General features: G+C 45.1%; 5 protein-coding genes across 29 annotated transcripts; 4 read left to right on the plus strand and 1 right to left on the minus strand.

Moving 5' to 3' along the window:
* The first annotated feature begins 3,383 nt into the window (after positions 1-3,383).
* On the plus strand, positions 3,384-5,410 carry LOC125731000 (G-protein coupled bile acid receptor 1-like). The gene is made up of 2 exons (XM_049005851.1): positions 3,384-3,531; positions 4,278-5,410. Exon 2 carries the CDS (start codon positions 4,352-4,354, stop codon positions 5,408-5,410), a length of 1,059 nt encoding a protein of 352 aa, XP_048861808.1. The 5' UTR covers positions 3,384-3,531; positions 4,278-4,351.
* Positions 5,411-7,528: 2,118 nt separating this feature from the next.
* On the minus strand, positions 7,529-15,321 carry LOC125750061 (keratin, type II cytoskeletal 8-like). 2 transcript variants are annotated; one of them, XM_049027360.1, is made up of 9 exons: positions 15,106-15,321; positions 12,510-12,572; positions 12,364-12,446; positions 11,979-12,039; positions 11,792-11,887; positions 11,534-11,698; positions 11,245-11,370; positions 8,342-8,562; positions 7,529-7,952 (listed from the first exon to the last, which is right to left on the minus strand). In XM_049027360.1, the coding sequence occupies exons 1-9, from the start codon at positions 15,232-15,234 to the stop codon at positions 7,925-7,927; spliced, it is 972 nt and encodes a 323-aa protein (XP_048883317.1). In that variant the 5' UTR covers positions 15,235-15,321; the 3' UTR covers positions 7,529-7,924. The 2 variants fall into 2 exon arrangements, with proteins under 2 accessions (XP_048883317.1, XP_048883309.1); XM_049027352.1 differs by having other exon boundaries at positions 12,364-12,572; positions 15,106-15,320.
* A 1,084-nt stretch (positions 15,322-16,405) lies between these two features.
* On the plus strand, positions 16,406-20,254 carry LOC125750323 (keratin, type I cytoskeletal 18-like). Its single transcript, XM_049027939.1, has 8 exons — positions 16,406-16,865; positions 17,161-17,243; positions 17,761-17,917; positions 18,006-18,170; positions 18,779-18,904; positions 19,089-19,318; positions 19,460-19,482; positions 19,632-20,254. Exons 1-8 carry the CDS (start codon positions 16,488-16,490, stop codon positions 19,724-19,726), a joined length of 1,257 nt encoding a protein of 418 aa, XP_048883896.1. The 5' UTR covers positions 16,406-16,487; the 3' UTR covers positions 19,727-20,254.
* A 10,471-nt stretch (positions 20,255-30,725) lies between these two features.
* On the plus strand, positions 30,726-34,042 carry LOC125704347 (C-X-C chemokine receptor type 1-like). The gene is made up of 2 exons (XM_048969786.1): positions 30,726-30,898; positions 31,509-34,042. The coding sequence occupies exons 1-2, from the start codon at positions 30,889-30,891 to the stop codon at positions 32,612-32,614; spliced, it is 1,116 nt and encodes a 371-aa protein (XP_048825743.1). The 5' UTR covers positions 30,726-30,888; the 3' UTR covers positions 32,615-34,042.
* Positions 34,043-47,968: 13,926 nt separating this feature from the next.
* Positions 47,969-111,670, plus strand: LOC125734633 (tensin-like). Of its 24 annotated transcripts, none has more exons than XM_049006140.1 (36): positions 47,969-48,206; positions 56,267-56,381; positions 59,211-59,248; positions 76,118-76,156; positions 79,650-79,691; positions 82,990-83,033; positions 84,231-84,399; positions 84,647-84,697; positions 84,839-84,961; positions 85,896-85,960; positions 86,330-86,413; positions 88,058-88,170; positions 88,292-88,352; positions 89,146-89,221; positions 90,508-90,637; positions 90,927-90,992; positions 91,280-91,396; positions 96,507-97,724; positions 98,665-98,745; positions 99,805-99,867; positions 99,963-100,144; positions 100,423-100,561; positions 102,376-102,471; positions 102,891-102,917; positions 103,380-103,557; positions 104,045-104,676; positions 104,754-104,840; positions 105,086-105,214; positions 105,347-105,442; positions 105,962-106,078; positions 106,432-106,503; positions 106,601-106,627; positions 107,085-107,253; positions 107,514-107,582; positions 107,679-107,708; positions 108,285-111,670. In XM_049006140.1, the coding sequence occupies exons 1-36, from the start codon at positions 48,126-48,128 to the stop codon at positions 108,424-108,426; spliced, it is 4,968 nt and encodes a 1,655-aa protein (XP_048862097.1). In that variant the 5' UTR covers positions 47,969-48,125; the 3' UTR covers positions 108,427-111,670. The 24 variants fall into 24 exon arrangements, with proteins under 24 accessions (XP_048862097.1, XP_048862098.1, XP_048862106.1 ...); XM_049006141.1 differs by having other exon boundaries at positions 104,757-104,840; XM_049006149.1 differs by having other exon boundaries at positions 100,423-100,498.
* The last annotated feature ends 32,509 nt before the right edge of the window (positions 111,671-144,179 follow it).

The following is a 144,179-nucleotide window of genomic DNA, read 5'->3' on the forward strand; positions in this document are numbered from 1 at the left end:
ATCATTAATTAGCCCGCTGCCATCCGTCAGAGATAACGCACTCGCTGTTGGTAGTCCGGCCAGTGTCGGAGTAGAGGAGACATCGTGTGATAGATGTGTTTGCCCCCGCCTGTTTGTAGGTGAGGCGGTCTCACCGTTCCCGATCCTGTCTGACCCGGCTGCTGTCGGTCGTCATGATGTTTCACTCATGACTCATGTCTCTCCGGAGATAGTTTACCCATCATTTAGCGTAGCAACAAGCCCTGACACACAGTATCAGTGTAATATTTAGTGTAATAACTCATTGTGTATTAAGAAAGACAATACATTCACCGAACTTGAACATGCAGATGCACAGGGGGCAGATGACTTGAGCAGAAGCGATTTTAGGAACTATGGGGGCCCTAGACAAAAAAAAACTCCATGAGGCCCTCCAGCTCACCACATAGTAAAATGTATTAGCATTATTTAGCTTGAAGTCCAAATTAATAATATCAATAAGGAGAATTAAATAAGGCAGTCCCTCGATTAAGAGAATTTGACTTACAGACAACTCGTACTGACAAATAGACTGCTACAAATGCTTCATAATAATGACTAATAACACTACTTTGTGTTGCTTGTAAAAACATTGTATGGCTTCAGTTGTTTGTCAGCTTGAAGTACAGTACAGTACCATATGTAGTTCAGTTTCACTCATGTAACAATACAATGACCAGACTGGGGAGCTCAGGACAAGGAGGCACTATATATACCATAGAGGAGGGAGAAGACGAGAGGCACCTAGGGATCATCCACATGAGGGCTGAAACGAGAGGCAAAGTTAAATGAGGAACAGGTGTGGCTCATTAGCACCACACCACAGGGAACATGGGGAAGAAGGCATGTGGGGTGTGACACCAGGCAGGGGTGGGTCTACTTATAGCCCCCTGGTTTAGTGCCAGTATGTTAGAGCACACCCCGGTGAATAAGAGGGTCGCCTCCCTTTGACTTTGAGTTGGGGGATGGGCTCTGACTGCTGTCTATGCTTATGTGCCGAACACCAGTCCAGAGTATCTAGCCTTCTTGGAGACCTTGGAGGGGGTGCTGCAAGGTGCCCCTTCTGCTGGGGAACTTCAGTGCTCATGTGGGTAATGACAGTGAAACCTGGAAGGGTGTGATTGGGAGGAATGGCCTACCTGATCTGAACTTTGCTAACTACAGTTTGTCCGTAACGAACACCATATCCAAACATAAGGGTGTTCATGGGTGCACTTGGCACCAGAGAATCCCAAACTGCAGTTTGTTGATCAATTTTCTAACTATATCATCGGATCTGCTGCCGCATGTTTTGGACACTCGGTTGAAGAGAGACGCTGAGCTCTCATTTGATGACCACCTGGTAGTGAGTTGGATTTGATGTTGGATAGACCTTATAGACCCAAGTTCATAGTGAAGGTATGCTGGGAGCATCTGGTGGAGGCCCCTGTCAGGGGGACTTTTAATTCACACCTCCGGCAGAACTTCTCCTATTCCTTCACCTGTTGCTCAAACCTTGGACGCAGGAGGAACAGTGTGGACTCCGTCCTAGCTGTGGAACACTGGACCAACTCTTCACTCTCACAAGCATACTGGAGGATTCACGGGAGTTGGTCCCAACTCCCAACCAGTCCTGCACTGGGATGGTTTGCAGCTGAGTGTGAGGCAGCTGATAAGAGGATCAGCACCTCCAATGGTTCTCAACCAGAAAAAGGTGGATTTCCCTCTCCTGGTGAGAGACAAGTTGCTGTCTCAAGCAAATGAGTTTAAGTATCTCAGGGTCTTGTTCATGAGTGAGTGAAGAAGGGAGCAGAAGATTGGCAGATGGATTGGGGCAGTATTGGCAGTCATGCAGACACTGTACCTTTCTGCTGTGGTAAAGAGGGAGCTGAACAAGAAGGTGATGGTTTTCATTTACCAGTTGATCCACGTTCCTACCCTCATCTATGGTCATGAACTCTGGGTAGTGACCAAAACAATTACATACGAATACAAGTAGCAGAAATGAATTTCCTCCACAGAGTGTCTGGGCTTAGCCTTAGAGAGACGATGAGAAGTTCAAACATTCAGGGGGCTCAAAGTAGAGACGCTGCTCCTCTGCATCAAAAGGAGCCAGTCTATCTAAGATGCCTCCTGGACACCTCCCTGGGTAGGTGTTTCAGGCATGTCCAACCAGGAGGAGGCCCCGGGGCAGACACAGAACATGCTGGAAAGATCTCTCGGCTGGCCTGAGAATGCCTTGGTATTCCTTTGGTAGAGCTGGAGGAGAAGGCTGGTGATAGGGAGGTCTAGGCATCCCTGCTTTGACTGCTGCCCTCTCAACCTGATCCTGAATAAGCGACAGATAATGGATAGATGGATTTTGTACTATGTTATTATTTTTCTGACTTACCTGCAGATTCAACTTAAAGGCAGACTTTCGTGAATGAATCTCATTCGTAACCTGGGGACTGCTTATGAATACACATTCTTTATTTTCACTTCATTTTCACTACAATGTACAATGTAATCAGCCACCCTTGGGGGCCCCTCCCAGCTCAGGGTCCCAGGCAATTGTCTGCCTTGCTTATTCTGTAGCAACAACTCTGGATTTGGGTAAATTTAGAAGTCCCCACATAGGATTAAATGGGGAATCTGTCCAGGGGTTCTGATCATATCATTCACTGCCTCAGTTCCTCTTGAAGCACAGTAAGCCTAATTTGTGTATTTACTAAAGGGATAATATATGCACGTTTCCTCCTAAACAAATCTTGTCCCGTGGGCGTGTTCCCAAATCATATCAGCACCGAACACGGAGGGAGCTACAGTGTTTAATCGCTCAGGACGTCACAGTATTAAAAACGCATACACCCCCAAACACCCAGATACACGTGCCATAATTCAGCAGATATGACGTCTATACAAAGCCGTATCTGTACTAAAAGATAGAACAATGAAATTTTCTTTATGTCACATCTGAGATCACTTCATTTTCAGTCGAATGCTTTATTTTTCGTATTTTTCCTAAATTCGCGTTCTCGCGCACACACATGACACAAGGTAACCAAAAGTCTTTACACAGAACGGATTTTGTTGTTTAAATGTACATTTTTTTAACGATTCAACGTCATCAGTTCAGTATAATATTACTACAGCAAATATCTCTTAATTGTTGTTAATATTGAATATGAACAAATTTAACTTTGGCTTTTTATTGGACATTCTGCGGAGATTTGGCAGAGAGCCGCATTTTTCCAAGCGGGACATTAAACAGTCATTAGTAACCGCATTATCTGATCATTTGTCATTTAGTTTCGTGCTAAATACAAACAGCGCATCCCCAGTTCCTCGGCGCCGCTGAGGCGCAGACGCGGCGCCCCCCGGCTGTCTCCCCGTCCTCTACTGCGTCCGCTGCATGGAAAGATGTTTGATGGCCGTGGTACGGCTGGGACACAGGAGATAGCGGACCTACAAGGAACAGTGCGGGTCGGAGGACCAGTCACGGGAGCCAGTCGTTGACCGGCAAAAGAGCAGCAAGACACGCGAGTTTCTAAGGTGAAGCCTTTACCTCACTTTACTTTATTATACGCATGGTCTGGTGCTTATTTATTTGGCACTAGATTAGCAAAATGTGTCCATCAATCTGTCCATCCAATTTCCATATCCGCGTGTCCTCAACAAAGTCGCGAGAGTCAGGAGCCTTTTCCAGAAAATACGGGCGCAAGGCAGGAAATAACCCAGGATGGATCAAACAAAGTGTATATAATTATTAAAACAGGTTACAAAAAACGTCTTAATTGCGTTATAACGGAATAAGTGTTATAGATTTCTCTGTTTGTTGTAACTTTTTATCGTGGTGCGTCTGATCCATCGACCGAAAATGTTTAATTCTGTTTAATACCCATTTTACGACGGAATATAGGCAACCCTATAAAATATGTTCCAGTGAGAATCTTAGTATCATTACCAAATCTAATAATTTTACTAATGTGACATGTGAGAGAGTAAATGCACTCTGAAAGCGAGTTCTTTCCTGCCGTAAATACCAAGTACGCACTAATGAAACGCCTTTGCCTTCATGAAGTAGCGGAGTAGATGTAGCGATTGTTTTCCGTTGTAAGCGCCAGATGCAGAACAGCTGCCGTGGTATGCTGAGCTTGCTGAGAACGCAGGGTGAGGCTGTCTGTGCACCAGTGTCCCACTGCTGTGATTATACACATAGGCTTAAATAAGTTAGATGCTGGCCTGTTTTCTGAGGTCAGTAATGTCATTGTGATATCTTGCCACCTTCTCCCCTGAAGGCAGCTCTCCCTTATCTGACCCACCCACCCTGGCAGGTGGGTTTCGGCCCTGACACCCGCCCCACCCCCCAGTCATGGGATCCGGTGCCTCGGTTCTGGATGAGGGCCATCTCATCTACAGCATGACAGTGCCCCTGTCCACTGTTATCATCCTGGCCAACCTGCTCATCCTGCTAGGAATCGTATGTAACCGGCAGCTGCACAACACCCCCAACTACTTCTTCCTGAGCTTGCTGGTGGCTGACCTGTGCACGGGTGTGGCTCTGCCCTTCATCCCCTGGATGGGCCTCAACCGTGACCTGGGCTTTGATGCCTGCCTGCTAGTGCACATCTTCCCCAACTTTCTCTTCCTGTCCTTCCTGTCCAATCTGGTGATGGTGCATTATGAGCGCTATGTCTGCATTGTCAGCCCGCTGCATTACAGCCACTTCTGGGCACACCGTTGCTTCCTGCTAGCGCTTCTGGTCGTGTGGGTGCCGCCGCTGCTCTATGCCTCGCTGCCTGCCTTCGGCTGGAACAACCGGCGTAATGGTGGGGGTGGGGGCGGCATGGGGAATGCCAGTGTGGCTTTCAATGACACACCGGCCCACTGGAACGTCTCAGTGGAGGAGGAGGCGGTGTACTCGGCAGAGGAGAGCTGCTCCTATCGTGTCATCTTCCCCACAGACTTCATTTACCTGGAGGTGTATGGCCTGCTTGTGCCGGCCATCATCTCTGTGGCAGCTATGACAGCGCGTGTGTTGATCATTGCACGCCGGCAGCTGCGCAGTATCTGTAAGCTGCACCGCGCAGCCGGCCAGGCCGCTGCCTCTGAGGCACAGCAGCGGCTGAACTTGCGCTATGCTCGCTGCGTCACTGCCGTCTCCCTGACCTTCTTGGTGTGCTGGGTGCCCTATATCGTGTATCTGCATGTGTCCGTGGCCTTGCTGCGCCGGGACGGGGGCCCGCCCGTGGGGCCCACCATCCATACCGTGTTGTCCTGCACTGGCATTGGCAGCATGGCTATCATCCCCGTGGTTCTGGGCTTGGGGAACCGGCAGTACACTGACCCGGCACGTGAGCTCATCCGCAGGATGCGGGAGCGCTGGGTGGGGGGGTGCTGTAGCGGGGGTGAGCGGACAGGACGGGGCTGAGCCCTGTTGTCAGGGATTTGGACAGAAATCTTATTGGACGAAAGCAACAGAAATGATGTGTCCCGGATTCACGGGAGCTCCTGGAGGAGATCCTGTCATTCCTGGACATATGGTGAAGATCCTGTCGTTCCTGGACATACGGTGGAGACCCTGTCATTCCCGGATTCATTGGTGTTCCCAGAGGAGGTGTCATTCCTGGGTGCACAGTCGAGACCCTGTGATTCCCATATTCACTGGAGCTTCCAGAGGAAACCCTGTCATTCCATTACATCCAGGGTTTAGTTTCTAAACTTTAACACATGTCCATTATAAAAGAATCTCATATTTATGTTTTTGGGAATCTGATATAAAACACTGTGTCTTAGTTTTAATGGCATATTCCCTGTAACTGACTGAAAAGCTGTTTTCATATGTTACTCTGCTTGTTCTGCTTCTTCCTGTTATTGTTTTTCTATTGTTTTGTGAGTTTCCAGCATACTGTACATCTTGGCAGTGGACTGCGTTCCCAGCAGCTCCCCCTGCTGGCTGCGACTGTCTGTGCTATAATGGAGGAATGATCATCTGTGGGATCCCCTTGGCCTGAGCTTAAACAGTCCCCATTAGTCAGACATGATTCCCATGTCACTTGTGTTCCCAGGGGCACTGATCCATATCAGCATTGCAGTGTAAACAGGAATACAGATGAAGCCCTCCAGGGTCTTTTTGGAAATGTCACATTTAATAGCCCTCAGCTCAGAACATCTGGCGTCTTGTTCTTTTACAAGCCTCCAATGAGAGATACCTTCAGAAATTATAAATTATCTCCATGGATTTTTCCTTTTTCTGTAGTCTCTGGTATCTGTCTCCCACGGACTTAGCAGAAAATGAACTGCAGTTTATCACAGCAATGAAGCCCTATGTGCACTAGGTCTGTATGGTAGTGAAAGCTCCAAATGTCACCGATAACCCCAGTATTTATTTGACAAACTTTTGACACATTTCCGATCAGTCAGTTTTTGGCAGCACCTACCCAGAGATTAGAGGTGTGCCAGGGTCTGCAAATTCATGGAGAACATTGCCGTGTCTCTCACTGCCATAAGAACAGATGGATATCTTCATACGTCTTCACTCATGACGTTGTGTGTGAGAAGCTGCCCCAGTAGATGTCAGCCCATTGCTTTTCTCTAAAGATATCTTAGGAGGTTGATGAAAATACGTGTGCATTTCCCCAGATGTTAGTCTTAATTATATATAATCATTTTGAGGATTGGCCATAACTTGCTGAATTATGAATTATTCAGCATGTGTTGCTCGACCATGACTGACTCGTGGGAAAACAATTCATACAAATTTTAATATATTAGCTTAATAGACTTGTTGAGTTACGAAAAATTGTATGAAAATCGTTTTAGAGATCAAGTTAGGATAAAGCTGTTGTGTACTGAAAACACCAAGACCTTAAACAGTCATCTGCGCATTTGGCCCCCCTGTTGTAGGCAGCACCGAAGACTCTTTATGCACTGGGGTGAAAGTGTCTCCCTGAAGCAAAAGCATCTGATTCTTCACTATGACTGACCCAAACAAACACAGGAAAACCAATCCAGATCATTGGTTCATGAGCGCCACCAGCATGATCCTCTGGAGAGCATCTCCCCTGATCTGTGCCGCAGATAGGAGCTCTGTGAAAATGACTGACTTGGATGGTTTGCATTTAGTTACATCAGACAGCACTGACTCCATTAAACAGCCTCAGTGTCACTCCTTAGGATGTGTGTGAAATACAAGGTATTCTTACAAAAATGTGTTGTGTACTTACATGCCACCCACAGATCCCTAACGGTTCAGAATTTAAATTCTCAGGTACCTTCAGCTCTTGTCTTACCTGAGCAATGCTGCATCAAAGTTTGGCCATGTCAACCATGCTCAGCTGACCAAAGACAAGCCAGAGCCTTTTTCAACAGGGGCACAAAAGCTTTAAAGGGACGGTCCCAGTTCACACTTGACTTGTGAAATGTGACAAATACATAACCATGGGATACAGCTGTGGTAACATTGTCAGTACTTTCTGAGGTATCTTGTAGCAACCACATATCAGAATATAAGTTGTGACTTTATATAAACAGAAATAAATGCATCAAGTTAAGAGAATACATTTATTTTGAAAGAGTGGAGCTATTCTGGAGTAACAATTAATTAAAACTTAATTAATTTAAACATAATCTGCAGTGGAAAAAAAAAAAAATCCCATACCCCACACATCGTCCCGCAAAAACTAAAAACACCATTCAGAAACTACTATCAAGGCAGAATTCTAATAAAAAAACTCCAGAACATTCCAGTCAATAGTGACCACATAACACCGAGCAAAAGGGCAAAATCACTGAGCGGAGTTGGAGAACATGGGAAACGGGTGAAGGGAGATGAAATAGTGAGTGAGGACAGACACCAGCTAAAGACAGACACTGGCTAAGGAAAGAAACCTCCTGGGGACAGAGACTGTCTAGGGACAGTAGGGTGAGTGGTAGCCCAGTCTGGCTAAAAGTGGTTCATGGGGCGGTGTTGTCTGAAAGAGAGAGAGAGAGGGAGAGAATCAGACAGGCACAGGACATCTGCCAAATGGGGACATGTTCCAAATTAACATCTACACAAACACCACTACATAACATAATACAATAGGAAATGACCAGCATAGTGCCTCAACGAGTGGCGCTATTGCCTCACACCTCCTGCATTGGGGCTTTTGACTCCTGCTTGTGTGAGTTTGGCTAAACAGTGTTTGCAAGCTGCCTGTAAACCTAATTGCATGCTGGAGGAAACCTGTATGACACGGACTGAACATGAAAGCCATGCACACAGAGTGGAGGTGGAATTTCAGCCCCCACAATGCACTCTGCCATCAGTAATCATAATTGTGATCTCTGGATTGTTATCTTATTCTCTGAATTGGCTTACCTGAACTCCTCTCCATCCAGAAGCTTCTTGTAGGTGGCGATCTCAATATCCAGGGCCAGCTTGATATTCATCAGGTCCTGGTACTCACGCACATGCCGTACCAAGTCGCGCTTGGCCTGGCTCAGCGCGTCCTGCAGGTTGGTAATCTGCTGCAGCGCCTCCTCATGGGCCTGCTGCCCCCGGTGCTTTGCCCCCTCGATGGCTGCATTCAGGTTGTCTCTCTGGGGGAGAGGGGTCAAACAGGAAAAAAATGGGGAGAGGAAAGACCACATGTGTGCATGGACAGGAGAGAGCAATGAACAGAGAAGATGAAGGGAGAGATGTGTGCTGATGTCACCCAGGAGGGTGGAGACAGAGTGCAGCTTCACTGGAGCAGCCATGAAGTGAATAAGTAGCAATTCATTTTTGTACATCGGGTTTTGTGAGCATAGCTGGGCTATTTGCGCTGCTATGAAAACAAAATATTATGCATTTTAATCTTTATATGCTAACTCGATTTAATTTGCGGCATACGGGTTGAAATGCAAGCTATTTTCTTGTCATAGCAGTGCAAATGCACATAAAATAAGTACGCTTTTACAAACAATCGATTGTCGCACGTATCATTTTTAAAGGTGAATGCGTACTAGTTATGTGCACCCCTGTATAATCAAATTTAATAAAAACAGACATTTGGTTGTGAAAATTAATATTGGATCTCGGTTTTATATCTCATCCATATTTTTACAGCACAGTACCCCCATAACTGCAGTGACCACAGGTTGGGCTAACCCGTTGGCTACATTAACACCAGCAGCAACTTCGCATTCATGATTGGTCTCACATCCAAGTACAGGACAGACTCAAACTTAGCTTAGCTTTAGGTGGATTATCTAATCTGAACTACACATAGTATGGCTGCTGAGACAAAAGACAAATGAAATGACGTGACACTTTATGGATCCCAATGGAGAAATTCTCTTTTTGCCTATCACATCTTGCTCTCCATGACACAAACACATATGTAGGTTACTCAAAGACAAAGATGTGGCTCTTATCACCGATAGGTGGACCCCCCTAACAACTGAATCTTATGTCACAGTAAGGGCAAACTGGATTTCACCACCCTTCCTAAGGCCCTATTCTTTCCCATTGCACTGGTTCTCTCTTCATTCTATTTGGGTCCCCTGCCCTGGAGTATTCTCGTTACATCAGAATATGTTTACCCCTTTTTGATAACATTAGTGCAAAATGTATACTGTATATGCATGTAGGATTCCCTAAGATCACGCTCATAAAACAGCTCCACAACTTTCACTCTAGATGTCTAGATATGAAGTCTAGAAATAAAATTACTATTATGTAAACCGAAATTAAAATACATAAAAACCTGAAAATATAGAAATATTAAAAAAATATAATAAAAAGCAATAGAACGACACTGAAAAAAACTACACTGAATTTCAAAATAAAATTTAAAATAATTTAAATATAAAGCACTGAAATATCGAAACTATAATAATTACCTTGTATACTGTGACAATTTAAAGTTCAGCACACAACAGACTAGTGCTGTGTACTTTAAATTCTGGCAACTAAAACTGGTAATACTGAAAACCGCTTGAGGCATTGTCATCCAGTACAACATAAAGAATGCATACTGTCAGAAGCATCAGCAATTACAGTTTCCACTTTCAATCTGAAGAAATACAGGACAGATCACATCATGTATGGGACACGGCATAATTTTTTCCCTGTGGGACTCTACCAGCAATGTCAATTCCACCTCCTGTAATGAGCAGTGAGGCGATCAGAGAAAATACTGTACTGCTACAGTTTTGTGGTGTTACACAGTTACAGTTTTGTATGATTTCTTTATGCTTTATCAGTGACACTTTACTTGAACGGAACACAAATACTTAGTAATAACTCTACTACTGGAGTACTAAGGAGATTTTAAGCAAAACGTTTCAAAGTAAATAAATAGTGACTTGAATTACATTGTGATAATTACTGATACTGACCTATATGAAAAAAAACTATTGTGAAAATATTGTGCGGCATCTCCTAGAACCCTAAGAAATATATATATATATTTTTTCAAATTTCATTTTATTTTTTTTTTATTCTGTTTTATCTAATTTATTTTGATTGGTTGTGGATTTTAAGTTTTTATTGTAAAGCTGTAAAGTTGTAAAGCTGAAAAAAATGACCCTTTAAGGAGACAAAGTCTCTTAATTTTCTATTGCATATGTCCATTTTTTCCAATTTCAGTTATACAAATTTAGTTCTGGGTACCTTGTTGGCAGTGCATCCCATCATATAGCAGCTTATAAGCATGTTTCAGTTTTTTTATTAGCACCCGCAGTGGTGAGTGACAAACAAAAACATTTTAATGATATTCAAGTCATTTGTGGACGGGTCAGTTGAAATAACAATAAAGCATAGAAAATTCAAGCATATGAAGCAGGTTGAGCATTGGGTGAGTTTGGGCCCCGACTTCCTGCAGGGGAAATGAACCTTATGTTCAGCTTATGTTCTTATGTTCTTATGGTTACTAGGCAACATCCTTGCACTCATTTAGTCCTTCCTATTAAAAAGTCTCTGAATATGGCTTTTGCAAGGGTGTTTTAAACTATCTGGAGAATCGCAAAATGTGAACAAATTCATAGGTTTAAAATGTCAACACAATATCAGCAAATTACACATTTATAGGTACACTATTTTCATGCATGGATTCTGCGATTCCATCCACATTTTCCGCATCAGAGAAATCAGAGCCCTAGATACTGCCCAGTCCTTAGTCTCTATATAACCTTTGTGAGAGAAGAAAGTGGTGCCCCATGAGGGTAGGGGTCCTACCTCTGACCTCTGAAAAAGCAACCCAGAGGATACAGGTTTGTTTAGCTCGGGGGGCTCCTTACCTTCTTCTTCAAGCTATCCAAATCTGAATTGAGCTTCTGGATAAGACGAACTATATCACTGATCTCCTTCTTCAGATTTTGCATGTCCTCATCATTAATTTGTGCCGTGGTTGCCATGTCATTCAGCTGTAGGGAGAATCAGAGTATGAAAGCTCCCCCACACAGAGAGAGAGATTGAGAGAGAGAGAGAGAGAGAGAGAGAGAGAGAGAGAGAGAGAATCTGTAGGACAGGATGAGAGGTTTCTGAGACAAAGGGTGATCTGCAGTGATAGCATAAGAACTTACTAACCTTCTTCTTGTACCACTGCTCAGCCTCGACCCGACTGCGGGCTACCATATCCTCATATTGGGTCTTGATGTCTTGCACGATCGATTGCAAATCAAGACTACGGTTGTTGTCTGGTTCCAGGACCACAGTAGCATTCTGGATTTTGGACTGGAGTTCCTTGATTTCCTGAGTTGGGTGGGAGAGATAAGGTCAAAGAAACCCAGGAAAGCAATCAGGAGCACAGTAGGATGCTCTTGGATGCCTGGAATTGATATGGACCTCTTGGAAGCCTCTATTCAGGAAGTCCATCTCTTCTGTCAGCTCCGCCACCTTCTGCTCCAAGGAAGTCTTCTTAAGGTAACCCTCATCCAAATCCTGAAAAGTACAAATTAAGGGGGTTCTCTCTTTCAGAGATGTTTCAGAAACAGGAACATGTGACAGAACACCAGATAAGAGCTTTTCCAACCTTCTTGCAGACCACAAATTCATTCTCCAGCTCGGCCTTCTTCTGGATCTCATCTTCATACCTGTCAAACCCAAGAGTCCTGGGTTATAAACTGAAATACACCATCATCACATGTGGAAGAAGGAGCAGACAGCTCGCTGTCACCATGCTGGCCCATTACAGGGGCACATGCTGGCCTCTTTTCGTGTTCCCTCCCCTGGTCTGTGGAGTTGTTTTGAATATTGTCATCATTTAGACCTATGCATTATGTAAATATGAGGAATCTCCACAGTGCACCTGGCAAAAAAAGTGTTCAAAGCTGTCCTGCTTGTTTTCATATGAGATTACAAAATCAGTCCCACCCCCTCACCCAGCCCCACCCACTCCAGGAAACAGGAACACTCACTTCATCCGCTGCTGCCGCAACTCTTCCTGGCTTCTGTTCAAGTCCAACTGCAGCCTCCTCTGCTTCTGAGCCAGGGAGTCTACCTGCTTGAGGAGCGAGGACCTCAGCTCATCCACAATCTCGTCTACCTTACCCGTGTAGTGTACCTGATCCAGTAGTATCTTCAGCTTGGTCTTCAGCTTCTTGTTCTCCTCCTCCAGCTGGCGGACCTGAAACCAACAAAAAATGTGATGTGTATTTTAATAAATCTCATTCAAAGATGAAATTATTCAACAAAATATAGTTTGCACGTATATTTTATTCACGCTCACGTGTGTGACCAAAATAACGAAGACAAACAATACTACAATTCACCATAAGAGGGAGCGTTCGCTCCGAGGAACCTTACGATTAGACTGAAATATATTTTCACATTTTCTAAACATATTAAGTCAATTTACACTTTCTTCAGAATGTAAAGTATCAGCCGTGATAACTAGAGGTGAATTAGGCCAATCAAGACACAATGACATTTTGACTACCTAAGATACATGAAGTATTATAGATTCCATACTGAACACAATGTCACGCCCCCTCGTTAACCTCTTGTGGAATCCCTGCGTTAACAGCTGTTTTCAATTCTGTGTATTTGAGTCTCCGTTCAAATCCGCCCTCAAGTATGTTTCTAAATCCTGTCATTGACGTCTCCACCGTATTGCACTCCGTTTTGCCTTTTGCCAAATATACCCCTTATTCCTGGATCTCCGTCTCCCGGACCCTGCTCGCCCGTCGGCCTGACACACAAGTTTATGTAAAAAATTTAAAGATGACAGAAATTAAATATAAAACCGGCATTATAACTCGGTAAAGGAAATGTCTCCCATTATATTCTTGGGAGCAAGTAAAACCTTTTCAAACAGAAATGGTGTTTATCAATGTAGGAGGTGATGTAGTGACAGTAAAACGATTGTGCGGCATTAAGAAAGTTTTTTTTAATCATTAGTTTTAATTCCCCGAAAGAGATTTGCCATTGGGCTAGAAATATCTAATTTGATCAACTGGGGCAATTATTTCAATGAGATTATTATTATTTGTATTATTTACTAATACTATTTTATTTAATACGTTTAGGTCTCGTTTATCACATTTCTTTCACTCAGTATTTTATTTCACACTGCTAATTCATTTAGTAAATACATTTCTTGTTCATGGGAGTTTTACTTAAACAAAAACGTTATCTTATGAAGGCAGAAAGCAAAATGATTTGTTCGGAGAGACAACCAATCAGATCTTGGTCAGATGTCAAACCAACTAAGTAAAACTCCCTCGAGCGAACCTCACTCTTGACTACAGGCGGTTTCACGCTGAATTTCAGGAACCTGGTCTCAGTTTACCAGTCATTGGGCTGTCTCGACCTACAGTAAAAGTACATACTTTTGTGGCTCCTGGACACTTTGTGTGTCTTTTTCACACCACACGACAGAAACTGGGACATTTATGCTAAATAAACATGGGAGACGCCCTGATAAATTTAACATGTGTTATTGTTAAGTGGTGGTCTCCTGACAGGGGGATCCATGTGTACATACTGTATGTTTAAGGTATAAGTGAAAAGTGTGTTTAAGTAGCCAAAAAGCAAACGGGTTTTACTGTTAATCAATGCGACTGGCAGCCGAACATTACTGCATTGGAAGAAATGCTGCACACAAGGCGAACGGAAAACGAGAGAAAGTAATCAATTCTAACAATAGCATAAATACAGGGACCTGCCCAGTCAGGTGTAATTTGTGTATTTGTTTGTGTTTTTCAAACAATTGACCAGGCCAGGTACGGAGTGGGACTAATATTCAATCCGGGAATTTTATGTCCTGTTCCAGGCAATTTTGTCTGCTTTCGGGGGGAAATTTGATAAAAAATGCCACAGTTCAAGTCTTATTATCCCGATGAATTTAGGGTATGATTGACATTACTGATAAGAAGAAATTAAATGAAATTGAATTACATTAAATCAAATTAAATAAGAAATAGCATATTAAACTGTTTAAGCAGGCTGACTTCCTCAGTCCCGCAAGTGATCAGTTATCAGTAATAACAAACGATTTGTTGTGGAACCTCCGCAACCTCACGCTGCGCTCAAGCGATAAAACACGCAACTGCCGCGTATTTGCGTGTTTTCCTATGCAGAGCATTCGTGGTCTCTGGTATGAGAGAAAACTAGCTGGTTAATATTGTAAAGCGTTGTTGTGGAATATTTTAAACATAAAACAATTTTGTTTCCGACAGGCTTTTTAATTTATTTTTAATTTTAAAACCTGTCGAATCATTTTGTTTGTGACCGGTACAACTGCTAAGCGCCTCCCAATTGGCCACGCCGCGCATGGACTAGGCATACGGTGAGCAGTTTGAGGACGAAGGATAATTTTATTTGTCATTGTGCACTCTCCATAATGACACAAATAACATAGATACGTGTGTGTGTGTGTATGTATGTATGTATATATATATATATATATATATATATATATATATATATATATATATATATATATATATACACACATATATGCACATATTTGGATCTATAATACAACACAACAAGCGTATATATTACATAACTAGCCTGCTATAGTAGATGTACCTAAATAACCATATTATCGTACGATCTATTTCATATACGAAGGTACTGCGCTGTAGTTAATTGAAAACCTGAAAGTGCAGTCATAGTAATTAAGGGATAACGTCCAGGGACATTAAGAGCTGTACCTTGTTAATGCGAGCTACGAATTTGTCGTTGAGAGACACGATCTGCGGCTTCTCCTTGTCCTTCTGGTCATGGTCCTCGTTGTCCGGGCCTCCGTTCAAGGTTGGGTTTGGCTGACTGCTGTAGGCCATAATGGTTCTGGAGCCTGGATTCTGGCTTGCAGCTTAAAACTTTGCAGGACAGGATGTAGCTGAAGCTGAAGAGAAAGTGGCAGTCACCTGTGTCTTAAAGGCAGCGCGGCACTCTGCCCTCATGAATTATTAAAAGTTATCATGCGACGGGGGATGTCACACACGTCGGGGTTTGCGTGAGCGCTGTAAACACACCCATCACAGGTGTATCGCTCAAGGCACTGTGATGATACCTTTAACAGTCGGACAAAATATTTATTAAATAAAGTTATTCTGCTAGCCCGCATCTTTGCACATATTTGGATCTAGCTTAATGGGATATTTGTACTAACCACTAGAATGAAAGAAATGTAGCAAGCTATCATTTAATGCTTATACTTCCCACATTTATGTAATAATTAAATGAATACGAAAAACTGCCCAGTGCGGAGAAGACGATTGTCTGCTAGCTCTCCGCGCATTACGTCCTGTAGCTGCTGATGGGACCTTTCCATATTCATTAACACACTTTATTTTATATAGTTATTCTTACCGAATTCATAAGCTTATCTAGCTGCACACCCAAATCTTCTGTATATCTGTTTGTCTCACTTATTTATACGTCTTATGTGTATTTATTAATAGCACATTTTAATTTCTTCTTGCATTATGTTATTGTGCCTTGGCGTTAAATAATATGATTCTAAAATGAAATTATCGCGTGGAAGGAAGAATAGCACGAACCCAAACGAAATCAGAAAAAAAATAATTTTATTGCCGATGTGCAAAATTACAAAGAATTTGTGTCGGAGGTTGGTGGTGGCATAAACACCTGGCAGTAAAACTCACAAGCAAGACAAAAAGTACACAAAAAAGAATTATAATAAAAGTACAATGTAGTAATAAAATACAAATCAACTGCACGTAGTAAATAAACATATAGACATATAAGTGACCCCTATACTAGATGTACGGTACAAGCCGCTTTGAGGTGCCAGTGTGCTTCTCGTGGGTCATTATTTGGGAGGGCGATGGAGAAGAAGCTGGTCGGATATTGATTTGTCCTTGTACTCAGGGCTCTTATTCTGAGCTTTGTCGAGAAATTGGTTGGCATTAATACTTATAGCCTAACAGGAGTATCCTAAGCCCAGCCCAGATGGGAACGGTATTCATGAAGCAACTATAAATGCAAATCCTTAGTCCTTCCTCCTCACATACCTGTTCATGTCATACCGTCGACTTCTGAATCCAAGCCACTACATACGTGCACCATCATGTCTTTTCCAGCGAGGAACACGAATGCCCCCCGAGACTTCTCCAGCGCCAGCGCCGCGGGAAACCCGCAGCAAAGGGGTATCGTCTCCAGGGCCAGCAGCCTGTACGGGGACGCGGGCTCCAGGCCCGTCGCGGCCAGCGTACCTTTGCGTTCAAACGCGCGGCCGGAGAACCCCGAGAGTCCGAGACCTGATGACAAGGAAACCATGAAGGGTCTAAACACCCGTCTGGCTGATTATCTGAATCAGGTCAGAGAGCTGGAGCAGTCCAACGGCAGACTGGAGGAGCAGATACAGGACTTGCTGGACCAGCGGGGAATTGCCAGCGCTCGCGATTGGAACACCCTCGACCCTAAGCTGGCTGACCTCCGCAAGCAGGTACATTAAATGGTTAATGAAAATGATGTGTGCTGTTCGTTGCTAATATCATATTTGGAACATGACCTGCTGCGTCATTTCCACAACTCCCATACTGTAGGGATTTAGCATTTATTTTAAGAAATACAAATTATAATTTTGAGTATCTTAAAGTATTACTGGAAATATAGTAGCTGACAGCCGAAACAACATTATTTGTAGACAGCGCGTAAGTGACAGAAAGCAGAAAGTTAAGTGCCTATTAATGGGCACTCTGGGGTTTCTTCTCAGGGTAACGGCGGCGTTTCGGTTGCAGGTCCGGGATGGTACCATGGCGAATGCGCGACTCATGCTGCAGCTGGACAACTCCCAGCTTGCCACCGAAGACTTCAAAGTCAAGTCAGGCTCTCTTTTCCGCCCACATGAGCTACAGATAATTTTTTTGCACAAATACGCATATTTATCTGTTAACACTTCATAGGAATAACGGTATACTGACGTGTTGTGCAGAGTCCATCGAATGCACTCGGAGTTCCCAAAAACGTGCGTGAAATCAGTGTAAAGTAAAGGCGAATGTAAATTCAAATGGACGAATTAAGCAAAGTCATTTCTAATATACACGTGCATGCAGTGAAATTTCTATTTTTTTTTATTTAGCAGGATGTTCAGTAACAGTACACTGAAAATCCCGAGTACGTTCAAAATTCAGCGGAAATGCGGGAATAGAAGCACTACAGCCCGAATAAATGATCCTTATGTTATTTATGTTTTAGCAATACATCATATAAATATAAAATATTGCTATTCCAGTGTATAATTTAAATTTTGAGAACTATTTTATTTAAATAAAGTCCAAGGTCTTAGCGCACGGGAAGTTTCCGCTCCCCCCCCTTACACTCTTGCGCGCCCCCTGCAGGTTCGATAGTGAAAATTCCTTGCGGCAGATAGTGGAGCTCGACGTCAACAACCTTCGCAAGATTATTGATGACACCAACATGACTAACATGCATCTGGAGAGCCAGATTGAAGGACTGAATGAGGATCTGGTTTACCTGAAGAAGAAACATAAAGAGGTAAGACACCTAAAAGACCTGATCATGGTATATATGACTTACAGGGCCTTTCACCACTATCGCTGCACCCTCCTGCCCCCACTCCCAGGAAGTGGAGCAACTGTGCAAGAAGATTTCTGAGTCCAACATCAGCGTGGAGGTGGATAGTGGTGAGGTTCCCGACCTCAGCGAGATAATCGCCAAAGTCCGCAAGCAGTATGAGAAGACCGCTCAGAAGAACCTAGCGGACACCAACGCCTGGTACAAGAACAAGGCAAGTCCAACCTTCTTATCAGCACCTTCTGCATGGTTTCGCATGTCAAACTTTGTGGGCCAGTCCTATTTGGCTGCGTTGTACACTCTCAGAAAAAAAGGATAAAAATTTGTACGTTTGCTGTGGCTGGACCCTCAAGGGTCTGCCAATTGTCCCCTTAGCTGTAGGTAATTGTATGTTTTAAGGTAAAGAAATGGACGCTGAGGGACATTTCGGTATGACTGATGGTACATTAATGCCGTTTGTACCTTTGGGATGTTCCACGGAGTCCATTTCTGTACCTTAAAAGGTACATTTACAAAGGTATAGCTCCAGTAACAAACAAAGTTACAAACTTTTGTCCTTTTATTCTGAGACGGTACACTGCAGCCGGTGTGTTGATGCCCACTGCTCTGTATGGCTGATGTCATGCTACCTGGCAGAGCCAATGGCATATTTCAATGGAGTGGACACTTAGGTCCCCCAAAAGGGTGGCTCCAGCTCTGTTCCTTGGTCAGATTCATATTTCACCTAGTAACCAAGCACCTTCCCTAAGGGCTCAGCAGTAGGGTTCCTGCTGTGGCAGTGAGATGATATAACCCCCCAACCCAACCCCTTTCTCTTCCCAGTTTGATACCGTGAAAGCCGAGGAGGCCAACAACACGGATGCACTGCAGGAGGGGAGGACTGAGCTGAATGAGCTTCTGAAGCAGAAGCGGATGGTGGAGATTGAGTTGCAGACGACAGGCAATGCGGTATGGGTCTGGGACCTTGGCACCCCAATATGGGGGCATCACGCTGGGAACCTTGGCAGTGCCACATGGGGGTGTAGCGCTGTTCCACTGCACATCAGCAGAAACTTACTGCAGCAGAGCTCCATCTGAGATTTAGAACGAGTCATTAACCAGCACATCACTTGTGTTCCCCATCTCATTGCAGAATCGCTCTCTGGAGAACATGTTGAATGACATCGAAGCCAACATTCAACAAGACCTTTCCAGCGTCAACCAGGTCATCAAACAGCTGGAGGAGGAGCTTAGAAAGGTTCGCACCCAGGCTGAGTGCCAGGCACAGGATTACGAAGCCCTGCTCAATACAAAGACCAAGCTGGAGGCTGAGATCAGCCAATATGCGCAGCTCCTACAGGAAGTCGACAGTGAGTTTGAGAGGTGGGCTCCTGTTTACACCCTCTCACCTGTTCGGCCTAAAATGACAGGCCATGTTGCTGGTCAGTCTAAAGCTGCTATCTGTACCTAATAGTTCCCCCCAAGCATACTTTTTACTGTCTTTCTCTGTTCCTCTCTCCACAGGCTAGAGCATGCGCTGCAGCCAGGTAAGTCCCCCCTCCCACTTCAGCTCTCAGAGCCAATTACATCACTTATGCCATGGCCCCCCCGTGTTATTACCCCCCCCCCCCCCCCCAACCCCAAGATGCTCTCAGCACACTTTCTTCTAATATTTTCATGATTTTTCCTTGTGAAGGACAAAAGGATGAGCAGAAGGTGCCTGGGGGAGAGGTGAAGGTAGATGCCCCACAACCACCCCCAAAAGAGGGGGGAGGTGGGCCCAGTGTGTGAGCTTACAGCCCCCCAGCCAGATCCAGAGTGTGCTTCTTTTTAAGTCTTTTCAAGCTTTTTTGATTTTTTTTTTCTCACACACACAAATATATGCTGTACGCATGTGCAGTGAAATGCTTTTTCTGCCTGCTTCCTGTATTCCTGGTGTAATTTGGGTGAAAATGGTCAATAAACAGCTTTGAGTCTACGTGTGCCTGTCCCCTTCCCTCTCAAAATGTAACCTTACACAGTTCCTCTGTCTGCTATCCACTGCCTCTGTCAGTTTGCGTTATCCAATAGCACCCTCTGTGGTGTCAGTCATAACAGCAGGTCAGGGATCTGTGCCTTTGTTCTGGGTTCAAGTTTGTAGGTTCAAGTCAACTGCTCTAGGGGTGACCCCAGACTTACTGGCACCTCTACAAATCTATGTGTCTGTCTCTTAATAAGATGTGAAGTATCCACATGTGCCTGAACTTGTGTTTGTAGAAATGGCAAATAAATAAAGCATCTCAGTACCAAGGGCTCATAAAAAGACTCTCTGTGTACAAATGCAAGTTTCAAGTTTTATTTGTTACATACATTATCAGTCTGTTGTGAAATGCTTTTCCACCTGCTTTCTGGATTGTGCTCGAAAGGATATACGTAGCATGAAGAAAAATGAAATAGTACAGAACCATAATATGCAAGATTCAAATAACTATAAAAATAAAAAAGCCAGAAATAGTGAGCAAGTATCAGTAGTTGCAAAAAGAAGTACGATGTAAGTGTGGGATGTACTATATGACACAAGTAAACAGGCGAGTTGTTCGTGCTGCCTTGAAGCTAAGGCTCAATTTATCTAGAAGCAGAAAAAAAAACAGGATGCAAAACAGCGTGACTGGCTCACATATTTAACAGGAACCTGTTGAGTCAACAAGTTTGAATCAAACTGACTCTATCTGTGTGGTTTCTTAAGCACAAAGTTGCATGTTGCCCTTTGTAAACAAGAGCTGGGGGAAGGAGGGCACCCCCTCAACTCCCGCAGCACGAAGCACCACATAAAAATGCTAAGAATAGCAATTAAAATTCATATCAATGTAAAATTACTTGAGATAAAAAAATTTATTACTTAATCATTTTCATATTACTTAAAATATTTTTTACATTCTCTCTGCACTGATGCTGATGATGACACATCATGATGATACACGAAACATCGCAAAACTGATATACAGCTCCAACGACTATGCATTCAAGTTACTGCAACTTCCACTCACGTGTTACTTGACTTGATCTGAAGTGGCACTTGGTTCAGGAAGTTTCATCATTTACATATCGTGTATCTTTTACAAATTAAGCACAGTAACTCACTGGAGCACACTGTTGTCTCAAGCGTTTGAGGTCTGATTCCATCCACCCTGACATGGAAGTTGAATGGATGGATGAACTGGCATGAAATGAGAAGAAAACACACAGTGGTCTGGGCTTGTTGATTTGTGTCCAAACACCAATCATCTGGTTAAGCAATTGCAATCCGACACAAGAATGCTTGTGTCGAGAAGCAAGGAAGAAAAACAGTGGACTAACATGCCAATTTGCATACTTGAATGTACCTGTGCAAACAGAAATAGCCCAGAGGAGCAGAGCTGGATCTATCTTTTCATGGGCCCTAGGCAAAGCTTTACTTGCGAGACCCCCCCTTCCAAGAAAATTGATGATCATTGAACTTCCTTCCATAACGCAGGTAATTCAGGGGCCCTAGGCAACTACCCATCCTGCCAATAGCTAGAGCTGACCTGCACATAAACCTTTTAATTTCATGCATGTGTTTTTTTAATTTAATTTCTGTTTTTCATGAGTCTGTCTGAGCCCCCGTGTGCCAATCGAACCCTAGGCAGCTGTCATGTCTGTCTATGCTGGGATCCTACCCTGAGGGGCAGATACAGCAGGGCGATACAAAACATTAGACACTTTGGGCTGCAGCACCTTCTGGAAGAGATACCAAACTGCCAGGAAAAGATATCTGCAAGACTAGGGGCCTCCTGGTTTTACATGACCACTCACAAGAATGCGCTGCTTTCATATCAGAGCTAATAGGGTTATTTAATAAATATAACACAGTTTAACATATTTAGATTTATCTGAAATCTCCAGTAAATCATCTAGAATGAGGGTGCTGTTGGACCATTGAGTTAAAATTGTCGAGTTTATTTAGCAGACTTTGCTGTTTGATGCAAGGTACCAGTGAGGCAAATAAGGCATTGCTAACATTCATGCTATCAAGGAGTCAACTAGGCATAAATGCGGCTGAGGAAAACTTCGAGTGAATGACCAAGTACGTGCCAAGTATGCACCTGATAGCTCCCCGTTGGACAGGATTAACCAGTTTTTTGCCAGTTCGATGTGGCACGCAATAAGCCAGAAATGACCCCCCCCTGCTCCACAGCAGAAAGTAGAAGCATTCAATGTAGAGCAGCGGTACCTGAAGGCCGGTTCACACTTCTACGCATGCAGACTTGCGCATACACAGATGACGTCATTAACGTTAATGCACTTTATCTGCACCAAGCTTTTATGTGCATGTAGGTACTTACCACATTTTTGTTCACTTAGATCGTGATATTATTGAGCAACATGTGTATATAATAATCCATCCATTTTCCAAACCGCTTATCATTCTGGGTCGCGGGGGTTCCAAAGCTATGGGCACGAGACAAGGAGCAACCCAGGATGGGGGGCCAGCCCATAGCAGGGCACACTCACACACCAGTCACTCACACAGGCGTACCCGGAGGAAACCACACGACGACATGGGGAGAACATGCAAACTACGCACACATGTGAACCAGGCAGAAACTCAAACCCGGGTCCCAGAGGTGTGAGGCAACAGTTCTAACCACTACACCACCATGCTGCCCCCTAATAATAATAATAATAATAAATAATAATAATATTAATAATAATGACAACAACACGAATTATTCACCACAAATAAGACATAAAAAACTACTGGCCCTTAAAATGTTGATCATTCATTATTATATCTGGCCCGTTTTCAATAATTTCATTTTTCATTTTCCATTGAATAAAAATATCATTCCACAAATCTGCACCAGCAAGCTTGACAAGTTTCACCACTTTTTCTAAATAAAAAAAATTACATGACTCACATTTCCTTATTGTGCTGCACTGTAACTTGCAGTTTTGCACTATTCAAAACTGTATTGAAGTCATTCAAAAGGATAAAATCAATAGATTTGAATGCATAGTCCCCCTTTACTTAAGTATTATAACCAGACATTTTTTACTTGAGTAGTATTTTACTAGAGCATTTATTTCAGTAGCATTTTGGCGTGATATCTGTACTTTTATATATGAAAATTGATACACTCAAGTATGAAAATTTAGTACTTTTTGTACCACTGTTCCTCCCATACATTCTGCGCATGTTCCAATGGGTGAATTTTATGCACTATTGATCACAAAAGTACGTTACACATGCTCATCATACAATCTACATGCAAAGAAGTATGAACCAGTTTTAGCACAGATAACCTGAGGGCTAGGAGATCTTCTACTAAGTGGGCAATCTAGCAAGTGGGCAGATTCTCCCCAAGGGTATCAGAAGACCCAGGGCTGGCCCTGTGTAACATTGATAAATGGCTAAGGAGCATCTGCAATAAATGGCTAAGGGGGGATGCGAGGTAGCAGAATGCAGATGTTTTATAGCTTTCTTCTCTGTGGAGATCAAAAGATCCATCCATGAGCCACAATCAACGCAGAATTATTTAAGAACTCTGGTTTAGAGTGAACTCAACCGGCTTCTCAGCTGGTCTCAGCTCATGAACTGACAAATGTCCTGATAGACTTGAACACCTCGGTCAGACAAGCATTTATTCCTGAGCGCTTCAGAACTGCCATAATCATTCCAATGCTTAAGAAAACATCTGCTTCAACAGAACATGACTATCTTACTGTAGCCCTCCCTTCTGTTCTAATGATGTGTTTTGTACTGTGGGATCCATGATTGCAGACTTCCCCAAGTGGTCTACAGAGAAGGCCCTACACCCACACTGACACACGATTTAAGGATGCTCTAATGTGGGAATACTGTTTGTCCATTTTGAGGCCAACAATCTGCTGCTTAATGATAAAGTAAAGGAAATGGTTGTGAACTTCAGAAGAACTTGGGAGGAGAATAATCCCCTATATACCGGTGGCTCTGCTGTGAGCAGCACACAAAACATGAAATTTTTGGGTATATATCTCACTGAGGGTCTCTCCTGAGATGAGCATGTGTCCCCCCTGACTAAGAAGGCCCAGCAGCAAACTCGCTTCCTTCGGTGCTTGAGACAGGCTCTAAAATCTGCTTGCTTTGTTTACTGTATTTTCCTCCCATCCAATCAATTCCATGTACATTTGCACAATTTTCCCTTCTAAAATGGTGTTTAACTATGTTATTTAATCCAATGCCTAGATTTTACTGTCATATGTCTTAATTGGTCATATTTTATGTGTTATATATTTTCATTCTATTTATTGTTGATTTGCACTAGGACCACTGAGGAGCACTGTGTCATCTCAGTGTATGTTGTGTGTCATGAGCACACATACACCACAATGAAATCATTAATAACTGAACCTTTTATTGGCAAATTGTCCTTGACAAAAAGTACTTTAATTTTTGCTACAGTAACTCCTGCTTGAATAGACAAACCCAATTACTGTTGAAGGAAGATCCATCAAGGGCCAGAAGTTCAATCTGACCTGTCCACTAGAGATCACCCTTTGGATGAGGGTTGAGACCATAATGCAGGCAGTCAGGATGGGCTACCTCTCAAACTCCACTTCCTATGATGCCTTCTGTAAACAGGGAGCCAGTTTGGAAACGATAGCAGAGCAGAAATCATAGCATGGGCGGGCTGGTACAAAATCAGGTGGGCCAGTGCCACGACAATTGATTGGTGACTGTCAGGGTCGGTGCTGTCTGACCATGCCTTTTGTCTCTTCCCATTTGGCCAGTAAATGCCTTATAGCCGTTCATTCCTAGTGTGGTCTCCCTGCTCCCCAGACTGTTGCATAATTCAGGTTGAGCATGCAGCTCAGAGACTGGTCTGTTTATTTGTAATTATTGGTTTTCAATTTCCCCAGTGCTTATTTTCTATTTTCTTTCCCTGTTATACGTTTGCCTTGCTTGTGTCCTGTTCACTTCTGGTGCTTTTTGGTTCCATGTTAATTATCCTAGTGTAGTAATTCCCTGTGTAGTGTTTCCTAGTTTCAGTGTTAGTAGAATACCTTGATTCTTTGCTTGTTAATTGATCCACCTGTTGCTCATTGTCCTGTTCCTTTAGTGATTGGTTAACTTGTAATTATGATTTACACCTGTCCTTTGTTTTCTGTGTATTTAAGTGCCTGCCCTCATTCCATTCATTATTCTGTCATTGTGTTTAGTTACTGAGTATTTGTTGCTCTGTTGTGCTGCTCAGTCCTGCTCCCCGTGTTGCAAATGCTGTATTCCGTAATATGGAAATTTTTAAGTTCCTGGTCGAAAATTTGAACTGGAATGCCCCCTGAACTTAGAATTCTGACTCAGAATTCTGAAAGAAGCTACACAAACTTAACCTCAGAATTAAAGATAGCTGCCCCCTTTATCAACAGAAGTTGAAGCTGTAGTTTTTATACAGTGTATTGGCACTTGTGTTTTATTTGTAGCTTATTAAATCAGTTGTACTCACAGTACTGTCTGAGTACTATATGTGGACGTGTTGCTATGTTTGATGTGCAAAATACCATGTAATGTGTTGTTATCAACTGATATTGCTACCAATGACTCAAAATTAACTGGGCTAGAGCTGGGGCCTGTTTCAGAAAACAGGATTTCTTGCTTAGTCGGTATTCTGGGATAAATGTAAGTGAACGAAAATAAAGGCCATTTAAACTGGGGAAATTAAATGCAACATGTTATCCAGCTAAGCAAGAAATCTTATTTTTTGAAAAAGGTCCCTGGTATTCGTAAGTGGCTTTCCAATGTGCTGTACTGGAACTCCATTAACTCGGGTGTAACGTCATTCCCAGTTCCGAGTTTTGACCTCCAAGGTAAATGAAATGCAGCATCAATTCCGGAGGTTTTGTTCTGACCCCTTGTGGTCTCTCTTGTACCATCCCTAGTGTTGTTACTTCCCCTAATAAACCCCTCTTGTCTGGGAGCCATCAGTGGATTGTTACTTTCTTTCTGCCTGTGTCATGCCCCACCATGACAGCAACAAAATAAGACTAGAGACTCAATTACATTTTTAAATCAGTTTTTAAATGACTCATGACATTACTAAGACCAAATGAACAAAGAGAAATAAAGAGAAATAAAAATGTATTTGTCTCTCAACAGCAAGATCCACTCATATCACACCCATCCTGTCTCAGCTACACTGGTTACCAGTTCTTTACTCTTCCAAGCACTAGACATTCCACCATGGGCGGCAGGTCCTTCATTCCCATGGCCCCCAAAATATTGAAATTTCTCCTACAATTACAGTACCCCATGATTGTTCATCTTTCTCTTCCTTCAAATCTGAACATTTGTTTTCGTTGAACATTTCTCTTCTGTCTCTTCTTCCTGTACCGATTACTGTTTTTTTGTGTAAAGAGACATTGAGATTGTGAAAGGCACTATATAAATGGAACATATTTTTATTATTATTAGTTCTCCAATTGATCTAACAATGCACAGACACCTGACATACACAATCATTTTATCGTACTGTATCACTTGTTGCGAACACTGAATGGGTGGGTCTGAGTTCCATTTGGGGGGGGGGACAGGGCCACCCACGCTGCTGAGGTAGGTTTTGGGTGTACAGAAACTGTCACTGTGCCATGGCATTATGGGAAAACAAGCTGCCTCATAGAGGGTGTGTTCCTACCAGCAGTTTGGTTTTTCAGTGCCATTCAATTTATTTTTATGCAGCTCTTTTCACAACACAGTTGCCCCAAGGAACTTGACAGCCCATGGCTGGCAGAGTGATTTCATTGTTGGGGCCAAAATAAATGAATGTAATGTAAATATAAAGAGTCAATGTGTGTCAATGCATTATAGAACACAGACAAAATATGCCTGCTTTAATGAAAGCAAGAGTCTATTGATAAGCCAGTTCTTCAAACAGGTAAGCTGACAAACCCCAAATGTCACAGATCATAGGCCAGACCCAGAATGTCATAGATTGTAAGCCACATTTGTGATGTAACAGTTCGTAGGCTGCATCTGCGATGTCATATACTGTAGGCTGCATCTGTGATGTCAAAGATCGTAGACTGGACCAGCGATGCTGAAGATCATAGGCTGAATCTATGATGTCACCATGGTTTGGATACCATTCAAGGTTGGTAAATGATGTAGCGGATGCTACTGCACACATACACAGAGCAATATAATAAGCAAAATGAGGCCCTAGCAGTAGCCCGTGAAAGAGGTATAGTTTCATCAAATATGCTCCAAAAAACCAGGCCTGAAGGTAGGAGACACCACTTTGGGCTGGGGGATCCACAGAGCACAGCATCCTCCTTGGGTTCACCGTGTTATGACCTGTGCAGCTGGTTTGTTTCTTTAATCCTGTCAGTTTCTGGGGGTCAAGAAAAACAGCCACCTAAGTACCAAGAGGAAGTGCAAAGCACTTAATTAGGTACCTAGAAATGAAGCAAGGTGACACATGGCTTCGGGCGCGGATGAGGACCGCCTGTGCTGGGCGGAGGTCCAGTGCTTGGATGCACAACAAAACAAAATGAAAGGCAAGTGAGACAATGAGCCTGATTAACAGGGGCATCCTCATACTCGCAGTATTGTTTTTCCCCTGAAAGTGCATGGAACACCTGTGATACTGGGTCGGTTACTTGGAAGCCTGCCTACTGCTGTAGGCGAACTGCTTTCAACAGCTATTCAGTGGCATGCCTGCTTCTGTGGAATGAGGAACATAGGAAGAACATGCCTGCTGTGTGTGCTCAGGGTGGGGCCGCACACACATGCAGAACAACTACATAATGGCAGGTGGGCACGGCCACACTGGCTGCCTGTTATTGGGAAACAGCATGGACATAGATAACCTGTTTACGGGCCTCTCAGCAGCTTGGGCAGCTTGGGCACTCCCAGGAGCTCATAGCTGCCTGCCCACTCAGCCTTTTGTTTCATACAGTGAATAGTTAACATACTTGCATTTCACCCGTTTGTTAAGGAAATTGTTTAATGTGTCAATGTTGATGTGAAACTATGATCATTTGTGAGCTTAAAAATATTATACACATTTAAAAACTATAAAACCTCTCCTTAAATCCTACTCCTTAAATTTCAGACATACAGACAGACACAAAAGCATTGACACATGAACATCTTTCTAGCAGCGCTGATGGTGAATATTCCTTTGCTGTGCTTTATGTACATGTCCTGATCACTCAACTTACTTGGATTCATGATTCCTCAAGGGTGTTGAGTGGGGCTGGGGCATGGATATCCTGGCAGATTCAGGGCACTTAAGAGGGGCTTTTAAATATGTTAAATCGGGTGGCTGACATTTCATCAGGGAGCTCAGTATTTTTAGGCTCTGAGTAGATGAAACACAGGTCCTTTGGAGGCTCCGTGCTCTCAAACTGGGGACTTTGCAGGATGGGCTGTGATGGACCCCTGGGAAAAGGGATCAGAGTCGATGCAGGTGAAAATGCAGCTGGATGCAGAGTGAATGGCACATTATCTTTGCGCCTGTGTGTTATGAAAACTACGCAGGACTGGCAATGGAGTGCTGTGTTCAGGAACGCATTTTTACTTTCATGGGTTATGAGTAAATTTCCGTATGAAAACGATTAGTGTGATGTGTATCAGCCAAAAGAAGAAAGTTTTTTCATTTCACTTGTCTGTGATGACTCTCTGCTCCGGTAACCTCCCTGATCTGTAAGATATGACTGATACACAAGGCGCATGGTCACCACTGAGAGCTTGGGCGACATCCTATAGGCCTTCCATTTAATGCCAAATAATGACCCCAACAGGAAACCAGTAAAGCTGAGAAACTGATTAATTCTGGGACTTTTATGCAGATATAGGCATTTTGGTGGGGTGTCCCTAAAATATCTGTTCAACTAAAATAAAGATTTGTATTTTTTTATAATTAAGAATTAAGTTTTACATTTTAAATTTATTTAGCAGCCGCTTTTGTCCAAAGCTATGCACATTTTTGAGAAAGCAGGGTTAACCGGTCCATGGAGCACTTATATATGCTATTTTACCTGCATCTTTAAATGACCTTATAAGATTGCACTGTGTGACAGACAGACGGGCTGCCCACTTCATGTTATTGTGTTTTATTCTATTTTTCTTATAAACCCACAATTTTCTATCTATCTATCTATCTATCTATCTATCTATCTATCTATCTATCTATCTATCTATCTATCTATCTATCTATCTATCTATCTATCTATCTATCTATCTATCTATCTATCTATCTCTCTGTCTCTCTGTCTCTCTGTCTGTCTTATTTGGCTTGTTTACTAATCCTGCAAAACAGAGACTGTGAGATGCCCGGCCCGAATGCAGACAGAGCCCATGGCAGGACATACCATGGCAGTCTACTGCCTCTGCCCCATCTAGTCATTCAAGGACAATCCCATTAAGGTTCTCACTGCTGTGAGGTTGAATTTTCCTCACAAATGGCCCTACCTGCTGTGATATTTGAATAGTGTGACCACAGCAGTGGATCATCTGACCTCACGTGTTCAAACACACCGGAATGGAAGATCTTGTTTGGCTGCAGTCGGAGCAGAACATATATTTAAGACACCAGGGGGACATTCATTCCTTTTCATGGACCAGCCAAAACAAACAAACCAAAGAGTTTTTATCACTGACTCATTCTAAGACTTTCTCCAACAGTTTAACTGGTTGACTATAATGTGTTTTTTACCATAAATAAAATTTAGCCGGTGCTGAGGTGACGTCGGCATCCATTACTTTCACTTTTATTTTCAGAGAAAAACACATCGTCGCTCATCAGAGTGGGCTGATTTGGAAACATGTGACATGAGGAAACGAGAGAGGAGGTTGTGAAACATTTTTATGTTACAGATGGCATTTGAGTCCAGACACTCAGTGTGTGAGAGACAGACGGGCTGCCCACTTCATGTTATTGTGTTTTATTCTATTTTTCTTATAAACCCACAATTTTCAATCTATCTATCTATCTATCTATCTATCTATCTATCTATCTATCTATCTATCTATCTATCTATCTATCTATCTATCTATCTGTCTGTCTGTCTGTCTGTCTGTCTGTCTTATTTAGCTTGTTTACTTTTGGCCTTATTTGGTTGTGCAATAGTATACTACTATGTTATCATTACAGTTCTTGCCCCTGCACCATCATACTTAATTAGTGGGTGTGAAGAGGGTAGGGGTGGGTGTGTAGGGGTGGGAGGGCAACTGTGTGGCATTGAAAAGATCTGGGTGTGCTCAGTAATTAAGGATGTGGACTAATGCTTTATGATGTGTGTTTACTATTCTGATCTATTAATATATCGGCACCAAATTGCAATAGAGATGATTAGACAGTAATTGCAGCTAACTGCAATAGCAGAGATTCCCAGCCATCTGCCACAGAAACTGATGAAGAAAGCCAGAAGGTCACATGGTTCCTGAAATGTGACCCACTGGTGCTTACATCCATCATGGGTTACTCTCATGTGACTCCTGTTTTGCTCTGAAGCCTGAACATGTCCTCACATGTCATTTAATCAGCGTCTTTATTGTAATCTCTTTATAAAGTGGCCATAAGTGGAGTTTTCTAAAACTACACAGTTCTGGTCCTGTTATGATACCAGCAGGACTGATGTTGCTGTATTGATGAGCTGGTGGGTAGCAATGCATACTATAGATGTGTAACACGGTGAGGTTCCTGTTCACATGTCAGTGATGTAATAGTACTTTTAGCCCTCGGATGGGGAATCCCCCCCCCAGACAGCACACTCTGCTAGTGATTCATGAGAAATCCCTCTACAAATATGCAGTAAGCAGAGTCACATCCAGTAAACAGACAGAGAAGCCACGCGGTGGCACATCACATTGGGTGAAGACCCATGTTGGGCTGACGGAACACACGGTACCTTGCTCCTGGCATCTCCACTGCACAGGGCTCTCATGGGCATCTTCAAGGTTCAGCACATCAAGTATGACTGAAGGTGAGGCCTGTTCCATTATGGGCAGCAGACTGCCAAGCTTACCAGGTACACTGCTCTCAAAACTGATGGTTCAACATTTACCTTTTTATATTTGTAATACCAATTAATTTCTCAGTGTAGATTTTTTTTGTTATGAGAAATATTTATACTTTATTTTCTAACAATAGCCGTAGTTCAATAAAAACAATCCACTGATAATGAAATTGGTTACGATTTTAACCAGTCCTCATTTTGCTGTGATACGGTCATGATAGAAATGTGTGATTGTCTACTATAGTCCACGATGATGATGCAGTATAACTCCGTCAGTTCTGAAGTTCAGAAATAAACTATTACCAGTTCCTTCCTAAAAGTTATATAATGAACGCCATCATTATTCTTGTTGCATGCCTACAGAACAAGCAGTGGTGTGAATCTGATATTTGTCTTAGTGTTTAAAGCTTTAATGGCAGGAACACACTTATACATGGGCATTCAATGGAAGCTCAGCCTAGATGCACTAGTGCTTAGTTGACTCCTTGACAGCTGTATGTTTGTACTGTGATATTTGCTTTACTTATATTGCTTTGGACAAAAGGGTCTAAATACATTCAATTCTTAAACTCAACAGAGTCCAACGACACGCTGGTTCTAGATGATTTACAGGAGATTTTGAAGAATTTCTCCATTTACTATGATGAGCTGAATATTTCGGGGAACAGTAGTAGCGACGGCTTCCTGCTGGACCCGGGCACATTTGCGTGTGAGCCATTCAATGTCTCACTGGCCCTCAGCATCCTGGTGTGTACCTTCTACTTGCTGGTCTTCTTCCTGGCCATCCCAGGGAACTTTGTGGCGGCCGTGGCCATCGGTTCCAGCCACAGGGCCCTGTCCCCCTCCGAGCTGTATCTGCGGCACCTGGCCATAGCCGATGGGCTGTTGGCACTCACGCTTCCCCTGTGGGCAGTGGCGGCGCTGCGTGGCTGGACATTTGGCGACAGCCCCTGCAAGCTGGCCAGCCTGGTGCTGGAGGGCAGCTTCTACAGCAGCATGCTTTTACTAGCCTGCATCAGCGTTGAGCGTTACCGGCTCGTGGTGCGAGCTGCACAGAGCCGCAATGAGGCACGCAGGCGGCGTGGCAGCTGGCTGGCATGTGCTGCTGTCTGGGCACTAGGCGGCGCCCTTTCGCTGCCGGCACTCCTCAAAGGGCAGGTGCGGCCCGTAGGCTCAGTGTGGCCAGTCTGCGAGGAGAACTACTCACCGGAGGCAGCGGCAGCCTGGCGCCTGGCCACGCGACTGCTCCGCCACACGCTGGGCTTCCTGCTGCCGCTGGCTATCATGCTGACATGCTGCTGGTCCACTGCTGAGCGGCTGCGACGCACACGGGGCAGGAGGGGACAACGTGCCCGCCGGCTCATCTCTGCTGTGATCCCTGCCTTCCTACTGTGCTGGGCCCCCCACCACCTGGCGGTGATGGCCGACACTCTGCAGAGGACCGGACTGGTGCCAGGCGGCTGTGAGGCCCGCCGCGCCGTGGGTGCCACCATCTTCAGCACGCAGATGCTGGGCGTGCTGCACAGCGCTATCAACCCTGTGCTCTACGCCTTTATCAGCCACGACTTTCGCCGCAGGATGTGCCAGAGACTGTGTGGCCAGAGGGCAGCAGATCGCGAGGTGCTCCCCAGAGGAAGCCGGTCGCTATCTCAGAATTCGGATGGAGTCTCCACAGCCCTGTGACGACCGATGGCCGCGCCTCATTCCCCATGAAGATCGACGACCACACCTTATTCCTCGTGAAGACTGACGACCACGCCTCACGCCCAGTGACGACCATACCTAGTTTCCTGTAACGGCCGCGCCCAATTCCCTATGAAAGCCACACCTCACGTCCTGTGATGCCCGCGCCTCATTCTTTGAGAAGGCTGTGGCTCACACTGAACATCTCGACCCCAGAGGTTTGGGGACGCCCTGTTGGAAACAAACAGTCACTACACTAAATACTAAACATATTCCTACGATTTTGACTCCCTAATTTGCATCAATGCTATATGCAACCAGGAAGTGAATGTATCCCAGCAGCCCCACGAAAAGAAAGGAATTCTCTAACAGAACATTTTCCTGAACCGACCAGTTTCTTCACTGCAAACAATGAAATGGCCCATGAGGATGCCCTCCCCACTGTTGGCACCCAGGGATATTGTTAACCCGTCACACGGACCACATGTCCCATGGATATAGACACCTGGATCATCATGTTTGAGTTGGACTTCTGCCTTCTGCCTCACCTTGGAATTTAAGATGGGACAGTTTTCTGTTGTCACTGGATTCTCTGAATTCTTAAAATCCCTACAGAAAAATGTTTAATAATATGCATGCTTGATATTTAAAGAAGAATAACATACACAATACAAATGACTTCTAGGTAAATTTGCTTTCGACTGCCTGCGAAAACCTCTAAGATAAATGCTGTAGCATTAGCTTTAGGCTAATAGTTACACAGCCTTTTTGCTGTATATAGGTTGCTGCTTTATCAACAGTATGCGGTAAGAACTAGAATTCGGGGCAGTTATGTGAATGTTTGCAGTATTATGGCACTATCACTGTATAACATGGAATAATCCTCATGGCGTACAGTAGAGGGTGCTCTTCTTGATCGACAAAGCATCTGGATGTTTTACCAAGTAAATATGGTTATTTAATATCTAGAAAAACTTTAACCACAACACGCTGTGCTGGTGGCAAATTCCTTCCTGGCTTTTCCCCTTTGTAACACATTTTAAAGAGCAACTCTTTTACTAACATTGAATGTGGATGAAGAAGGCTAACAGGAAGAGAGTAAGTTTGTGTGTGTGTGTGTGTGTGTGTGTGAGAGAGAGAGAGAGAGAGAGAGAGAGAGAGATAAGCAAAATATTTCTATATATTTGGAAAACAAAATATTTGAAGAGCTGTCTCAGGGAACCAAGATCGTGACCTAAATATAAAAAGAACCATTCCTGTGATTTTGATGCTTTGTTTTGCTCCTGAACTGAAGGCTGCTCACATAGTTGTGTTGTGATGGCTGTGTACTGCTGGTAAAGTCCTGTACAATAATACCCAGCCTGTAAGTTATTCAAATGTCTGGCTTTGTCTTAATTAACAGAGAATTAAAATACTTCCAAGTGCTAATCAGTGAGTCTTCTCCCCTCTCATTTTAATGGGCTATACTGTGGTCTGTCTTCACAATCCCCCAAATCCCCCCCACAAGTCTACTCCCACAGCCCACCCAGACCCCCACCTGCAACCTAGAGTGCACGATTCACGTTCCAGAAATACAGAAAACCAAGACACTGCAGCTCAGAGCCAAAACCGCATGTGGGGCACAGTTCTCAGTAAGTACTATAGCTGGCTGTGTATGCAAAGTCGCACCATTCAGGAAGTGGACACAAGTGTGAGTGTGCAGCCCGAATTTTCAGAAGAGCCATTTCCTTCTGCTGCTTCTGTCCCAAGTAAAGGTCAGATGTGAACTTTATCTGTAGTATTACCGTAATCACACAATTGGTATTTACCGGGCAAAAGTGACCTTTAAACCTCAAAATGAAAGTGACTGTTCGATTTTCAGGACTTGTGTTATGAACACTGTCCAGCACTGCATGCACCACAAGCACATAGTACTGAAGACACACAAGATAAATCGGTACATCGGGTACACTGCAAACCAAACTACTATTATGATGCTGCGCAGCCAGAGATAGAGTGGTAATGACACAGTGAAAAGCTGCAGGGGGATCCCCTGGAAGTTTCATGATAATGAAACTGTCCAGGTTCCTACATACCGACTGGCACAATCTTCAGCCTTGCACTGTGTCTGGTACCCTGATGGACTGATAAACACAACTGTTAGCTGTAGATAGAGGCTGTTGACATAACTGATAATGAGGAATAGTAACTGGAAGCAACATGCAACCTGTGACAGTTAGATTAAAAGTGGAACCGCAGCAAAAATAAAAAAAGTCCCCAGAGGTGGACCTTTTGATTTACTGGAAAAGCATTTTAACCCTAGTATGTCAGGAGGTTTGCTGGATTTCTCTGATCGTCATGGGACTGAACTGAAATGAGAGAAAATAAGCTACAGAGTGTGCATAAATGATAATGAAATTATATATGTGGTTTTAAAAATAAAAAAGATCATTCATGCATTCCGGCCAGGGTCACTGTGTGAGAAAGATCAGTGAGGCTGCTATTGATTTATCACTGAAGCTATTATTTTCTTAAATTAAGCTTCACAACACCTTTGTTTACATCGTGCAATGATATCATTCAGTTCCTCCTTCTCACAGTGAAATGAGCCAGCTGTAACTCCCCAGACTGAGAGTTGTTTATAAACACTGTGGCTTCCTGTCTTGTTATTCTGCTGTTTTGCCTGTAGAGGGCAGCCACATTTCTATATTTCCTTGCCAGAGGTCATGAAGCAAAGCTTTTAGCTCAAAGAAAACTAAGACTGAGCCTCACCACAGCCTGTAAATTTAAATGACTGACCTGATGAGATAGGAAAGGTTTAAGGGTTGAGCTATGCTGTACCAAGTACCTGACCGGGAGCAGTTTTTCTTGTCGCTTAGGAGAATCCCAGCATGGTCTGTAGCTTCATTTGTGGTACCTGATGTTTGGAGGATTATACACAAGAAAGGAGTGCTCACCAAAACTGAGCAAGGCTCCAGCTTCTGGCCACATGTCCAGCATTACCAGGGCCGACCAGCAGGTGGAGCAGCCTTTGTATTTTCCAACACTTGTTCTTCAGATTTCATGTGTTTCAGGCAGTCATATGCTCATACAGAAATTCTGAAGAGTTAAGCACTATGCTGCCCTTGCACAGATCATCGGGGTAGTGACAGAGTAAAAGGGTGGTGGTGGGTGGGTGAGTATAATAATAATAATAATAATAGCCCGAGGTAGTAGTAGCAATAATAGTAAAATAATAATAATAATAATAATAATGTCAGAGTCGCGGTTAACGACGGGCAGGCAAGCGGGCAGGAAGCAGGCAAGGAGGCGAAATACTGGGAAAACGGGGATTTCTTGAAGGATCGGGACGGGGCAGACAGCGAGGGAACATCGGACATCGACTAACATCAATAACAGTCAAAACCCAGGCCAAGACGGACTGAAATAGACAAGACTGGGCGAAAATAATCAGACACAGCTGGGCAAGATCGGGGAAGCACAGTGATAATCAGGGGGCGTGGCTCACACGAGGATCGGCCGGGCCGGGCATGACAAATAATAATAATAATAATAATAATAATAATAATAATAATAATAATAATAATAATAATAATAATAAACGGTTTAGGTGCTAGACTTTTTGACCATAAAGTGTCGAACCGTAACCAGCACCAGATAAAAGCCTGTAACAAAAGTTCACCTTTAGGACACACAGATTACCATTTGTCTTATTTTACTCTTCACTCGAACCGGGTGTTTTCCGCCCACCGGGTGGGAAGCTCAGTGCGGCATGGAAAATCATGGGAGCCGAACTGGACCTTCTGATGACTGCATTTTCTCAACCCGCTCTTTATGGGTAAAGCGTGGTTTGAGGCGATAAACTTTTTGAAAGGAAACCAGGGGGTCCGGAGGAGCGGGAGGCGTCTCAGCGAGTTTACGCGCAGCTTTGAGGCTCAGCCAGATAAGCAAGCTAGCAGCCGGGGAGCCCTGAATGGGATATGTGGTGAACCTCCTTTGCTGTGAAGACGACTTGATGCTAATGCCTTTCCAGTGATCCGAGGAGGAGGAAAAGGTGTCTCATGTCCCAGGTAGGTAGTAGGGAAACTCAAGGGCCGTGAAACGTGCCTGAATCTGGTGTCACTGTGACCACTGATACATTTGTGGAGACCACCGCGTTACTGAAGACAAATGGGTTTAATCGGCCATAGGCTTAAAAAGTCACTTTACAACAGTGTTTGAAAAGCAGCCGCTACATGGCCGGAGAGGAAATACTTGGTGTGTGTGTGTGTGTGTGTGTGTGTGTGTGTGTGTGTGTGTGTGTGTGTATCTGGGTGTGTGTGTTGGTGGGTAGGTTGGGCGGGGGGGTGTAGGCGAGATAAATTCAAGTTCCTTCAGTTCATGATTTCCACCAGGGAAGTCACCTGGCTTTTAAACCAATTAAATACCTATAATGGCTGTTCCATAAATGATGTGGTTAAGGTGTTTTGAGGAAGCTGGACTGACATGTATAAGGGACTGAAAGATGCCGACATGCCCAATTGTGTGCCATTTTTCTGGATACTAGACTGTGCGAAGAATGCAGACCACACTGCCGAACACATCAGACTACTTTACACTGTGCCAACTTGTCTCTGAAAGCCGAGGAATGATAAAAATATAAAGGCCAAGCAGTGTGTGGCCATGTGTGCAAGTGGGCTTGACTGTGAGGCTGAGCTGTACCCCATACTTACAGGCAGGCATTCAGCAGGTGGCGTAGTAGTTAAGGTGCAAGTTTTCGATTGAAAAGGCTCTCATTTTGTACCCCCTAGCCACCAGCACAAAGCAGAGTTATTAGGTTAGTGAGCGAGATCCAGATGGTTCGGTCCTTGGCGCTGGGCTCTGTAAACATGATATATGTCATCCGAGACAAGGGCTGGTCTGTACACACACTGAGCTTCACTGATGAGGCTCATCCTGCTTCCATACGCACTGTTCCGATGTTCTCTGTGATTGACACCATTACTCAGAAACTTGCAGCTGGATGCTTTATTAGCCTTGAACCGGTGGCCTTCTGATGACCCCTCAGTATCCTTAATAGGCGTATCCTTCAACCACTTCTAGAAGTAACCATAATTTAGGATTATTAGGGTTATGCTCATTAGATTGTGGACTGACAGGCATGGCGACATCAGGCTTTGCAGAAACACCTCCCTGCATGCTTGTATCTCTTGCTTGTTTATAATAAGAATAGTCTTTATTTCTGGTGCCTGTATGTTTTGTTGTGGCATGGGGGGTTTGCACACATGATTTTGAGTTCTTCAATATGATGGGAACATGCACACAACCGGTGGAGTACCTGACCTGGGTTGTAAGTGCCTGACATTTGAACACACAAATACATCACATTGACTGGCTGGGTCACGCAGGCATGTAAGAAGAGATTGTAATGTGAGTTACAGTTACCGAGAGTGTTTGGCATTCAAGGCAACAGTAAACAGAGAATCAGTTGAACGTTTTTAAACGAATCACTGAATTATTAATTCCATGGATTAACTAAAATATGAATGATTAAATGGGTCTGAACTTGAAAATGAATATGTACTCGCCTGTGTGTCAAAGTGTGTGTGAAGTGGGAGAGGTTTTCAATGTTCCAAGGGGCTTTGGTAGATGGGAGGATCTGGGGAGGGTATGTGATCTGCCAGCTTGGTGCTAAACCGCAATGGGCTGATTGGTAAGCCTACAGCTGGTACTATCACACCAGCCGGCATTGAGGGGTGGCTGGATAGACTCCTGCGTGATTTATCCAGAGGGAGGCATGCCATCTGAACACGGCTCAGCTACGCCCCCCGCCAACCGCGCTGCTAATTTGTTGCCTTCAGTCTCCTGCCTTTTCCCTTTGTTGATATTGAGAGCAAACAAAGAGAATGCTCAATGAATGTAGGAACATACGTCACTGTTACGTGATGCCTGTCGCGATATCTGCTGTGATATTGACAGATATGTCTTTCACGTGTCTTGTCCTCATTTGGCTGGCAGGTGGGCTGCTATGTAGCATAATGGGCTAAGAGGTTGGCTAACCTCCACACTCCCTTTTATTATGGGTTTGAGCAATTAGTTGTTATTTCTTGTTTAACCTTTGTTATCGTCCCTTGTTTTTGGTCTCTGCTCCCTTGTTATCAGTATATTTAAGTGCCTGCTTTTGTTTTAGCCCTTAATCTGTCATGGCAGTTGTTACTATGTGTTTGTACCTGTAGTTGTTTCCCAGTCTTGCTCCTTGTTTTGCTCTGTTCTCTTATTGGGTTACTTTTGGTTGCTTCTTATTTTTCCTGTTTTGTTCTTTGTCCCTCGTAGCCCCTTTATTTTCTGGTTCCTGCCCTTTTGTGTTCTGTTTTGTTAATAATACCTGTTTTTTGTGAGACTCTCTGTGGATCATCCATTTTTTCCCTTCTTCCCCATCCCCCACCATAACATTTCATGATATGTGCTGTAACATATTTGTACATATATAGCCAGGTTCCCTGGAATAGGCCATGACCGCTGGCTGAGGTCATAATCACAAAGGAGACACATGAACATGGCTCTGCTGTGAGGGACTTTCACAGAATAATTAAAGATGCTACAGTTTGGGCCAGTATGAGTATGGACAGAGGTCTTGAAGTCAGGAAGGACCTTGTGAGATGAGGCTGTGGTTTCCCTGGCCGGTATCATGGATATTTGAGGTGTTACAATGATATATTTCAGAAAGAACCACGCTGCCTGTGGTCACATGTCTGTGAAGGGTGTGTGAAGAAAACTTCCTAGAAATTTCTCATGAACATTTCCCATGGACTTTACCCTGCAGATTTTCATGATGTCATTTTAGATGATTACCCAGCATAGTATAACTAGACAGGATACTATCACATTGAGCTGTCCAAGCAGAGCAGGTTTTTGCACATTAAAATGAACTGAAATGAAGATTCACTGGTAACACTTTACTTGACCGGGCACAAATATTTAGTAATAACTCAGTTACTACTGAAGTACAAATTATGAATAAGTCATGAACAAATATAGTTGCTACTAGAGATAAAAGATGTGTCAATTCCTTAATGATGAAAAAACACGAGTTTAACTTGTGTAATTTATTACTTGTTCCTTCAGTGGTTCACACAGGTTTGCACAACAGACATGGTAACAATTGTAGTGACTGCTTACTATAAAACATTTGATTTATTAATGATGAATTAACATGTGATCAGTATGTAACAGCTTGTTGTTAATTAATACATCATTAATAGTGTAATAGGGGCGGCATGGTGGTGCAGTGGTTAGCACTGTTACCTCACACCTCTGGGACCCGGGTTCGAGTCTCAGCCTGGGTTACACGTGTGTGGAGTTTGCATGTTCTCCCCATATCGTTGTGGGGTTTCTTTCCACAGTCCAAAAAAACATGCTGAGGTTAATTGGACATGCTAAATTGCTCATAGGTGTGCATGTGTGAGTGAATGGTGTGTGAGTGTGCCCTGTGGTGGGCTGGCCCCCCATCCTGGGTTGTTCCCTGCCTTGTGCCCATTGCTTCCGGGATAGGCTCCGGACCCCCCGCGATCCAGTAGGATAAGCAGTTTGGAAAATGGATGGATGGATGGAACTAAAGTGTTGCCTATTTATGTTAGTACTCTTTAATATCATTTACAGTAACTTTAATTTCAGTCAGTTTGCTGTTTTCTAGCTGCATTGTTTCACACTGATAATGCTGGTGAATGATTAAAGCAGAGGAATAACTTCCTGACCAGTCTCCCATCCTGTGGAACAGGGCTGCCCAATCCTGCTCCTATAGAGCTACCACCCTGCAGAGCTTAGGTACAGCCCTAATTTAACACACCTGACACAGATAATCAGGCCCTTCAGTTATATCTCAGTATGAGAACCAGCTTCAACATAGCTGACTCCAATACTGAGGTGATACTGAAGGGCCTGATTATCTGCATCTCAATTCTGAATTCTTACATCGCAAAATTATGTTGTGATATTTACATTTTTCCCAATACCGTGCAGCCCTAGCAAATACTTTAAAAAATTTTGTCATGACATTCTTCTGGTTCTTCCCGCCAGATTGCAATTATGGCTTGGGTCTCTTCATTGGTCCACACATATATTATTATTATTATTATTATTATATTTTTCTTACATAGTTTAAGGGAAGATGTATTGTCTATTGTGTTGTATGTATGTGTATTGTGGCAGGCAATTTACATAATGAAAGAAAATGTTTGTAAGTCTCACCCAAAGTACCCAAGTACCCAAAAAGTACCCCAGCTGGTTTGGCTCTTTGGGTACTGGAATTTTTGGTAATGGTACTTGACCAGAAGGGAAAGTACCTGGTGCAATGGAAATGTGTCAGGGAGAGGTTCACAGTGCCAATGATATTTGCTGGATATTTACAGGAAGATGAGTGTAACCCTTGCTGATTCCTGCAATTTCTTTTTTTTGATCTGCTGAACATTGCTGAAGCTATGAAACTAGAGGAAATCTCAATGATACTTCTGTGTTATTTTCTCAACTCCCTCCTAGATCCTCAGCATGGTGAAGTGCTTCTCTGCTGCTTAGCTATATCTGGCTGCACACCATCACAGAGAGAAAGAGGTAGTGTGGCAGTCACACATTGCTTGGCAGATGGCAGATGGATGACTGCTTTTGTTATTGTGCTCATCTGCCATTTGTTCTCCTTTTTTCTGCTTTGGGTTTTACCAATCGATGTGCTTGCGTTTCAGTTTCTGGGAAAGCATTTCCTCCAGGCATGTAATAACACCCCCTTCCACCAAACATGAGCATGTTTCCTCAGAGCACATGCCAAGTGAAGAACCTCATTCTCTTTTTTTTGTGGTTTTAGCGATCATAAGAAGCTGAGGTAGATCATTTAACTCCAATTGAAGGCTCATTTTTGTTCTGCTTTTAAAGAAAAAGTTTGCCTTTGTAATGACAGAAAATAATGTCATTACAAATGCATTTACCAAGGAAAGGAAGATGTCCTTGGAATTTTTTGTGAAACTATCTCTCTAAATTAGAGCTTTAGCATGTCCCTGGCAATCCTGCACCGGTATGTAGCTTCTGGATCATCGGCTGGACTAAAGTATTTCAGGGTAATTTCTTCAGCGATCTGCTGTTGCATCTCTTATCCGCGATTAAATTCTGACAGCCCCGGCACCCAGTCCAGGGAGTCCCTACATCCTGGTGCCCTGTGCTGCCCGGGATAGAACTTACGTCAGCTTTGTATGTTTTTTTTAATGACAACTGAGATTTTAGGTTTATGGTCAGCAGATACAAAAATAAAATTTTTTAAATTTGGCTTAAATTATATTTATAAATTTGCTAAGATGTATTTAACACATCACTTTTGGAATGTTAAATGAATGCTATGGAATTTTGTGTCAGAGGCAGATAATACTATTTTTAATTTAGCTGGCGCTAGCTTTTTATTTAAAGTCTGAGATTTATTGTTAAGATTCCACACACTCGTGATGCCCTTTTTACGTGGTGGCCCAAGGAGTCGGCTCTGCTACTCAGGTCCCTCTACACCATTATGGGATCTCAGTCCCACCCTTTTGTGGTGTTTATATATGGAAAGTGACTCAGAGATGCAGGCCAGCCAAGGAGGAGGCCTCCATGTGGGCCAGGGTACAGCAGACGGAGTGCGTAGGCCACAGATGTATATGTGGGATCATCCTGAAGATTCTAAGGGAGCAGACCTACAGCTGGCAGCATGGGCACAGAGTCTGCGGTGTGACGTCGGTGCTGTTTTTAAAACACAGACGGGATGAGTTCAGGAGAAATACAAAGACATGGCCAAAGGACAATCGGAGTGAGTGTGATATGGGGAGTGTGGCCTCAAAGCTGTGTTTACAGCTTGGGTTACTCCAGGTCACCCCCCCCCATCCCACCCAGAACTTCCTGAATGGCTTCCTATCTGCAGGGTGCTGGGTTGCCACTTTCCTATGGTGCCATTCTCGTCTCGCCAGGCCGCAGCTGGGGAACGGCGTGGTTCCACTAAACTACTATTTGCAATGTTCTTTTGCTGTTCCCTCCCATATCTTGCACCCAGCTGATTGTGTACAGATTAGTGCACAGTAGCCCCCTGTGCGTGGGGACATGCTGTGGCGATGGGGAAACGGGTCAGGGAGACCCAGAGGAGAGAAGGCCTGTCTCTGTGCAGTGGTATAACCATCTCTGTGCCTATAGGTGTGACCCTAGCGACTGGCATGAAGGTGGCAGGGTGTGAGGAAGACTGAAAGGGTATGGGGTCATAGAGTTTGGGTAAAGCTGGCAGGGCATGGGCTTACAGGAAATGGAGAAAGTAGCAGGATATGGGGTCACAGGAAATGGAGAAAACTGGCAGGGCTTGTGGGTCTGAGGATGTGGAGAAAGCCGGCAGGGCTCGGGGTCACAAGGCGTGGGCAAAGCTGGCAGGGCTTGTTCGTCTCAGGATGTGGGGCTCACAGGCTTGGATTTACAAATGTAAAGTGGGGCGAGACGGCTCCCACCAGACGACCCCTCTAAAACTGTCAGGTGCATGTGCGTGTGCTGTTCTTTCTATTTGCCTTCACAATGAAATTCAGAATTGGAGTTGCTAAATTGCCCGTAGGTGTGCATGTGTGAGTGAATGGTGTGTGAGTGTGCCCTGCGATGTACTGGCCCCGAATCCTGGGTTCTTCCCTGCCTCATGCCCATTGCTTCTGGGATAGGCTCCGGACCCCCCGCAACCCAGTAAGATAAGCGGTTTGGAAAATGGATGGATGGATGGATGGATGGATGGATGAAATTCAGGAATTTTGTCAGCCTGCCGGTCAGGCCAGCTGGCTCCCCCCAGCACACTCGCTGCCGAGGTTGGGAAGTGGTTTGGGTGAGAGGTGTGAGCGCTCCGGGGAGAGAACCCCCATCCCCCATTCCTGGTGCGGTGACGGGGACCTGGTCCTGCCCAGGGGAGGAACCTCGAAGTGAGCCAGATGAAGCTGGGCTCACACGAGCAGATGTTTCTGCTCCTGCCTGGCGGTGTTGATTTAGTCTGACTGTTGAATTGACCTTCATGGCACTTTTGTAAAGGGCTTCTTCAACTCAAAAAACTAAGCTTTACAGGCATCAAATGTGGATGAGCTCTCTCAAGAACACGGGTTTGGGTGTGAAGTTTGGAGTTGTTACTCATGTGACTTCCTTGTCTCCTGGTATTTACAGTGGGGCAAAAAAGTATTTAGTCAGCCACCAATTGTGCAAGTTCTTTCACTTAAAATGATGAGAGAGGCCTGTAATTTTCACCATAGGTATACCTCAACTATGAGAGACAAAATGAGAAAAAGAAATCCAGATAATCACATTGACTGAATTTTAAAGAATTTATATGCAAAGTATGGTGGAAAATAAGTATTTGGTCACCTACAAACAAGCAAGATTTCTTGCTCTCACAGACCCGTATCGTCCTCTGTCCTCCACTCGTCACCTGTATTAAGGGCACCTGTCTGAACTCATTAGCAGTATAAAAGACACCTATCCACAACCTCAAACAGTCGTACTCCAAACTCCACTATGGCCAAGACGAAAGAGCTGTCGAAGGACACCAGAAACAAAATTGTAGACCTGCACCAGGGTGGGAAGAGTGAATCTGCAATAGGTAAGCAGCTTGTTGTGAGGAAATCAACTGTGGGAGCAATTATTAGAAAATGGAAGACATACAACACCACTGATAATTTCCCTCGATCTGGGGCTCCACGCAAGATCTCACCCCGTGGGGTCAGAATGATCACAACAACGGTGAGCAAAAATCCCAGAACCACATGGGGGGACCTAGTGAATGACCTGCAGAGAGCTAACAAAGTAGTAACAAAGGCCACCATCAGTAACACACTACGCCGCCAGGGACTCAGATCATGCAGTGCCAGACATGTCCCCCTGCTTAAGTCAGTACATATGCAAGCCCATCTGAAGTGTGCTAGAGAGCATTTGGATGATCCAGATGAGGATTGGGAGAATGTCATATGGTCAGATGAAACCAAAATAGAACTTTTTGGTAAAAACGCTACTCGTTGTGTTTGGAGGAGAAAGAATGCTGAGTTGCATCCAAAGAACACCATACCTACTGTAAAGCATGGGGGTGGAAACATCATGCTTTGGGGCTCCATGCAGATCTCAACCCCATATAAAATCTTTGGAGGGAGTTGAAAGTCCATGTTGCCCAGCGACAGCCCCGAAACATCACTGCTCTAGAGGAGATCTGCATGGAGGAATGGGCCAAAATACCAGCAACAGTGTGTGACAACGTTTGACCTCTGTCATTGCCAAAAAATGTTTCATTACAAAGTATTGAGATGGACTTTTGTTATTGACTAAATACTTTTTTGCCCCACTGTACGTGAAGAGAGTGCACCTGACCAGCTAATCTGTGAGCACTGTGCACAGAAAGAGGCATTAAGTGAAAAACTCTTTGCGTGGTCATTTTTAAACAGAACGGGGACAGGCTGAAATCCGCACAGCCTGATTCTCTGAGAGTCTTTCCTTGGGCTGAGATCCCAGCCTTATCTCGCTGTCCTGCTGGAAGTCAAATCCATGTGTTCTGCTCTCCTTCTGGAGTAACTGGGAGCTTATGTAGCACATGCTCCTCAGAACAAAGGTATAAGAAAACAAAACTAAAAACAATGGAAAGCAAACGTTTTTGTTGTGTACAGCACCTTCTGTCTCTCCAGGGCAATGAGCACCACAATTCGAATGAGGCACCCATGCTTGGCTTGCTCCCTTTTGAGCTCTTTAGCTGATTCCTGAGCTGTCATGAGGAAACCTGCTCAGGCGCTGATTTAGAGAGGAACCACTTATAGCCATCCTGATAAGAAACCAGAACTATAGGAAGTTGGGTTTGTCTCAATTTGTATACTTAAGGTAAAAGGATAGAGGACAATTTCAGGTTCTTAGTGCTTTTGTCATGGCAAGTTTTTATTAGTGGGGTTCCAAAGCAAGTAGTGCTATGAACCACTATTGTGTTTGGTAGGATTTTTCTTCTTCTTCTTCTTCTTCTTCTTCTTCTTATTATTATTATTATAATATGTAATATACAAATGAAGGCTGTAAATATGAGGAATCTTCAGCCTAAACTATGTGGCAGTGCGGTAGTATTGTATTTTGTGTGTATATACAGCATATTATGTGGTATAGGAATAACTCGATATCAGGGAATGGTCGGCTCTGTAAGTATTACTCTGGTTACACTGTGGCGGAAGGGCTACAGGTGAGGGATACAGTCACCTGAGTGTGTAGAAGAGCAGTTCTCAGTGAAAGTGCCCTCCAGAAATTCCCTGCCGGAGCAGGAAATGTTTTTTTCCCACTCCTGTCTAATTCTTTATGAAGCTGATCCCCTGAGGTCACCTGAGGGTATATTTGAATAGTCAAGGAAAGCATGTGTCTAGCTTTTCATTTTCCCTCCTAGGCCTCGGTGGTGTTTTCTGTGAAATTACAGATTGTCACCTGAAGTCAGATTGCTGCCATGTCGTACCTGGGATAGCACCTCCATAACCATGCCATATGACATCAGCAATATACCAAAACACAACACAAAGTGCCACAACAGGTGGGTCCTGGGCCTTGCTTGCCATTCCAATTGGAGTTATTGAGCAGCACATGATCAGGGTTACATTAATATATAAATTTTTGTAGCGACCCTACGCCTTTATTATTTAGAAATGTTACCAAAAATTTCTGACCAATAATATTTAGATTAATACCCCCTCTCTGTTTCTCAAGTGCGCCCTCTGATGTCCATTGCTGTCAGTGGCCAAGTCTCTGCTGGTCTCTTGGCCAAGTCTAATGTGATTTGGAGGCATGTCACACTGCATTGCAATTGGGGTGAATCGTACAGTATCATATTGCAATAATAATTGACTCTTGTGTATCTTTAATGTATCGAATTGTCGGCAATGTATCAAGATGAGTATCGCATCGCTTTAGACATTCACATCCCTAATACACACTGACACCCGCTGACACTCACTGATACTCACTGATACCTGTTAACACCAAAGGATACCATGAGTGCGGGCTATAGACCGAACTGCACCCGGGTGTTTTGGGAGGGGGTGTCAGAGTGAATGGTATTTGTGTGAATGCGCCGCTTGCCACCGCAGGATTCCTGCAGGACTGAGCGAATTTTATAGGGTGAGGGTGGCTGATTAATGAGTGGGCAGGGCAACGATCAGTCAGGCAGCCAAGCAACCAATCAGCTGGGCATCCAAGCTTTCAGCCAGAATGACGGCCTCCGGAAGCTTCTGACCTCTACAGAAGCCAGCTGACCTTGATGGTCTGACTACATGACTGCTCTCAGATCAGATTATATGCATCTTGTTTATTGATGAAAAAGGACAGCAGGGAAGCAGCTCAGGCACTATCTGATTGTTATTACTGTATGAATGTTTCAGCCTCACTCACTCTGCCAGATGTTAAAGGACCCCCGCCCCCCCATGATCTTCTTCAAAGCACGGCCGTCACATGGGTCGTCTGATTGTATTGCAGGTCGTCTTGTTTCATCTCCTGAAATAGACTTCTGTGAAACCATGTCCTGCGAAGAGATTGATCAAACTGTCAGCTCCGTATTGCCTGCAGCTGCTGAGACATTGTGAGAAAACACCAGTCTACCTGGAGAAATATGGGTTGAAAAAGCATATGACAGGGACTGCAGCGTCTCTCCCCCAAAAAGGTAAATGTGACGTAGCTGTTTGTGGGCAGCTGTGTCCATCTGACTGTTACTTGCCCCGGACCACAAGGCGCCCGTGGAGAATGTTTATTTTCCAAACTTCTCATTCCATAAGGCAGCTGGTCTGAAAAGGATCCTCAGAAATCTATACTGGCTTCAGATGCATCGCTGAAAAGCAGGGGGAACCGGGAGACCTCACTGCTGAGAGGACTATGCTGGTTGGGACAATAGGAGGTGATAGAAGACATCTCAGGGCTGGGGACCAGTAGTGAGAGGTCATTTGGATGGAGCCCCCGTTTAGGCTGCAGGGCTATGAAGAAAGGCGGCTGTCTGTGGGTGGGGTTTGTAGAGAGGGCAGTAGATGCGGTGTGAGGGCATTTGTAGGAACACCATGCAGATTGAGGGTGGGGAAGCCATCAGCCAATCCCGTAGAGGTGAGGAAAAGAGAGAGGGATGGAGAAACCGAAGAGCAAAGATACTGGGGCAGGGTTGAGAGTGAAGGAGGTGAAAAGGGAGGGAGGAGCAGAGCACATGGTTCAACGAGGGGTGGGGATTTTTTAGATAAAGGCTCCCCCCCTTTGCCCTTTTGGAGACGAGTATTTCTCAGTATTCAGGAGGAGTGACCATAACGGCGGGAAAACAAGTTATATGAGGAAGAGAGGGAGAGAGAGAAGGAGAGAGAGAGGGAGAGAGAGGGGAATAACTGGGTGGGAGGGTTTGCCTAAATAAAAGAGCTCAAGTGAGCGAGGGAGTGAACAGTCACGGGCAGCGTGTTCAGCACTCTGGTGGAACATGGATGTGGGGCGTGAGAAGCGGGAGCACAGTGCAGCGCTGGCGGCTCGTCCCCTGAGATCCTGATCCGCCAGCATGCCTTCTGCCTCGTTCGGCCTGCCGGCGGCCCTGGCGGGCCGTGCGCGCACCTGGGTCTGCCTCTCCTGCATGTTCTGGGTGAGTGCCTCAGTGTGGCTGGGGTGGGTGGCATGGCTGGGGAACGGGGGGCATCCACCCTGCGCCAGATGCCCTGCAAAACCCCGATGAAACTCCCTTCCCTGGCCGCCCGACTTTGGCATGACCAGCTTGACACTGAGCTATTTCTGTCATGCCCTGTATAATTTAATCTGTTGCTCTTGTGCCGCTGCGGATGCTGTGTGTCCTGCCTGTGCTGGCCAGCTGTGACAACCCTGGCTTCACCGCTCATCCCGCTTAGATGCAGTCGAATATAAAATTAGATTTGGTTCCAGTCACCAGGCTCAGGAGCTTAGTGTGAAATGTCACCTCAAGGCAGTGTCACTGACTAAGCTGAGGGTAAGCTTTATAGCGTATGTCTGTGTGAGATTGTGTGAGGGTGTGTCTTTGCGGAAGCCTTTCACCAACCTTATAATTGAAAAAGAATAAACTTTCCTTTTTTAGGACACTTGAGCCCACGAACACTGTAAGAGGATGGCATGGGAAATAGAACAGGAGGAATCGGGAAGGCTCGGTGTCGTAGAGCCTGCTCGGTGTCTTAGTGTCTCACGTATTTATTAATGGCTGATGGGCCGTCTTAACAGGGTTAATGAGGTACCTGTGTAAGCATGATGGGCCTGAAGAGCAGGACAAGGAGAGACATCCAATCCTGGGGGGGGGGAGTAAGATGGTACCTCCAGGCTCTGAATTATAGATGAGATCATGATCACGATGCCATTCTCAAGCTTTCTGCACATTTTGTCGAGATTTAGGAATCATCAAAAAAAGAAAGGTCAGCTCTAAGGAGGTAATCCATCCACCAGGCTTTTTGTCCATTTTTATGATAAATGAATTCACAGAGGTGTATGAATGAGAGGAATTAAGGGAGTGGGATGATAAAGCTTGGTACCAAAGAGGTTGTCTCAAGTGTTCAGGCAACAGTTCAGTCTTAGGGGGATAGTCATCTAACTACTAAACCAAACCTCACAGCTATATCTGCTAAACAGAAACAAGTATTGATGCCCTGTGATCGATGCCCATTAGTGTCATTATGGATCCCTGGAACAGCGAGGCAGGAATTGTTTAAATGCACTCTGCTGTAAAGGGTTGTGATCTGCATGCGCATTGAGATACATGACGGTCCAGCCAGAAGATTCAGTTGGTCCTCCATCAATGGACTATTGTTTAGTGGCAGGAACAAAGGGAGTGGGAGATGTGGCACATGACGTTGGGGTCAGGCAGGGCAATCTCTCTGATCTCGCTCTTGACTGGCTACTTTAAGCACACCTCATTTGTCCGTCATATAGACCTGTAATTGAATTGTAATGTTCATACCTGATCAGTCTATGTTAGTGCAACAGGTGGTATGGTGGTTTTTGTCCCAGGAGTGGGATTGCATTATGTGTGTGTGAGGTGGGGGGGAATCATTCCCTATCTCTGACGAGTATCCGGCTTCATAAATGGGTGAAGTGCCCGATATGAGCTATAAATACAGCCCGGACTGCTTCTGAACAAAGCTGTGATCAGAGTGGATCGAAGAGAAAGCTCCCGGCAGTTACTCAATATCCGACGTTTTCAGTGAAAGTCACGGCGCCGTTCAGCAACTCTATGACCGCCCCCCAGCCTGAAGGTTGGGCTGAGTGGTGGAGCAGAAGGATGCAGTTCAGTGATGGAGCTTGACTGAGGGGATCACGGACAGCACAAGCTGAGACCACATGTAGCTCCTCCAAAGCGATTCCCGACCTGAGAGCCACACAGTCTGCCCCTGTCTTTCTGACATGGTCTACAGGGTCTCCTGCCTCATCACTGCTGTTGCTCTCTGATGCACATATGAGGAAAGGATTCCCTAAACGCTCACAAAGGAAATGCTGAGAGAGAGTTTGTGTTGGTTACAAGGGGAGCCATATCCGTGCTTCCTCTGTATACTATGGGTTCAGGGCCAGTCAGCCCATCTTCTGAGGGTATAGTGACTTAGAATACCATTGGTGCCTACCCAACCAAACCCTCCAGCAAAAAATGCCCCACCCATTAAACAGACCTTATACTACGGGACCGTTGAATGCTTGAATCTGATTGGCTGACGAACGTTCTGAGGTGTGCAATTATTTTCAGATAAACGCACGGCGAACGTAGTTCCAGGTAGCTCTCTTGACCGCATTACAGTTCCATATCACTTCGCATAGTTAACTGTAATAACGGAAATTAGCATACAGTACCTATACAGCACACAGGACTAACAAAAACAACAACATGACAGACGATTTTCCGAAAGTAAATTTTAATATTTACGGTGAATATGAAACTTTCAACAACTGGGCTGCAGCAGTATTAGTTAGCCTAGTGTAGCAACTTAAAGGCTACACATGACATTTCTCACTAGCGAGGTAATAACAGCGCTGCATCTTAAAGCAGACTTACAGTTTAGAGACGGTGCTTCAGAACACTGTTGAGGGACACACAGAGGTAGCCTAATTCATACAAGCTCTCTCTCTGTTTCTCTTTCTCTGTGTCTCTGTCTCTCTCGCTCTCTTTCTAATAACTTCATTATTAACTGCATTAGTCTGCTATCAATGGCTCAAGCCTCCATTGCCAGCTTTAAAATGACGTTTTGGAACTAGCAAAAGAGCCGTTGGATGAGATGCGGAAGAAATAATCCTACTCACAATAGCGATTTAAGTAGAAAAACCGGACGAATCCCTTGAAATATATCATCTGATCGATGTCTTGAGGTGTGGCAACCGTAGTATAAGCGGAATAATTGACTCCGGACCGTTGAATTATTAGAAAATAATGCACACCCGAGGTGTAACGGCCACTCCGCTTCGCGTCGTGGCCGCATTACCACCTCGGGTGTGCATTATTTTCTAATAATTCAACGGCCCGTCGTCAATTATTCCTTACTTGGTCGATGGTCTGCACTGAAAAGGTCAATATCAGAATGGTGGGTATGGGGAAGGTCTGTAATCTGAAGTTAGCCATTTTGTCTTCTTCTAGGCAACTCTAGATGAGTGCTTCAGTGAAGCACCCTGCTTCTTAAATGGGCAACATTGTTAGTTTGAATAAAGATTCCTCTACTGACAATGACATAATGAGGGGAGTTCATCATGATGGAGTGCAAAAGTAGGAACAGGGATCATGGGTCACACATGGTCTATATTTAAAGTGTCCCAGGTCTTTTACAATGGAAGGATCATTAGAAGCTGAGATGTTTGTTGCTATGATGAATTACTGAACACCATTAGGGCACGAGTAGCTGCCTTCCCACCCGTTGACCCGCTTTGAGCGAGACTGCAATGCTCAGCACAATTTCCCTGAGCAGGTTAGCTTTCCCAATAATATGAACATGCACCTCTCCTCTGTGAAGAATACTTAGTTTAAAGTGGAGCAGATGATGAAGAGCCTGATTAGCTATGATATTTTTTGCTGGGGGCTTATTGGTGGACAGTGGAATGATATAACCCATCATAGTCATTGTGAGCTTGAGATCTGAGAGGTCCTCAGACTCCAAATGGGCCACCTGGCTAACCCTGAGGTTCTCTGGCACCGATTAGTTAGATTATGTTGTTCTCTCCAGCCTTCCAGGTGTCAGGTACTGGAGCATGCTTGCTGTCCACATAGCTAGTCATATGAAGACATGAAGACCATCAGTGGAGAAGCTGGAGGAGACATGTGTGCTATCTTTCAGTAACTCAGTATAACTACAGAATATCATTGATATGCTGGTGATGGATGCTACAATGGGTTTTTTTTATCAGCCCTATTCCTGGGTCACTGGATAACTGCCTCAGTTGGGGCCATGAATGCTGCAGGTGAGGGGCTGCAATCAGTGTTTGGAGTGCCTTGGATAATCTTGTTCCCAAATGAAAAGCACTGATTATCTTTCGTGAGGAGATTTGGTTACATTTCTCCAACTGATTTACACTGCCCACCCCACCACCCCTGACCCAAATGCACTGCTCTGTTCAGGAGAGGTGACGCTACACAGGGAGGGAGGAATCTACTAATCTGCCAAGGACAACGATGCACTGACCCCCCCCCCCCCCCCCACCACCCTCCCAAACCCCGGTTTGTAAAGCAACTCCTGTACGGGGCAACTATACTGGTATCATCTCCTCTGTCTCACATTGAACTTGAGTAATCAGAGACGCACTGGGCTCTAGGTGGCCTGGTGCTGTGGGATCATCATTTTGCCTCAGTTTCAGCCACAACTGGGATCTGGGATGGGTCTCCTGGAAGCAAAGTCACGGGAGGTTAGCTGGGCATTACAGGTCGACAAAGACCAGCTGTGAGATTTCAGGAACTGGAGGTTTCTGGAGAGACTGTCCAAAAGTGGCATCATTCATGTAAGACATCCAGTTTGCCATTGGCAAAGTGACACAAATGTATCACCACACAGCTCCTAACAATGGCTCATTCCAGCCCCTGATAACAGCCATCCGCAGGCATGTGCAAACCCACAGGCCCCCTGAGCTGTCCCAGTAACGATGCACTCCAGGGCTGTGGCCCACAGACAGGTCTGCTTCCACTAGGTTTATTCTTATCGTTGATTTAGAAACACATGGTCATCTTCTTGCGAACCACCACTCTAGCCATACATCTATTTGGGATGCTGGAGGGTCGCCCCCTAAAGTGACTTTTAAGTGTGTCCTCAGAAACAGCAAACTTGGCCTTGACTCACCGTTGAGCTGAATGTGAAGCTTTGCCTTTGCCTTACCTTTTCATAACCCTCCTCCCCCAGCCGTGTACAGTCCCAGATTCGGGTGGGTCGCCGCAGTACCCTACTTACACATGGGGAGCCGCATTGTAGGAACCAGATTGGGAACTGTCTTGACCCGCTGTTTGTCATGCGCAATCACACACACACAGACTGCAGTTGTTCCCTGCTATCGCGTGAGGCTCCCTTTGCTGGTCTCTTCTGAGCTCTCACCAGCCTGATCTCCATGTCGCACCTTTGACAGCAGGTTCTGTTCGTCAGAGCACAGAGGTGAGCTGAGGGTTGTTTTCGTCACTTATATCTCCCAGCATTCTACTCGGTAGATCATTCTGTACAGGAACAGGCCTGCAATCCTCAGGAGAGGCTAATTTTGAACCAGTTGAATAAGTGCTTACAGGAAGTGGTGGCATGGGGCCAAGCCACACGTCTCAGTTAGGGGAGTGTGTGGCAAAGCGGGTGAGGATGTTGTGCCCATGAGCGGAAGGTCAGTGGTTCAAATCCTAGGGTTAGCAGAGTGCTTTTCTCAATTTGAGCACGGTCCCTAACCCTAATTGCTGCAGAGACTGTGTTATTTTGAATAAATAAAGCATCTGTACTTAAGTTGCCCACCCGGTAACCATGTTCTGCACATCTTCTGAGTGTCATCACCTGTCTTCTCAGCTACATGCTGACAGGTTCATGTGCAGGAGCAGCTATATTAGATTAGGAAACAATTAGGTAGATTAGCTAGGTTAGTAAAATATTCTTGAATTCAGGAGGGATGTGCAGCAGGGATGCACGAGACTCAAATTTAGATATGCACCAATCCACCGGCCAGGGACCGGAATCGGGCAATTTTCCGTGTGCTCGGCCTGAACCAGAGACCAGCCGGTAGATCTGTATGTTTTGGGTCATTATCCTGTTGGAGAACCCATGGCGTGCGACTGAGGCTGAGCTTTCTGTCACTGGGTAGTATGGTATCGCTCAAGGATGTCTTGGTATTCTTGAGACTTTATTGTCCCCGTGCCAGATGCAGCAAAGCAGCCCCAAAACAAAACCAAACCCCCTTCATGTTTCGCAATAGGTATGGTGTTGTTTTCTTTTAAAGCTTTATTTTTCCTTCTGTAAACATAGAGCTGATGTGACTGGTCAAAAAGCTCCAGTTTTGTCTCCTCAGTCCAAAGGACATTCTCCCAGAAAGTTTTGGGCCTGTCAACATGAATTTTGGCCAATTCCATTCAGGCATTATCTTTTATGTTTTTCTATCAATATTGGAGCCTCCCTGGGTCTTCTTCCATGAGCTCCTTTACTTTCTGGGGTCCATGTTCAGTGTGGTGCACACAATGATACCAAACAACATAGTAGCATGTTCTTTCCCATTAAATAGGCTGAATGGATGATGAAAAGCTTAAAGACTATAATGCAAGGATAAACAGCCTCTCTAGGGGTACCAACAAATCTGTTCCATACATGGATATCTTTGTAAAATATACAACAAATCATTTCTTTGGTTTTTTGGTTTATCACATACTAAAGGCATGCAGGTATACATTAGACAATTGCTTTTAATTGAATGACTTTTCAGGAGAAATTACGCATTGTTTCAATGAGCTGTAGGAATACCAACAAATTTGTCCATGTCTGTGTTTCTCATACCGAACCTCGCTGTTTTACGCAAAAATTATGACAAATAAAGTTAAGCACCCAGAAGTAATGTTCTAATTTGGATGTAATTTGGATGTAATTGTACATGTGCAGACCATCGATGTAAATGTTTTGATTTGCAAGAAACTGGAAGGTCTTGTAACCAGACAGAGAGGGTGCCTCGTTACACAGCATTACCAGCACGTGATGGAGTTTTATAGGGGTTGCATTATGGGTTTACATGGGCCGGGTGGTCGTATCGTGCTATTGCTCAGCATGTGGGACATGCAGATGTCACAGTCACCTGATGGTGAAACCAATGGACATATGAGGGCACCCATACACGTCGTGAAGGTTCTGGTCCCCTAAGTTAGACAATACCAACGGAGGATTATCGTATTGTGTGGCAAACATTACAGAACCCCATGACGTCTGCGAACACTCTGTGTCATCCCACACCGTGTTTCAATGACTGGCATCAGCCTGACTATGAGTTCACCATCCCATGCATAGGTTGGGATGGACACCCGCGCAGAGACGGTTATGTTTGGAGTGGTGCCATAACTGGGAGGCATGGATTGGTAATGAGTGGCGCCGTACCATGTTCAGTGATGAATCTCATTTCTGTAGTACCACGGATGACCATCATGTGCGCATATGGTGGTGCCAAGGGGAGAGGGCCAATCCTGCCAATGTTGTGGAGAGACAGACCTATGTTACTCCTGGCATCATGGTGTGGTGAGCCATAGGGTATGACTTCAGGTCATCTCTGGTAGTGATTCGGGGGACCCTGAGGGCACAGCGCTACGTCCTGCATCCGCATATCTTACCCCTTCTGAGACAGCACCCTGACACAGACTTTCAAAAAGACAATGTCCAACCACACACCGCATGTGTTCATATGGACTGCCTGTGTCATGTTGAGGTGCTCCTGTGGCCAGCAGTGTTGGTTTAATGGTTAGGGAAGCGCACTTGTAATTGAAAAGCTTGCAGGTTCGAATCCCCAACCAGCAAGGTACCACTGAAGTATCCTGAGCAAGGTACGCACTGCTCCCCAGCAAGGGCAAGTTACAACAGCTGTGCGTCAAATTGCCACAGGAGAGGATACAACGGCTGTATGACTCCCTGCAGTGTATCACATGTATCTGGGCCTAGGGGGATGCCACCCCCTTCTCACATGGGACCAGCATTGTGCCCATACTGCCAACTCTGTTGTATGTTTGATCTGATATAATCAGATAATGTATAGCAGCTCATTTTAAGTGTATTGTTATTTGTACCTCTCCAATCACAGAGCATTTTATTTTGAGATTTTGTTTAAGTGAGAGAAGATCTTGTCACTGATCTTCTGCAATTTAGGGGAACTTGTTAGGGGAAGTTTGAAAATTTTATATTTTTCTTTTTATGAAAATATTATTTTGCACTGAAATAAAGTTGATTTATCTTTGTACATGCTATCAATTATAGTTCTTAGAAAGAGAATCGGAATCAGCAAAAATCTGTATTTATAGGTCACACTTGGAACAAAAATCGGAAATTGGAATCGGCAAAGAAAATTGCAGTTGGTGCTTCTATAATGGAAATTATCAAAATAAAAAGTCAAAAATAAAAGAGGTGATACTTTTCAGAATGAAAGGTGTCGGCTGTATCATTCTGTGTAAAGGGGGATATGTGTGACTCCCCAAACTCTTTATTAATCCCTTTGTTCTTCTACCCCCCCATACAGCCAGAGGAGTTTGACTCAGTCCACTCGCACACCTTCCGGGCGAAGACCTTCAAGAGGAGCAAGCAGTGTGGCATGTGCAAGCAGACCCTTTTCGGTGACGGGCTGGTCTGTCGAGGTGAGTGATATGCTGGTGCTGTGTCGTGTACTCCTGCTTTAACACCATTGATGATTCAGTCAAAATGTTTCAAGATGGTGGACATGACTGTCATGGGAAGGAGAGTCAGCTGACCAGAACTTTCATTCCCATTAATTCCACCTGTCCCTCATTCACGAAAGGACAATTCTTATGAGTTATAAATAGCGAATGTCCTGTATGCACTATGAAAAGTAAGGATAATTCTGTCAAGAAGGCAGGGTGAAATGCATGATGGGACAAGGCAGGAAGCAGGTTTCGGTGAATGACCTCACAGCAATGTTTCTCTCTTGATCAGCTACTTCGCTCCACTGCTCCTGCTGGTTATTTGTAGCCCGGCTGTGATGTGCCGTGGCTAATGTTTCATTCTGCCATTGGAGGGAACGCTGATAGCAGTGGGAGTACCGTCAGGATGTCTCGGTGGGCTGCATGGCATTATCCCAGATAAAGCTGCGCTGATGAGAGAGTGTTACACATGCGAACCAAAGCAGGGAAAGTGGGACGCTTAGATGCTTCCTAGTAGAGCAGAGTCAGCAGACTCTGAGGCATTGTATTCCATGGGTTTTTAGTTGGCACAGGAAGTGTCACCAATTGTGTACCTAAGTGATGAACAACCCCCTCCCTGCTTCCAGGCTAATTGTCAGCACCCTGAGTCGTTTGTCTGCTTTCCAGCTTTACGAATTGGGCAGCCTTCACTGCGAGTGCAAAGTGAACATATGACGTGGAGGTAATCCACACAGATTGAGTACAGCACCATATACAGTGAGGCAAAAAAGTATTTAGTTAGCCACCAATTGTGCAAGTTCTCCCACTTAAAAAGATGAGAGATTTAAGATGAAACGTGGCTGGGTCTTTCAGCATGACAATGATCCCAAACACACCGCCCGGGGAATGAAGTAGTGGCTTCATAAGAAGCATTTCAAGGTCCAGCACAATTGCTGGGTGACTACATACTTTTTTGCCCCACTGTACGTGTAACCTGTAGGTTAAATCACACTTAACACGTGCTGTTAACACATAGATAACCAATGCAGAGTCCTCAGGCACTTCCAAAGGCAGCTTTGATTAGCCTGGAGACAGATGCTCATGCTAACACTTCCATTTTCAAAACCCTGAAGACACTCAGGATGAGGGTATTTAAGGAAGAACAGAAATCCTGGCCTGAGACTTTGTAAAGGACTGGACTGTCAGTTTTGGAACATAACTATTGAACTATGAAAGCATTGTCCCAATTTGTAATATAAGTATTAAAATGCTGTGTTATTAGAGGACAGATGTGTTTGTTACTCACTCATTGCAGCTCATTTACAAGATGCATATACTCATAAATGGCCGTATTTACATTTCTGTGGGGGCTTCCCGTGTCTCATGGTCGTCAGTATTTCGCCATACCACTCTCTGATTGGATTAGGACCACTGGAGCCTCTTTCAGTCCAAAAGCAGCAAACATACTGAAACTCCTCCAGGAGAAGAATGAGTTCTCCAGACTCCAACTCGAGTTACCATGTATAAACAGAACAGTGACATTTTCCTCCATGAATGCTGACCACATTAGTCATAAAGTATGTAAATATTCTTCAGTTTCATACAGTTTTGTGCATAGCTTCCTCTGCCTGATGAGTTTGCATATGACATTTCTCTGATTTCAAGCTGCCTAGTGGAGACTATCATTATAATATTTCAAATAATAAGGTGAAACATAGAAAAAATTTATATGAAATACTTTATGTGCAAGTTCATAATAAACAATATCTGTATTGTGACACCATCTAATTTATCCATCCTCCCATCTTTCACCCACTGATCGACATGGAGCCATGTAACATACTCAATAATAATTCCTCAATATCAGTTAGCATATGGCTATGGCAGAGTTATGCCATGTATGCCAGCCTTAGCGTACTGCTAGCAGGGAAGATGCTATCAAATGGGGAGGTGAAAATCAAAGTATAAGCATGGAGAAAGTGGTAGCATGTTGAGAACACAGCTCTGTTTCATAGCTTAAATTGTATACCATGGATGGGATTGCTGTTGCCACACAATGCCACTAGAGAGCAGCAGACTAGAGAGTATTTTAATACACACATTCCCAACATTGTTTTGATTTAAGATGTTTTATTGGCCATGTACAACAAGTGTACTGTAATGACTCACACAGTGCAATGCAAGTACCACAAACGGCTAACCTGTAGGACTGCAAAAATATCACACATTTGTCTGATATATCAAACCAACACTACAGTATGTTTTTTATTGTGGCTATTCCGATTTACTTACAGATTTAATAATAATTATGTCTTTAAAATATGATCCTTAATGACATTAACTGAAATTTCTGCCAGGTGAACCAGTGTCTGTGGGGTGGTTCTGGAAATGATTATACTGCACAAAGTGACCACGGGATCCCAGGAAATTAAGTGCTGCTGTGGGAGGTGGTGAGGGCTTTGTGAAATTTAGCGGAGTACAGCAAACTGTGATCTGGGGGGGGGGGGGGTGTGATGTCCTCTCTGGCAGAACCCAGCCCAGTCCGTCGGGACCAGGGACCCATTACAAGCGGTCTGAGTGTAGTAATTCCTATCCCAATCCCCCTCCCCTCCCCTCCATCCCCCCTCCCACTAGACAGATCATGAGCCCTCCCTCCCTGAGTGTGCCTGAAGAAGAGCATGGGTCACAGAGAGTTACAGGCAGAATCTTTTAAAGCATAACAAGTAATATTAAAAAAACTCATGTGGCCCATGAGTGGGGACTGGTTCACATTTCACTGCTGTGTCCAGTTGGACTAATCGTTTATGTTTCGTCTCCCCCTTCCAGTTTGCCGGTTAACATGCCACAAGAGGTGTGAGGTGAAGGTAAGTGGACGGCATCTCTGACATGTCAAGCTGGATGGACCAGGCATTGGTAGGCTACCTGTCCCTTATATGGAGTAGGTGTTGCTCCTGGAGAGGGGTGGAGTTTGTGGGGGGGTGCATTTTACTTCTCCCTGCTTTGTGGGCTTGCCTAATGTTCCACCCTGGAATATCTCTGGGATGTGCAAACAGCAGCAGTGTTTGATTTGGCTGTAGCATGGCGTGCTCAGACTCATCCATCCTAAAAATACCCCACCCCACCCCACCCCACCAAGTGCACCGACAGAAGGGGTCATAACATCATGTGCTGGTTTTTGGAGTGGCAACATGTCAGAATAAGAGATGAGTACTGAGGAAAGTGAGATGAGGAGGGAAAGGAGGCTCTGCATGCCAGGTGGGTGGAGCTCCAGTTGTGAGAATGGGACAACGCCCCCTGCTGGCAGCACTTATAGCCATGTCTGCTATTGCCTTCTTTGTGCATTCATTCAATACATTCATTCAACACTGACTATTGCATGGGTGCTGTCAATCATTTTTTTCCCACTGCATATACTGGAAGGCTGACAGTGATCAGAAATGGGGGGGGGTTCTTTTTTCAAATTAACCTGTGTTAAAGGCCGGAAGACAAACTATGTGCAACTCGACACACTCTGCATGAAACCACACACTTGGTATGGGACTGTTATCTGAGTGAGGTGAAGAAGAGGTCTGTATGTTTGCAGAGGGAATCTGTAATGGCCGTTTAATATGATGAACTCCATGGTGTGAGGAAGCATCATGTGAGAGCTTGAACAAACAGCCAGTTAGCAACGCTGACAGTTTTGCCCATGGTCTTGCGTTCCACGGCCCCCTACTGATGGTTTACGAACTTTGGCCACTAACTTAATGTCATCTCCATTATGTGAATGAATGGTTGCCTTTGTTTGGCTTGGAATTGTTTTACTGTCCACACAATGCATTCCTTTATTTGCTAAGAGATCTAAGAGATGGGGGGGTGTTGAGAGAGTGATCCCCCCACAGGAGTGGCGCCCCAGGTTTCTGGAATGGGGTCCACACAGACAGTCGTTTTCTAACCAAAAGAATCTCTGCACTTCATAATGTCTGAAGGCCGTGAGAGCTGATGCTCTTGTAAAATTTATTTTGGGTAATTGTCTGACTCTGTCAACGTTTCATGTCTAAACACCCTGGTCCAGAAAAGTCAAACTAAGACACCTTAGCAGGTGCTGTGCATTAATCTGTATTCTGGGCTGAGCAGAGCTTCTGCAGACTCCTGTACAGCTCTGTGTAACTCAAAGAAGCTGAGGGCAGGTGCAGGGCAAGATGACAGGCAATCTGATGAGGGGATCCAGGGGGTATGAAGGTTTCACCGGATGGGGGCTCTGGTTTTTATGAGGGTGGCGTATAGCAGCCTTCGTGATGGTCAGGAGGAATCGAGGAACCCCATTTTCTGGGCATTATCCACTTTGGTGTCTCAATTGGAGGGCTGAGGGTGCCTTCCCCTGAACTGAACATACTTACTTACTCACCTTGTGTTCCTTCACGGCTGGGTGTGATTTCTGCACTTGGCTGTGAGCTCAGGATTGAGGGCATCAGTGTTCACCAGTAATGCCCTTTGCTAAGCTTCAGCACAGTGCCACCCCACGCAGGACGTGTCAATCCTCCACAGACTCCCCCACATTACAGTATCATGGATGTGTACGGTATCTGTTACTGAATTGCCAGCAGGCCTATTCAGGGCTGCACAATTAATCATAAGACCATCATCTCTACTCACACCTCAATGCAATCTAATTTCTAAGTTACAACAGTTCTTCCACATTGTACTACATCTGTGTTGCCGGGGAAGGTATCCACGAAAAAACAAGCAACTTTTTACAGTATGTGGAATCTTTTATTCAGTGCAGGATCTTCACTGAACTGGGACAATTCACCTTCCCATTTACTACACAATGAAAATTACAAACAAGTTTTATAAACCACTTATTATAATTCAATGGGAGGAAATGCGAATAAAAGAAAAAGATAAAACAGGAAAAAGATTCCCAGTACAGTTACAGTAGTGGCAATCCTGCGCCAAACCAAACAAACAAATTAATACATTGTTCAGCTTATATACAAATAAATGTTATATACGAACTACAGTGTTCATCCAACAAACACTTACCCCTTTTTTCAGTCGTTCCTCCACATGTGACTTCCTCAACACATCTCTTCATCCAGCAACTACCACCGGCTGAACTCCCAGATCAGACCACCACAGTGTCCACGCTCAATCCTCCCTCATATGTGTTCCTCCTAAATCAAACTTCTAACGCTACAAACGCTTCTAAACCCACAAATGGGAAGGCGAAGGGGACACAGGTGAAGGGGAAGAGGAAACAGCAGCCGCGGCAGGCGAAGGCATAGGCGACCGACGAGCCGAAGATGAGGGACCCGAAGGCGGCCGACAATTGGGTGGGGCGGGCGGGACCCGACCCCAGCGCAGGTGTCCCCTCCCTATCCATGAGACTGAAAGGCAGAGGCCTGGCCGGGATCTGCCCTGAGGTGATGGTAAAGGAATCACAGGAGCAGTCATTTGGGAAGTTAGAGTGATCTCTGAGGGGTCCCACTCGAGCTCCTCCAACTCCACTATGGAGGGAGGAGCGGTGGTCTGGCAGTCAGGGACCTCCTTGGGGACAGGGGCTGAGGCCATGGGAGCTGAGTCAGGAACTGGGGTGACTGGAGCAGGAGGATCAGGAACCGGAGAGACTGAAGCCGGGGCCTCTTTGGGCAGAGCTGGAACATCAGGTGCGGGTGGAGCTGACGCAGGAGGCACAGCAACCATGGGTTGGCCTTGCAGGAGGCACAGGAACCACGGGGAGTCCTGCAGAAACAGCAGGTATGGGAACTTTGGGGGCGGAGTCAGGGTTCATGCCCCAGTAACAGACAACGTCAGTTTCCGGAACCAGAGAACCCGCGGGATAGCGTCCCAAATGGACCTGGCCCCTTCAAGGGCCAGGCACATCCCAGTAAAGGGCCAAGCTGCTGACATGGGCAGCAAAGTGGTGGGTGGATGATCAGGACAAGCGTTTGCTGGCTCAAATATCACTGGGTTCAGAATCGGGAGGGGGTCCTCCCAACACCCGGCTTTTTTCGAGTTGCGGGCACCTCTGGCAGCTCCGACAGCTCACCGCAAGGTTAGCCACCCGCTTCATCTTTGGCTCTGCTACCCCGCACCTCAGTTGCCACCGGTTCTCACGTATCTCCTCCGTGAGGTGTGCGTCTCCGGGCAGGGACATCTCCTGTAGGACATCCCTGCTCTGGTGGGCTAAAGCCTGAAATACGGGATTGCCCTGGACTTCGGGCTGATACAGCCAGTAGATCAGTGGGGTTGAGGTATTCCTCTTTAGCCATACGAGGCATCTTTTTGTGGAGTCCGGTCATTCTGTCATGACTCGGGGAGAAACGGGAAACAGGAACTGAAATCCAAAATCAGGGCTTGCGGGGTTTATTAGGAAACACAGGACAGCAAAGCACATGCAACGTTAATGACCGGACTGGGGAAACAAACTGAAACGCAGGCTAAATACATTGAACTAATAACAGAAACAGGAAACAGCTGGTGAACATGGGGAATCCACACGGGGTTGATGAGGGGGCGTGGCACATGGGAGGAATGGACGAGCGGGTCAATACCGAATATTTATACATTGCAATACTTAGAAATTTTCCAATGCCGTGCTGTCCTAGTATAGTATCAAAATACTTTATTTCTTTTCATGCTGTCCTGATCTCTGGTTTTTCCGACCAGATTGCAGTTAACGCTGAGGTCACTTCATTTGTCCATGCATCCATTATTATTATTATTATTATTATTATTATTGTTATTATTATTATACCTAATTTATCATTGTTTTCTGAGTTCATAACTGTTTTCAAGACAGTGGTTGTATTGCGTTTCACAGACAGGCTATTTGCATAACTGTTCGACAAAGAAAGCATTACCAGTCCCAACCCAAAGTACTGAAATACCAAAAAAGTATCCCACTGGAACTTATGGTACTGGAACTTTTGGTATGGCTGTTTTGGTTACCTTAACTGAATGGCCAATTGAGCATTTCCTTTCTGTTGTCAGAAGCTGACATTCTGGTCCTGGATCAATCATATGTTTGGCACAGTCATGTTATGTTGTGTTTTGTTTTGCATTGTGATCTCAATTCTAAGCAAAAGTATTGTGGTTCACAATTTTCAGAATCGACCCTAGGCCTCGTCCTGCTACTGCTAGTACACTCATGTAAATGTTGAGCCAGAGCAGAGGATTGACAGACATAGCAGGTAGGCCATGCCCAGATGGAACCGAGGTGGACAGAGTGTTCTCGATTGCAAATCCCATCAAAAAGTCCACAGTTTTCAGGAAACGTTATGACTCTTCAGAAAGAGCATCATGAAGATGCCTGTGTGCTGTGAAATAGAGACTCTATGCCACTGAGGCTTGCATGGGAATTTGGAAGATGACCTAGTGCTCCACACTCTCCACTCCACTTGGCAATCTGGGGCTTGTTAAGCTGTGTGCTGGCGCCCGCTATAACATGCAGGGCCAGTAAATAATGAGGACCCCCAGCTGAATATATACCCCCGTAAATCTCACACAATGAGGTGTTCCTCATTATGATCCATGTTAATGTGCTCATCAGCTGATGGCTTTACCACTGTTTTCGTTTATCACTGATTATAGGAGCCTGGGACATTTCAGGTTATGTGATCTCAGCACCCCTGTTCATCTGGGTAGCAAGTTGTTGGAAATTATGCTTGTTGCCATTTATGTATTGCCTGTAAGTTTACAGATCGGCACTTAGGAAAGAGTGTAGGTTAAAGTGCACAAAATATGTTTTCTTCTTGATAGATTCTAACCGCAGAGTTTCAGTTTAGTTAAAGCTATTTTGAAAAAGATGTTGCAAAATCATATGTGCCTATATGTCCAATTGTCTTATTCCGCTTAGCAACAGCAGGTACTAATAGATACATTCATGTGTTATCAACTATATATGGTATTAAAGGAAATCAAGCAGTATCATGTGATCCTTCTACTGTTCTGTAATTAGAAGTGCTTAATAAAAGGAACTGTGAGAGAAGTCCTCCTCCGAAGTCGGCTGAGTCGAGTCAAGAGACAAGTCTCTGTGACCGGACCGGGCTTCCCTGCAGCGAGATAAAGAGATCATCGGTGTGGCGTCTTGCTTTGTATCCAGAGACTGGTCACCCAGCGAGGGTCAACCACATAGGCTGGACCCAACACAAGTATCAGCCTGAAGGGTGATGGGACAGGAGCAGGACAAATAGAGGGTAGCTGGGGTGGGTTGTGCCTGTGATGATAAGGGGGGTGGCGTCAGGACAAGCAAAGGATACCTGGGGTGGGTGGGGATCAGAACACAAAAAAAGTACCTGGGGTTGCCTGTACCTGTGATTGGTAAGGGGGTGGGGTCAGGAGTATTTTATGAGTTAAATATTTTCTAAGCTGGTTTTAAGTATTGAATGGGAACAAGATAGTATGTTTTCAGGGTGATTATATTGGCAGTTTTCCAGGTCCCCTTCTTACTTTTGTAGGCTCATAATCATTAAAGCCAGTTTATGCTCTGAGGTTCCGCTGCTTTTACATTCTTCCAGCTACTCGCGACACTATGGCAGGTAAGGGTATGACAGTATGACACACCACTCTCCACTGGACCAGGTCCTTTTGGAGTTCTGGGTACCACATAGTGGCTGGGGTGTCGGTACCCGCCTTTTCCGTCACTTGCACTGCAGAACTGCCCCTTCATGCCCTTTTTAGGAAGTACAACTTGGTGTGCTGCTTTTGGCTGCTGTTTTAATGTTTTTTTTCCCCTCTAAATGCATTTACATGGAGAGAGGGAGGGTACTGGGGAGAGGGGCAGAGAGAGAGAGAGAGGGAGGAGAGAGACGGAGGGAGGAGAGATTAGGGGGTAGGGGAGAGACGGAGGGAGGAGAGGGAGGGAGAGCAAAAGGCAAATAGGAATAGTCTGCAGTCACACTTCCCAGATCTCTGTGCCTCCGTACTTGTCACTGCCAGGATCTGTATCCGTGCGGACAGCAAAGAATCAGAGTGAGAAAGTTTGGAGCCAGGATCACTGGAGCAGAGCTTGGGGAGGCTCCACTAGGAAGTCCCGGAACAGCTATACGGCTCAGGGCAAGAGCTTCCGAATCTTCTGGACCTGTTGTCTTTAACAAGCCATTTTCAGCAGTCAGCAAGGAAGGAATGCAGCACTAGGGCCAGCCGTGAGAAGGAGAAAGACAGGATGGCCACTGCTGTCTACCAGGTAAGAGAGTCAGGGAAGAACTTGTTGGAAAGCCACCCTTGACCTGCTACACAGCACCTTAATCTGGAGCATCAGGTCCATGGGAAGAGTCACATGACCACCCTGGAGGAGCACAGTGGTGTAGAGAGAGACAGGGGCTCTGTGCAGCACCACCTGAAGGCCAGAAAGGCCGGAGCACACAGCACCGGGTGCAGGACAGCAGCACGTCCAGGCACGTGGTCTGTGTGCTCACCAAGTGTCAACAAAAATAAGCCACAGTTAGGTGAGTGGGTTGGCAGATGTGTGTTACAGGTCCTGAGAGTATGTGGGTTAGAAAAAGCCAGAAAGATGTGCAGCATAACAGAAAACACTCTTTCTGGATCATGATCTTTGGGTTTGGGACATTGACATGAAGTGGAGCCTGAGTCTCACACAAGGTACACATCATTCCAGTTTGCAGCCAACACATCCTCACCTTGATCTCCAGCCAATGCTTTGAGGGGTGTAATTACCTCGAATCAAGAGGTGCTATAAGAGGTGCTGAAGAACCTCCCATTGAGTGGATATGGATATGGAAAGTCCTCCAGAATCGTCCACTGTGAGGTGTTGACAACCAATAGGAGGCCATTAGAGTCACCTGAAAGGATATTCAGGCACCATATTGCATACTGGCTGGGTCAGAGTGGAGGGTGGAGTATCTTCGTGTGTAAAACACTAATGTGTTTGTCCTGGGGACAGAGAACACTTGTTGGAATATGTCACTGGCTTGTTGGATCATTCCATCATACAGTTTGATTCAGTTTTAGGTAGTAAGAACAAAATGGTAATATGGCAGTTGGGGTAACAGCCAGAATTTCCCAAAACAGAGTGCACTGTTGGACCTTTGAGCAGAATTTTGAGTATTCATTGCTGATATATGAGTATTTATTCCTACTGTTTGAGTATCCATTCTTGCTGTCTGAGTATTGATGGCTGCTGTCAGAGAATCCATTACCTCTGTACAAATATCGATTCCTGCTGTTTCAGTTTCCATTACTGCTACCTGAGTATTTATTTCTGCTGCCTCAGTATCCATTATTGATGTCTAAGTATTTATTCTTGCTGTCTCAGTATCCATTTCTGCTTTCTCAGTATTTATTCCTGCTGTGTCATTATCCATTACTGCTACAGTCTTTATTCCTGCTCTCTGGCTGCAGTATTTGTGACCCAATGACTTGGATCACAAATACTGCAGCACCAGGGGAATGAGCACCAGAGGAATGAAGTTCCCCTGGTGCTCTTTCCTCTGGGGTGAATATCTTCATCTGGTGAAGATATTTCTTCTTGAACATGGTGATGCATCTGCAGAGGCACATTAAGAGGGCCAGAGACCCCTGGGCTGTTTCAGTTGTCAGAGGGCCTCCCTCATGACCTTGGGGCCCCTATCCAGGGAGATTCCTAAGTTCCAGCTCTTCCCAAGAAGATATTAGAGGAGCTTGATGAAGAAGAGAAAGGAGAGAGATCAGGGTATGTTGACTTAGAAGAGCCCTGGAGTGTGCTGCTCCCCAGCCCTTTACAGTCTCACTCATATCTTCTCCCCCCTCCCTGTCTGCTGATCTTGTCGCCCTGTAATTACTCTGGTATTTTCATATCAGGATCTGGTTTCTGCACTTCCGGGGGGTATGGGGGGTGTGTTCACGGTCCTTCCAGAGTGGATGACCTGGATGTCATAGTTGATCCCTAGGAGCCATCTTTTACGAAGAGGCACAGATTCAGGGTTGGGGTGGGATCAAAATTGGTCATGAGAGTAAACCAGTCTCCTTTTCACTGAGCATGCACTTGAAGCTCTCTGTCTCACCTAACACATACTGAAAACTCCCTATCTCACTGAGCACATGCTTATAGCTCCCCATCTCACTAAGCACAAGCTTAAAGCTCCCCATCTCACTGAGCACATACTTTAAACTCTCCTTCTCACTGAGCAAACACTTTAAGCTTTCCGTCTCACTGAGCCCACATTTATAGCTCCCCATCACACTGAGCACATGCTTTTCAATGCTCTTTTGTTACTTGATATGATGGATCGCTTCACAGCCGAGGCCAACTTCTCACCTCTGTGGTGTGGCACGGATGCAAACTCTCACCCTCACTGGTGTTTATATCGCCTCCTTGTGGTTTAGCAGCAGAAACTCACCGTGATTGGTGTATACATTACCTCCTTGTGGTTTCGAGGCAGATAATCACTCTGCGCCATGTTTACATTGCCTCCCTCTGATTTAGGGGCAGACGCTCACCTTATGCAATGTTTACATCGCATCCCTGTGGTTTAGGTAGAATCTCACTCTGAATGGTGCTTACATCACCTCCCTGTGGTTTAGAGGCAGATTCAAACTGCCTTTGACTTTGAAATTATGACTTGGTAAAACAACAGGTGTGCTCTGTTCAAGGGCGCAGGCCCCCGCCAGCTGGCAGAGTCTCTGTTTGGGCTCTGAGGGGTATTGCATGGGACCACAGGGGACACTATGTCTTGGACAGTATGTGGTGTGGTGTTTAGGAGTTTAGCGCATGTTCAGAATAGGGTTATGTGCATGCTCAGAGACTTTGTTTCAGCTTTTGAGAAGCTGTGTTGGTCCATATGGCTCATAAATAGCACCATGTCCCTCACCTTGCACATTTCACAGCTGGCCTTATGGAGCCTCTCAGAGCGTAAACACAACTGCAGTAATGGCTGAAGGTCCCACACCCGAAACATGGTGGATGTATCTGCTCACACCAGCTTGGCTCACCTTGAACCCCAGATAATGTGCTGGAGCAGAAACAGCCTCTGACTTTGCTATAAAATGCCGTATTAGAGTTTCTGAGCTGGCTTGAGAAGAGTTAATGTTTCCCAATTAAAAGTCAGAGGTCCGGACTTAAACTAAAAAGGCCAGTAACGAAAAAAACATGCTGGCTTTCAGTGATCATTAATAGAGGAAAATGTAATGTATGATGCTCTGTGGTCTGTTGTGTTTAATATAATCTCACGCTGGCTGCATGATCAGTGGTTTCATGAGTGCTGTGTTATATCCATGATTTATAGACTTACTACATCAGTAAGAGCAATTTTGCTAAAACAATAAAAAATAACGTTTTGGAAAGAAAAATAGCTGAGCTTGTGTATGGTGTGAAGCCAGTCTGTGTGTGTATGCTTTTCACAGTCACACTTCCTTCAGAGAATATTTTTCGTGGTTCTAAATTATACATATACAGTGAAACCTTGCATTGCGAGTAACTTGGTTTGCGAGTGTTTTGCAAGACGAGCAAAATTTAAAAATAAATTTTTACTTGATAAATGAGCGAGGTCTTGCAATACGAGTACTATGTAAACGCTTTGCCGGCCTAGCGTCACACGATCACAACTGAGCCAATGGTTCTTCTCTCTCTCTCGCTGCGGGATTGTGGGTAATTGTCTCGCATGCTTGGTCTCAGTCGGCGTGCCTCAGTCGTATAGTCAAAATTTTGTAGAAAAGCACCACCCGAATAAGGGTGAAGTAGTGTGAGCAATGAATCTGTTTAAGGTCAATGCAATGTCCACATTTCCGCAAAATCAAAAAGGAGGCAGAAGTGGCTGTCATTGGATAGGTTCCTTGTTAAAGTTGCAGAAAATTAAAAAGATTCCAGTGAGCCAACAGATAGCAGTGATTCTGTATAGTGAGTCGTTGTAAAAAATAACCCTCCCCTTCTACTCTCTCTCGTCTCCCTCACACCATCCATGATTCTTTCTGAAGGTAAAGTGCAGGTTAATTTGTTTTATGTAGTTTTCCTTTATATTTTGTATTAGTCATTTTTAAATGAATATTTTTGGGTTGTGGAATGAATCATCTGAGTCTCCATTATTTCTATTGGGAAAATTCGCTTTGATATACGAGTGCTTTGGATTATGAACACATTTCCAGAATGAATTATGCTTGCAATCTTATGTTTTACTGTATATTAATTCAATTCAATTCAATTTTATTTATATAGCGCTTTTAACAACAGTCATTGTCACAAAGCCTGAGGTGACAGTGGCAACGAAAAACTCCCTCTAGCAGGAAGAAACCTTGAGAGGAACCTAGACTTGGAAGGGTACCCCATCCTCCTCTGGTTGACCGGGGAGCATGAAATTGTATTTATATTGACATTAATTTGAGTTCATATAGTTTTTAAGTCCCAGTTGGTTTCATATAGTTATCTCAGATGCAGGTAGCTTATAATGGTCCTCAGAAAGCCAGACTACAATATAACGGAAATGTAATGGAAATGTAAAGTTCTCCAGCATGAGTTTTGGTCGTAACCTGACTTCAGCCCTCAGAGGTGAACTGACTCTGAGTCTTGGATTAGCAGAAGACTCCAGTCACGCTAAGACTTCCAGGCTATATTGTGCAGTTTCACATGTTGTCTTAATTCATTGCAGATATGCAATGTAAACATTCAGGCTGCCGCATACTGCATAAGAAAATGTCAGGTCAAAATTAGAGCAAGCTTAACATTTTTATTTTCACTTATGAGGTGGAAGATGAGAATTACTACAGCTTGTTCATAGATTTCAGACATGTTTAGCCACGGAATAGCTTCCTCAGGGTATAGGCTGTGCATAATTGTGTTTCACTCTATAGTTACAGGAAACTCCAGAAAATCTGAAATCATAATCATGCTGCTCTGCAAGTAGCTTTATTTGTCAGTCTTTATTATACAGTAAGAGCATGTAGGACAGTGAACCAGTCTTGGTATCACTGAAAATACCAGTGGTCTGGTTGAGGAGGCAGCGGGTGTTGGGGTCTCTGGTTTGATTGACTTGAGTTGGTCTCATCAAAGAAGACCTCATTTTTTTATTGCTGGACCTAGTGTTATTTTTGGAAGCTCTTGTATTATTTTGGAGGATATGATCTTGCTGTGGAGTAAGTGGTCTGATTGTGGAGGTACTGGTCTAAATTTGGAGTACCTTGCCTGCTTGTGTAGGTCCTGTCCTGATCTGAATGTCAAGGTCCTGGTCTGATTGTGGAGGTCCTGGTGTTGTTATGGAGGGCCTAATCCAATGCTGGGAGTGATGTAGTCCCTGGTGTTGGCATGGAGACATTTGTCTGGTTGGGCAGGCTTTGCTCTTACAGCAGAGACCTTTAGTAATGCCAGGTCCAAACCGTTTGTGGCTACTAGCCTGGACATCACCTGTGTCTCCCTTCTAGCTCCAGCCAGGACCCTGTATTACTGGGACATGAGCCAAGCCTTTAGAGAGTGTGTCCTGGAGGTAAACATGCAGCTGGAAATAATGAGGAATTTTACAGGCATGACATGATAGAGGAATGCATGGTGCCATATTTGGACTGGTATAATGTGTTTACTGCCTGAGACAGGTTTGTGTGTGTTTGTGTGTGTGTGTGTGTGGGGGGGGGGGGGGTTATGCATGTGCTTCATTGTGAGGACCAGATATCCCCACGATGTGATAAAGACCTGATATTTTGATTTTGTGAGGACAGGTTTTTTTGGTCCTCATAAGGGCAAACTCAATTTTATAAAAATCTGTGACTGCAATCAAAAAAGTCAAAAATTTTGTTTGGCTACTTATGGTTAAGGTTGCCATTGTTGGGACTAAGGGCTCGCCCACAGAAATTAATGAATGGGTCCCACAAAGATATGAATACAAACGTGTGTGTGTTCATGTGTGCCCATATGCAGGTGCCTCAATCTTTTTGTTTGTGCCCTCAGCATGTCTGTGTTTTTAGTGTTAGCTTTCTAGCCCGCAGGCCGCATGGCATTTTCCATTGTGTTAGGATGCATCTCCAGCTCTAGCAGACCTGCCATCTCCTGGGGGGCTTTTTTGGACTTGTGGGTTGAAGGACGATGCTTACAGAATGGATCAGTGCTGGATCACTGCTGGATTCGGGGGCATTCAAGTTAAGCACTGCTGATACCTGAGGAGGCATTCTGCCATGCTTGCTGCGTCTCGCCTGGTAGTAATCATCCAGTTCCATTAAAGGTGCATGGCCATCAGGTTGGACGTCTGAGTTGGTTTCTGGCCAGTAGATGTGATCTGTCTCCCCCAGTACAACTTCACCTGAAGATCCTGGACTGGGAGACCAATTAGAGAGCCCTCTCCTTAGCTGTGGTGCTTCAGGACGTGTGAGGCCCCCAGCCCATCCTCTGGCTCCCGAACACTATGTAAAGTATGTGAGTTCTGGCCCAGTCTTATCGGGCCCTGCCTTCCTGGGGGGATGTTTGGGATACGTGGGGCCCGCTTTGGCTCTCGCTTGCTTTCACCTCTGATTTATGTATCGGCTGACATGATAAAGCCAGGAAACCATACAGCCTAGCCTGAAACACTGTGAGGAGGGCTGGAGAGATGGGGGGTGGGAGGGTGTGGGCTGGAGGCATGAGTGGGAGCTTTTCCCCCGAGCCAGGCTTTCAGAAAAACCCCGTCAGGGAGACACTCCTCTGTTAGGTCCCCTAGCCTTCTGGATTTGTTCTGGACCTGTTCGTCTCCCAGCTTCTTGCTGGGCCTCAGCATCAGGACCTTGTCCACCTCCACTTTTGGAAGCATTATCTGCCACTTGAGGTTTTGTTGCTTGTGGAGCACAGTCCTACTAGGTGCATTAATTTCATCTCTCTGGCAGCTCTCTGTGTTTATTTTTGCTAAAGCAAAGTACTTTGCCAGGAGACCCTCAACAACATACTTCATTCCTTACATGGCTTCTGTTGTGTTGAAGTATGAGAGAAAACATTTTCAGGCACCTAACAATGTCTTACTCTGTCTCAAAACTTAAATTACCAACTGAGAAGTGCTACGAAGCTTATCAAATGCTAAATATTTACACTGGAGTCACACTCTGTTTTCATTCTTGTGTGCCACACCAGTAGATCCCTTTTTTGTAAGTTAAGTTTCAAAGGTTCACCACAGTGAAAACATCTAAGCTGAGCATGGAGGCTGTGCCACTATGGACTTTCACACCTAAGTTTGGGAACCTGGTCCCTGTTCATAAGTTCCTGGACTGTCTGGACCTGGAAGTTTTGAGGCTCCTTGCCACTTTTGTGTGTCAAGTTCACACTGAAAAATAGTAACTGGGAACTTTATGCTAAATAAGCATGGGAGACACAAGAAGTTTGTTGGTTAAACTTATATATATATTTTTTGTACAAAACTAAATCGTTACTCCAAAACAATGGAGGGTAAATAAGTTGTTTTGTTAGTTATTTGTTAGTTATTAGAGGGATTGATCACATTCAAAATGGAACACAGCCTTCAATTTATATTTTACTTATATGACTGCAACATCTTCGTGATTCTTCTTGCTGTAAATATGGCTGGCAGATCGATCTTTTACTGTATATTCCACAGTATTGAAAAGTTTTAACATTGTCCCGATGATATTAGATTATTAGACAGAGGTATATTGCTTAGAGATAGAATTTTCTGATGCGGAAATATAGAGATGTAACCAAAAAATGTATTATTGAAGCATTAAATGTAATTGGGGTACAAAAATAATTCCATCCACTCAATTTTTGCTCTGCTACTTCTCTCTGCAGTCCCATGTAACTTCCAAGTTAGTGGTCAACCAATTATCATATTATCACTGTAAGCACCTCACCATAGTTCGTGTTCGAACAAAAAGTACCTAGTCTAAATAGGTACTGAAAAAGGGCACTGGAACTGTCTCCGAGGAAGTACAATGGGGCCAAGTGGTGTGAACATGCGCAATGTCCCTGGTTCCAGAAAAAGGGTTTAGGCGGTGTGAAAGCGGGTTTGGGAACTTGAGGGAGTCCACCATCGCACAGGTTTACCTGAAGCAGAACTATACTGTATGTCCCTTGAGTATTCTCTGGACAGGCAGTGTGTTTTCATCTAAAGCAGTACTGGCTTTTCCAGGTTACCAGGAAAGTTTTCTCCATCTGTTCTCATTCTGAAATGTCAAATGTTCCTATCATCTCCCTTCATGTGTGCTGTTCTTACCTCTTTGGGAGGCTAAGGTCATAGACACATTTCCTGATGTGTATGTTGTCAGAAAGCTTTTCCTTTTTGTTATATGAACTGCTGGTTTAGTCTTCAAAATAACTTGTTAGGACAGCTGATGTGTCAGAGTGGGTATTGAACCTGGTTTGACTTGGGTTCTAGCGGAGAGATCTCTGCTTCTGAGGTGTGGTTCATGCGTCCTTCTGTCTGTAGGGACTCGTTTCTGTGGTTCTATCCTCTTGTCTTAGATTGTTACTCAGCCCCGAGCAGCGCTTACAGTATGGGGTGTATGATCAGGTGCTTCACTCAGTCACACTCTGAGTTGCTTGATTTAGCCTTCTGGAACTTCTATGGGTAAAGCTTTTATTGGGTCTGTGGAAAAAAACATGGTCTGTTACAAATAAAGGGAGGCAGAGAGAAAAGGAACATTTTACATGCTTTGAAAGAGCATAAACATGGTAAGAGGAGCAGCCTATAACTTCATTCTAACCCCACTCTGTCTTCTGGAACAGGACCCTCTGAAACAGGAGTCCTTTTATGGTAGAACTTTTCTGTCTGAACTAAGAGCCCCATACACATGTAGTGCATACCGGGGTAAGCTTTATGATTGCTTTAAGTAAAACACCTCCTTTATGAGGAGGAACAGAGGATGATGTGAAGGAAAACTATTTCAGGTATACTGAACCTGAAGGTGTTCTTTAGGTGTTCTTCAGATGTTTCTCATATTTCTGTTGGACTGGAAAGGCTACAGTGCTTGTAGATCCTACCAGGCTTCCCATCTTGTTTTATATATAAATGGACTCCAGGAAGGAAAATTAATTTACAGTAATTTAATTTTTAGGAAGTAGATCTGTGAAGCAGAGACTGCAGATGTGAGCACCTAATGCTGTGGTTCACTTGTCCTTAACTGCTTCAGAAAGACACCCAGCTGTTTAACATGATGCCGTGATAATCTAACATTAGTAAGATTAACTAGATATACTAAAACTATTATTTAAATTATGTTACAGCCGCACTTGAAATAAATGGCAGCAGACCTTCTGGCAGCAAGAGTTTAATTAAGGCTCTCACGAAAGTGGCAGCCCAAGTTAGACTCCAGAATCATCCCACCAAAGGTACCAGGTATATAAGGTTCCTGGGCTTTTGACGTTCATCTGCATTCCTCATTGGCCTGAACTGGAAGGGACAGTGGAGACCTACTGTAAGGTTGCAAATATGTTCTGCTTGATGTTATTATGCTTTTAATAGATTTGAAATTGTGTAGGTTTGGAAAAGTATAAGAACCTTTATGTTTATATAAATGCATTTGGGAAAGTGCATTCAGGAAAATACCCAAAATTACCAACAACAGTAAAGACATGAGTCAGTACTGAGTCATCTATCAGTTACCAATGAGCAGGAGTATCTTCACAGATGCCCAAACTGGCATCTGTGGTATCAGTCCCATAATTCCATCGCATCCAGTTAAATCACCCATGAAAAGATATGTGAGACACAACCAGGATCATTACTGCTCATTATGAAAGAATGAACTGAACTTTCCTGTCCTGGAACATCCATATTTCTTTAGTATCAGTCAGGAATGACAGCAGATACCTGTAAAAATGCTACAGATTTGATATGCTTACATTTTTATAGCCCATTAAATTGTGGAGGTTAGGTTTAAAAATACAGAATGACTGTAAAATCCTAAGTTCTAGCAGGAAAGATCCTGTGTGGAGATGCACTGGCTTACGTGCTCAGTACATTAACTTCATGACAGTGCCATGGCAGTCCCCAGATCCTCAGGAAGTGATTCATCTGGATGTGCTGATTGCAGAGACCATCATTATCTGTCTTTATCCTGTTTATTCAGCGCAGTCCTCAGCCTTGTTGGCTTCAAAAGCAAGCAGCAACAGTGGGAGCACTAATCCGTTTATGCTGTTTTTGGAAAACCGGGATCACCATAAGCTGGACGTAAACTAGCTTTAACCAGCAGGAACTCTCCAGTTCCTCTGGTTGCAGAGGGCGATATAATGGCCTGCAGCCGGCTCCCTAAGGAGAGGTCAAGGATGTGAAATGTGATACATCAGCAGACTGGTGATGACACCAAAAAACAAACACTATCACAAAAACAAACATTATCATAGATAATGACTTTGAACATTATGGATTACTTGGTATCCTCGGCAACTAAGTGAGCATTTATTTTGCTTTTAGCCAAACCCAAATCATCAATGACTAGCAGGTGGTAATTAATACTGTGGGAGACCAGCAAATGATTCTTAATACTCTGGGGGACCGGCACATGGTCATTAATACTTTGAGAGACCAGCACGTGGCCAGTAATACTCTGGGGGACCAGCTTGTGGTTATTAATACTTTGAAGGACTAGCTCGTGGTTGTTAATACTCTGGGGGACCAGCTTGTGGTCATTAATACTTTGAAGGACTAGCTTGTGGTTGTTAATACTCTGAGGGACCAGCACATGATTATTAATACTCTGGGGGCCAGCATGTATTAATTAGTACTGTGTCCAGCCCCTGGTCATTATAACTGTCTCAGTTGCGCTCTCAGCTCAGATACCTAGAGGAACACAAAAGTGGCTGCTGAGTGGATATTCAAGTAAAAAGCTGACCATTTCATTCCTCTGCCTTGCAGGTTAATGCACCCTGTGTACCAACTGCTAACTATGAGCTGGTAAGAGACTTTCATCCTGTCACTTCTAACGTTGCTGCTTAACCTCTAACGATGCTCTAATGTTACACAGGGGCTGAGCTTGTGCACTCACTCACCCACTCACTTAGTATTCTGGGAAGTCTCTCCTCTGCAGCACGTGGCACCACGCATGTTTGCAATGGGAACAGCTCGCCTGGGAAAGTTACTCAGCCCATCCTGTGGGTGGGGTCCCAATTCCTGCTGGACTGAAGCGATGCATACTGGAGAGGCCCGGCCTTTTTGGGCTTGCTGCAGCATCTTGCGGGGCTACTCTCCGGGAATTTTTCATCACCTTTTTATGTTTACGTTTGTATCTGCCAAAATAAACTGCTCCCCCTGTTGCTAGCCGTCAGTAGACCAGGCTGCCTTTTTCAGATGGATTCCTGTGGCTCATGTCCAGGAACATGTAAGGCCAGTTCTGTTGTTTGTTATAACTTAATTATTAGGCACTGCCGAGATTCCATGAATAATAAACAAAGCGTTAGAGCAGTGGCGGTTGACAGTCTTTAGGTTATCTTGGGCAGAAGCTCAGCTTAGTCTAGCACTGAAGCTCACAGTGTTTCATGATCTCTGTGTTTTCTATTTTGTGAAGACACTGCTTTCATCAATCCTTCCATCCATCTATCAATCCATCTGTCAATCTATTCATTCATTTTTTATTGTTAATACTTATTCAGTTAGGATCATGATGGTTCAATATTTATGTGGCAGGTGAGGAACAGACACACCATCACACATTTTATAAGGTAAAGAATGGTGTCACGCTCGTCCGGGAAGCGGGCGAGTGCGCTGACAGGCGAGCGAACAGGTAACAGGCGAGCAGTCAAAAGAAGGGTAAACGGGGATTTATTGGACGGACTGGACACAGGAAACATTGCTCGTAGACGTACACTAGGTAACATCAATGACCGACAAGGGTAACAGGCAAGACCAGGACTTAACACAGGACAAGACTAATCAAAGTAATCAGACACAGGTGGCAACGATCTGGAAAGAACACGTGGGTAGTCAGGGGGCGTGGCACACATGAGGAGCGGACGGGACGGGCCGAGCATCACAGAATGGATGTCCACTCATTCATGAGAATGAGACCCAACCCGCATCTCCTGCTCCAGAAAAATGCAGAAGATGGTGCCCTATGGTTCCTGATGCCTGAGTGTAGAATGTGTAGACTGTGTTACTGGTGGCTTGATTTCTGATGTTTACATGTAGAAGGTATTCCTGGTAGCTTGGTTACTGATATCTACATGTAGAAGGTGGTTGTGATCCTGCCTGCTGGGGTCCATGTGTTGCTGTAAATACGGATGTCTCTGGCTTCACGTGCTTGACTGGTTTACAGAATCAGGGCTAGAGTACACCATTACCACATTGGATATTATCACCTTCGAAAGTATGTGATCTTTATCTCATGTCCATAGACATGGATATGCCATAAAACCTCACCTATTTATTCCAACCACGCAAAACCATTTGTAGCAGTATGTAGTTTCAACAGAGGCACACCCTGTAGCCAGAAGGGATGGATGGATGGACTCTAGCTGTGTTTCTCTGCCCAGTGTCTGTACAGTGGGGACTGCCTAGGAAGATGCAGACAGCAGACTTGAGGTGGTTTGAACATCCCTGCAATTCAAAACAGCTTGTTTATTGGCTGTTCCACAGTCAGCCTGCTGAGGTCTTCATTGGCCAGCTGTAAATCAGCCTTAAATGGTTTTGAAGAGGCGAAAGGTGTGGATGAGGCAGCATGTCACATGCCCTTTTTAGGGGGTTTGCCAGAATGGTTTGGGCTGCAGGCTCAAGTACAGAGTTCTGACAGACCTGTGCCTCTCTCATTTGTCAAGTAGGGGTTTGTGTGTCCTGTCTCTCTCTGCCTGACCTACACCTCTCTCCTTTGTCCTGTAGGGGGTTGTGCATCCTGTCTCTCTCTGCCAGACCTGAGCATCTCTTCTTTGTCCTGTAGGGGGTTGCGTATCCTGTCTCTCTCTGCCAAACCTGCACCTCTCTCCTTTGTCCTGTAGGAGGTTTTGTATCCTGTCTTTCTCTGCCAAACCTGTACCTCTCTGCTTTGTCCTGTAGGGGGTTGTGCATCCTGTCTCTTTCTGCCAGACCTGAGCATCTCCTCTTTGCCCTATAGGGTGGTTGCGTATCATGTCTCTCTCTGCCAAACTTGCAGCTCTCTCCTTTGTCCTGTAGGTGGTTGTGTGTCCTGTCTTTCACTTTTTTTGACCTATACTTACTATATCCAAACTGAATATCCCCTTTTCTGTTACAGTCAAGACTTACAATATACATTTAAAGAAATACCATTTAAAGAGATTTGAGGAGATGAATTTCCAGTAAAAGCTCATAAATTTAATAGGAAACACATGGTGGTTGATAAAAGTGGTTCGTTTGTGTAAGGTTTGTGGAATTTTGATTGCTATGTGAGCAAGAGTATCTGAACACTGTTCTTTTCCCCACTTTAAAAACAAACTGATTTATGCATTGATTCAGGCAGTCATTAAAGTTGGTGTCCTTTTTGTAGGTGGCTGTGTGCTGAGATATACAGGGGGGGTTCACTCCATTTCAGAAATATTACATAAGGCCCCTCCTACTTCCTGCCTCACCCATATTGCACCCCCTTGCCTAATGCAGAGGGAGTGTGTCTCACTGATGGAAAAATGCAGGGTATGAGTGGAACTTCTGAGTGCATGGGATGCTGCGGTTGCCATGTATGCAGGTGGCTTCAGGCAGCATACAATTTTGGCCCATTTTTACTGCAAAAAATGCAGGTTAAGAACTTTTCTTAAAGGTTCTCTACCTCCTCTCCTGGATTCCTTTTACTCAGCTCCTCCTGTCACCAGTTGTAGCCATGATCAGCAGCTGCTCTAAATGTTGCTAATTTCCTGCCTGTGGAGGACAGTGACCCTGAGCGGGAACATGCCCACACCAGAACTTGCAATGCTAAGTGCTAATATGCTACGTGTCAGTCCCACAGCTGCTCAGTATACTGTGCTGCCCTTTTTGTACTTGCTACAGGATATGGCTCAGGAAATGATTTGTTGTGTTTTCTCTAAGTGGAGGAGAAATGAAAGGGGGAGGTTTTTAGAGCAGAGATCTGTGAAAAAGACTCCTTTCGACCCTGGTTTTGTGTGTGGATGTGCATGAGTATGTGCAGATGCTTTCTTCCTGAGTAAACCCTACAATCACCCCCTGTGTCTCAGGGCAGACTGATGGTCACTGCCACCCTAATGGTCCTGGCATGCTCTTGCTGTTTGATCGTACATCAAGCCCGGGACGTTTATTACCAAGTCCAGGGTTGTGCTTTATGAAATGTATTTAAGCATCACTTGTCTTTCCTTGGTTTTGACATAATAACTTGAAGCTACTTGGCCTCCTCTGCCCCAGTAGTTGGTGTTGTGCTCTTGCTGTCTTTTTCTTTGCATGGATGAGCACCTGTCTGTCTCACCTTTGCTCCTTCCTCTTCTCCTCTCTCCAGCTTGCAGGTCACCACATTTCCCTGAGACATGCCGAAACTATGGTAAGCACTTATCACCTTTGTTTTGTTCGCTGAACATTATTCTAGATTTTTTCTCTTGATTCTGAGCCGTTTTTTAATTCTCTGAACAGAACATTGAACCAGCATGACATTGTTTGAGTTATTTTAAGAATTTTGTGTCTACTCTGGTATTTAATATTTTCCTGGTCCATAGCTTATTAATGGCATGTTGTGCCTTAAGCCAAAACAACTCAAAAACAGCTTTTATAGCTAGGAGATAAATAACCATCAGCTGATTCAGTGCGCTGTGGGGACAATATGATAAAAACCTGTTATTTTTATGTGAGGCCCATTTGTTTCAGCCCCTACAAGGAAAAAAAAATATGAATACAAACATAGATGTTTGTGCATGTGTCTGCACTTTTGCTATGACAAAAGGCTTTGCTTGTTATTGATTTTTATTGGGGTGGAGTTGAGATTCCTTTATTATGCTCGAGGGTCACTGTTAAACCTCCACCGTAACTGTGTGTGTGTGTGTGTGTGTGTGTGTGTGTGTGTGTGTGTGTGTGTGTGTGTGTGTGTGAGAGAGAGAAAGAGAGAGAGAGAGAGAGAGAGATTTTCTATATCCTGCTGCCTTATTGTTAGCCTGGAGTTATCAGACCTTCCTCTTGAATCACCAACCCCAAATCCCTAGTTCAGCTGGCTGAACAGCATTTCATGAAGTCTCCATTTTTTCCGAGGAGGGGGTAAGGCCCTGATCAAGCGATGTTGGGTGCCCTCCCCCCATTTTTAGTCCCTGCCCAACCACAGCTGCATATGACTAAGTGTGTCAGTCTAGCACGTCAGGGTTGCGTTATGTGAAATTCCAGATGAGCACACGTCATCGAACCAGTGGTCTCTGCAGACACTAAGCATAGTGCGCTTACAATGTGGACTTCAGCAGTCTGTCACAGCGATCTGCAGGACTACAAGAGTATTCACTACCCACACACATTAGAGATTAATTTATATTTTGTGGCTATTTTATTTCCTTATTGATTATTTCCTTATTCATATTTTAACCGATAAGTTATTTTCCCGCAGGCATGGTTTCACTTTAGTATGAGGCTTGCGTCTGTCTTTCTGTATTTGCATAGTGAAGATGATCCAGTGAAGTGTGGGGATATCAGAGGATCTTACACACCCTTTGTCCAAGTGTCCTCAGATGTGTTTGGTTATAAAGCGGCAGATAGAGATGGACCAAAATGATGCTTTCGCTTCTATTTGTCATGAAGCTCTTTGCGTAAGTGCTTTAGTGAGCCAGAGAGCAGAAGAGTGTGAAATTATGGCTTGGAGGATTCTTACATAACCAGACGAGCATCTTTCAATAGAGCATAGTCATAGCCGTGTTGCAGATGTTAACCTATTGTCATTCTGACATCTCATGGTCAGCACAGAGTGGCCGTAACATGCAGGAGCATAGCAAAATGTGACCTTGGGTCTCCTCAGTACTTTCTGCTGCTCGAACCCCATTCCAGTCCAGGGTCTAGGAAAACATAACCATTTTCACCCACGCTGGTGGCCTTAGTCACATGATCTGTTCTGCTCTTTCACTTTATTTCTTTTTATGTTTTCTTCTTCCTTCCTTGGACTCAGCCTTCCAGGATATATTTCCCCAACTTCTGAAATCACCTTGACCATTCTATATCAGGAGCTCCCATCATCTTCCACAAAATCCTGCTGTAGATGCTACAGGTTCTCCTTCAAACAAATATCATGTCCTTTCACCACTGCATTTAAATGAAGATGATGATGAGTTTTCATTTTTGCTAATTAACAGTCAGCAGTAAGACCCTCACAATTCCTCCTGCTAGTCATTGCTGTGGGGTAATGATAGCAGCCTCATCCAGATGAACTGAACTCTCAGCACCGAAAGCACTGAGGTCTTCTTCCAGTGTGTTATCTGAGAAAAGCTCTAGTGCTGCCTGAAAACTCACATTGATGGAGAGAAGCTTTAAATAGCTGCCTGCGGAGGGCTTCAGTGAGGCCTGTAATGCTGAACAGATTGTGAGGGGAGCCCGCCAAGACCGCCACTGTGTCAGGGTTAAAGAGGGAGGGGAGTGCATGAAATGGAGGGAGGAGTGAAAGGTGGGGCAAACAAGGTGGGGGGGGGGGGGGGTGCAGAGAGGCCAAACATTACATGCCAGGCATGTGGTAACCAGGGAGCAGCTTGAGTCTGAAAGCTCTGGTTATTTGGAGAGTTAAGGGACATTCGAGATAAGAATGAACAACAGCAGAGATCACCAGGCCTCTGCAGTCAGCTCCAGAAGTTCCCTGCCAAGTGACTTCTCCTCTCTCAGATGGGCCTGGAGATGGGGAGGGCAGTACCTGCTGAAGGTAGGGTCCAGGACATGGGATAGGAGTACCTGCAGAAGGTAGGGTCCAGGACAAGGGACAGGAGTACCTGCAGAAGGTACTGTTCAAAAGACGTTTGGTTTGTAAGATGATTGAAGTTTGTGTCTATAAAGTGTTGGATGGTATCAAGTGAAGGTTGAGAAGCACCTGTTGAGGGAGAGGTGTGGTACAGAGTTTGTGGACCCATGCACTATTCTTCTCTTTATACACTCAAACCTCTGGTACCTTTATAACTCACAGCTGTCTTTTATAACAGATCAGAATGTTGCATGCCGCTTCCCCACCAGCCTTCTTCTGGGGTGGGGGATTCAGGGTCCATGTCTGGGTGCTTTTGTGCCAGGTCTATGGCATGGGATTTACTTCGGTAATTGTTAATATCCAATCTAATGTCTTTGTGTAATTATTTTTACTTAAGCCATCATGTCTGTGTAAACAACATGTTAACTGTGTAAACAACTGCATGTGTTTCTCACTATTATAGATTCAGTTACTTCTGCTCAAATTACAATTAAGTTACAGGAATTTACAGCACAGTTTTAGCCAGTTACTGGTTAGTCAAGGAAGATACACTACTAATTGCAACCAAGCCCATCTGCTTGTTTGTAACACCCTAAATGAATCTTAATGTGTCTTCTATGTGCTGCAACACAGAACGACTGTATCTCTAATTCATCCATTGGGTTTCTATATGGAAGCAGGGGCATGTGGAAATGACTGTCATAATAAATTGGCGCTGTGCAGAGTTCAGCAATGAGGAGCCTGCTCTCAGCCACATCTTGTTTCCTCAGGGCTTCCTCAGGGTTCCCTCAGGGTTTTCTCAGGGCTTCCTCTGGGTTTTCTCTGGGTTGCCTCTGGGGTTCTTGTGGTCTCTCCTCTGGGTTTCCATGAGAAATTTCCTCTGTTTATGTACCATTAATTGAAATGCCTCAAATCTGTTTGTTTGCAGAGTTCAATCAAGTCTTCCACCGAGTCAAGACTCAAGCCCTCACGGTATGAATGGCTGCCAATCCATGACTCATGTATTAATGGTCTTTTGGTCATCTGTAGCTGAACTCTCATTCTTGGATTTCATGGGGAGTTAGAGAATGCAGGACATGTTGACCTGGCGGTCACGTCAGTGCTTCAGTCTCTGCTAAATGAGGCTTTGATCTGCTTTACATTAGACACATTGTGTTTTTTTCAGTGTTACACCACTAACCAGATGACTTCTCTAAGCACCAAAAGCATAAAGTGAGGGATGCATCAGCAGACATAGTTTGGCCAGAGCTGCGTTCCAAGTGCTGATTGGTCATTCCCATGTTAAACAGCCTCTGGAGGGCTATTTACCACTCCCCTTCGGACATGTTCTGTTTGCTAACCTAACATCAAGCACAACAATGTTCACACGCTGGCTGAGGATGTTTAGCACACAAGATCCGCAGTCATATATTATGTGGCATCTGATAGAAAGCATCTTTCACCACGCCTTCCCATCAGATGTGATGTACGAGTGCGGCGCAGTTACACAGCACTGCTCATTGTTCAGACACTCCAGGTATTTACTGGGGTTTGTCGTCATACAAGATGCACATAGCAGCTCCCAAGGAAGCCTACTCACCAGGAACAGAGGACGACAAAGATCCTTTCTGATCCCAGGATCTCTGGGTCCTGGACTAAAGCTACATTGTGCTTTTGTTTCAGTTGGGCTCAGAATCACTTTGGCTGTTTGTGGAATGTTTCTTGGACAGTGGTTCACTCAGGAAAACAATAGCAAAGAGCTTTTTGAAACCGTCGCACTTGTTTATTGCATAGACCTCACACTTATCTCAGCAGCTTCCTGCATGTCCTGGTGGCTCCTTCAAACAGACTCAGTCTTACTCAGACTCTGTTTGCTATATTGCATATAAACTGGGTCTTTAAATTTTGTCAAATGATACTTTTATTGTAGTTTACAGTTCTATACATGAAAGAACAAAAAGATGAACCCATAGTGACTTATTGCTGTCACATCATTTAGTGGTGTTTATTTTACACCAATGAGCTTTAAGTTATACACTTCATGGGGTTCTTTGGATTATGCATCAGTCATGTGTATGAAAGCAGATCATTCTCAGACTCTCTCTGCATTTCTACTACAGTGATTTTTGAGAAAAGGATGTCATGATCAAGCTACACGGACATATCTACCTCTCTGTATGTCCTCTACAGGACACTGAGCCTGATCCAGGGAGAGGAGAACTATGATGTGGACCTTCTGTATATCACTGAGAGCATCATCGTGGTGGCATTCCCTGCCAGTGCTGAGGAACACAGCCACAGTGCTCACCTCAAGGAGGTGGCCACCATGTTGAGGTCCAAGCATGGGGCTCATTACCTGGTAATGCAGACTGGCTCCACCCAGGCTCCACATTGACTTCGCCCTGGCTCGTTCAGCATAACTGTGTATAATATCTGTGGTTAATGCTTTGCCTCTTCTCCCTCAAGCATCCTTCCAGGGATTCTAGCTCCTCTCGTTTTCCAATGCATCTGACTAATCATTCTCAGTCCACTGTTGAATCAGCAGCATCTGCCATGGTGAGACCACGTCCTGCTCTGTGACTTGAACATGCCTGTCTGGCTTGCAGGTCATCAACATCAGTGAAAAGAGGCATGACCTGACTAAGCTGAACCCAAAGGTGAGTTGTGCTGACACTGGTCCAGAAGTGACCCTAACTGGTCTCTACTGAATTCCATTATAAAAGGTTATTCCCTAAACTGTCCGACTTTTAATCATGAATGCAGAACTGTACCTTGCACACTGCCGTCTGCCCGTCCAGGTGTTAGACTTTGGCTGGCCTGACCACCACGCACCAGCCCTAGACAAGATTTGTACCATCTGCAAGGCTATGGACACGTGGCTCAAAGCAGACCCCCACAATGTAGTGGTGCTACACAACAAGGCAAGGAGCCCAACTTCCCAGCATGCACCTCTCACCCTTGTCACTATAAAACCTTTAAATAAGTCTCATAGTGTGAAGCAGATCATGCCTAAGGCTAAAGTTATCTGTTATTGGTTATTCAATATTTACCATTTTTTTCCCCCTAAGACCGTCTTTGAATGGCATTACTTGGTGATGCCTCAGCTCATGCCCATACACAATACTTGACAGTAGATGGTGATGTTGAGTCTGTTTTGATGCATCAGCTTCATTGTTTCATTGCTTCTCTATCTGAAAGGCTTCAGAGTGAGTCATGGATCTGAAAGCACAGCCATGAGATCTTGTCATCATGGTTACTATCTTAAAGTTTGTGTACACAGAGACAGTGTGTCAGCAGGGAACATTTTCCCCAGGGACTGGTCTGTTGATAGTGTTAATAGCAGGAATTCAGCCAATAATTGCAAAATAACATCTGACTGAGAGAGTGTGACTTAGCAAGCTAAAGGGCTAAATGTAGAGCAATGCTGGAGTTTTAGCTGCATGAAGCTACAGCAGCTGTATCCATTAAGCCCAGGCACTGTGTGATTCTCTGCATGCTAGTCAATGCTAAGGGTATGATGGTAAACATACTGTCAACATAGTAACCTGTTATAGAAAGGGGTAGTTAGAGAGCACTGATACTGGCATATTGGAATAAATGTACTTTACATGTTTTTATATTGTTCCGCATGCTATTGAAAGACATCATTGTAGTATGCAGCATGTAACAGCTCCTCCTATTCATTAAATGTATTTATTTAATGGAAACTTTTGTCCAAAGTGACATTTAAGCAAAGAAATCTTGGGGTCAGCCAGCATGCAGCTCCCCCTTAGATTTAGGGGTCTTGCTCAAGGGGCTTGATTACTCTGCCAGCCAGAGGATTTGGACCCCAATGAGCTCTTGCTTTGTCCACAGGGCAACCGCGGACGGACAGGGGTCGTGGTCGCTGCCTACATGCATTACAGCAACATATCAGCTAGGTGAGGCTGCACCACCACTTTATCCACAATCTTTTGTTTGTTTGGCCAGAAGCTGATGATATCTGAAGTAAGCCGATAAATCATTAGTGGGTTGAGAGCAATTGGCCATGTTCCATAAATTCTGGCTGTCAGCCCAGAGGAGCCCGATCAATCATACACTGTGGATTGAAGGAGCTAATTCAAACTGTACAACAGTGTGCTGGTCATTCTGTGATCATTAGTATAGATTTAAAAAGTCCATTGTAAAGTTTGAATGTTGCTGGCTGACTTTAAAGTGTCTGATAGAACGATGGATACAGGTGTATGTGACTTTGACGCTGTAAAAAACAAAGCAGTGTGATAGGGAACTAAAAGGTGTTTTTTCTGCAGTGCGGATCAGGCCTTGGACAGATTCGCCATGAAGCACTTTTATGAAGACAAGGTCCTTCCTGTGGGCCAGCCGTCCCAGCAGAGGTCAGTCTGTCCATCTAACCCTAACCCTCCCTGCTGAGGTCAGTCTCTTTACACTTTCTCCTAAAGTCCATCCATCCATCCATTTTCCAAACCGCTTATCCTACTGGGTCGCGTGAGGTCCGGAGCCTATCCCGGAAGCAATGGGCACGAGGCAGGGAACAACCCAGGATGGGGGGCCAGCCCATCGCAGGGCACACTCACACACCATTCACGCACACATGCACACCTACGGGCAATTTAGCAACTCCAGTTAGCCTCAGCATGTTTTTGGACTGTGGGGGGAAACCGGAGTACCCGGAGGGAGACCATGGGGAGGGAGGGAGGGAGGGAGAGAGACTATCCCTCCCTACCCGGAGGGAGACCATGCAAACTCCACACACATGTGACCCAGGCGGAGACTCGAACCTGGGTCCCAGAGGTGTGAGGCAACAGTGCTAACCACTGCACCACCATGCCGCCCCTCTCCTAAAGTCTTCTAACCCTAATCCTCTCAGCAGAGGTCAGTTCCTTCACACTTCCTGTTGCTTTCACAGACTGATTCTGTTTTCTTATGAATTTGCCCTAAGGGCGGAAGTGTGGTATTTCTAATAACTTATCCTAATGTTCCAAACTTTTTCTAATGTTTCGTACAGTCTCATAGCTTCTAACCTGTCCTAATGTCATCTAATTTCTCCTTCTGCTGGTACATTCCAGGGGATCACTTATCTCTCAATGAGGCCTAATTGCTGAAATTGAAAAGAGCTGTTATCTTTGAAAATGAAACCTTTGGTCCCATTAGAAGGGGCTGCTTCCTGTCATCTACACGGAGAGTTCTATATCATAGGGTCAGTAGGTGTTGATATCTAATCCCTTTCCTCATACTGTATTACCTTCTCACATGATCTTCCACACACAGAAGCTAATTCTGCTGTTACTGAAACAGCGTGTCCTTGCCTGTAACTCCACACGGGCTCACAGGACCCAGACGGAGATCTTCTTCTAAAGGGCTGAGCCGTGGGTCATCAGACCCCTTTTGCCGTTCACAGCTGTGCCTTGAGGCTGCTCCCCATCATCACCCCATTCTAGTGTCCATGCTGATGCCCATTGGTTTTGCAAAACACCCCCACCCCTTCTCGTTTAAACGAGTTGCACGTAAAGTGTTTTAAAAGGAATCTGGCAGCGAGCTAAAGTGCTAAACCTCAGCGTTGCTATTTCCTGCCTGGGATATAATTAACCAGAAGCTGGTGCCCAGCAGCATGTTGTGCTTATGGGCAGCATGTGTGATGTTAAGGCAGTGATTGCCAGTTTAGTCTCCCAAGGGCCGCTTTAACAGTCTCTGTAAAAACACGTTTACGTGCTTCGGTATGAAATTGTTTCCATTGTGCGCAACTCAACTTGGACAACAACGTCTCTACTCAGGCCATGTCACCATCGCATTGGAAACTCTTGGATGGTGCCTCAATCAGGGTGTGGGGGATTTCTGGTTTCTGATGTCTGGGACCCTGTCCTGCTTATGCACATGTTCACTGAGGCCCGCTGGGGCTTCAGCAGGCAGGGGTTAGTGGAGATGCTGTGGAGTGCCACGTACTATGACCCAGGAGCATGCAGTCCAGCAATGGTGGAGGTGTGTTTAAATAATATCCTCTGTCCCTCTGTCTGGCCCAGGTACGTGCAATACTTCAGTGGTCTGCTGTCGGGTCAGATAAAGATCAACAACAAACCACTGTTCCTACATCATGTCATCATGCATGGGATCCCTGACTTTGAGTCCAGAGGAGGTGAGCATGTATGCCCTGTGCAACCCTTGCAGACATTCTGACAGGCTTCTGTTGAACATTTGATGGTTTTTACTCCTCCTCACATTGGACGCTAACCTCTTTGTGTTGCTCTTTCTTCCAGGTTGCCGTCCTTTTCTGAAGATATACCAAGCTATGCAGCCCATTTATACCTCTGGCATATAGTAAGAGTGACTCTTCTTAACTGTGATATAGTTAATAATCAAGATATGAACTGCAAAACTGATGAGTGGACTCTTACATTTTAGTGGCACTGAATGACATCACGGCATGGTGGTGCAGTGGTTAGCACTGTTGCCTCACACCTCTGGGACCCAGGTTCGAGTCTCCGCCTGGGTTGCATGTGTGGAGTTTGCATGTTCTTCCCATGTCGTCGTGGGGATTACTCTGGTTTCCCCCCACAGTCCAAAAACATGCAGAGGCTAATTGGAGTTGCTAAATTGTCCGTGTGAGTGACTGGTGTGTTAGTGTGCCCTGCGATGGGCTGGCCCCCCATCCTGGGTTGTTCCCTGCCTCATGCCCAATGCTTCCGGGATAGGCTCCGGACCCCCCGTGACCCAGTAGGATAAGTGGATTGGTAAATGGATGGATGGATGGATGGATGGATGAATGACATCAGTCCATTGAGAATTCTCCTAGGGAATGAAGATCTTCAGGGACGGATGGTGAATTTGCGTGTGTTTGTGTAAATCCAGGCACAGCTGAGGTCATATCTGATACTTTTTACTTTTTACTTAAATCATTGTCTGTGCAGTAAGTCATATTGCCTGATGTGTGGGGTGTGAATCTGATGCCAGCAGGTACACACAAGCACTGCAGATCTGTCCACCCCTCTGCCCATTCAAAAAGAACCAGTAATATGTGGTTCTGCTCGCTTCTGAGAGGCTACTGACCTGTAATGATGGCTATCGCATGCCTGTGAGTGACTCCTACATGTTTCCTGTCTGATCTCTGCAGCAACGTACAGGGTGACAGTCAGACCAGCATCTGCATCACCATTGAACCCGGGCTCATGCTCAAAGGAGACATTCTGGTGAGACGCAGGTCTCCACACACTACTCTCATGTACAGCGTGCATCTGCTAATGGGGTGTGGATCATCTTCTCAACATGAAACACAGGAGCTAAACAAAACTTAATGAAGAGTCACCCAACAGACATCAAGGTAGCCAAAGACAGAAGTAGGGCTTGGTGAAGGATCTGTGGAGGCATATCATGTGTTCAGTGGCGTCTTTTGTGAGAGGGAGAATGCACCTTTAGGGGGGTATTCTTCATTACTTCATTACAGGTCCAATATATTGACCCAGATGTGTAACATTAACTGGCAAATCTGTAGAACATCTTTACGTAGCTAGACCAACTGGTGGAGTTTCATCATGCACGGTTGAGTAACCTATAGCGGCTTCTGCCTCATTAACTCTTCCCCCACAAATAAGCTCCTCCTCCTTAAGGAACTTCTCCATGTTCTGCTGAGTACATACCACAAGATGCTTGTTCTCTCTGTTTTCTTCCTGCTCGGAGTAATCTGGGCTGACCCTGCTGTGAAATATCTGTGAAAGATCCAGCTACTTTACAGTTATTCTTTTATGCAGTCCCTGTAGCATGCACTTGTTATGCAGAGTGTGTCTGGTTTAAACAGGCAGCAAAAAACCTGGGAGATATGGTGACTATAACAAACAGCATGCATTGTTCACCAGTAAGGTAACCAGCTTTGCATAGCCTGAGGTGACCTTCAGGATCATCAAAGTCAAAGTCAAAGAAAAGCTCGTCTCGAAGACCAGACCTCAGTGTAGCACTGAAAATGAAGCTGGTATGAAGAAAGCACCATATTAAAGTGTGACTGACCAGGCAGGAAGGCAGGAATTTCCTGTGCAGACCTTAATGACTTCATGATGGGCCTTGGCATGGATGGCGGTATGTCAGATAAGGCAACTCGGTAAGGGCGGTCAGACGATGCAGTTATACCACTACATGAAAAGAGAGACAGGGCGGGACGCTGACTGGGAGCAGTGCTGGTCACCATTCTGACTGTTGATGGGCTTCTAGTCATTCATCTCTTTGTTCTAGAGTGAGGTTTAAGGTGATTGATGTGAACACCTTTGTTAAATGCAGTATACAGCCCTTTGGTGGTCCAGTTTTCTGTAGGCATGTGAGTGTCTGATAATATCCATTTACCAGCATAAAGCTAGGAATGATGCTGTGGTTTTATAGAGTTGCCCAGCATTGACCTGGAATGGGAGCCTCCCACCATAGACTTGAAGGTCGGAAATACTCAGTGGGTGTTTTTTTCCTGAGAAATTCCCCATTGATTTTTTTGCAGCTGAAGTGCTACCACAAAGGGTTCCGAGGCCCTGCCAGAGACGTGATCTTCCGGGTCCAGTTCCACACCTGTGCCATCCATGACCTGGATGTGGTCTTCACCAAGGAAGAGCTGGATGAGTCCTGCAGAGGTAGACTTCACTGTGGGAGTCCCTGTATAAGCACACAGACTGCATGTGGTCTTGGACATGTGCAATGTTCAGACCACACCATATTATACAACCAGCTACCCAAAATGATAGAATCCCTCCTGATTACACCTTGTTGGTTCTACTGAAATTCAGAATGGGAAGCCAGGGATGCATCTTTAATGCGTATAGCAATCATGTTATCCCCGCAGGTCGGAATAGAGTGGTTTGGTATATAGAATGTGGGATGTGAAACACTGTGGTCCTCTCCTGTGTTTCTCCCTGTTAACAGATGAGCGATTCCCTGACTGTGGGAGAGTGGAGTTTGTCTTCTCTCTGGGGCCAGAGAAAATCCAAGGTGAGCCTCAGCTGGTGTCTCTGTGGAAAGTCTCTGTGGATAGTCTCCTATGGAAAGTCTCCTGTGTCAGGTCATGCTTGGCCTTGGACAAGCCTAGAGGGGCACCAGTTTCGACCAGGGATCAACAGGATGCTTTAGCAAGTCATACGATGACCAGTGGTCCCCATGTAATCCCCAGCAAAGTTCCATGAAACTTCAGAAGCTTCAAAACCCCCCCAGGAGACAGAGCGCAATTTGAATATTAATTGGTCACTTCGGAGTCCTCAGTGTGTATATGTGATAATCAGGTATGGAGCACCTGGAAAACGGACCAAGCGTCTTAGTGGACTACAACACCCAGGACCTGCTGATCCGTTGGGACTCCTACGAGAACTTCCACCAGCATGGTGACGACCTGCCAGCAGGTAAGGCTGAGCACTGAGGTGGGGCAGCCCCATGCCTTGGCTGCTTTGAAATACAAACTTGAAATACAGTGAACTGTGATCGGAAGGTCTTTGGTTCAAATCCCAGCATGATGTGATTGTTGGTCCCTCAGTTGCTGCCGGAACTATCAGTTCCCTGCTTCCTCAAAATGTATGTGCCTGTGGATAAAAGCATCTGCTAAATAAAATGTAAATGATATGGTAATATACAAAAGCATTACCCCCCAATCTCCAGCAGGGGGCATAGTCTGAGGAGTGCCCCCCCCCCCCCATGAATGGAAAGTGACCTCCCTGGGTGAAACTGAATATGCAGGCATTTATACACTGATTGTGTCACACTCATAGCCCAGTGGGACCCTGGAGACACTGCACCTTTGTGCTGATTCCTGCAATCTCCCCTGGATTCTGCAAAGGAGGCGTTTTCAGTGGAAATATTTTATATGCAGCCAGTAGTAATTCTACTCGGACACTCGGACTTTCTCTTTGCAAGTTTGCTGCGAGTTCACATGTGCAGGGAATTAACGGGGCTTGCCCTGACCCTCCCGGAAGTCAGAAAAGAGAGCTAGTGGAAAATAATGTGAGGGTTTAGCTGGTGCCTGCTGAGTGGGAAGCAGTGGGATATATGTATCTGTGCAGTAGGTTTGGTAGGTTAGCAGGGTTTGGGGTCAGTTTACATGTCTGAAGTAATGAACCAAGTTTCATCTGAAAATAACCTGTAGATATCTAAAGACATCATTACCTCAACTGGAGTCATAACCCGAGTTAAAGGTCACTTATTTAAGGGTCCCCCACATCTATGGGGATTGATGATGTCATCTGATGATAATATAGGTGTGGAACCGTCTTCATTCTGGTCATTTGTCATCTCAGTTACACTGATAAGGAAAAGAGAACTGTGACATCATGGCCAAGGTTTCTGAAATGCTAGACATGACGTAACACGTGCTGTACTGCTGTGGCTTCGAGTTTTACGAGGGGGGAATGCCCGTCATGTTAGAGCTGCCCAGCGTCCACAAGGCACTCCAAGCATGCAGCCCAAAAAGCAATATTTAGATCAAATAACCCACATTTTATTATAATTAAGGAGAACCAACACTGAAGTGTCAGTGTCTCAGAATAAAAGACTGAAATCGGGACAAGGTTTATGATGACTGATTTTCGGGGCCATAACTACATTTCATAGCTGTCAGCTTAACATCTCGCTTGCGATAGAAAGATCTGGAAACAGCCTGTTTTCTCAGGAAGCAGATGTTGGAGTTCCTGAAAGAGGGGGGGAGGTAGGCAGACAGTGCATGGGGGTGTGGATCGTGTGTGTCCCCATGACAGCAGGGAGTTTTCTTACTGCTCGGAAACACATTTTTGGAATAGTTTAGGTGTGCCGGGAGGGGGGGTGCTGTCCATAGCCAGAAGCCTGGGTACCACAGACTCTCTTTAGCTCTCTCCTGCCCTCCCTTGCTGTCTCTTGCTTGCTCTGTCTTGCTTACTGTTGGGAATGCAGTGCTGTGTAGGTGGGCACTTCTTCCCGAGGGGCGGCATGACTGCTGTGCCAGGGAACATTAAAGACAGGAGGCAACAGGCGGGTCCAGTGGACTGGAAGACTTTACATAAACCATGTGATCATATCAGGAAGCTGTGTCTCCAGATGGGTGTTATGGAGGGCTCACTGGACATTGTCAGGTGGGGGGATGGGTGTCATTGAATCACTGTGCCTCCCTGTAATGCTGTCCTGTTGTTTTAGAGTTTGCATGGCAATGTTGTTGTTTACCAAACATGGTGAAACACAGAGCTATATGAGCTAAATTTGAGCAAAGGTGTGGTGGGATCCTTTTATTAGCTGCCTACTTTATTGTGATAATGAGTGGCACTGCCTGGGGAGTCAGCGGGCCGTTTGGGTGCCCATAATGTGCCCATAAGGTGCCTGTAAGATTCAGGCCCTTCGGATGTTTGATCCAAACAGCACCTGACATAATAACACTGTCAGATCAGGAGGGCTGGCCAGTAGCATACAGATATCTGGGGGGAGGTGGCTCTCTGTTCACACAGCTTTCCTCTGCAGTCTGCTTGATGTTTGTTTTTGCAGTCTGCTTGGTGGAGGGTTGGGGAGGGGGTTGAATTTCCGGGGTTCCTGTGCTCCTGAATTTAACTCTCAATTTCTCAAGGAGCCCTGCTGTTCGACCCACGGCTCTCCAGTACATTTCTGCCTGCTGTTTAGCCTCGTCGTGATTCTTCATGTATCTTTAATGTTTTAAGTGCTGGGCAGCATCGACCCACCAAAGCGCCCATCCTGTCCTGCTGAACCATCACCTTCCAATGATGCTGACCAGCTTCCTCGCCCATCACCCCATCTGAGAGTTGCATACCTATTTCAGCCCTGTGTCATACTCTCAACTATCAGACTTTCAGTCACATGAAAAGTTTTCTGGTGCAGAATAGGTTGAGAGTATGACCCAGGAGAGGCAGTGGCTTTTATTTCATACTATGCAGCTAGTTTATGTACTGCCCTGCACTTAGAGAAAGAGCTACATGCATACAAGTCTAAAGCCAGAAAAAGCGCAAGCAGTCCTCAGCTTACAGTTTGTTCCTTGTTACTATCATCAGATTTGAACAAGAAGCTGCCCCTTTTATAGCAATGCAGGAGCTGTTATTCACACGCAGAAGACAACTGTTCCAGCATGCGGGAGCAGTACATGAACTGAGGGGTAATGGGGCTTCACGGGGAGGAAGGTACTCTACCAGTCGCTCAGCAACAACTTCGCTCGAGCATCTGAACATCACTGCATCATTTCAGTATATTATCTGTAAATACCAAATTCTAATGGGTTAAAGAGACAGTCCCTAGCTTAGGGGGTGTGGCTATGATATCCTGGATTTCGAGGTGCGTGGTTATAATTTCACTGGCTCAGGGGGGCATGACTGTAGTGTCCTTGATTTGGGGGGGCGGGGGGGGGGGGGGGGGGGGAGGGGGGTATTGAGCATAGTTACAATTTCCCTGGTTCGTATGGGTGTGTCTGTGACATACTGGGTTTGGAGAGGTGTAGTTTTAGTTGCCATGGCTCAGAGGGGCATGCCTATAATATTATGGGCTTCACGGGGTGTGGTTATAATTTCCCTGACTCAGAGGGGCAAGGGTATACCATCCTGGTTTGGAGAGGTGTACGTATAGTTTCCCTGATTGGAACAGGTGTGGCTATAATGTCCTGGGTTTGGAGAGGCATGGTTATAAGTTCCCTGATTCGGAGGGGTGTGTCTGTAACATCGTAGTTTTGGAGGAGTGTGCTTAGAATTTTCCTGGCTCAGAGGGCTGTGGTAATAATTATTCTGGCTCAGAGAGGCGTAATTTGTTTCCATTATCCAATGGCAGCATCAACAGCTGGAACAGTGTGAGCCTCCTAGAAAAGAGGAGGGTCTGACCAGGAGCAGGATGGAGGTGTGGAGCATTGGAAGAGAGAGACGGAGGGAGGGAGGGAAAGAGGGAGGGCACCGCCTTGCTGTCAGTGATGTCACGCTGTCAGAGACACAGTCCTGGGACACTCTATAAGTTGGGGGAGGGGGGAAGGAGCACTACCACTAAAGAGAGCAGCAGTTAAACCTACAAGCAAAGGTGCTGGTGCTTGTCTGTGAGGAGCTCCTGCAGGAAGGCCAGGGACTCCCTGGGGACACAGACAGGTAAGTGCAGTGTGCAGTCCTCTCTCGTTTTGCTTATTTTCTCCTACTGAAAGGAGCTCTGTTTCTCTCCGATCCTTTCCCATGAGTCCCTGAAGTCACTATTTATACCGAAGTTCATCGCTGGTCTGCCAGTGTTTCGATTTACAATGTGCTAATGGTGTATCATGTTGGACTGTCTGGACGTGATAAAAGTGATTTGGAAATAGCAGGCAAGTGCTTTACTGAGCCCTGGGTTCAAGCTTAGGGGTGCTTTCAGGGTTTTGGCATGTCGCATCGCATTTTCCCTAATACGAGAGAAACATTAAAATGTTGACTTGTCCTATAGCCCTGTGACCCCTGAACCCCCTCGACTTTGGGGCCCTTGCGATGACTCTCAGGGCAGACCAACGCGGGGGGCAGCAGGGAACTGGTCTGTCTCTTCGAAAACAAGAGGAGCCCCCTGTATTAGACGTGTAGCAAACTAAACTGGAGGTTGCCAGGGTGACGGTGGCCTGAACAGAGGATGGGGAGAAGGTTCAGTTTTTCCAAGTCTCGCAGCTTCGTTTAAGGAGATGCTGGCAGAGTGCCCCACACATTCGCCGAAGAGCCATCAGGCGGGCCCTTGAAAAGAGATCTGAGGGCCACGGGGGGGTCGTAAGCCGTGGGATATCCATGTCCAGCTGGGCCCCGCCTTCCTGGCATGCTGGTCTGCCCTGGAGCTCACAGTGGTTGTTTTCAGCTTCTTTCCTTAAAAAAACCCAGTGTGTGTACAGATGTACTTTAAAAACATCTGTGCGGGTGGATTGCTTGTGAAGTGCTGTGTTTTGGGAGCTGATTTGGGCGTATCCAGCTGTTGTACCTTTGAGTGACACACATCCCACTGGTTGCTATAAGAAGGCTGAATAGATGGATTGTGTTCAGAGCTGTGAAGAAGGAGATTTGGGGACTATGTCTACTGAGCAAATACGAGGTAATATGATTGCAGCTAATGCTGCCCTTTACACCAGAATTAGCAACAGCTTCACAGAATTTTTATTCATTATGAAGGGAGGATCACATGTTGATGGCATTATGCCTGACACATAGCCTGAAAAACAAAGAAACGATGGCATTAAGATGGGACGTGAAAGGCAAGAATGGGGTATATTTATTAATAGGCATTGAGAGGCATTTCATCTTGGTCACCATACTTTCACTGCCCAGGGCATCACCATCCAGCCTGAAAGCAGAGGTGTAGTTTGAGGTAGCATCCCGGGCTGAGGGGGGGGGGGGGGGGTAGAAGAAGGAGATCAGCAACATAGACCCAGAAGTGAAACCATGAAACTACACTGGTGATGCCTGTGAGCTCTTATGGATAAAATTGCTTTTTACTCATCTGGCTTCTTGTTTGCTGTGAGGAAATTGTGAACAATGTGCCTTTTTTCTCCCTATTTGCTGTTTATTCCAGACATCATCCACACACAAGGTCCTCTGGACAGCAGCCTCTATGCAAAGATTCGCAGAAAGGATCCACCTAACAGCACTGTAACCACAAACGGCCTGACGGTACCGGGCCGTACCCTGCCTACGGGCGACCCAGCCTTGTCTGCCTGTGACAACGCCCTCTCTGTGAGCAGCGACTCAGGGCACTCCACGGCCTCCATAAAGACTGACCGCACTGATGAGCCGTTCCAGCAGGGGGTGCTGGCAAACCAATCTCTGAGCCCAGCGGAGACAAAAGACCTGGAGACGCTTCTGACGGGCCTGGAGGCACCAATGCAACGGTCAGGCTGCCCAGCAGTGCCTGCATCTATGACGGGCCTAGGTCTGCGCCACCTGGTGCCCGCAGAAGTACATGTCAACGGTCATAGCGGCGTGGACCGGGAGACAGACATCCTAGATGATGAGGTGCCGGAGTCCAACAGCAGGGACAGCCAAGGCACCCCGTCTTCCCTGGGGGGTCGGGTCACACCCCCTGAGTTCTATTGCCAGAGGGAATCAGTGATCAATGGAGAGGGCAGCCTGCACCATGTGCCGGGGGCGCCTGAGTTAGGCCCACGGGCCCGCTGCAGCTCCTCTGTGCTGGCACACACTCCAGACTTGGACTATAGCCATGCTGCCATTTTCCGCTCCCGCTCCTTCGGAACCGCACCTGGGCCAGACCTGCTTCTAGAGCCCACCCCCAGGGCCCCTGCCCGTGGCTCCAGCAGCCGAGATGCGGTGCAGCGCGGCATGAATGCCTGGCAACAGCAGACCCACAGCCTGCCCGAGCTGCCCCCTGCCACCCCCTCCCAGCAGGATGTGGAGCGCTCCATCGAGGACCTCAGCATGCTGATGCTGGACCTGGATCCTGCCATCCCTCAGCTACCCCAGGTCCCTGAGGCGCGGCCCCCTGCACCCCAGTCAGACTCCATTCCACAGGGCCCCTTTTCTTCTGGCTCTTCCCTCCTCCAAGCGTTGACGGCCCCCAAGCAGGCCTACATGGGCCATACTCCCGCACTCTTCCATCACCCAGTAGACCCCCCCATAACTCGCTCTTTTTCAGTAGGCTATGAGTTCCAGGGGGGGCCCAGAGTGCCAGGGTCCCAGTACAGTCATGGCTATGCCCCACCTCCCCTTCCCACTGCCCCCCCTAACGAAGAGAAGAGCTACAGCCTGGAGGGACTGGTGGCTCACCGCATAGCTGGTAAGAAGAGTGCTTTAGTGGGGTTAAACCTAGCAGGGCTAAGGGTTGTTGGGCTAAAGTTATTTTACTAAGGCTAGCTGGGCTAAAATGTGATTTATTTCATAAGATTTGTAGGATTAACGTCAAAATAAAAGGGGGCAGTGTGTGGCTCAGAGGGCTAAGCCTGAGTGCCTGTAATCAGAAGGCTGCCGGTTCAAACCCAGCCTCAGCGCATCTGCAGGTTCTTGAGCAAGGCCATTAAGCCCCAGCTCCCTGGACACCTCAACTGGTGGTTGCCCTTCATGGACAGTTTACTCTAGTTGAGGGAGGTGTAAAGACAATTTATTCACATGGATCAATAAAAGTATCAATTGAAAATGAACTCGTATAAGTTTCAATATAGGTCTGTTTTAGGAGCTATATCGACGGTATTTAGGTTGAATTCCCCTAAATGGGACTGCATTTCAAGCATCCCACCATAGTCTATGAGGTCATGAGCGAGCAGCCTGATCCAGGTAAATTGCAGTGCTGGTTTTTATCAATGATTTTATGCAGTCATACACTCAACAGCAATACAAGGACTTTCTGAATGAAGCTTACATATCTCTTGCGAAAAATAAATGGACCTCTAATGAAAACAGAATCATTCTCAGTCCTTCTGTTTATCCACCAGGGGGAACCAGTAGGCTCATTTAATTAGAGTTAGTCCTGGCTGTGTATCTCAGAGCGCCAAACAGGTGGCTTCCTCCTCTCTTCTGACCCAGACTTTCCTCATATACTGTATCAAGCCCCTGGCACCATAATGAGACACAACCCAGATCGTGATGGGGTTTTCTGCCATGTAAATTTCTCCTTTCACCTTTCTTTCCATCTCTTTCTCTCATTATGTCCATCTGTCCACTTTGGGGACCCTGCTTCCTCTTCTTCCTCCTCACTATACCCTCCCTGGCTGTGGGTTCAGAGTACAATGCTCGTATCCAGGGCATCTGGGAGAGCATGGCCACCCCCAAAGCAGACCACAGTCACTCCTATTCCCTTGCTGGTTTGTTTACTTGTCCTTGTCATCCTGTCCCTCACTGACCTGCCCGTACAGCCATTAACACTACTAACTGACTGGTGGTAACTGATAACTAACCAGCTACCAGTTTCACAGTACATGAACGGAAACTTACACTGGCTTCTTCCAGAGATGTAGAGCCCCCCCACTCCCAGTGTCAGTACCATGATTGTGGGCCCCACCCACAGCGTGGCATTTACATTATAATGCTTCTGAAGGAGATGTGGAGAGGTGGGGCTGAGGCTTGAGTCACGTTTCTGCATTCCACTTACAGAACAAGCAGAATCAACTATGTATGATTTTTTCCAGGGGTGAACAAACCCTACTGGGATTCTCTGTCCCTGCAGCTGGGATGGATTAGCCTTCCCCATCACCAGGATCTGGGTCCTGCGTAGAGTCTGAGGTCCGTCTCCCTCTGCCAGGACTTTCAGCTTAGGGCTCCTGGGCATGTTTGGAGTAACTGTTCTGTACCGTCAGCTCAACTATGGGAGCCGTGAGCTGTGAGCTAGTTGGCAGTCCCAGAACTCGTAATACATGATTGTGTTGCCCCCTAGTGGCCCAGTCTGCACTGAAACACAATACAGTGTTCTACACTGTTAGAAATTGCATCCTGAGCCACTCCCGTAGGATTAGCCCACATTGTGACACTCCTCCTACTCCCAGACTGACGTCTGCTGCTTGCCTGGTTCCCTGCCTGTTTGGGTGGATCTTCTTGGCCTGAGAGATCTTGTGTTTGTTTGAGTGTTTCTTTGAAATTATGTCCATAGACAGTCTTAGTCATGATTGACAAGCTTGCCAGAAAGTGCTCTGATTGCAGTGCACGAAGTACTACTCTCTACATAGCAATACTAACGGGGCAATGGACATCGTAATGCAGTGATAATCATATTGTGACGGTTTACTGTGACTGAGTAGATGAGTGCTGTGCATGGAGAAATGGATGCTTTGTTTACACCACTACTCTGTACTAGAAGATGAAGGGCTACCTACTGAAAAAGTAAACACTACTTATTGAAAAAGTAAATGTTTGCCAATCAAACACAGGTGTTAGTTGGCCCACCCAAGATAACAGGTATCTTAACGGACGTGACAGGAATGGCTGTAAAGGTGAGCCCAACTCCTCTTCAGAACCTCACTGAGTTCTTGGGGAGGTCTGAGATGGTAGGGGCACCATTCTGAGCGATCAGTGTTTTGATTGGCAGGTGTTCAAAGCAAGGAGACACTGGCTGATGGAGGCACTGCCTCCACGCGACGCCGGACAAACAGCGAGGGCCAGCGTCTGGATGGCCATGGCCCAGGCCGCACGATCCGTTCACCCATCCGCTGTGTTTCCCCAGAATTTGTTAACGCCATCGCTCAGAACCCAGGTGGACGGCCCAAGGAGGTACAACACAAGGGTTCTCTGCCCTATCCTCTGGTCTCCTGCTATTAGCAACTGCACAGGTTTTCCTTGTAGCTATTTTTGGTCCATTTCAGTCACTTTGGGTTGCATAGTGCCACTGTTACATGGTAATAATAATAATAATAATAATAATAATAATAATACATTTTATTTATAATCGTCTTTCAAGGCAGTAAAGGACATCTTACAAAATGTAAAATAACAGTGAGGGTAAAACTATGCGTGTGCTCGTGTGGTGTGTGTACCTGTCTTGCCCCCAGGGACAGATGCATAGCTACCGGGAAGCCTTTGAGGAAATGGAGGACAGTCCCATCAGTCCTCCGCCCAGCTCCGGTGGTGAGGCCCCGCCCCTGACCCCAGCCTTCCCCGTCTCTCCACAAACCCCTTACTTCAATCTGTGTAAGTTCTTCTGCCCTGCAGGAAGAGGGTGCCGTGGTTCACAGAAGTCCACACATAAGAGACGGGTTTCTCCTTAAAGGCAAAGAAGCCTGTGCTTATTAAGTCAGCTGTCATCAGTAAATTATATAGGACAAAGTTTCATGAAAGATGCAGTCTGACAAGGTAATGATGCTAACACCTCAAAACACCGCTCACGTGAATGTTGCTATTGGTCATTGGCATGGTGTCTATACCAAATTTATTCTTGAAAAGAATTTTTATTAGATTAGAGAATGGTGTTGGTTTGTAATATTCTTGTTGATTTGGTGGCAAGTTTGAATTCTTCGTGGATACTTCCTTCTGAAGGAATCACTGGAGATTACATAGTTAAACATTCTCTCTCTGCACTTGGGAACTGTGCAAATTTTGTGCCAAATTCAGAACATTTAATGTGCTGCGTGTAAAGGACAGAGAGCACTGAGCATTTCTGCTATCTCTGATTGGACACAGAGACAGCAAAAAGAGAATCATGCATTTATGATGTCAGATTGCTTGTTATTTTAGGATTAACTTTGGTTGCTCCAAGAACTTTTTATCAGAAATCAGAAAGAGCTCCTCCCGTTCCTGGTTCTCTTGAACCCCCATTCCTGGGCATTCCTTATGTGTCATACATTTGTCTAGAGTTGAATGCATATCATGACTGTGAATATAAGTGGTCATATGACCTGGTCATATGAGCTGGTCTCCTAGCCTATTATGTGGAAGTGTTTCATCTTCTCAAACTTCTACCAAGTTGGTCAGGTTCTTAATTAAGTGTGAATAAAAGTCAGATGACAGAGACCCTTTGGACTCAGGACACAATATATTCACAGTCCTTTAAGCCTTGTTTATTCTTTACACAAAAAGGCATCTTTCTAGGAAGCTAACACACACACACACACGTGGAATTAGGACACCCCAGTCAAACTCAAAGGAGAAAAATTATTTCATTTCATGGCTGAGGCTAATGTTTAGCTCAGCAATCACCTGGGAATTTTCCCATAATTCCACTGGACAGCTTCTGGGAAGGCCAGGGAGTGGTCTCTCTCTCTATCACCATGCACATCATTAAAGCTGCAGTAGAGTGACATCACCACGGCTCTCTCCTCCTCAGTAACATAACCCGTCCCCCACTTTCCAAATGCCCCACCCAAGCCAAGCCCCACCCAGGGGGTACTTTATGTTACAGAAACAAAGAATTGTTTGGGATTCTTTGGTAAGTGGTGATCACCGGCATCCGCCCAACTGTGGATGACACTGCTGGCTGCATGACAGACATCAGGTAGCCCAGCTCTAGACATGGAGGCTCAGCCGTACCTACCCCCCAAATCGCTGGGTATTATACAGCTTTTCCCCTGTGATATCAGGATTATGAAAGTCATGTGGCATGGAATTCTGGCTGTGAAAGACCCTCATTGCCCCATCTCCCTGTCTGGCTGGGCTCTGATCATGAAACTCTGTGTTTCCAGTTGCATCCTTTGTCTCTTGTGAGCTCTACCCTGAGGACAGGCTCTAGGAGCACTAACCACCCCCCGCCCCCAATGCATGCTGTGACTACTAGACCACTCCCCCCTCCACCACCACTGGGCCTGTGACAATCACACTATATCGCACCATTCCATTGCCCATTGCCATGGGCTGTCTCACTGTACTGTCTTGATAGCACTCAACTAGCATGTGCTGCCTTCATGACCCCATTTTTCAATGGACATTTTGATGCACCCTGATGTCCAGTAGAAGGCACTGTGCCTTAGTGAGATTTACGATAGCTAATACCCCCCCCAACACCCCTACAGGCCGCTCTCCTCCAGGCCTGGCCAAGACACCTCTCTCTGCCCTGGGCCTGAAGCCCCACAACCCCGCTGAGATCCTGCTGCAGCAGAGTGGCTCAGGTCAGTATCTGCTAGTCCTTCTGGGGGAAGTGGTGTTGGGAAGTGGTGGTGTGTGGGGGCAGGGGGGCAGATGTAGGAGATTGTGCTCACCATCCCAGGGTGGACCAGTAACCCTTCAGTGAGCCTTCTCAGTCATACATCACTTTGGATATAAGCATCTGCTGAATAATTTTCAATGTCTTGCAGTTCCCCTCTTCCCTCCCATATGAGTCTTTGTCCTGTCAAAACCAGTTCTTCTTCTTCTGTCTACAGCTGATGGCATTTTTAAAGTTTAATATGAAACTTACTATCTTTTTTCGGATTGGCCCCACAGGAACAGATAGCTAGTTAGTCACTTCCTTTTCTCTTTCCCTGTTTCCTCTTTCAAACACCCGTTTCCTTGCCCCCCCCCCCCCACCCCGCCCCCCCGCTGCCAGCAGCTAACCCACTAGAGTATGGAGAGGAAGGTAAGACCTCAATAGTGATCAGTAATTTCACCAGCCCCCAACATATCCCCCCCATCTATGAAAGTCACCACGATCCCCTAGCCCCCCATGCGACCGACACATCTTTGCTTTAGATTCGGTTGTTGCTCTTTAACATTATATTGTACCTCCATTTGAGGTTGGTCAGCATTTTTGTCACTCATTCATACATACAACTGCTTTAGTTTAGCAGGACAAACAATATGAAGAATGCAAAGAGCCAAATAGCTTGGAGAGAGTCTCTTAAAAATATTTCATACACCAAGAATACACGAAACATAAATGATGAATTGGTTTTGATATCTCATCTGGACGGTTTAAGCCTTTCGCGATAACCACGAGACGATGATGGCAGCCATGATACCTCAGCTGTTTTGGGGTATCATTGCCATGGCAATCACTGATCCTGAATCTGTGTGCTAACAGCGTACTGTCTTTCCACAGAGCCACGCAGCTACGTGGAGTCTGTAGCTCGCAGTGCCACCGCTGTCAGTGGGGGGAAGCCAGCAGGGGCCCCCTCAGCCCCCAGTTATGCCACCGACAGCCTTGCAAAGCAAATCACCCCCTCCTATGCCATGAACCCCCCTCTACCTTCCGGTAGCCCCATTCCAAGTCCTGATGGGTAAGTAATCTTCTTGCTGAGTTTCCATGCTACCCACAATGCATTATAGGGCTTGATTGTATTAAGATCATAAGAGATTTACAAATGGGAGGAGGCCGTTTGGAGAGAACTTAACTAATAGCTCAGAGTTGTTAAAATCTTATCTAGCTCTGATTTAAAGGACCCGAGAATTTTATTCTGTGCTACACTAACAGGAAGACTATTCCATACTCTAACTAAACGCTGTGTAAAGAAGTGATTTCTCAAATTCATTTTAAAATGTTCTCCTGCCAATTTCCACCTATGGCCATCGTATTACTAGTGTGGGGCGGACCTTTCATGTCGTAGAAGGGACAGATGTTAATATTAACCATAGCTATCTGCAAACAACATGTGCACATAAACCATGGAGTGCTTTTATGATAGGGACATTCCCCGCAAGATGTATCAATGCAATAGCTCCTTCTGGAGATTTTATCGAGCAACACTGATGTCTGATCTGTTTCAGGATTTACCCCTTTGCTGACAGTGGCCTGTGGACTGTGCCTCCTACTCAGCCCCTAGGGGATCCTAGCCCCCACCACCCAGACATCGCCTACCGCCCCACCTCTTCTTCATACCCGACCTCTGGCTCAGGCACCGCCACAGGCAGCTATGTTACTACTGACTATGGGCCCTGCCTGCCGGAGGCTGGGAGCCCCGGAATGCTCCAGCACTCAGTGGCTACAAACACGCCCCCCAGCCCTGCCTCTTGGCCCAGGCTGACCAGTCAGAACAGCCTGACCACCGATTGGCTTGGGCAGCCAGCCAATGGCAGTGAGCCTGGGCCTGGAGGCGGTTCCTTCCCATGTAGCTACGGCACAGATGGGCAGTCCACATCCAGTGGCTATGTCACTCCCGATGTGCCTGTAGGGGGCACCTTCCCTAGTCTGCCCCCATACATGGTGCCCTTGGGTAGCTTGGACATGCAGCCGCAACTCCCGCGCAAGCGAAGCATGTCCAGCGGGGCCGAGAGACCCTCGACTATGCCCTCCTACAATGGCAAAGCGACGGCCCCCTCACCCCCATCCAGCGGTTACAGCACACCCAGCACCAGGCTCGTCCACACCTTATCTGACTTCTCCAGGCTTTCCACGTGCGGTAAGCATGAGCATCATGCTGCGTTCCAGCTATAACAAGGGACCATGCCACTGCTCATGGCTATGCACTGCTTGCAGAAGGAGGTCCAGAGAACCGTCTCAGTGTGAAGTTTGTGCAGGGCACCTCCCGGTTCTGGTACAAGCCTGACATCTCCCGAGAGCAAGGTAAGCACGGGGGAGGAGGGCGGGCAGCAGGTTGTGAGACCTGCTGTGTTCGGATTTGAGCAGCACTCAGCATGATCACATGATCACCTGCAGATCCATAACCTGCTGTGCTACTTTCTGTCCTAACAGCAGAAACAGTGGCATTTTACTTGGACTGACATGACTATGAAGCGGTTTTATGTAATACCGCGTGCTCAGGCTCAGCAACCTGCCCTTCCACCCCTCCCTCCTCTTCCTCTTGACAGCCATCGACATGCTAAAAGACCGCGAACCCGGCACCTTCGTCATCCGCGATAGCCACTCCTTCCGGGGCGCTTATGGCTTGGCAATGAAGGTGGTCTCGCCCCCACCAACTGTGCAACAGAGTAACAAAGGTGCGATTCTGCTCCTTGTCTTACAGTGTCTGTTACCATTACTATTATTTCACTATTTACACAACCATGGGTTCTGATTACCAATACTGCATGTCCAAAAGAGCATCCCACCTGCGTCCTTCTGTCCCACAGGTAGTGACACAGCCAACGAGCTGGTGCGGCACTTCCTAATCGAGACAAGCCCCAGGGGAGTGAAGCTGAAGGGCTGCCCCAACGAGCCCTACTTTGGTGAGTCGGAGTACGGTGTCAGAGGCGGAAGAACATGCACCTCCGTTCACAGAATGACAGATCAAAGAACTTTCACTACAGTACATACACTAAAACCTGAATAGAGTGAAACTGCCTTGAAGAGACTCCGTTCTATACAGCAGACATAGAGTAGTATATAGGGTATGCATTTTTAACTACAGATCTGAACTAATGTCAAACAAATGATTAATAATTACATTTTCAACCATTTTTTAGCTATTACAAATCCTTCACTACAGATGTTTCTTGAATGTTTAGTCTAATCATCAAAGCTGTCATCTAAAATCAAACAGTGAACTGCTGTATCCAGGTTTGTTTAATGGTTGCTGACATGAACCATGACAGACCCCCCTCCTTGGGTCATGGGGCAGGGCTCCTCCCTCCGTAGAGACTCTGTCAAATGCAGTCTATAAAGCTACAGCCGCTCTTAGCCCAAAAGAGAGATGTGCTTGTGGTCTGGCTGTAGTGAATTTCATAGCAATATCCTGTCCTCTGCAGGGTCTCTGTCCGCCTTGGTGTACCAGCACTCCATCACCCCACTGGCCCTACCCTGCACCCTGCTCATCCCAACTCGAGGTCAGGATACCAGTCTGCATTCTAACCCACCATCCAGCAGTAGGTTCATAGTAGTTTAATATATTGATATAGTAGGTGTGGCAAAAGTAATGTGATCATGATGAGAGTGATGGTGTGGAATTAGGTTATTCAGTGGGTGTGGCGGACAGCATTGACCATATTGACTGGGAATAAGTAGGGGGTTGGCTGGAGATCAGTATAGCATGTGGCTGTGATGGCAGAGGGTCAGGGCCATTATGAGGGAGAGGTGTGAGTGTGGCCGAGTTGACAGAGTGGTGTGCCTGAACATCAGTAGGGGTGTGGCTGTGATGACGAGGGGTGGGTTCCTGCTAACAGAGTTTTCATTGGGGATCAGTAGGGGGTGTGAATCTAAATTGCTTTTTGACATGTAGATTTTTCTGTGGAGCGGTTGAACATGGCCTCTATTAGTGACAACACTTCAAATCTACTGAGGCAGGGTGCAGGTAAGGACGCCCTTTGTGACCTCATAAGAATCATTTGTCACCGACTAAGCTCTTCACATTTTAAATAAATTCTGTTGTCACGTTCAACTGAGTGTAGGGCAGAGGACCCCAGCTGAATCCCACGGTAAACACACCTGTTTGCTTCTCTGTGTCTTTTTGAGCTTGTGCTCTGACCTTTTCGAAGCTGTTATGCATGATTTTCCTAACAACTGTGACCCAGGGCCCTCCTGAAGGGCCACACGCACCTGTGTGAACTTTGTGACCTCTCTGTGACTCCAGAAAAAGGCATGAAACCTGAAGACATGCATTCTGATGCCATGTGTCTACTGCATCTGTGTGAAATGCAAAAACACTGACCTAGAATGCTGTTTTATTTGCCCTGAAATGAATCTGCAGTAAAAGTTGGAAAAGCACAGGATCTCTGGGCTACATCATTCAGTAATATAGCTCTAATGCTGCGATTCAACTGATGGCTCATTCAGGCCTAATTTGTCTAGAACAAATCACTGCCCATTACACCTCCTACAGTTCAGAGAGCATGTTAATCGGAAGGCTTTCCCGCTGTATTTGCTCTCCCGCAGCATGTAACGTTCTGTACATAAACTCCGTGGACATGGAGTCTTTGACGGGCCCCCAGGCCGTGGCCAAGGCCGTGTCCATGACCCTGGAGGCCAGCACGCTGTCCACCCCCACCATCGTCCACTTCAAGGTGTCCGCACAAGGTATCACCCTCACTGACAACCAGAGGAGGTGAGTTAGGGTCTGGGGACAGTGGCAGTGCTAACATGCCTGGGATGGGGGTCGCAGTCAAGGGGAGGTGATTTTAGAAGAACTGACTATTGTCCTCCCTGATGGTATTTGTTGAATTGTTTTATGTCACCAATGTGTCACCTAAGTGGACACTCAGCTGAAATGGTATCCCTGATGATGCCCAACATGATGAGGAGGGTCACCATCTGAGGACCAGGTGCCAGCCACCAACTAACCCAGCTTCATCTCCCTCCCTCCAGAATATTCTTCCGACGGCACTATCCCATCAACACCATCACCTTCTGCGACGTCGACCCCCAGGACAGGAAGTGAGTGTCCGTATGCTGGCAAAGTGCGGCAATAGTACTATCTGAGGTTGAGTCAGCTAATGAGGGATGACCATGTGTCTTTCAACGTTTTTACAGGTGGAAGAAGGCAGAGGGTGGCTCTGCAAAGTGAGTGTTAATCACGGTTAGACCCAGAGTCCAAACATCATTTTCAGCAACCCCCTAGTGATGATAGGATCCTCCTGCAAGGACTCCCTGAGATTCGTCTATATAGGAGGGAGATGAGCTTTTAAGTGAAAGCTGTTCTAATGCTTATTTAAACTAAAGTTATATATTATATGTGCCCTTGAGAGGTAAAGTGGGCTATCCCACAAAAACAAAGTTTTGAGAAAATGAGCTCCAAAGAAATCAGTGTGCCTATACCCTACAATTGATATATATCACAAGTATGCACAGAGGTATGACTTAGATAATAACAACTTATCCAATTGAAAATATTCAATAAAAAAGGGGTCGGGGTAGGGGTCAAAAATGTGGGATAGCCCACTTTACCTCTCAAGGGCACATATGCTGCATATGTCTGTGTCACAGGGATAAACTGTTAGAATTTGGATTGTGGATAAATGGATAGTATGTATGTATTATTTCAAATCAAGCAGTATATGAAGACTTTATAGATGTTTGTTTTGTTGATGTGTGGTGTTTAAAGCGTTTGTTAGTAATTCTCAGCTTTGTTTTGGTCAGATTCTTCGGGTTCATAGCCCGGAAGCAGGGCAGCATGACAGACAATGTGAGTCACCTGTTTGCGGAAATGGACTCTGAACAGCCAGCCTCGGCCATCGTCAGCTTCGTCTCCAAGGTCCTGACCGGTTCGCAGAAGCGCTAAGCTCCCCTGGCTGCTGCTTCTCCCAGTACACTCCTGAAAACTCTGACATGCTGCCATTCTTTGTTTGTTGTTTCTGTTTATTTCCCTTTTTTGGCTTTATGCTGAACAAGCAGGGACGCTGTAGAGTTGTCAGGTAGCAGGTCTCCTAAGACATCAAAGTAAGAGGAAATTATGTCAGTGCATAGTACAGAAGGAAAAGCACGAGCTAAACAAACAGCCAATGGAAAGACAGAAGGACAGACAGGAGTTTTTTTAAGGGCTTTGTATTAATTCACCAAAGTAAAGAATAAATTCAAAACACATATTTATTATGGCAAAAATGCTTAAAGGACTTCTGAAGCCAAGATAAAAGTCTGTGTCTTAAATTTTTTCCTAAACGTTATCTGTCATCTTGCCACTAAGCCTATTAAAGCTCTTAAATCTTTCAACTTGGTATATCCTCAGTAGCCATTTGCAGTAATGGGATATTCCTGGCCATTCCAGGCTCTGTCTATCACTGTCAGTGCTGTAAAGACACTTCTTTCTTATAAAGCACAGACCACTTACATTGTATTGATACTTTAATTGTTGTCAGTAACTTTTTTAGGACTCTCTGGGCTTGAGCAGTCAGTCCTTAATTTCAGCCTCAGATTACTTAATCCTAGCTCTCACAGTAAGGTTTGATTATTGCTGCTTGAAGACATGGACTGCTGGTCCTGACATGGGATTTCTATCCATTTAGTGGGCAGGGGTGCAGGGGAGCAAGGGGAGCGGGTCAAATCCCCATTGCACAGGACACAGACATGGGGTCTCGGGGCAGATTAGTGTCACTTTGTTGAAGCTCAGAACTTGGTTGTACTTGTCACTTGGGGCAACATCTCTGTAGACTTCTTGGTTACGCACATCTCTGCTTACACAGCCTTTTGCTCCTGGCAGGGGCACACGGTGAGAGATGCTCCACGATCTCTAGTGCTCGTTAAATTAGCGCAATAACTGAACCCGGCATGACCCACCTTTGTGGATGGCCCACCCCAAGTGTGAGGCACACTTCAGATATTACAGTAAAACACCACTAAGGAACTTCTGCATGAGGTTGGGGTTCTCCAGCGCTGGGCAGGGCACCACCACCAGGCTCCTTTACCCCAAGCATCTCTGACAGCCTGTTGTAGACTTTAAAACCAAGATGGATGCATTTGTTCAACAGCTTAATTTTATAGATGGGCTGCATGTGCAAGATGTCAGCTCAGAAATGATTCATTTCTAGGTGTACTGGAAAGAGGTGCAGTGCCTCTGTGTCAGGTCAGGTGGGGCTCAGAGGGGGAATTCTGTATATGAAACATCTTGATACACACATAACTCACATCACAGAATTACTTTACTAAAGTATTTATTTTTTGACTACGTTACTGTGTATTAACTCATATATACATGTATATTCCACATGATTACCTACAGCACTGAAAAAACTATTTTCGCTACAAGTAAAAGCATTCAAGTATATATGTATATATACACACACACCTTGTAAAGCGTATGTATGGTGAAGCCTGTCACCATGTGTAGAACTTTTTCCTCTCAATTTTTTCCAGCTTTTAGACAATGTTATTTTCAGCACTTAAAAAGCTTCAGCAGTATCATTTGAAAAACACAAGGAACCGGCTTATGAGAAATGATGAAAGTATGAAAAATAATCCATTCTTATGATAAAATGATGATGAATAACCTTTCTTGCTCATAGCGTAAGGAATAGGCACAGAGCCCCAATAGGTGTTATGATAGAAAAAAATATTATTGCTTAGTACTGCATGAGCTCGAGTTAGTAATTCGCGCGCTCGAATTAATCACCACTTAGAGAGCACGTTTTAGTAACTCGAGCGAACGCATTACTAACTCGACAGCACGGATCACTAACTCGATGGCACGAATTACAACTCGAGCGCACGGATTAGTAAACGGAGTGCATCAATTATTAACTCGAGAGCACGCATTACTACGAGGCTATTTTTTTCTACCATGACAGCCGTAGGAGCTCCGTAGATACGTCACTTCCAAGAGCAAAACATTTCGCTGTTTATGACGTGATAGCACACTGACGCACTTTTTTTTAGTTATTTGCTGCCACCTTGTGGTGCAGTAGGTCATTGCTCATAATGGAAGATTTATTAAGGGTGCTGCTGTGGAAAGTAAAACACTATGCATATTTGGACTGCCTGCTTTTGGGCGGTTCGACAGGGCAATAGATCATTATGGGTCTGTGCTTTGCAGCTTTTTTATTTATGACATTTAAAAGCACATACAAAAATAATTGACATTGATGTTTGTACTCAGTATAATCCCTAAATCACAGTGAGATCAAACAAAATGTAAACAATGTTTTCTGCGAGACCACATAAATGCAGAAGGTGATATATGTATATATGGCCAGTCTTTGAAAGCATATTTCAGATGCAACCTAACTCAAATGCAAAAAGCTCAAACTATGCACTGCGCAAAATGCATGCCAAACTATGCCAGCTGGACCTGTTTGGGTTTAAATATATTCATATTTGCCAAAGATATTAAGTCATACCTAAGTATGCTTTCATATTTCATCAGCGAATATCAGCTCATTTTGAGGTGTCCTTGGGGTTTGTAGTATTGAAAGCCACATATGTATGATGCTGTTTGCTGTTTGCATGAGTCCTTTCCTTCACTCTCTTACTTCCTTTGAGGAGTAAAGAATACTAATTTTACCCCAAGATCATATGGAAGTTACATATAAGAGGGGATAAAACATTTTAAATTGACAGTAACCCTTGCATTTTCAAATGATAGCAAGGCAGCTGAATTGAGAATTTTCATCATGATGCATACTTTAAAGATAATAATTAAAATTTAGTGAAGAAGGTGCGCCTCATGACACTCTTCTTCAAACTCTAATTCACAGAGCTCTAACTAACCTGACACCTTTTGAGGAACTTTCTAGCATTTATATTGCTGGGCTTCTATCTGTGATCCGTCTTTGACAATGAGAGTTATCCTACTCATCAGTATTATATCCAGCATGACAAAGCCATTTGTGTGAAGAAGAAGGAGCTGAATGGACAGTTAACACAGTGAACATGAACACTTGTTCACCAGTGTTTATCCAGGTGGTTAATGACTTGGAGCATGTGAATGTGGTGCTGTGGCTGTACATTATGTTGGTCTGTGTTCAAATTACATTATATTGTACGCCATTGTTGTTTCTGAAAGATTCAAACAATAAAAGCAGCGCTGAATGACAGCTGTGTGAAAGAGTGCGTCCTTTCTTTACCCTGGTCCATGTGGTCTGTGGTGAGCTGCTCTTTTGCACAAGACAAATATTGCCTGGAACTTCGAACCACCATGGCCATGATGGAATGACCAGTAATTAAACATGGCTGGATGGATGGAATATTTCCGTGAACTGGAGCTTTGCTGTCTTTTTGTCAAGAGCTCAGGAAACGCTTTGAAATAAAATCAACTTCCGTTGACCTGATGTATCACCAGGCACCTGATAACGCAAAGCTGACTTTGGGTTATTGAGTTGCTATGTGACAATAAATTTAAACCCCACGCTATTTGAATGGACTGGAAACATGCAATATATTAGCTATCCACTTGGTGTCAGCGTTTCTCTTTCAAAATTGGGTCATGGCTTGAAATTCAATGCTTATTTCAAGGACATATTAAGATATCTTATTGGCACCCAATGTCACCGCTGAAATTTATGTAGAAGATATTTATGGAGAAATGAACTCTTGGTAACATTTATCTTTCCTTAAAAAATATGGAGTCACTGCACACTGAAACAGTTCTTTAGTCAGTTTCAGCAGTCTATCCAAACTGTGGGTTAACAAGGAAATGTGCCTCTCTTGCTCACATAATGAGACATAGGAGAACACAGCATTCACTTGTTTCATTGTTTGATTCACATAACTTTCTTTTCTCCACATGTTTATTATTTTTCATAAGATATTCATCAAGAAGGCAGGCTGCACACTGCTGCCTAGTCATAGAGAATACAGGATGTAGAGATGCTGTGTGTTTGTGCACGTGTGTGTGTGTAAGGGTATAAGTATATGCTGTAACTTGGAGAACACATTGGCAAAGATAGGGGTTCTGCCTCTTCAAAGAGTGCATCCCTGGAACAGCCCAAGGAAAGAAAGCTGGTGAACATGTGTTGCTGTTACTATGGAAACAGCCTTCAGAAAGTGGCACTGGGTACTTTGGTCATGTAGGCGTGAGTGGTCACATGGAACGGGGGCTGTGAGGTCCAGCGTGGGACTCCAAGGGCTTCGCTCTCACTCAATGGTACTTTCAGGGAATGCTGGTTGCCCTACCTGCTGCCTGCATAGCTTTCTTCACCTAATTTCTGCCAGAGGCTGGGCTTAACACTAGGACCACTGAGCCCCACAGGCTTGGGAGAAATTACAGATACATGCTGCCTTCTAGCATGTTAGCTCCATCACTCCAAGCCCCAGAAATAGCAGACATGAGCTGAAATGTATGTCCATGCATGTGTGTGTGCTTGATATGGGCATGTGCATGTACATACATCTCTGTATATGCTTCTGTATGCAATATGCACATCTTTATTTGTAGGTTTATGTTTCTTAATCGATTACCTTCATTTTGATTTACTGTTATATAACACCCTTCCTTTTACATTGTGCCCTACCCCATATCAAAGCCAGAAGTACGCATATCTAGTTCCAGTGCATGTGGACTGGGTTTAGCAGCATCACTTTCAATAATGAGTGAATATTATCTGTGATTTTTCTTTCAGTTTCCAACCTCGACCCCCCCATGTGACAGGAAAGGGGGGAGAGAGGCTGCAGAGGCCAGACCTCCCGTATGGTGACGGGGGTGTCCATGGAGGTCAGGCAGGGGACCTGGATGGGGGCCTGCTGGGAGGAGTGACAGAATCCATGCCATCGGCTTTAAAAAATGAGGGAAGGCCACCTCCCACCAAGCAGCTGAACACCAACAGACAATGTTTCTACAGTTGGACAGCCCTGTCAGATCAAACAGGATGTCTAAAGGTGTGGGGAGCTGGATGAGGATTCATCATGAATTCCACTGACGATACATAATGATCCACCACATTCACATCGTGCCCACTATAAGGAATGCACACACAAGCACCTTCCCTGCCTCTGTATCACTTTATAAAGCTGGCCGGCTGGATCAGTATGAAAAGACATCTGATTGACTGACAGTGTCATAGGGAAGCACCTTTAGGAAGTGCTGATAAACTGATTGATTTGATCCTTCCTTCTCAGCTATAGCATCTGGGATGTTTTACAGCTTAAACACACTGAGGTTGTGAAGATGATGATGGCATTTCTTTCCCCAGCGGTTAATGTCACGGATGCTTAATTCTGCTGAAACAGCAAACAAGAAACAGTATTACATGTACTTTTGGCAGAACGTAAATTGTGAACAGACATCTGGAGCATGTCCAACCAGACCAGCAGCAGACTGCAGAAAACACACTAACGGGCCAGGATCCATCCACATGTGTCTGGCACACAGCACCTTGGCAGCCACCTAGGAGGGGTGTCTGTGTGTTTGGGGAGGGTCAGCTTGTCCTTGTCTAGGGCCCCCTCAAGACCAAGGCAAGGGAGAATTAACTGGGGAGGACACAGAATTAATGTGAGAGGCAAAAAGGGCTCCAAACTTAATCATCTACATGTGACATGCATGACCTTTGAACTGAGCACCATCAGGATCACATGGTGAATATGAGGATTGTCTTTAGCATGTTCTTAGTGATGATATTAAAAGCAACCTTCCTAATAGTGTGTAGGTTCCCTCTGTGCCACCAAAACAACTTATCAAGACATGGACTGCACAAGACCACTGAAGGTGTTCTGTGGTAACTGGCACCAAGATATTAGCAGCAAATTTAAGTTGTGAGGTGATGCCTCCATGGTTCGGAATTTCTTGTCCAACACATCCCACAAATGCTTGATTAGATTGAGATCTGAAGGACAAGTCAACACTTGGGCAGGGGCATTGGAAATGGGGGAGGTGGGGTTAAATGTGTCCTCCCCAATACTGGCAGATCCCCCTCTTTCTTCCAAAAAAATGAACATGAATAAATATATATTTAGCTGAATGATACTGGAAAAAAACCTAACTGCAATATTTTTGGGCTTTGCAATACTCATTCATAATGGCACTATTTAATGCATTTCTATTATGACACAGATGAAACGGTTAAGACATATTAGGAGTATTGTGATACCCTGCTCGTCCAATCCTCCTGTGTGCCACGCTCCCTCATTTACCACGTGTGCAATCCCGATTGTGGCCAGCTGTTTCGTGTTATTTTGATTATCCTGTGTATTTACGTCCGCATTCAGTCTGTGTCCCGAGATCCATAATTGAAGTCTTACTGTGTAGTGTTGCTGTGCGTTGCCTGTTTCATGGCCCACCTCCTGTTTACCATTAAATCCCGTATTCCCCAGACCTACGCCTCCTTCTCCTGCTTCCCCATCTCGCACACCGCTACTGATCATAACAGAATGGCGGATCTCCAAAAGAAGAAACTTACCATTAGTGAGGGTGAGTACCTAGATCTCACCAACGTGGTGCTTCACTGGCTATGGCAACCTGAGGTCTGGAAGGTTCCTGCTGTCCTAGCTCTAGCGCACAGAAGCCGGGAGATCTTGGAAGAGATGTCTCTGCCCAGCTACGCCCAACAAGCGGAAAAGGTGCGTGAAAACCTCCGGCGGCTTCAAGAGTCTAAGGACATGATGCGGCAGGTGAATTTCGACAGCGTAGCGGCAGGTGAATTTTCAGGTAGCCCACTGCCTGAAACACCCCGGAGTGCCCTTAAAAGCAGGACAGGAACAAAGCAGCGTCACCCGAAAGCTGGAGGACATCCCGGGGATCTTCCTGGTGGCTACCCAGATCTCCGCTGTTTCCCCTGTCTGGTGTCGGAAGACGCCCGTTCTGATTTTGAACCCTGTGGTGTTTAACCCAGATGTCACCACTGCCGCCAGTTCCTGCAGCGCCCTCTGCGGGTCCTAAATCGCCGGTTCCTGCGGCGCCCCCTGCTGGTCCTGAGTCAGTGGTTCCTGCTCCTTCCGAGGCACTTGCCATGGCCCCGCCTCCAGCTACTGCTCCACTCCCTGCACCACCCAAGCTCCCTGCTGCGGCTGCAGCTCCACCCACACCGGAGGTCCCTGCTACGGCCCCGCCTCCTGCTGCGCCTGCTACGGCCCCGCCTCCTGTTGCGTCTGCCACGGCTCTGCCTGCTGCACCACCCGAGGCGTCGCCTCAGCCTGCTGCACCGCCCGACGTGCCGCTTCTGCTTGCTCCACCCGTTCCTGAGGCATCTGTTCCGTCCGACCTGACTCCCTGCCGCCTGTCCCTGCTCCGCCCGAGGTTCCTCTGCCTCTGCCTGTGATTCCTGCCCCTGAAGCTCTCCCAGTCCCGGTCCCTGACCCTGCTCTAGTTCCCCCAGCACTGGTCCCATTCCTCAAGGAGGTCCCAGACAGTCTAACCACCGCTCCTTCCTCTTTCGAGGAAGAGGAGACTGAGTGAGACCCTCCTTTATCTTTTATTAAGAATCTGAGTGTTACTGCAGTCAGTTTGCTGTAGATGCAAAACATGAGGACGAAGCATATATGAAACAATGATTGCAGTTCTATATTTCACAATGTGACTATGGCATGTGTGCCCATTGTGCAATAAACATAGCACCGCCTCCCCCCCGGCTATTCTTTAACTTTTGCCAAATTTATAATCGCACCCTTGACAGGCACTACTGCAATGAGATAAACGATGTTATTCCCTTCACCTGTTCAAAAGTGGTTTTAATATTATGGCTGATTGGTGTATATACACATTATAATTAACAGACATTCAAAATAGCAGTTTATAGGTGGATATTTCACGAAGTAACCAGGATTATGAGCTTTTCATTTGAGTGTCACAGTGTTATGTGGAAAATGAAATAACAGAGTGTGAGAACTTTCTTCTTATTTATTATTAATATAAAAACCCTGACGTCATTGGCCATGACACACTTATGAATGTGGCTTCCCTTTCGCTTTCCTGTCTGGTTCTTTCTTACTTGAGGTCTGATTTGTTCAGGTTTACCTTCACTGTCTCAAACATGAAGCAGTCCGATTAGTCTGATTAATGCAGCAGAGGAGCACAGAGGAACAGAAATTGACTTTCATGCATGCTTAACCCTCTGGGGTCTAGGGGTAGGGAACACGCTTTCACTGACTGGGGCATGATCACATATATCTTTAAATATCATAAACTTAATTCATGGCAAATAAATTATTTCTTATATATTTGTTTTGGCATTACACTCATCGTAATTTCAATGTATATTGTAAAAATGTCAGATTTACGATAAGTTTGTAATTTGACATCAAAGTATAGACATTGCAAAATGCAGTTTTTTTGGAACACTTGCAGAAACATTATAAAAGTACATAATAAGCAATGGTGGCAGTTTGTTTTCATCCCAGATATCTGATCACCAAAGTCTTGGCTACATGAAGATGACTATATGGTGTAGTTGCAACATTCAGTTTGATAAATAAATAAGAAAAACCTAACTCATGTCAGTATAACTGGCCTCCTTTCATTGAATTTGTAGGAGCTTTCATTTGTATGCATGAGCCATTCACACCTGGCCACTCCCCCCCCCCCTTTTAAGGCGCTGATGGGGATGTATCTGGATCGTGTTTCACCGTTGCGTTGTTCATCTAATTACCATGTAAATGTGATTTGAATACGCGCTAATGCGGCTATTTAGAATGCGAATAGCGATCTTCAGGTGAGGGCGGCACTACACGCCCCCGATGCAGGTGAAACAAAGAACGGTGACATGATTTACTATTATAAACTTTAATACTTCCAACAATGGACGTTTGGAAAAGAAGACAGATTACAGCATTTTTTTCATGATTCTACATAAAAATTTCAGCAAGATATAAACTGAAATAGACGCGAAAAATACGCTGTATCGCCGACGATGCACTCGACCCCAGAGGGTTAATGGACTCTGTGTATGTGCAGGCCACAGACAGGCCTCCGAGCAAATTCTGCTGCATGTGCTTCATGGAAGCCGACCTTCAGCTCATCTTTGGTAGAAGACGTGAAATATGACTTTGCTCTAATAGGAAACACACTCTGCACACCCAATGAGCTCCATTCCTGAATAGCAGAACCCAGATGCCTGTCAAGGGGCTTCGGAGTCCAAGAAGAACTGCCATCCATATGGGTTCACTGTCTCATCACTGGACCCCCGGGATTGGTGCGTAGGGAAGGGGGCGGGGCCTCTTGACAAAACAGATTAGTGAATTTCATTAAAACAAAGAACAGAGTTTGAAGGGGCCCTGAAGCCATGCATGACACCGCTTCTGCCCAGACAGGTGACATGCTTTGCTGCTGCTGATCTAATGAAGATGAACTCATGGCATGAAGGGAATTGTGGGATACCAGTCAATGCAGGTCACTGGTGAGGTCATCAGTCATGGTCATGAAGCGTTTCTGTGATTTCCAAGACACAGTGACATGAAGAGATCATTATGGCATTGTCCTGTAAATCTAGCCAGTCCGGCTTAATCCAGCACCCACACTGAATAAGACGCTCTCCATAGCACCCTTCAGTGGACATCCTGCTCACACCTACAGGGGACACATCAGGTCACACATCCCCCATCCGTGAGCTGCAGACATCCCTCCCTTGGGCACCTGGTGTCATGATAAATGGTTCACTTGTCAGTCAGGACTGTGGAGAAGGTCTGTATTAGTAAAAATGTTTAGTCAAATATGACCAGATGAAAGCCCAGCCCCAACCCTGTCAGTACCCAGATGGCCCATGTCCACCATCATGAGCTCCACTGACCTTTCCTCTACACCTGTACCACACATGAGTCTCTCCCACTGTCACATTTAAGCTCCTCTTGCTGTCAGCTGACACTCAGGTCTTCTGCCTGTTTCCACTCTCTGGTGAGGTTTCTCCCAAGCAAACATACGCACATGCATGCTGCATGGGAAAAGCTAGCACAGAAGATCAGTGCAAAAACACACAGGGCCTTTTCCCTCACCTTCCTTTTAGGGTGTCTCAAAATTAAGCCCGTAAACCATATTTGTTAATGAACTTCTTATGTTATTAGAAAAAACAATAAAGATAACAGGAGATCTATGAACAGCGCCAGGGCTGAGAGATCTGTTTTCCTCCCTGTGAACAGAGTCTTCAGGCTGGTGTTTTTAATATGTAAATGTTTAGGCATCCCCTCATTTCCATAAATGTTTGTGCTGATCCACAGAATGGTCTGTGTTATTCTGACTGCCCTGCCCCTTCACATACCCTGTTTTCCTACTCATAAGCATCTGTTGATTAAATTGTCGTACTTTATAAACATTTGCAATGGACAGAAGGCCACAGGATATTGTGCATTTACCTCACATTGCTAAGACACAGGTTGTTTCAGACACTGTGCTCTGTACTGCTCCGTTGTGGAAATCGGCAGCTACACACCTATAGCCAGCATGGAAGAGCATAGCTTTAAAGTGTCTCCTTGGATGTGAGTTCAGCTGGAGCGTTGGGTGCAAGCTCAACCCTTATCTGCCCCTTCTACGCAAGCTGGCTGTCCCCATGCTGAAGGAGATATAAAGACACAAGAGCAGAAGCTCTATAGATGTGATTTTTCAGGGAGTCCACCAGGTTGGTCATGTGACACACACAGGCCCTGTATCTGTTCTAACCACCTCCCAGCAGCCCTTGCGTTAACATCTCCCTGTATTATTGCTGTTTGGGATGGACATCTACACCACTGTGACATTGTAACTACTGTAGAGGTCCCCTTGTTTGCTGCCCAGCATTAGCAAGCTAACAAAGCATGTCACTATCAACACGTTCCACATTAGACTGAAATCACTAAACAGTGAGGGTGCGCCAGGCCCCAGGGTGAAGGTACACACGGCCAGTGACATCACTTCCTGTTTTGATAGTTGTGTTTCTTACGTGCTTGTGGGATGTTGGGCTGTGTGGCTCGTGAAACACTCCCTGGCTCTGGTGTTGTGTGGTGTGGGAAAGGCCATGCTTACTCCACAGTGATATCAATGGATGCTGTATTTCACTGCGGTTACGTGCAGCGTGAGGGAACCTCATGACTTACTGTCAACACGCATTAAAGTGGACTTATTAAACTGTCAAGCACATACATTTGTAAGGATACATGTGGTTCGCTGTGTTCATCTCTATGCACGCATTTGATGTGTGCAAACTGTTGGCTGACTTCTTGTCTTAGGTTGTGCGTGAGCATGTGTGGTGTTCTTGGGCCTGGGAGGTTAGGGATAAGCTTGGTGCAAGAACGCTAGCATTTGGAAATGAAAAAGCATGTACAAGATTATGGAGGTTGTCCATGGTGTTCAGCTGGAATGACGGAATGAGGGCTAACACACAGGAGCTTTAAGAAAGAGACTGAACACATAGGGATAGGGGAGGGACAGGTGCATTATGGGAGAAGAATTGAGACAGAAGAAGGATTGAAAACCTAGCTCATGGCAAACAGTCAAAGCTCAGCGATCATTACTCATAAAGACTCTCTCATCCCATAATTTCCAGTCCAACTAAAATTCATCAGTGTATGTCTGTGCCCTGCAGAGGTAATCACAGCCATCCCACCCCGTTTAAATCCAGCAGAACACCAGGGGCACCCCCCAGCACATATTGTGACAGGTACTTACCAGAACCCCCACCCCAAGGAGATTAAGTGCCTGCACCATACATGAACATTTGGTGTGCAGAAGCCCTACCCTCCAGCACATACTGTAACCTCAACACCCAACAGCTTTAGCTTTCAACAGGGTCACCATGACAGGTGCAACATGGCAGTTATGAGCTGCGTAAACTGTGATCACACCTTGTCACAAGTGGAGGGGAAATGCTTCATGACGTCTGTAGTTCATAGATCACTTTAATCTCCTGTGGAACATGTCATGGAGCTTCCTGGTCAACTATGGAGTTGCGCTAGCCATTTGACCAGACGGCTGGAGTGTTAACAATGTAGGGTGGGAGTGAGGGTGAACAGCTGGCCCTGAGGGAGGGGCCCTACACATTGGAGCCTAGCACACCAAACCAGTTTATCTTGTTTTAATTAATTGCTTCGGGGAGCTTGGGAAAAACCCCCTTCATTAATTTCAGCTCAGACTTTTAGCTGGTGGTTTTCCGGTTGATCGTTGCTGTTTACTGTAAGCTGTAAAAGCCAGAAATTCCCAGAAATGCCTTGATTTTCTTTGGCCTCACTTTTCACCCTCTCTGCTCATTCCTGCTTCTTTTTCAGATCTGATGCAAGCAGACCTGATTGCCACAGCGGTCGAGGTGCCATTGGATGCCCCAATCAAAGCCTCACGCCACCGTTTCTGTGCTCCAAGCAGCCCAAAGCCAAGAAAACAAGGAAATGATTCCAGTTGGAATCCATGGAATCCTTACGTTGTTGAGGTAATGTACATAACTATTAAAATTTCAGACTGATCTCCCAGAATGCCTTGCATATCATCATTTTGCCTTCCAGTGCTCAGCTGGCTTGGGAAAGTCTGATTGAGGCCTACATTTTCCTCAAGATTGTGGGAACGCGATCCCAACCCTCTACTATGCTGGAATGCCTTCTGGGCTACATCTGAGTGGCCAGCCTGCATGGATATGTCTCCAGGTGGCACTCAGAGGGCCTGGCTGGTTATGTGAAGAAGGAAGGACCTGACTTTGCCAAGTGGAAGAGGACAGCTGTCACTCCGGGAACAATACTTCAGGAAACAGGATGTGAAGGCAGGAGGTGAGAGAAATCTCTGACGAAAAAATTATCTTGCTAAATCTGTCTTTGTGAGGTTTTTATAAGTGCAAAAGTACTGTCAGTGTTTCATTATGTCAGCAAGGAGCTGTACCCAGCGTGAACATCCTGAGGTATAAACAGTAGGGAGCCTCTCACTGTCTCCCCAGCTTCTCAGACCAGCTGAATACCATCCTCATATTGTAGATGTGTATCTGCTAATGGGACAATGTCAATATCAATGAGTCCTATAATTTTACTATGATCAATTTCATCTTCCTTAATATTAATATTTAGATTCAATTCCAGTATTTAGCAGCAGACAGGATTAGATAAGCAGTGTGAATGTGCTTATTATTTGACACTTTACTCATAGCCCACTGGGTTCTGTGCTCAGCTGAGTCTCCCAGCCACGGTTTGCCGGCCGCCCAACCAGTCACACAGAGCTTGGGCCACATGTACAATTTTGTGTACAGGTCCCACCCAGATCCAACCTGTAGGATTCCTCAAGCCCCCACCCCCCTACGCACACCCTTAGAAACCAGAGATGAAGCAATTCCACCTCTTCTGAGTCCATTTTGATTCTTAATCCAACTCCACATTCCAGACCATTTGGGTTCAGGCCCTTGCAGTTACAAACTGTTCCATTTCCATTTGGACCAATCCCAGCTTGGGCTCCAGGCTGGATAAGGTTCCCCAGGTCCCAGGTGCTGGCCGACTTGGGAACGAGAGGTGTGTCTGGTCTGTCTCGCTTGGCGCCGCTTGATGATTCAGTAACTGTCCTCTGACTCCCTCGGCCAGGCTCTTTCTCTGCATTTATTTCATTTTTTATGAACCTGCTGGCAAAGCGCCCCACAGACACAATACCCCACCCTCCTCATAGGCTGGGTTGGGTCGGGCTGGGCGTCCGGCATCCGGCGTGTGCGTCTCTGATGGAAGGAAGGGCGTGACGCCCTGAGGGTGGCTAAGCATGGCCAGCAGCTGGAAAACCTCCTGGGAATCCAGGCTGGTGGGGAACAATGTATTCCAGGTCTGAAAAAAGTGTTTCCTAAACCTGAACACTAAAGCACCATCACACCTATTCTCTGTACCCACGCTCCTAGAAAACACCCGTTAAATCTGTAAATGTCTGTAAATCAAATCCTACTGAAGAGCGGAGTCTAGTAAGTGAGATATTTATAATAATGATAACAATGTGGTATATTTACATATAGACATGCAGACAGACAGGTAGCCACAGAAGGAAAGGGAGAATATCAGAGGATGTGAATGCGAGCGATGGTGACGCTCAACTTGCCGTAAGAAAAGCAGGCAGAAAGAAGCAGAAACTAAACACTGCTTCCCTCTCTCTTTACTTTCCGCATGACCCAGATCAATCTTTAAGCCGTGGAATAATGAAGGGGTATCAATAGGACAGTAGACTCGTGGGGGGGATAACAATGCCGTAGAGAAAACACGCAGGCTCTGCTTTCAATCAGCAGCTCCATCTCTCTGTCTTCTGGCACTTCCTTAAAAAATCTATCTTGGGAGTGAAGTTACCAGGCCGACGAGCATTTGCATTCACTCAGCACACACGCAACTCCACAACAATGTCACCTTAAGAGTGCCACGCTCCTGTCACTGATCTGAGACCAGTAATCGCAAACAAATTACCACCACTCTTATACAATTTTGTTTTCAAACCAGCGGACATGGGTAAAAAGTGTTAGCAAGCAGTGACTGGTCTGTGGTACGACAGCGAGTGTGCTTGGCTGCTGTGTTCTCATCAAAAGCTGACCAAAGCCCCACCGCTTTGCTGACTGGGATCTCCTCACGCCATACAGCTTCTCTGAGGCATCCATCCATTATCTGGTGTCTGGCTGGAGTCAGTCTCCCCTTGTCCTCGCTAAGTGGGAACAGAGCATGGTATCAGTGCTGAGGGTTCTGTCTGTCCTTAAACAGTTTCACATTAATCCTCACCATTCAAGCTGCCTAACTTAGGTTCTCTCAATCCCCATAAATAAAAGCAAACATTTTCCTGCACAAGATATACAAGTATTGGAAGATATTGAGGGTGTAAACCACTGTAATTCAGTTAATATCATTTCACTGGAAATTCCATTTCTTGGTGTTGCTAGCAATGGTGTGTACATTCGTTACACAGCTGTACTGGTGAAAGTACTAATTAACCCAGGCTGACTCTGAAGTTACCTACTCAGTGATGATCTGAGCATTATGGGAGAATGTAAGTATGTTCCTTTTCCGAGTAGGGGTTAATGCTCCCTAATGGGCTGTCTGATTCACTTACGGCCTTTCCAGGAGACTTTGATGTTTTGTTGGTGAAGCTGGTAACAATATTATGAATTTTGCGTTCTTGCTGGTTGCTGATTGCAGTGGGAACAGCTGAATTGCGGTCACACTATCACAGCCCCAACGCTACAGAAGTCCTTATCCCACTCCCTCTCTTCTTTCCCACTGCCTTGCCTCGCTCCTAGTGCCACACCACTGTCCCAGTGCCCCCTGTCTCTCCCAGTGCCTCGCCTCTGTCCTAGTGCCTCCCCTTTCTCACATTGCCTTGCCTCTCTCCCACAGCCTCACCTCTCTCTCAGTGTCTCGCATCTCCCCCAGTGCCCCCCCTTCCCCCAGTGATTCCTCTGTCTCTGAGTTTCTCATCTGTCTCCCAATGCCTCAACACTGCCTCTGTGCTCTTCCAGTTTTTTTCAGATCTGTTTTATAACCAGCATTGTCACCATTTATAGCGTTCAATATGTTTTTGGGTGAGTGGCTAAGTTTAAAAAGTAACTGGTAATGTAATTGGTAAAGGTAATGGTAATTGATTGCTGTTATTAATAACTGGTCATCTGTGTACAGTAATTAATTACAGCAACTAGAGTGACTCTAACAAATTACTTGATTGTGCCATATTTCATTTGTGAAAAAAATCACAATGGAATTACCCTTTATGCTCCTTTTGATCCTCGCAGCACACCACAGGGAGGAAAATGCATGGAAGGAGAATTCAAAGTGGCAAGAAGATAAGGCAGAGTTTGCATTATTGAGTGTGGTCTGAGGTGACATGGGCTGGGTAGCAGAGTGCTTTTCCATCTTCTCTTTCAGCATTGCCCCGTCAATCTCTTCATCTGTGACAACCAGTAGGAAAATTCCCATTTGGGACGACTGTTCCCATTGTGCATGGCACTGACGCACACCTCATGAATACCCGGATACTGTTACCTGAAACGCGCTCATTAGGCTCCCGCATGAGTCCTACTTTTCTCAGAATGGCCATTAAATGTAATTAAACTCTGTACATTTAAGCCACCCTTCAGTTAACATTGTTTCGGCCATGAGGCGGAGAGAAGCCCGTGAAAACGCAGGCTGCGTGTCCGGCTGCATTGCCAGGAAACACCTCCATAATGCATGAGATAGTTTAGAGCTGCATGACGCACTCGCCAGGCTGGGCCGGGCTGGGCTCCAGCTGATCTTCACGCACCTCTTCATCCCTCCTGCAGATCAGCGATAGCACCAAGAACACTCTCACTCTGGGACACGTCTGTCAGAACCAGCGCCATCCGCAAACCATGTGAATGGTTACCTGATGTTTTTATGGAGCCCGTGATGTCGGGTTCTGCTTGGCCACGCCGCACCCTCCTGCCACTCGCCGACCTTTTGAACCAGGACTGCTCTTGATCCTTTCATTCGTACTGCGGGACTGGTGCTGGGTCACCATGGCAGCAGCCTGCAGGTTAGCTCATTGGGAAGTCTGCTTAATTACAGGGAACACAGAGAATCCAAAATGCCAGGCTTGGGTCATGTGCAGGTTATCTTTGGGCAATGCCTGATATGGTGCCAGTCTGACATAAGGGTGGTGTGTTGCTCAGTGGGTTAGGGTGCTGTGTCTGTGATCAGAATGTTGCTAGTTCAAATCCCAAGTCTCCAAAGTGGTTTTGCCACTGAGGCTTTGAGTAAGGCTTGACTGTATGTTTTGTTGGACAAATTCATCCACTAAGTAAATTTAAGTTTGTATGTAAGAACATTTTTGTGCAGCCGTACTATAACATCACACCCATTCTGGAAGTTTCTCCATGTAGCGCATACCATCCTTAGCTAACAGAGGTACATTGTCATATTTGGACAGTTTCTGCAGCATAAAGAAGAGGGCTGCTGTGAAGCCCTCTCCCCTAACCCTAACCCTAACCCCCCCCCCCCACACACACACACACACACACACATACCTTTGATGTAGCTAATTACATACTCAGGTTGGCTTAAGACTGGTGTGATCATTCGACAGTTTGTGTCTGGAAAACAACAGGCAATAATTTATCTTTTTTTTTTTTTTTTGCTTTGTAGACATCATATTATCTTTGTATTGAAATAATTTAAGTAATTGGTTAATGCAAGGAATGTGCTTTTTATATTGCAAAATGTGATCTTCACACACAGGTAGTCTGTATCTTGAATTTGAAAATAATTGTGCAAAGAAATGCTATATTATGTTAACTGAGCTTCTGGGTGGAAGAAAAAGCTTGTTAATGTTGCCAATATGGTGTCTTAGAGGATTGCTGCTCGCAACATCACACTTCCCAAATTCTGCAAGCTTTGCTAATAATGATGGCCCATTATTAATTGTTGATTTTTTGGCTTCAAGTATTGATCACTACATAATAAAGATAAATGTGTTCAGTTTGTTATTAACATAAACAAATGTTCTAAAATAGGAAAAGCTGCCAGTAGACAGAAAGAACAGTAACAGTGTAAGCTGAAAAATGACTTTTTAAATTGCCCAGTGATTGCTAATGAATCCTCTCCTAAGAAAAATCCATGACTACTGCTCTGTGCAGACAGCTAAAGCATCCCATGCTTAACAAACTCCGATTAAACACAGATGATGGAATCAGGCTTCAGGGATACAAAGTACATACCAATAACACCAAATGTTATGATTGGGGCACTGAGGCCTGGAAATATTAGTCTCTTTCCAGGATTTTTACACGGATTTCAAGGAATAGAACAGCTGAATACTCCAGAGAACACTTGAAGTGGAGGAAATCTGGCCTGTAATGTCTTCATAGAGGAATCACATTTCAAGGTTTCACCAGATTTAACAGACACATCAGTCTGGTTAAATCGGAATTTGAGGCATCAGAAAGCAGCAGATGGAAGTTGTCACAGCATGTCAAGCTCTGCTGGGCGTACAGACAGCCTGGGAGGGGAGAACGTGGCCAAAGACCCTCTGTCATACTGGGTTACTTAACCAAGTTACTTAACTAGACCACGGGTTTGCCTATGCCTTTTCGAACAATACAGTACGATGGGGTAATTCTAGCACCAACTAAAATACAACTGTCATCTATGAACAAAATAAAACAAAATGTACGTTTGAACATAAGAACATATGAAATTTACAAACGAGAGGAGGCCATTCGGCCCATCAAGCTCATTTGGGGAGAGCTTAACTAATAGCTCAGAGTTGTTAAAATCTTATCTAGCTCTGATTTTAGCTTGTGCTACACTAGCTTGTGCTACACTATTCCATACTCCAACTACATGCTGTGTAAAGTGCTTCCTCAAATTCATTTTAAAAGGTTCTCCTGCTAATTTCCACTTATGGTCACGAGCTGGATATGGTTTATAAATGAGAGCCAGAATAACATGCATCAGGACCAGAGTCACCCCATCTTAATTAACCATACATGAATAAACAGACACCTTTATTAGGGCAGTATACTGGTTCAGGTCTTATCCCATTAATCCAGAAGTTGGTGATCCCATTCATTCATTCATTCATTCATTTATTCATTCATTCATCCACTCATTGCACTCTGACACTTTCACCAGGAAAATCTGTCTTGTATGTTTTGATCAAATAATATGAATGATTTCACACAGGGGGGCGGCATGGTGGTGCAGTGGTTAGCACTGTCGCCTCACACCTCTGGGACCCGGGTTCGAGTCTCCGCCTGGGTCACATGTGTGTGGAGTTTGCATGTTCTCCCCATGTCGTCGTGGGGTTTCCTCCGGGTACTCCGGTTTCCCCCCACAGTCCAAAAACATGCTGAGGCTAATTGGAGTTGCTGAATTGCCCGTAGGTGTGCATGTGTGAGTGAATGGTGTGTGAGTGTGCCCTGCGATGGGCTGGCCCCCCATCCTGGGTTGTTCCCTGCCTCGTGCCCATTGATTCCGGGATAGGCTCCGGACCCCCCGCGACCCAATTGGATAAGCGGTTTGGAAAATGGATGGATGGATGGATGGATTTCACACAGATCTGACTGATGGTGCCAGTAATGCACACAACGCTGTACTGCTCCTGATAAGAAAACGAGGAGGGCTGGGATTGGAGGTGAGGCTGCTGTCTTTCAGTCAAACTCGTAGTGAGACGGACAACCCCACCGGTCTGCTTCCTGCCCACGCCAGGAATTCTCATGGATACAGATAACAGCATTGTGACGTGGGTGAAAAGCCAGCCAAACTAAGAAAACCCTCAGGAGAAGAGCAGGTGTGTGATGTATTAAGGATGTTTCTCCAGCCAAAACACCTGGCTTACAGTCTTCATCACACAGCAGATTGTGAATTTACTGCAGCTCACGCATATTTAACCTTTTTTCGTCAGCCAGGAGAGTGAGAAATAACAAATACAGGTAGCTTCCATAAAGAAAGAACCGCTTTAAGCATTTTAAACAGTGGTGACGTTGGACAGCAGTCTATCCACATGAGACATACTGGATTAGGTGCAGCATACACCAGGTTGTAGTCATATGTTCATGTATTAAGAAAAGAAGACCTTTGTGGGTTTTGAACAGATGTCTTTCTTTTTTCAGGGAATCCACAGTTGGTATATTACCAACACAGATGTAATATGTATTAATGCTGTAAAATATACCCCCCTCCCCCCAATTTGCCCCATCTGTAATGGATTCCAGAGTAGAGAGTATGGATACTAGGCCAAACTATTGGTCATTGGAAGTGGGCTTATTAACCAAAGTAAACTCATGTGTCGTTAGTTTGATGACCCACACCTCCGACATCCGCAACTCAGACAGCAGAGTCGCTTTTGCTAGTAAAACAGCAAAGCCCTATAATCAAAATATTCCTCCAATCAGCAATATTTACAAAATCTTTCTTTTATTCTTTTACATTATTGTGACAAAATGAAAACATAAGGAAATGTTTGCAGAAGTGTGCTCTTGCAAGTTAAGCAGGGTAGTTTCGTGTGACCAAACACTTGTGTTTGCACTAATTTCCCTCTGCTCAGAGTGCAGCGTTAGATTCTGGGTGCAGAGCCATGATGTTGGGGCTGTTCCCGTGTGGAGGAGGTAGATGATGAAGAGGATGAAAGTGGCCTATTCAGGGCAGGATGAAAGATCAGAAACCGTCACGTGCAACGACAGCTTACTGCATAAATCTCTTTAAATATGAAAGGAAATGGAAAAGAAATGTGAAATAACTGATTAATTAGGTACAGTAATGTCATAACCTCACTCCCACACAGTTTAAATCCGCTCTAAGCTTAGCCGGGGAAGCCGAAAGTTTTCATTTCATATCCCTCGGTGTGGAATGTAATGACAGAGCCTGTTTGTTACCTCTCATTGCGTAATCAACACAGATTTGATTAAGGAAAATATGAATGTGGCTGTAAATCTCGTCATCTTCTCGAATGCTATTCATCCTTCATGTGAGCAGCTCTGTGGTTTTCTGTATCCTTGCTGCTTTTTATGATAATTGTAAAAGGTATCTAAATGTCCTCATCTATTACCCATAGGGGAAGATGGTGGCACAGGAGGTAGTGCTTTCGTTCGGCAACTGGAGGGTTGCAGGTTCAAGCCCTGGTTCCTCCTGACCCCATCAAAGTGTCCTTGAGCAAGACACTGAACCCCAAATTGCTCCCGGTGAGCAGGTTGGCACCTTGCATGGCAGCCTCCGCCACTGGTGTGTGAATGAGTGTGTGAATGAGTGTGTGGATGGGTGAATGTGAGGCATGAAATGTAAAGCGCTTTGAGTACTCGTAGGAGTAGAAAAGCGCTATATAAATGCAGTCCATTTACCATGTTAACATGGAAGATCCATTCCTGCTAGTTAATTTATTCTACTTGCAACAAAGGTAAAGGACAAAAGTTTTATACTTTTTCCTTGAATAAGTATCTCCTTCCAGCATTAAGTTCAGTGAATCAGGGCTATAGTGTTGTTTTGGAAGGCAGTTCCAGGCTGTGGACATTTTGACACAAACTAAACCCCTGAATTTGAGGGTGTCTAGTTATCTGATGCAAAATGACAGTTTCAAAGAGCACAAATGCACAGTATGACAAGCTAGATGCTACATTTTTGCTCAGCAGTGCATGGTGTCATGGGCTGTAAGACATCAGGACACAGTGATTGGCAGGGAGGGGAGATCTGGACGCTCTCTATCCCAGAGGAAGACTGAGATGCTCAGAATAGTTTATTGGTGTCGCTCGACCTGTCCCTCATTTCCGGCGATTGTTTTCACTGGTGTCTCCCTTTTGTGTGGCCAGATCCTCTTTCGTGTCTGATACCCATGCAGTGAGGTGCTTAATTGTGCAGATTCTTGTTCTTTTTTTTGTCTTGCCCAAGCATCGATTTCACATTCGTGCTTTGCAGAAAGGCTCTTTTTATTGTCCCATCCGTCCCTTTAAGGGAAACCAGAAATTACAATCAAGTCTGTCATGAAATCCGTGTCGCGTCAGCATTCACATGGGGTTCTTTGCAGCTTTGCCCTGATTTTCCCCTCTGGGCAGTACTCTTTGTGAGGGACCTGGATCAGAACCCGGAAACCATTATCAGGGCTATATGTACATATTATTGTTTATCCCCTGGGTGATGTTGAGCAATATAGCGAGGGTGATACAGTCTGTCCTGTGATACAAGAGATAGGGCTGATTTTTAAAAGGAAACACTTCTTCAAAAATAAATGTATGTGTTAGGAATGCCGTTGTAAATCAGATAATTCCTCACAATGTGAAGTTTTAGCAGTTTACCCTAAAAAATAATGGAATTCCCACTCATTATAGCGAGTAACTGAAGCTTTATTTGGAATTTGAGAATATTTGGGGTCATAGGGGTTTATCTTTTTGGTTTTCTTGTGTAAATAGATGCTGCAAAAGTCTTACCAAAATTTGTGATGGTTTATCTCAGGCCATCTCTGCATACCCTCGTGCTAGCTTACCCCCAACATGGAGAGACGAAATAGCAAAGGGTGGATGGAGAGCTCAGAGCCTGAGAATACATGCAAGAGAAATGGAGTAAAGACAGAGATGAGATAGTGAAGATTCTAATGATGGGTGTAGGATAGACGTAGAAGATACTGATGATGGATGTAGGGGAGATGGAAAAGATGCCGCTGCTGCTGATAATGATGATGATGGGTGTAGGGAAGATGGAGATGCTAATAATGATGAGTGTAGGGAAGCTGGAGAAAATGCTGTTCATGATGAGTGTATTAGGGTTGGAGAAGTTGCTGATGTTGATAATGAGTGTAGAGATGATGGAGAATATGATGCTGATTGCTGTACATAGATAGAGAAGATACTGATGATGATGATGATGATGATGATTATGATGATGATGGGTTTAGGGAAGTTGGAGAAGATGCTGATGAAAGCTAAAAGAATTGCACCTTCAGGACTAGCAGGGAAAAACCTCTAGATCAAGGGGATAAAGCTGACAATATAAGAGCTCAGAATTCATAGATTTAGGGGCTAAAGCTAACAGAATAGATTCACTGCCTCAGAACTTCTAGAATAACAGGCTAAGGCTAATGGACTAAAAAGGGTTGGGCTCGTGGGCTAAAAATGATCCAGTAGGGTACACAAATACAGAACAGAGTCAGAATAAGAACCATAATGTGGTCCTCAGCAGATATTAGTCTGGGATTTAATCTTAACTTTGGCATTTTTATAGCTTTCAAAGATGGCTTTTTATTCTTGCTTGTCCTGTTTGCAGCCTGGGAGGGGTCAGAGGTTTGGAAGAGGAACTTGTTTTCAAGGACTTACAGCTTGAGGTTTTTCGGAAGGCTGGGGACAATTATCTGTTGGTGCAGAGTCAGCATTGGTTCTTGTTAATTCTGGTTTTCTGGTTATGGAGAGAGGTGAGAATGGTTTGCCATCATGCTGCTTCCCGAAAAACCTCTGCTGAAAAAAAAAACCTTCCTTAAAATCACCAGCTTCAGATTGTAAACCATTTAACATTAGGGCCCTGGCTTTAATTCTATACAGTAATACTGAAATGATTTCATAATTCTACCAAAAAACATACCAACAGAATAGTTTCCTTGATGTTTCTTACTTCCTGAAGGCTGCTTTCTGAAGCATGTCCTGAGCCTGATTATACAGTATATGAAGAAGTTGAATGTTTCCTCAAAAAGTAGAATGTTTTCCCCCAAAATTAATGAAATGAAACATCAGGAAATTTCAGAATATTATACTCTTGAGTACTCTGCAGCTGGAGCTTATCCCTTAGGGCAGGTATGTAGCTCCTACTTGTTGAGATGTTTGATTCAGGACTCATCTGGACCTTATTGATTATGACAGTTGCCTCATGGACTTCCAAGTGCCCCAATGCTCCACTGATTGGTTACTGCTATTCAGGTTCAGGCTGGAGTTCACTGTGAACTTTGCCTTTTTAAGGGCATTTGTTCTCTGACCAGTACCAGGGGTGGATCTGGGGGGCGGGTGCACCCATGACAATATGCATGGGCCCCCGTGCCACCCCTAAATACATATGGTACTTCGGTCTGAAATAAGTGTTATTTACATTTATATATGTGGGGTCAGATTTTGTGTATTAGGAACACGTGAAACACAAATGTAAGCACATTTTCTTAACGGACTCTTAACGCGGGTGCACCGGGTGGCCAAAATGTATCAGTTGGTGAAAAGCAAAGTTAATGACAGAAAAAAATAATCAAGTTTGTGGAAGCACAACAGTCTCAACAAGAAATCAGATTGTGTGTCATATTTGTAAAAGCTGTAAAAACTTTGTGACTGCAAAGCTCTGGATAAATAAACTGATTTCAAAATTGTCTTTTGGTTCTTACTGTTGGTATTCTTGTGTAATACTTGGAGGACATTAAGGTCAAAAGCATCTGCTTCCCCTAACAGAACAACTGGCCCCAGTCTGCCCCCATCCCCACCTCCAGTTAAAATGGTCTAGAATCACCACTGATCAGTATAAATGTCATAAGACAGTCTCTGTTTACTGAAATATCATGTCATGGTTTCACAGGTAATTTTTTCTCAGCATTCATAAATGCGACCCATGAACCCTGGAGTATTAAGAAGTTAACAAAGGTCAACTCCCTAGAGAGCTAGACATCAGCAACAGCCACCAACATGCCATTGATTTGTGGCAGTGTGCAGCTCCACATAATTCATCTCACATCAATGGGCAGACAGCAAGAATGTGTGAATGGGGATTTGGGAGAGTAGACGGCCAGCCTTTCCTGAAGACAAGACACTCTGTACCTTCATATGTCTGCCAAATGTATACGTATCTATTGAGCTCCATTTGTATACTTACGCACTGTATCTGGCCCAGGTTACTAGCTTTAAGGCATTACATAGAGATGTCACTCTTGGGAGACTTTGCCGAGATTTTGACCAGCCAGGTCTTTGCTTGCTTGTTACCTAACGCCTGGTCTGATAAAATGGTCCTCTGGGCTTTGTCACAATCCCCCTTGAGAACTCATTGTCGTCACTTGTGGCTCCAGTAAGCAGTTTTGGATCATGTAACATTATGTATAATTTATTAAGCAGACACTGAGCCAGAAAGGTGCCTAAACACGCCCTCTGCTGTGGAGAGTGTGAAACTGATTGTATTACAGAGGATTTCACGTGTCCAGCACACATGGCTAAAAGTGGCGGCGGACAGCATGTTATTCAGTGGTGTGTGATGGTCTGAAAAAGAATAATCTTGTTGATTTTCGCTGTCAGTAGTACTAAAATTAAGTAAATACTGTAAAAGGGAATCATTTAATTGGCCTGTGTCAAAGGTGGTTTGAGCATGGATGATACAATGTGTCTCTTCTGTTTTGCACAATATCCATTTCCAGTCACCGTTACTGTGTCCTTTATTTAAAAGCAGACATACATACTTCATCTATTAATCCAGGAAAAAAGAAAGACAGCATATCAAAGCACTGAAGATATGTCTATATCCTCTAAAAACAAATAGTCGTGTAAGTAATCTTCTTTTTTCCTATAAGCAGTTCAGCCAGCTGACCTTTAGGGGGCAGTAGCCCAACCGAAGGTGCCCATTGAGTCTGCATCACAGTAGGGGAAAGAGGAGAGTCAGTAGGGGGGGTGGGGGGGTCACCATGAGAACCAGCCCTCTCCCATGGATCCCGGCCTAGTGCGAGCCAATCCTGTGATGTCATGCACCACTCGCAGACGGGGGTTAGCGGGGGTGAGGTATGGGCTGTGAGGAAATAAAAACAAGTGAAGGGCAATCAGGGGTGAGGGGGGGGGCATATGGCTGTACCACAGCTGGGGCAGGAGGGCTGAGCTCTTGTGAAAGGGCCGTTTGCCTAACCTTGCTTGCCACTCCTGCCACTGTTGGAAAGCAGCCACCCCCATGTGTGGCCCCACCCACCATGCCATCCACTCTGTGCTCTCTCTCTTTTCTGTTCAGAAGATGACCTCACCAGGCATGTATTTTACAAAATTATAAGATATATATATATATATATATATATATATATATATATATATATATATATATATATATATATATAAACAGCTCAGCCAGACATAACACACAACAAAGACCAGGATTCAGGGTTAGGGTTAGGGTTAGGCCCTGCTCCTCATGTACAGGCTCTCCGCGACACCCTGAGGAGGTGTCGCTATGGCATATACACATTCCCGTCATTTACCAGAATATAAAGCACATGAACCCTGCTCAGTTTCCATGCAGTGAGTCAGAAATGGATACAGTGTTGCCTGGAATGTGAACACATGCTGTTTCGTGAACTAGGAACCAGAAGAATAATCCCTGGACCAGCTTAGATACCACCTTCTCCAATCCACCACACAGACACATCAACAAGTGTGTTGGGAATTCTGATTCCCTCGGGTGGGCGGGCTCCTCTGTTTGGGACCCGCTTCACTCTGCTGCACCCCTTCCCTAGCTGTCTGGGGACATTGTCAGCACTGGAAGCCCCAGTGACATGATCTTGTCTGTCATGTGTTGGCACTTGACCCTGCAGGCATGTTTGGCATCTCGGGGCTGTGTGTATATCCTGGGTACGATTTCCATGCCTAGTCGCTCTGTAATTCCCTGGATTATATTTCTATGGGAAAACCTTGGTGTTATGGAAACGAGGGTGACAGATCCAAACTGCAATTTCATGCAAAGCCTATGGAGCACGTGCATGCACACACACACACACACATGGGATGTCGTCCCTTGTTTCTGAGAAACTATAAGCGTGCGAGTGTTATTTACTGTCGAGCAGATGTCAGGCCTGCATTTTGTCACGCTAAGTGATACGACATGCTGAAGGGTCTTAGCACAAGCAGGGGTCCATGTACACTTCTAGCTTCACCTCCATCTCTCAGTTATGTATTCATTTGAATGGTAATAGAGGCAGGTCTGGGACCGGTCTTCACCAAATTAAAGTGGTTGTTTCTGAAATATGAGTACCATTATGACAATATTATATTTCTGTTATGTGTTGAGATGAAGGCTTGTGGTCTTCTTGCTGCAATAACAAACAGCTGTGTTATCTCTTCATCCTCTTGTAGCAGCTATCACAAATCCCACAGCTGATACACAAAATGAGCCCATACTACATTCCCTGCTCATGAAAAAAGTCATGACGAAGCACAGATGTATTTGTTCTGGACACTCCAGTTATTCAACTATGACTTTCTTAAATCTCAATTCATTTTGGATAACTTACAGCCACCCAAAAGTGCAAAATTATAAAAGAATAAACATGCCAGACTGCTCACTGAGGAAAGAGCACCATCCGGCTGTGAGGGACTCAGATGGTGGTGTCCACGGGCCCCCATGGGGAACTTGCGTGTATCTTGATGATATCATACAATAACAGATTCACCTGAAGGCGGAGCAGATCACATTAAACCCAGCTTCATAGAATTTCTCAGCCAAGCTGTGGAGCAGGAGCATCACCATGCTGTTTGATTTCTATGAAGCTGGCTGCCTGAATACCATCAGCGTTGAACATCTTACTGCCCATGGTTCCAAGACATGGGGGGTGACCAGCCGCATGTTTGCACTCCACTCTGCCACTCTCTGAATACCCTGGATCAGTTCCAAGCTCACAGATGATCATATAAGACATTTGCATATTGTGGCTGATATTCAGCTCGAATAGTACTGTTTTGTTACTGATAACTACTGACATCTTCAAACATGCATTTGTGGTGGAAGCCAAACGGCTGCGAGGTGTCTTAAGGTGGGCCTGGCAACTGGCCTGCATTGTGTGGGAAAAACGAATATTGGGCCACTGAAGGCAATTAGAAACAAAAGGTCATAACGAGGTAGGAAGCGAGCAAGTGCTCAGGGTTTCGTGCAGTGGGGCACCCCGGGCTGGGGCTGCCCCATGGTGCGTGTGACACTCCTAATCCTGGGCCGCATCACGTGGCTATCCGATAGCGCCCCCTGCATTATCACCTTCCGCTGTGACTGTAAACTGCTGCCCTGCCAGCTGGACGGAAGCAAGGACCCCGCTGTGTGTGTGTGTGTGTGTGGGGGGGGGGTACAGAGAGTACGGTGACTCACAGGAAGGAGGAAGGTGCCAGTGACAGCATCACGGCTGACTGCCTGATGAAAAGTTTAACTATGAATTAAGCTCCGCACTTGCTAGTGCGCGTGAGCCATTCCCAGTGCTTCTGAGGATCCTCAAGCAAAGGGTTAAATGTCACTTTAAATTGCCTGAGTGGTTGTTCATCTTTCAGACATGCAGTGATCTCTGCATCTTCCGTGCACAGGCAGGACATTAGGAAAAACTATACTCTGCTGAAATCAGAAGGCCAAGGGGGCGGGGGGGCGGGGAACTCCTCTGAAGCTAAATGTGACACCCATCAATATTTACCCAGAGAACCCAATTAGCTTGCTGGGCACCTTAAAATAGTGTCACTGGATCTCCCGGTTCCGCCCACTGGGCTCAGGTCTTACATTTCAGGTGAAGCGGATCTTCCTCGCCACATTCGTGGCAGGAAGTGCAAAGTCATGAGGTGTTAGAGGCCTTAGTCATGAGGTGTTAGACTCGGGAGACCTAAGAAAATGGTGAAACTGACTATTTTCTGTACATTTACTATTTACTTATGCTGCATGGTAAACAATCTCAAACTCAAAATTTAGTAACATGATAGACCTTAAGATCTGCTTCAAACAGGTACAGATTTAGATCTGTAGATTTCTCTAAGCAGGAGTGCAGGGTGTCTAACACGTTACTAAAGCACATGAAGATTTCTGTTCCATTTTCTTAACGTGACATCAGTACACACTTGTTAGATCTGCACAATGAAACCATCGCTTCAGGCAGAAGGGCTGAACCAGCCTGTGGGCAGGTGACTGTGAGCAGACCATGCAATCTGGGTTTTTATAGCTGAAGATGCAGGGTTCCTGAGGCTCGAGGAGCACGACCCAATTTCAGCCTGACTGAGGCTCAGTTTGGGGTCCCAAGACATGTGACTAAAGGTCACCATCTGCCTAAGATTCTGAATGGTTCTGAGCTTCGGTGCACATTTAAAATGCCATGCAGCTTCTAACCCATTCAGAAATACATGCGTGAAACTGCTGGGCAAGCACCTTGCAGACCTTTAAAAATACATATGTGTGTCTATTAATGTAAAGCAAATTGACACCTGGTGCATTGAATTTTGTGTGACGGATGGCCTCCAAAAATAAACGATGGTTCCAAGATGGAAGACTGTTAAATGAAGGGACTGCAAATAATACTTTGTTAATAGTTAATTAAGCTGTCATTGGCACTTAGTTACACATTTATGAAGTGCTAACTATGGCAACAAAGAGACACGATAAACAAAACGCAGACAGACATGAGCCTGGTCATACTAAAAGCGGGTCAGAGAACAGCAGAAGCATTGTCTGTAATTCATCACAAATTTAAGAGGAGGTCATGTCGTGCCTGTTCTAAAATATTCAGACTGGCCATATAGCCTTACTCTGTTGTGTTAAACATGCATACGGTCAATATTTCATTGTGCTTTATTCCTAATGGGAAGAACAGTACAGAGCAGTACATTAGCTAACTGCTGCTGATACTGAACGCTTAACTTTTTAGGTTATTTCCATGACAATACGCTGCTTAACACTTACCCTGAGACAGGCTACAGTGCAATAGAAAGCTTATTTCTGTATAAGAAATGACCCATTACTGTATGCATTTGTGTTCCCTATGGAAGGATAATTTCCCTTTGTTTCACTTTATCGGAAAAAGCCTTTAAATTAATAAAAAGGAGCTCTTTTAAATACAGCTTGATTTGTCACTTCTCTGGTGAAATTCAGTAATGGGCGCTGACTGATGTCAGAGGTCACTTTTGGGTGAGATATTCATAGCCTTCCAGTAGTGTCACATATGTTTTTTGAACACAAAGCCATTCACAGGGGGTTTAAAGCAGGGCACTCCAGAAACAGTAGGAATCTTGGTGTGGTATTAAAGTGAACGTTTCCACTTTTTTTTTACTTGTATGTATCATATGAGGAGGCAGAAGTGGCCAAAACCCCAACTTGTCTTTACTGTTTACTGATTTTAGTAATGGCTGTCAGGGTCTTCTGTCAAACAGACTCAAGCGAGACATGAAAAAAGACAGAGCATGGAGTTTGAAGGCTTATAGGCTTTGAAGGAAGGGCAGGGATGGATGGATGGATGGATGGATGGCCTTAAATCTGCAGAACCCTTACTCAAGCACAGCCCCGGGGTATTAAAAACTACAAGCTGTATGAAGATGTACTGCATTATGCTCCTACTACAACTCCTTTATTGCTTGCTGGGTTTAATTCTGCCCTTGCTGACTTGTTCTGACCAAAACATTACTTCACACCAGTACAAAGACCATTTTAATGTTCCAGTATGACATCGTAACATAAATAATTGCTCTGATGATTCGGATTGGCGGGAAGTCTATTTTTAGTGGCATTTGGCTGCTCCATATTGGAGGGGAACATTGAGTCCACACACATCCGTCATGCCCCCAACACCGCAAGGGCGCTCGCTTCCTGACATGCTCCAAGGGGAATTTATTGTTATTAAAAATGATAAAACAAATGAACCCAAAACACAGGAAAGAATTGGCATCCATTAAATAGCTAGTAGGCCAATTTATTGAGCTAATTTAAATCCATCCATCTTCCAGGAATATAGGGGGCCTGGAGCCTCTCCCAGGCTGGAGTACATGTCGGACGGTACAACACAGGGCACAAACATTCAGGCACTATGGGTAATTTAACAGTGCCAAATAACCTGACTGTAGGAGGAAACCTGCATGACCCAGGAGGATCATGCAAACTCACACACACAGAGCAAATGGCCTTTGTTTGTGACCATGTCAGCGACTTTTATCATTGAACATTTTTATTTATCAAAATCCATCTGTTTCGCTTACCAGCTTTTCATGAATTGAAATCAAGTGAGATCACATAATCATGGTGTAAATCTCAGGGTAAATCACAGCCTAAATCACAGTGTAATAGGCAGTGTAAATCACAGCATTAATCACTGAAAATCACAGGATAAATCGCAGGGTAAATTGCAGTGTAAATCTCAGGGTAAATTGCAGTGTAAATCTCAGGGTAAATCCGAATGTAAACTGCAGGGTAAACCCCTGAGTAAATTGCAGTATGAATTGCAAGGTTAATCATAGCATAAATCACAGGGTGTATCATAGTATAAATCGCCTGCCTGTCTCACGTTTGCTAGGTTCACACTGGGTGCTGGATGCATGTCCAGTTAAGAGCTCGCATGTAGCAAGTATCACATGTTATCTTGCTACTGCTGCTGCTGCTGCTGCTGAATCGCAGGATGACTCTTTATATACAAACCAAGCAGCTGCTGTTATTACGGTTACAGGCACTTTTTGTGACAGACACCATGTATCATATCAGGAGACAGAAATAGCCAGAAAGGAAGCTGGGTAGAGTTGAAAAGGATATAATCTGCAGGGAAACCAAACTAATGGGCCAGTGTGTGATCTGAACAAGCTGGATCTATAGACAGGAACTCATGTCAAAGTCACCATTGAATGCAGCATATATGTATTTCAGCATGTATTGTATAAATCAGTAGTATAACAAAAAGTGATAACTTTGTAATTATATATATGTAAAACATAAGCATGTAAGCATATAATGTATACAAGGTGACATCACATGGAACATGACAAGAAAGTTATAGCAGGAAAGGCCATTCAGATCTTGCTGCTAAAACATTAATTTCCTGGAAAAACACCTCAAAGGCACCAGATGGGTTGAGATCTGGGTGGGAGGACCTGGATCAAAATGTGCATGTGGGCCTGAGCCAAAAATCAGAACCTAAGCTCACCCGTGCACCTTTAATAAAAAGCAGGCATATACAGAGTGCATCAGTCAGGGTGGGGGCATTCGCACCAGAGACCACAGAGTCTTTACTTTTTATACAATATTCATTGGCCAACAAGGGATGCAGTAAACAACCAATTAGGAGATGGAATGTACCATTCAAGCATGGATCATGTAGAGCAAATGGAATGAACCATTCAAACATAGCAGGGGGTGCATGAAAAAAACAAAGGGCTTCTTTCTGCTTTTTGGCATGAAAACTAACTGTAAAATAACAGCTGTGCAATGGAAGAAAAGAAATTCAAATTCAAAAAGCAAAGGAGAAACTGATATCAGATCAGAGATCAGAATTCTTGAAATGATGTATTATTTCATGCAGTAGTTTGGTCATGTGGACTGTTACAGTCAGATGGTGGCCTCACATGAAACCGCAGTCAGAGCAGCCAGTGGGGGTCCCCTCAATCCGGGGGGAAGGCTGGCAGCAAACTGAAGCATCATGGCTTTACACTGGTTGCAAAATTCTACACTCTGTGCCCCCTTAGAGCTTAAAATCTTTGAATCTTCCTGCTTTATACCAGAAAATGTGTTTGTTAGACATTCATTGTAAATTTGTTTTATGGGCATCCAGTAAGAAAATCCCTGGAATGACCTTTAATGTTCACCCTGCAAGAACATCTGGGTAGGTGCAGGATGCAGCAGTGAATACTGGTCATGTAAACCAGCATTTTTGACATTGAGTTTCTGCCCTTCAACCTCTTCCAGAAGTGACCCTACCAAGATGGCGTCCTGTTTGTCAACATGTCCTCCACCAGGATGGAGAGGGAAACAGTTATGAGTGTGTTGAAGATGTGCATAGAGTCAGCTTTAGAATCCCAGGGTCTGTAACAGTGACAGAGCTTCTGATGCCACTCTGGTTCCTAAAAATTAACTTTCATCCACAGAAGGCAGGTCATCTGGCTGATGAGTGGAACGTGACAGTCCATGTGCCAGAGGCGCTCCAGTAGACCACCTCCAGTCAGCAGTCCAGTATCACTGCTTAGTCATCCTTAGTCATTTTAAGTGAAAACATCCCCATCTGGGGCATGCCAGGGCACAGCTGTATGGCTGAGGAGGGAAGGCCTTTGTGGCATAGCCACACTACAGTAACATTTTTATATATAAAACAGATGCAGGGGGTTCTGGATAACGGCAGAGGAGAAGGCAAAGGAGCGGAAATCCTGAGCTGCACATGTAGGCAAGCTCAGTATAACCAGAGACATCTCTTCTGTCACAACTTTGCCTTAAGGGGGGGCACTGATGAAAAGAGATCATCTTTGACTTTCCAGACTCCATGGGAAAATCTGCTACTGTAGTTGCCCTCTCGCTGCTGTCCACTTACTCAGCCAGCCCCATAACCTCTGGGACTGCCTTATTTTACTAACTGTTTTGTTTTTGCCAAGGTGAGGGGTTACCGGGGCCCTGTGCTACAGCCTTGGCATTAGTAAGCTATTTTTATTATCATTGTATCATGTTAGTTATTGGACCACAGTATGTCAGTAAAAGTCCTTTAAACTGTATATCGGGCTGTATGGATAAATATCTGAAATCTGGTTATTGAAGGTGCTGTCGTACACACCGACCGGGGAAGTAGGTGCAGGGAGGCGAGGAAGAGGGGAACGAGAGATTTATTATAGGAAACCGCAAGGCAAAGCACAAGACTGACGTAAGACTTCAATGACCGGACTGGGGACAACATACCTAACGCAGACTTAAATACGTTGGCTTAATGACAACAATCAGAAACAGCTGGTAAACACAGGGAATCCACACGGGATTAACAAGGGGGCGCGGCGCACGGAATTAGCGGACAATCGGGGCATGACAGGTGCCGTATAATGCATTTTTTCAATATTTTAAATTGTTCTCTCGTGTCTACATAGAAGATATATGAACTTGGTTTGCTTGAAAAATGCCCAGAAGTGGTTTTACAGGCCCATTTACAACTATATTATTTGGCCCTAGAATTAAACAAGCCATTTTCCCTTATTAATATAGCTTATTAATATGTTGATGAGCTCTACTTTGATTGGTTGTTTTACAGTGAAGCACTATGATGACTCACACATAAACAACCTTTCTACAGTCATGCACCGCACAACAACAATCCGTTCAATAATGGACCACATTTTTAACAGTGGTCCCATAAGATTATAATCGAGCTGAAAAATTCATACAAAACCTTGGTGATGCTAGTATAAACAAACGTGCTGTGCTGCCAGTCGTGTAAAAGTACAGCACATACAATTATGTACAATGCATAATACTTGGTAATAAACAGGGATGTCCCTAACTGCTATGCAAGTTTGCACTTTGCCATAAGCGTTATATGCAGCAATTCTTGTCATGATAGTACTAATGTATACTTATTTTATGTGCATTTGCTCTCTTATGACAATTAAGAAATTACCATGCATTTAAAGATTCATACCACAAATGAAGTACACATTAGCTACATAAAGGTTAAAATGCACCAGGGAATTCATTCTTGTGCAGTTATGTGCATCCTTGACAGTACTGGTCCTATCCAATGTGGCACCCTAGGGGAGCATCTCCACCGCTGCCCCCCCATCTGAGGCAAAGTGAAACCGTCTCAGAAGTTGGTGTATTAGGCGGCCTCCTATGTCACCTATAGGATTGACTTGCCCTGATCCCTCATAATCAACAACTATGTTATGTGTTTATGTATTTACTATACTGTATTTTTATTGATATTTTAGAGTGTACTCTTTCTACCTTGCTACCTGTAACTGCAACACTCTCACTTCAGCCTAGGCACAACGTTAGCATAGTCATAACTTTGGCAATGTAACAAGAATATTGTTACATTTTGCATCTCAGTCAACAAATAATTTACAATGCTAGCTTTGCCATGCAATTTTAATCAAGAACTCCAAACAGCAAGCTGCACATAAATGTGTAGTTTGTAATGATTTTTTAAACATGCTTTATTTGTACAAGTACATTAGAATGATTTCCTTCACCAACCCCATGTTGCTCTCCACAACTTGGGGGTCACAACCCCCCTTGGTCAGTATTGTGCAGCACCCCTGGAGCTGGGGGTTAAGGGCCTTCTTCAAGGGCCCACACACGTGACCATGCTGCCAAGGATGGGGCTTAAACCAGCAATCTTCTGATCACAGGCACACTTTTGCTGCTGTTTGCTACTCCTCTACTAACCTGGGTTACGTTTTCCAAAAGCCTAGTTGCTTACAATATCAGTAACTCACATAATTGGAACCATGCAGCTGAACAGTTCCAACTCTGTAAGTTACTCACGGGAACTTTTGGAAAATGTACCCTTGAACAGGATTTAACTTCTTAACCTACTAGTAATGAATAACCTTACATCAATGCCTGTCAGTGAATATATTTTTGTGGTCCTAGGTGCACTTGTGGAGACTTGGAGAAATATATGTTGCATGTTGTGCAGTTCCATTAGGCTTGAAAGAGGGCTGGTGTGTGTTAAGTTTGGGAGCATAGTTAAGGCTGTTATGTAACAGTCCGGGAAATCTGAATCAGCCTGTTTTACCACCTTCTTTTACATGTGCAGGAGTTATATTTGACAGAGGGAACAGCAGTGTTTGAGATTAACGGTATGTCAGTCCCATGTACTGAGCTCTCCTTGTCCAGCTATGCCGAGGCAAAGTCAGATTTTCATTCTATGCCATCTTTAAGCTAAATTAACAGTGTTTGACACATGGATGAACCAGCACACAACAGAGCGAAAGTCTTTGGCTTGTCCCTCTCCATGACCGTGACTGGACCATGTACGCCACATCGCTCACCCTCTCTGCAAACTCAACCGTACCATATATGCCATGCCACTCTCCCCCTCTGTGAACATGACCAGACCACGTATGCCATGGGCTCCATCCATCACTGAGAAGTGTGGCTGGCCTCGCATATGACTCCCACCATGCACCCCTGCAGTCATTCTTCCTGCCAGGTCATGGAGCCTTACTAAGCGCTGCAGTGGGAACAACATCCTCTCCGTGCTTCCTGGCCTTGAATTTTAAGTACACATCAAAAAGCAGCAGAGATCATTTCCTTAGCTGGACAGGGAACTCAAAGCCGGGTTCAGAGCTCGGTCAGCACCTTAAACGGGCCATGCTGACAAACCCTGAGAACTCCTTAATCAGGGACCTTTAACCACAGCATCCCCAAGTTGTGTCACTTCTAACTGTAGCTTTCCTGAGGCCATCTCTCTGTGGGAATGGGGCAAATTCCAAGCGGATTTCCGAGCTTGCTGTGTTTATGCATCTCTGCCTCGCCCCACGTCAGCATCAATTGCAGATGGAAGGCCTCAGGAGACCCTTGTCAGGACTTGGACAGAAAAGGGAGCGTGCTGGATCTGCTCAGGCCAGATTCCAAATTAGCTACTTTTCTCCTCCAGTGCTCATGTACCGA

This window comes from Brienomyrus brachyistius, chromosome 1 (assembly GCF_023856365.1).
Source record: "Brienomyrus brachyistius isolate T26 chromosome 1, BBRACH_0.4, whole genome shotgun sequence".
Lineage (NCBI taxonomy): Eukaryota > Metazoa > Chordata > Actinopteri > Osteoglossiformes > Mormyridae > Brienomyrus > Brienomyrus brachyistius.

What these genes read in the sequence shown, in the direction of transcription:
- LOC125731000 (XM_049005851.1), top strand. Translation starts at nt 4,352, where the DNA reads ATGGGATCCGGTGCCTCGGTTCTGGATGAGGGCCATCTCATCTACAGC.
- LOC125750061 (XM_049027352.1), bottom strand. Translation starts at nt 15,234, where the DNA reads ATGGCCTACAGCAGTCAGCCAAACCCAACCTTGAACGGAGGCCCGGAC. An exon ending in TGAATAGAGGCTTCCAAGAG is followed by an intron (nt 11,699 to 11,791) that starts GTCCATATCAAT and finishes CACCCAACTCAG; the next exon opens with GAAATCAAGGAACTCCAGTC. An exon ending in TGGATAGCTTGAAGAAGAAG is followed by an intron (nt 8,563 to 11,244) that starts GTAAGGAGCCCC and finishes CCTCTCCCCCAG; the next exon opens with AGAGACAACCTGAATGCAGC.
- LOC125750323 (XM_049027939.1), top strand. Translation starts at nt 16,488, where the DNA reads ATGTCTTTTCCAGCGAGGAACACGAATGCCCCCCGAGACTTCTCCAGC. An exon ending in TGGCTGACCTCCGCAAGCAG is followed by an intron (nt 16,866 to 17,160) that starts GTACATTAAATG and finishes TTTCGGTTGCAG; the next exon opens with GTCCGGGATGGTACCATGGC. An exon ending in TGAAGAAGAAACATAAAGAG is followed by an intron (nt 17,918 to 18,005) that starts GTAAGACACCTA and finishes CCCCACTCCCAG; the next exon opens with GAAGTGGAGCAACTGTGCAA.
- LOC125734633 (XM_049006140.1), top strand. Translation starts at nt 48,126, where the DNA reads ATGCCTTCTGCCTCGTTCGGCCTGCCGGCGGCCCTGGCGGGCCGTGCG. An exon ending in TGACTAAGCTGAACCCAAAG is followed by an intron (nt 84,698 to 84,838) that starts GTGAGTTGTGCT and finishes CTGCCCGTCCAG; the next exon opens with GTGTTAGACTTTGGCTGGCC. An exon ending in GCTGCAGCAGAGTGGCTCAG is followed by an intron (nt 102,472 to 102,890) that starts GTCAGTATCTGC and finishes CGCTGCCAGCAG; the next exon opens with CTAACCCACTAGAGTATGGA.